The sequence below is a fragment of the Heterodontus francisci genome, chromosome 5 (assembly GCF_036365525.1).
Source record: "Heterodontus francisci isolate sHetFra1 chromosome 5, sHetFra1.hap1, whole genome shotgun sequence".
Taxonomy (NCBI): Eukaryota; Metazoa; Chordata; class Chondrichthyes; order Heterodontiformes; family Heterodontidae; genus Heterodontus; species Heterodontus francisci.
Genome location: NC_090375.1, coordinates 30,024,889 through 30,169,067, shown reverse-complemented (window position 1 = coordinate 30,169,067; position 144,179 = coordinate 30,024,889). Strand labels below are relative to the sequence as shown.

At 45.8% G+C, this 144,179-nt stretch overlaps 1 long non-coding RNA gene across 1 annotated transcript; it reads left to right on the top strand.

Annotated features, from left to right (window-relative positions):
* The first annotated feature begins 30,353 nt into the window (after window positions 1-30,353).
* LOC137369527 (uncharacterized) lies at window positions 30,354-111,145 on the top strand. Its single transcript, XR_010974961.1, has 3 exons — window positions 30,354-30,434; window positions 80,009-80,144; window positions 110,909-111,145. It is a non-coding gene; the product is annotated as an uncharacterized lncRNA (long non-coding RNA).
* The last annotated feature ends 33,034 nt before the right edge of the window (window positions 111,146-144,179 follow it).

Here is a 144,179-nt window from a genome sequence, read left to right as displayed (position 1 = left end):
TGGGGCTGGATTTACAAAGGGCCATAGGGTTGATGCAATTTGAGAATTGCGGTCCCAGATGTCATCTCCAGAATCTGAAGCCTCCAGCACAGTCCGTAATTTACAATGTGAGGGCAGAGGGGAGGTAACGGGAAAACCAATCATCTTCAATTCAGCGCCCATTAGACTCATGGAGGAGCTCGTCGAGGTGGTGGGTGGTGGGGGTCCACACTGTAATTTTAAATGGTGATTCCGGAGAGCTCAACTGGTCAGATGCACGATACCGCGCAGCTGTCGGCTCGCATCAGGCAGGAGCAAACTTTACTGCTGCACAATGATATGTTTTGGGCCATGAGGATCTTGTGCTGGGCCAAGTGCAGGGCATTTTTTTTAAATTCTGGAAGCGCTGCCTCACCTCTTTATTCCGTTGGCCCTCCATGGAGCTGCCTGCTCTCGGCGGCCAGGCAGCGTTAGTCCCCATCATGGCTGCCGCCTGCCTTTGCTGGCCACCTCCTGCAGGCAGATCCCGCCTCCTGCAGACATTCTGCGCTGCTAATTGGGCACCGAGCTCGTCTTCTGTCCAATTAGGGCATTACCATTTGAAGATCCATCGCGTTAGCGACGCAGCTCAGGGGCGAAGTTGGGACCTGGAAATCATCTTGACGTCGGGTTCCAGACCCCGTTTTGAAAATTCAGCCACCCGGACTCCAAATTACGATGAGAGGTAATACCAACTAGGGTTGTATTCCCTGAAATTTAGAAGCTCAAGGGGTGATTTGATCAAAATTTTCAAGATATTAGGGAACAGGTAGGGTGGATGGAGAGAAACTATTTCTGCGATTTGGGCGTCTAAAACTAGGCTGCATTGGCTAAAAATTAGATCCAGACCTTTCAGGAGTGAAATTAGAAAATACTTCTGCACACAAAGGGCTGGATTCTATGGGCCCCCTGAGGTGGGGTTGGAGGCAAGGGCTCCACTGAATCTCGACGGGAAGTGGGCAGGGCAGAGGACCCATCACCACCCCTCGACAAGCGATTTTTCTGAGGGCAGGAGAGGACAACAATGGCCTTCCCACCCAGAGGCCAATTGTGGTCCTTAACTGGCCCATTAATGGCCACTTAAGGGCCTCTTGCCATCACCTGGTAGCCAGCGGCGGGGGGTGCTTCCACTATGCGGGGTGGGCACATTGTAAAATGAGGTGCCCTCCCTGCTGGCCTGTGGGGGGGGGGGGGGGGGGGTGGTGTCCGTCCTTCGCGGGCAATTTGTGGCTCATGGAGGACCCCCACCGGCAACAACTAGAACTCCATGGCCCTTCCTCCTCCTGGACTTCATGCCTACCCTCCCACCCTTCCTCACTGGGGTCTTCTGGACTGGCCCCAGCGAGGCCACCTCACTTACCTGAGGTCCAGGATTCCAGCGCTGGGCCTAAGTCCAAGGCCTCTGCAGTACCAACAGCAATCGGCACTCAATCAATTGATAATTTTAAAACTGAAATTGATAGATATATGTTCACCAAAGTTTTTAAGATATGGGGCAAAGGCGGGTATATGGAGTTAGGTCAGAGATCAGCCTCAAGGGGCTCAATGGCCTGCTTCTATTCCTATTTTCCTTGTTTCTGGGCTCACTGATGGTGCTTTCATCTCTGAGTCAGAAGATTGTGGGTTCAAACCCCACTCTAGTCCCACACCAATTGCCCTCTAAATTGCCCAATATATCAATCAGTTGTATCAAACAAGCACAGAGCAACTAGAGGTGGGTAATTAGTGTCATGTCATTGATGCACATATCCCAAGGATTAATTTTTTAAAAAACATTTCAATACATGATGAGCTCTCCATTTTACTTTTCACTTAATTTCTTTGTGTATTATTACATTTACAGAATTTACAGAACGCCAGACCCTTTCTGCAATCTGCATTTTTTTTTAAAAAAAGAACTGCATGTGTTTCCGTAACGGCATCTACAAAAGTGATTCTCCATAAATTGGAAGGTGACCGAAGTTTTTGTGGGTATGAATGAAATTGACAAAGTTGATCCAGGCAAGTCGTCAAAAATGAGTAAGGGGTCAAATACAAACATACTCAAAAATTAAGGGGAAAAAAGGGAAAATACTGCAAATGCTGAAAACCTGAAATAAAAACAGGTCAGCCAACATCAGTAGACAGAGAAATAGAGATAACAGTTCAGGTCAATGGCCTTTCATCAGAACATCATGCCGGATAAATCCACTGAAATGAACAGAATAAATTAGAGGCAGTCAGATATGTTTCTGGAGAGAGATAAAAAAAGGATTATAGAAGGGATTGGTATGTGAGGCTGACACGTCAATAAGAGACAGACTCATTCAACATAATAGCCTTATCCTGTTCCAAAATTGTAGTCATCTATGAAGCAGAATGCACACACCGCTCACTCTCTTAAATTACGTTGGCCAGGTATCATGTACAAAATGAGAAATAAAAACTCACTGAGATTGGCTTTGGACATTGGTGATGCAAAATTACTAATAGAGTGTTTAAAGGGTTAAGGATGGTTCAATATACTGAAGAAAGATCACCTGTGAATTAGAAAAGCTTTAAGAACTCATACCATTTTTGCAAAACCCAACTCTGAAACAGTCTATGTTGTAATGTGACCTGGGAAAATATATCCACTGCGAGTTGGTAATCTGTAAAACATAGCATTACACAGCAAAGATTGGCTGACCACCACATAACAGTAAGAAACAAACAGTAACTGAGTACTCAGTTACATGTTTTTCTCACCCCAAACCGATGAATAAAGCTGAGAATTGGTAATGCTTTCAAGATGTACCTTTTTCCAGAACTCAATATTGCAACAAAAATTCTGGATGAAAAAAATATTTTTTTCCGCATTGTATTCAAATCAATGCTCATTGCAACATCTCCTACTCTACATCATGCTTTCTTAAAACTGTGGAACCTTTCCACGTACTGACTTTGACATGTTAATACTTTTTAAATTGCAAATCCATTAGTTTTGAACCCTCCATAAACTTAACCTCATTTAAACTCTGTTGCCCATATCCCACGATCATTCGAGTTCTCGCTGACCTACATTGTCTCCCAGTCCCGCAACATCTTGATTTTTAACAGTTCTCATTCTTGTTTTCAATTCCCTCTATGACCTCGCCCTTCTCTATCTCTGTAACCTCCACCAGCCCTATAGCCCTCCGAGATCCCTGCTCTACACCAATTCTGGCCCCTTGTACATCACCAACTTGCATCACTCCATCTTTGGCAGATGTGTCTTCAGCTGCCTAGACCTAAACTTCTCTGCTTCTCTCCCTCTGTTAAGACCCTCTTTAAAATCTACCTGTTTGACCAAGCTTTTGCTCAATTGTCCTAATATATTCTTATGTGTCTCAGTGTCAAATTTTGTTTGTAATGCTCCTATGAAGCACCTTGGGCTGTTGTACTACATTATACGTGCTATATAAATGCAAGTTGTTTTTGTCATTTTATTCATTCACGGGATCTGGGCGTCGCTGGCCAGGCCAGCATTTATTGCCCATCCCTAATTGCCCTTGAAAAGGTGGTGGTGAGCTGCCTTCTTGAACCACTGCAGTCCATGTGGAGTAGTTACACCCACAGTGCTGTTAGGAAGGGCGTTCCAGGATTTTGACCCAGCGACAGTGAAGGAACGGCGATATAGTTCCAAGTCAGGGTGGTGTGTGACTTGGAGGGGAACTTGCAGGTGGTGGTGTTCCCATGGATTTGCAGCCCTTGTCCTTCTAGTTGGTAGAGGTTGCGGGTTTGGAAGGTGCTGTCTAAGGAGCCTTGGTGCGTTGCTGCAGTGCATCTTGTAGATGGTACACACTGCTGCCACTGTGCGTCAGTGGTGGAGGGAGTGAATGTTTGTAGATGGGGTGCCAATCAAGCGGGCCGCTTTGTCCTGGATGGTGTTGAGCTTCTTGAGTGTTGTTGGAGCTGCACCCATCCAGGCAAGTGGAGAGTATTCCATCACACTCCTGACTTGTGCCTTGTAGATTGTGGACAGGCTTTGGGGAGGCAGGAGGTGAGTTACTCGCCTCAGGATTCCTAGCCTCTGACCTGCTCTTGTAGCCACGGTATTTATATGGCTACTCCAGTTCAGTTTTCGGTCATTGGTAGCCCCTAGGGTGTTGATAGTGGGGGATTCAGCGATGGTAATGCCGTTGAATGTCAAGGGGAGATGGTTAGATTCTCTTTTGTTGGAGATGGTCATTGCCTGGCACTTGTGTGGCGCGAATGTTACTTGCCACTTATCAGCCCAAGCCTGGATATTGTCCAGGTTTTGCTGCATTTCTACACAGACGGCTTCAGTATCTGAGGAGTTGCGAATGGTGCTGAACATTGTGCAATCATCAGTGAACATCTCCACTTCTGACCTTATGATTGAAGGAAGGTCATTGATGAAGCAGCTGAAGATGGTTGGGCCTAGGACACTACCCTGAGGAACTCCTGCAGTGATGTCCTGGAGCTCAGATGATTGACCTCCAACAACCACAACCATCTTCCTTTGCGCTAGGTATGACTCCAGCCAGCGGAGGGTTTTCCCCCTGATTCCCATTGACCTCAGTTTTGCTAGGGCTCCTTCATGCCATACTCGGTCAAATGCTGCCTTGATGTCAAGGGCAGTCACTCTCACCTCACCTCTTGAATTCAGCTCTTTTGTCCATGTTTGAACCAATGCTGTAATGAGGTCAGGAGCTGAGTGGCCCTGGCGGAACCCAAACTGAGCATCACTGAGCAGGTTGTTGCGAAGCAAGTGCCACTTGATGGCACTGTTGATGACACCTTCCATCACTTTACTGATGATTGAGAGTAGGCTAATGGGGCGGTAGTTGGCCGGGTTGGATTTGTCCTGCTTTTTGTGTACAGGACATACCTGGGCAATTTTCCACATTGCAGGGTAGATGCCAGTGTTGTAGCTGTACTGGAACAGCTTGGCTAAGGGCGCGGCAAGTTCTGGAGGACAGGTCTTCAGTACTATTGCCGGAATATTGTCAGGGCCCATAGCTTTTGCAGTATCCAGTGCCTTCAGTTGTTTCTTGATATCACGTGGAGTGAATCGAATTGGCTGAAGTTTGGCATCTGTGATGCTGGGGACTTCAGGAGGAGGCTGAGATGGATCATCAACTCGGTACTTCTGGCTGAAGATTGTTGCAAATGCTTCAGCCTTATCTTTCGCACTGATGTGCTGGGCTCCCCCATCATTGAGGATGGGGATATTTGTGGAGCCATCTCCTCCGGTTAGTTGTTTAATTGTCCACCACCATTCACGGCTGGATGTGGCAGGATTGCAGAGCTTAGATCTGATCCGTTGGTTATGGGATCGCTTAGCTCTGTCTATCGCATGCTGCTTATGCAGTTTGACATGCAAGTAGTCCTGGGTTGTAGCTTCACCAGGTTCTCACCTCATTTTGAGGTATGCCTGGTGCTGCTCCTGGCATGCCCTCCTGCACTCTTCATTGAACCAGGGTTGGTCTCCTGGCTTGATGGCAATGGTAGAGTGGGGGATATGCCGGGCCATGAGGTTACAGATTGTGGTTGAGTACAATTCTGCTGCTGCTGATGGCCCACAGCGCCTCATGGATGCCCAGTTTTGCATTGCTAGATCCGTTCGAAATCTATCCCATTCAGCACGGTGATAGTGCCACACAACACAATGGACGGTATCCTCAATGTGAAGGCGGGACTTCGTCTCCACAAGAACTGTGCGGTGGTCACTCCTACCAATACTGTCATGGACAGATACATCTGCGGCAGGCAGATTGGTGAGGACGAGGTTGAGTATGTTCTTCCCTCGTGTTGGTTCCCCCACCACCTGCTGCAGACCCAGTCTCGCAGGCATGTCCTTTAGGACTCGGCCAGCTCGGTCAGTAGTGGTGCTACCGAGCCACTCATGGTGATGGACATTGAAGTCCCCCACCCAGAGTACATTTTGTGCCCTTGCCACCCTCAGTGCTTCCTCCAAGTGGTGTTCAACTTGGAGGGGTACTGAGTCATCAGCTAAGGGAGGGCGGTAGGTGGTAATCAGTAGGAGGTTACCTTGCCCATATTTAACCTGATGCCATGAGACTTTATGGGGTCCGGAGTCAATTTTGAGGACTCCCAGGGCAGCTCCCTCCCTACTGTATACCACTGTGCCACCACCTCTGCTGTCTGTCTTGCCGGTGGGACAGGATGTACCCGGGGATGGTGATGGCAGTATCTGGGACATTGTCTGTCAGGTATGATTCCGTGAGTATGACTATGTCAGGCTGTTGCTTGACTAGTCTGTGGGACAGCTCTACCAACTTTGGCACATGACCCCAGATGTTAGTAAGGAGGACTTTGCAGGGTCGACAGGGCTGGGTTTGCCGTTGTCGTTTCCGGTGCCTAGGTCGATGCCGGGTGGTCCGTCCAGTTTCATTCCTTTTTATAGACTTCGTAGTGGTTAGGTACAACTGAGTGGCTTGCTAGGTCATTTCAGAGGGCGTGTAAGAGTTAACCACATTGCTGTGGGTCTGGAGTCACATGTCGGCCAGACCAGGTAAGGACAGCAGATTTCCTTCCCTAAAGGACATTAGTGAACCAGATGGGTTTTTACAACAATCGACAATGGTTTTATGGCCATCATTAGACTAGTTTTTAATTCCAGATTTTTATTAAGTTCAAATTCCACCTTCCACCTTCCACCAGGAATCCCTGGGTCTCTGGGTTACTAGTCCAGTGATAATACCACTACGCCACCGCCTACATTGTCAGCCTATTGAATCTAGCCCAGTATCAGCTTGTCACCTTGTTTGATTGGTGACAGATTCTGGGAGAACCCTCCATGCCTATGAACCTACCCTAATGGACAGCTACATTTATGTGTGCAAAATAACTCATTGATTTCCTTTCTCAGTCCAATCTTCACAGCAAAGAAAAGGTGGTTCAAGTCTTTAGACAGATTTAGAAGGTTGGGCCCTAATGCTTTAAAATTCACTTGCCAGACAAGATTTGAGCAAAAGTTACTAATATGGGACAGTCTTGCTCAGTTCATCACTTCTTTCACCTAAAGACTCAAAATGTTTGGACGATAACCTACTGCCACATTTCATAATGTTTTCATCATTTTTTAAATATTTTTTTTATATTTAGAGATACAGCACTGAAACAGACCCTTCGGCTCACCGGGTCTGTGCTGACCATCAACCACCCACCACCCATTTATACTAATCCTACATTAATCCCATATTCCTACCACGTCCCCACCTTCCTTCAATTCCCCTACCACCTGCCTATACTAGGGGCAATTTACTTATCAACTTGTAAGTCTTTGGCTGTGGGAGGAAACCGGAGCACCCGACGAAAACCCACATGGTCACAGGGAGAACGTGCAAGCTCCGCATAGGCAGTACCCAGAATTGAGCCCGGGTCGCTGGAGCTGTGATGCTAACCACTGCGCCACTGTGCTGCCCAAGAAAATGAAATGCGTAGAAAAGATCTGCAAGTAGGGAGTTACTTCCAAATATTGGATTTTTAAAGCAAAGTATATTCACGCAAGTTACAAAAAAGATACTGAGATAATAGTTTGTTAAGATAATCATAAGCTAAGGTTTGATATTGCTCTCTTGAAGACTATAAATGATAAGCAATTCCACAGCCTGTCTTGGTAATCCGTAAACACCTCATAACCATTGTATTGGGATGGATGTCTTTGTTCCTTCTGGCTATGAACAGAGGGTGATTAAAAAATAGAGACAGAGGCACTGAGGATTGAATTTTCATTCCAGGGCCAGGAAACCGACGACTGGAATATTTCCAGGTCCCGACCCTGCACTGCGTCAGCGTTAGTGACGTAACCCAATTTTCAAAGTGCCACCCACTAATTGGCCCAGAGGTGAGTTTGGCACCCAATTAGGGGCTGGGAGCTAAGCATGGAGGGATAATTTAAAAGACAAATGGCAGCCATGAATGGGCTTGCCATTGCCTTTGGAAATGGATAAGAAGGAAGAACAGAGGGCCATCAGTGGTTTGTGCATCCATCCCTGAGCGGCCCACTCATGTTTCAAACACTCTGTCTTTACAAAATCAAGCCTCTCAGCTCTCGCGATGGCAACTCTTTGCCACTGCATGAGCAACTGAGATTAAATCTCCCCTATTCTATAACTTTTTCACACCGCAGTCACGAGCACTAATAGCTCCTCTAGTTCCGATCACAAGGGGATACTATTCTCACACCCCTGGGTTACACGTATTTATAGTTAAATATTGGAGAATATGGACACTCCACTAAATGTAAGATGTTCAGACCATTTACTGGAGTGACTAGCACTGGTGTACCCAAGAGAATATACAAGGCAACACCCTAAACTTACAGCACAGAAGGAGACCATTCAGGGTTTCCTCGTAAGACTTATGGATGTGTTTTATGTCATGGACCCTGCTCCAGGTTTAATATTACTAATAGAATCAAGCTATTTTTGAGAATGGGTAAATTAAATGTTCTACAAATTAGAGAATACTGCTATATTGGTATTATGTCCTTGTTTAACTTTTATTAAACTTGATTTCTAATTTCTATTCTATGTCATTTGGTCTGATAGACTATTTATTCTCCCACTAAATAAGGAGTAGGAGAACACAAAAGAGTTGGGTCCTAATCTTGACTTGGACGGATTTTGTGAGTAGGGGAGAGGAGTTTTGGTTGGGAAACTCAAATGGCCAGGCTTCTCCATACAGGGCTGAATTTAATGGAGCCCCCAGAGATGGGTTTGGAGGCGGGGGAGCCCATAGAATTGAGATGGGAGGCAGGAGGGCCCGTTGCCTTCCTGTCACACTGGAATTTGGTCAGGGGCGGGATAGGCCAATGACACCTTCCTGCACAAAGGCCAATTGAGGCCCTCAAGTGACCCATTACCAGCCACTTAAGGGCCTCTTACTGCCGCCGCTGGGACTTAACCAGCAGCGGGGGGCAGGGGTGGGGAGGGGAGGGTGCCTCCACTATGTGGAGAGGCCACCAAGTAAAACAAGGCGACCTCCCAGCGGGTTTGGTGGGGGTAGGGGCCTCCTCCGTGGGGCCCTGCCAGGAAAAACACCACCAATATTAACCCCCTCCCCCTGCACTTAAACACCCACCCCCACTCACCAGGGCCTTCTGCTCTAGCCCAGGCAATACCGCCACACTCACCTTAGGTCTGGACTCCAGCACTAGGCCTGGTCCAAGTCCTTTTGCAGTACCGGCAGTGGCCACTGCTCCCAGTGGTGCTGCCGATACTACTGAGCTGCCAACCCTCTGATTGGCCAGCAGCTGCTGGAGGCAGGATCCTCATCTGTAACAGGACGGGATCCTGGCACCGGGCACTTAAGTGTCTGAGCACCATTCGATTGCGCTGGGGCGGGGGGCTCTGAAAGGCTGAGGCAGAGTTCCGCTCAACATTTTAGCCCAGCAATGGGAGCCCCACTGGCTTGACAAAATCCAGCCTACACTGTGCAGTTTTGAGGAGAAAACATCATTGAGAAGCATATAGCATGGGTAATACAGTAATCATGGGTGACTTCAATCTGCATATAGTCTGGGTAAATCTAATGAGCACTAATGCTGTGGAGGATGAGTTTCTGGAGTGTGTTCAGGATGGTTTTCTAGAGCAATATGTTGAGGAACTGACTAGAGAACAGGCTGTCTTAGATCTAGTTTTATGTAATAAGAAAGGGCTATAATAATAATAATAATAAACTTGTTGTAAAAGAAACTTTAGGAATGAGTGACCATAATATAAAGGAATTTTACATAATGTTTGAAAGTGAGGTAGTTCAACCTAAAGCCAGGGTGTTAAATTTGAATAAAGGAAATTATGAAGGTATGAGGAGCAAATTGGCTGAGGTGGATTGGGAAAATACATTAAAAGGTATGACAGTACGCAGGGCAATGGATAGTCTTTAAAGAAATATTACATAGTTTACTGTAATTATACATTCCTTCAAGGCACAAAAACCCCAAAAGTAAAGGCAGTCAACTGTGGATAACAAAGGAAGTTAAGGATTATATAAGATTAAAAGAAAAGGCCTATACAGTTGCCAGAAATAGTAGTAAACTTGAGGATTGGGAGGATTTTAGAATACAGCAAAGGAGGATGAAAAAACTGATAAAGAAAGGGAGAATAGAATATGAAAGTAAGCTAGCAAAAAATGTAAAAATAGACTGTCAAAGCTTCTATAGGTGCGCAAAAAGAAAACGTTTGGCAAAGACAAATGTGGGTCCATTACAGGCAGAGTCAGGAGAATTTATAATGGGGAATGGAGAAATGGCAGAGAAGCTAATGATTACTTTGTGTCAGTATTCACTGAGGAAGATACAAGAAACCTCCCAGAATTAGAGATCCAAGGGATTACGGAGAATGAGGAATTGAAGGAAATTAGTATTAGTAAGAAGGTTGTATTGGAGAAATTAATGGGGCTGAAGGTTGATAAGTCCCCAGGACCTGACACTCTACATCCCAGAGTGTTGCAAGAGGTAGCTATGGAGATAGTGGATGCATTGGTGATCATCTTCCAAAATTTTATAGATTCTGGAACAATTCCTGCAGATTGGAAGGTAGCAAATGTCACCTCACTATTTAAGAAGGGATGGACAGAGAAAACAGGGAACTACAGACCTGTTAGCCTGAGATCAATAGTCGAGAAAATGTTAGAATCTATTCTAAAGGATGTGATAAATGGACACTTGGATAATAATGATCTGATTGTGCATAGTTAACATGAATTTATGAATGGGAAATCATGTTTGACGAACCTGTTGGCATATTTTGAGGATGTTACTAACAGAATCGATAAAGGGAAGTCAGTGGACGTGGTATACATGGATTTTCAAAAGGCTATTGATAAAGTCCCCCACAGGAGGTTGGTTAGTAAAATTAAAGCACATGGCACAGGAGGTAATATACTAGCATGGATTAAGGATTGATTAACAGGCAGAAAACAGAGAGTTGGAATAAATGGGTCATTCTTGCATTGACAGTCTGTGACTAGTGGGGTACCACAGGGATCAGTACTTGGGCCCCAGCTGTTCACCATATATATCTCAATGATTTGGATGTGGGGACCAAATGTAGTATTTCTAAATTCGCAGATGACACAAAAGTAGGTGGCAATGTGTGTTGTGAGGAAAATGCAAAGTGACTTCAAGGGGATTTGGACAGACTCAGTGAGTGGGTAAGAATGTGGCAAATGGAATATAATGTGGAAAAATGTGAGATTATCCACTTTGGTAGGAGGAATAGATGTGCAGAGAATTTCTTAAATGGTAAGAGATTAGAAAGTGTAGATGTACAAAGGGACCTGGGTGTCCTTGTCAATAAGTCACTGAAAGCTAACATGCAGGTGCGGCAAGCAGTTAAGAAGGCTAATGGTATGTTAGCTTTTATCACAAGAGGATTTGAATACAGTAGTGAAGTCTTGCTTCAATTGTATAGAACCATGATTAGACTGCACTTGGAGTACTGTGTGAAATTTTGGTCCACTTACCTGAGGAAAGATATTATTGCCATAGAGGGAGTGCAACAAAGGTACACCGGACGTGTTCCCGGGATGGCGGGACTGTCCTATGAAGAGAGATTGCGGAAAATGGGCCTATATTCTCTGGAGTTTTGAAGAATGAGAGGTGATCTAATTGAAACCTACACAACACGTAAAAGGATAGACAGGGTAGATGCAGCTAAGATGTTTCCACTGGTTGGGGAGTCTAGAACCAGGGGACACAATTTCAAAATAAAGGGGAAGCCACTTAGGACAGAGATGAGGAGAAATTTATTTACTCAGAGGGTTGTGAATCTTTGGAATTTTCTACCCCAGAGGGTTGTGGAAGCTCAGTCATTGGTATGTTTAAGGCAGAGTTTGAAAGAATTCTAAATACCAATGACAGAAGGGGGTATGAGGATAGTGTGGGGAAAAGGCATTGAAATGGATGATCAGCTGTGATTGTATTGAATGGCAGGGCAGGCTCGATGGGCTGAATGACCTACTCCTGCTCTTATGTTCCTATCTGGGGAGATGGGGTGGTCACCATTCTAGCGTGGGGGTCTGATTCCGGAGGTGATGGGGAGGAATCTGATCCGGTAGTGGGTGTCTCTGATCCTGGGGTTGGGTTGGGAGTAGCTTGATGGCAGGGAAGCAGGTAAGCGTGGTGGTCTGAGAGGAAGCACTCCGCTCCTTTTGCCCCACAAGCAGTGCTATAAAAGCTATTATCTCTTTCACAAAGCAGCCCATGCCTCCCTTTACTTGTCACGTTTCCCGAGGTCAGACAGGGTGAAACTTGGATATAGGTTTAACTTGAGGCATAGTATAATATTTTGAATGACAAATCCACCTCCTGGGAGCTGATTGGTTGTCTGCTTCCCCCCACCCATGGCTCCTACCCGCCTCCGCTAAAACTGGAAGTGGGCGGATTTGGGTTGGGTTGTGATTTAAAATATTTTTGCATCTCACCTAACCCTAACCCACCCATTTTGGAGGGTTAAAGTTCTCTCCTCTGTGTCTATTTCAGAAATCTATTACATTAACAAGGCTTCTGTTCAATTCCTAGGCAGCACCACATTACCAGAGACTGTGCATATGAAGTCACATTCTGGTTCATAGGGAGTGAGGTCTAGCTTACAGGTATTATAGGTCTAGCTCTTTGGTATTGACCATGAATGAAAGATCTGATGGAAGCCTAAAGATGCAACAGTATGATTTATCTCTTTAGATCCTTGTTTTGCAGAGGTGGGAAAACCTTTAGGATGCAATCTAAAATGTTGAATGTTATTTATTTTTTAAACCATGGTTTAAAGTTAGGAATAACAAGACAATGCCTTGAGATAAAAGTATATTTTGTCATGAATAGGACTCAGGAGGTTAAAACAGGAATCCCACATGTTGCTTCCCCAATCTTGGCTATGCAGCAAATAGAAGGACAAGCTTCCTCAGGGTCAGAGAAAAAATGTCAGAGGACTGGTCATTGTGAGTCTCTGTCATAAATCTATTAACTCATTGAAGAGACGTGGGCATTTCACCTACACTTTCCGTCAGTTGAACAATAACCTACAGCGATCTGAAGAGATTTTTGTTTTCCAGTTGTGAGAAATGTCAGTTGTGTGTGAGTCAGGCGATGTAACCTTTCCCAGAAGTTTCGTGTACATGCTGCAATATATTTTTGATCACTACTGAAGCAGCAACATTTGAGGAACTTTAACTGAAAGGAGATCTCCATTTGACATCTGGGGGGGGGGGGGGGGGGGTGGGGCGGGGGGCATGTCTAGTTGATAAGCACTCACTGAAAGATTGCAGAGCTTTTGCCATATCACTATGGCAACCACAAATGACGGTAACCAGAATAAAACATTCAGCCTGTTCATGTCTTCCATTAAGCTCAATGGACCCTAGAATGTGCAGTAACTGTCATGATCTAATTCTGAAGCAGATCACATGCACTCCAGTGCCAACAGAATTGCTATCAGTGGTAGGTAGTCTTCCCACCCAATATTGATTCAACTTTTCATCCCATAGTCAGATCAACACTGACAAGGGAATGGGTCATTGGCTGTTGTCCAGGATATTTTATTAATAAATTGTTGAAAGAAACCAGTTTGGTTCAAATCATCAAACACTTCAAGCTACAGAACATCTGGTAAGCACAGTCGTGACATTATCAGGTGATTATTTGAAACATTTTGAAAAATGACAGGAGCTAATATTACTTGGAGATGGAAGTGTTCAATGCTCCCTTTTCCGGTCTACCTCTATACTTGCAGTCATTAAGTTGATAGCAGTCAGCTCAGAATTTTACAGATATAACAGGCTGGATTTTCCAGAGGTCGGGACTGTTCCCGGGTCCTGAACCCATCTCCAGAGGGAAAGTCACACATTGGGATTTTCAAAGGGGTGCCCACTTAATTGGCATGGAGCCAGGTTCGCCATCCAATTAAAGACAGTGGGTGGGCTTTTGAAGCTGGAGGGCCAATGAGAGGCCTTCCAGTTTGAGAGGAGCAGCAGGCTGCAATGGAAGGTAAGTAAGAGAGAGGGTGCTTCAAAATGGAGGCACTCTGTCTCCAATTTTTTTAAAGCTTTGATTTAAAAATAGATTCAGCAGCCAGGCACCACCATGAGGGGTGGTGTGGGGGAGTCCATCTACAAGGCAGTTTATGTCTGTTCCTGCACCCAGACAGGCAGGAAGGGCCTCTAGGACTGCCTGGAGCACTGCGCCCCCCCTCACCAGCCTGCTGCCAGGTGCCCACCTCCAGGCAGCTAAACTGGCAGCTGCCGGTGTGGGAACCTGTAGGCTGATGGGAAAATTCCAGTCGGCCTCCTTGAATTGGCCTCAATTAGGCTCTTAATTAACTTGATTGGTTACACGCCACGTGCGAGCAGGCAGCCCTATGTCTGTAAAAATGGCCCGGAGGCGGATTTCAGCTGGGGAATTGGCACGCCGATGGGCGGAGCTAAGTTCCAGCCCTTCCTGTTGCTGATTCCAGCCCTGGTGGGGGGCTGAAAATCCATCTCAAAGTTTTTTCCAAATGTAATCAGCACTGCAGAGAACAAAACATATAAATAAAACAAAAATCCTAGAAATCTGAAATAACAACAAAATGCTGGAAATCAATAGCAATTTTGACAGAATCTGAAAGATAAAAGTAGGCTATTATTTAGGATAGGTCCCTTCATCCCAAGGAACAGAAGGCAAATCAAATGAATATAGAATCGCCTGTCATCTGACATGAAACTGTATTAAGTCCGATATGGAAAAGTCACTCTATGGAATAAAATTCATTCCTTATTTTGCATAGTTCCAAAGAAACCTCCCAGTTTGAACCTAACCCTCCAGGCAGAAATGGCACAGGATCAGTTCAGGCTCCTGTTTTACAATGCCTGAACAACACTCTTCATTATAGGACATACTTTTAACTCATTCAAAACCGATCCACTTACACAGGGTTAACGTCTCGCCCATGGAATCAGATGATGTGTAAAACAGATATTTGATCTGAGCCTGCCCCATTCCTGACAGGTGGCTAAGTTTCAAATAATGGCCTCCTCTCCTTCGACTCAATTTCTTTTTGCATTCGTACCTTGTTTTACTTCACATTTACTTCACATTTACTTCACAAGATGCACTGCAGCAATGCACCAAGGCTCCTCAGACAGCACCTTCCAAACCCGCAACCTCTACCAACTAGAAGGACAAGGGCAGCAAATGCATGGGAACACCACCACCTGCAAGTTCCCCTCCAGGTCACACACCATCCTGACTTGGAACTATATCGCCGTTCCTTCACTGTCGCTGGGTCAAAATCCTGGAGCTCCCTTCCTCACAGAAGGGACTGCAGTGGTTCAAGAAGGCAGCTCACCACCACCTTCTCAAGGGCAATTAGGGATGGGCAATAAATGCTGGCCTAGCCAGCGACGCCCACATACCTGAATGAATTAAAAAAAAATTATTTTTGCAGAAATATTTCCTTCTCTCCTGAGACTTGTATCTGTAATAGCATTAACAGACAGCTAGAAATGTGTGTTTGTTTTTTTTCCCATTTCCTCATTTCTTTAGCCTCCCCCTCCTTCAATCCACACAGGCTGATTTGACCTCTGCTGCAGAGTTGTTTGCAGTGAAGTCAGTTTGGTACAACTGAAGAAGTTACAGATTATTAAATGAGCAAATGAGAGAGGAGTATTAAATGGTGTAATTACCTGTTCCCACAAAGTGCAAATGTGAGGCTAAATCTTCTGGACCTCCCGCTGGGCGCGGCGATGGGCATAAAAAAAAGCAGCCGGCACACACGGGTCACAGGCCGCCACGATCTTGAGCCTGGCGAATCATTACCATATCCAGGGTAGCCGCACTTCAGTGGCAGCAGCTTTCCCTGGATGGAAAAGTGAAGACGAGTGAGTACGGAAGATCTGGAACTGCAGGTAAGATCGCTTCAGTTTTCATTTTAATTCATGCAAACAGGTAATTTTTTTTTTATTCATTCATGGGATGTAGGTGACGCTGGCCAGGCCAGCATTTATTGCCCATCCCTAACTGCCCTTGAGAAGGTGGTGGTGAGCTGCCTTCTTGAACCGCTGCAGTCCATGTGGGGTAGGTACACCCACAGTGCTGTTAGGAAGGGAGTTCCCAGGAATTAGGAATTGAAATATGTAAAGTTGTGTCCCATTGCAGAGCGGCGGAGGGCCTGCCACGGAGCCTCCCTACTGGCAAGAAGATTGGGCCCGGCAAACCTCGGCGTTAGATTCCATGGCAGGCCACTGCTGCTCTGATCTTCTGGCCCTCCCCACTAAGGAGTCTGACAACGGGAGAAGAGCAAGATCCGGCTGTGTTCTCTCCCATAAAATGAAAACAGATGGAGTTAAATCTTCTTTGCATGGGAGAAAGAGTGGTCTAGGTCACTGTTCAAAATGATAGGCTCTTAATGGTTTGCATCCATCAGCCAATACCACCTTCAAAAATGGTAAAAATGAAAAAATGTTTTAAACAACCAGAAAGTACTTAGCAAAGGGATAGTGCATCTCAAGTATTTAATTGTATGCATTTCCTGTCCTCCAGTCATTCAGAATCCAAAAGCTTTTTGCAAGTTGTCCCATGTGATTATTTAGTATGGACACACATTTGAACTTTCTTTAAACTCAGCAATTCTCACAGGAAGAACAACCTTGTAATTTTCTTAAAAGTCCACCTGCAGTGTAAAGTCTTTCAGGATACAACCAGGAAATCTAATCTACATCAGTAAATTAGCACTGCATGAGGGACTGGGCCACATTTGACCCCTCTGTGAAGTCAGCGTAAATTGGAGTGGTTTCAATTCCAGACACGCTAATTCTAGTTTACAGGGGAAGCAATAAACGTACACAAACTGTCTGCAGAGCAGAATGGGTTCTCCTAGACCTGTTTTCAGCAGCGAGCTGTAGAACCAACACTGAAGTCATTCCAGAGCCATCTACTGCCTGGTCACATAGAAAATAGGAGCAGGAGTAGGCCATTTGGCCCTTCTAGTCTGTTTCGCCATTCATTATGATCATGGCTGATCATCCAACTCAGTAACCTCTTCCCACTTTCCCCCATATCCTTTGATCCCTTTAAACCCAAGAGCCATATCTAACTCTTTCTTGAAAATATACAATGTTTTGGCCTCAACTACTTTCTGTGGTAGCGAATTCCACAGGCTCACCACTCTCTGGGTGAAGAAATTTCTCCTCATCTCAGTCCTGAAAGTTTTACCCCGTATCCTTAGACTATGACCCTGGTTCTGGACTCCCCCACCATTGGGAACATCCTTCCTGCATCTGCCCTGTCAAGTCCTGTTAGAATTTTATAGGTTTCTATGAGATCGCCTCTCACTCTTCTGAACTTCAGCGAATGTAATCCTAACCAACTCAATCTCTCCTCATCCTGCCATCCCAGGAATCAGTCTGGTAAACCTTCGCTGCACTCCCTCTATAGCAAGAACATCCTTCCTCAGATAAGAATATGATGCGCAAGTGGAAAGTGAATATCTTCCATGATGCTTTTGGAAGTTTTCATTTCAAACAATAAGACAAATGCTTGCATTGAAAGAGTAGACGGAGGGATGTTGGATGAAAGCCTTAAGTGTTCATCCACTGACATTGACAAGAGTAATTTCTAGTCTTACATCTCAGGAAGGCCAAGCAGCATACACTTTCTATAGGAGTTTATTAAAAATATACTGTCAATAGCTTTTAGTGCAGATGTGATCAGTGATTTCATCAATTCACTAATTAACTCAGTTTATATCTGTTTCCAAACCCTGTTACTAGGATAACAAACTAGTTTAATATAGCGCAACGTGAGAAAACTTTTAGTTTTGTTTTTAATGGAAGGGAATTGGGCTTCTTCACTTCTCCTGAACTGAAATACTTATTAATTCAAATTGTATTATAGTCCCTAACATTATTCTGATAATCAAACAATGGGAGGATTGTTTATAATTTGTTATTTAGCACAAATTCAAAATTAATCGAGAAGTATTTCTCCTTTCAGAGCTGCTAACATTCACAATAGTGCATTAATTAATAGCAGGCTTCTCTAAATGAAAGTGACAAATGAATATAATTGCTCGCAAAAATGCTTTGGAAAATGTGATACTTGTTTTTCAGGTAACACTACAGCCTCCGCCTGGTCAGATGCCTTGTTTTGACCGGGCCTGGACAGCTTTTATGTTCTTTCCCAAATTTTAAATAAATTTCTCAGATGATGATGCCGTCTGTTAGAGCCATAATGTGTTGTCCTGTGGAGTGGCTGGATGCAGATTCATAGCCTCAACCGTATTCAATTCTTTACTGCAGCTGGAGATTGGCGTCTCCCTGACAGAGGTGCTGGATGGAGAGTAAGTGCAGGTCCCTCTGCGCACTCCTAATACCTGGCATCAGATTGGCATTGGTGGGCATAAGTTGCATAACCAGCAATGGCATAGGAAAGGGAGGAAGCTCAAGAAAAGAGAAACACAGAGAAGGCCTTAAAAAAGGACTCTGTTGCTCAAAAAACTACTTTGATACATTAGGCTCCCTATTTAAATTTATATAAATGCAAAGATGATATTACTGATATGAAAAAAAAGTATTTATGAACAGATTCAAGTGTGATCTGTATATAAACACCTCCTTTGAGTCGACTGAACTCTGCCAGCTTGTGGATAGACTCCTCCATCTCAAGCAGCTACAACAGATACTCCACCTTGTCTTTCTCTTCTCTTTTTACTGAATTTTGAGCAATAATTACAAAAAGGACGGTTTTTATTTCCACCAATTTCCAAAATTGAAAAGGAAGATCTTAAGCCCTGGAGCAGATGATTCAATTTTGCAAATTTGAACACGGGTAATCTTAAAGCATTTGTAAGATCATAAGAAGCAAAAAGAACTGGATGATTACATTTCTGCATACTCACTGCAAGAAGAAAATGAATATTAAAATAAGGAAAATAAGGGATGATGTTCAATAATCTTTTAGAAACCACACATCAGATAGTTAATCAGACAGGTAGTTAAGCTTTTCAGCATAACCAAACACATTTTAAACGTAAAAAACTGAAAGTGCTGAAAATACTCAGCAGGTCTGGCAGCATCTGTGAAGAGAGAAAAAGAATTAACATTTCAGGTTGATGCAGTTCTGATGCAAGGTCTGAAACTCTTGTTTCTCTCTCCACAGATTCTGCCACACCTGCTGAGTATTTCCACTTTGTTTTCATTTCAGATTTTCAGCGTCCACAGTACTTTTCTTACATGTTAAACATTGTTTTGATAACTCTTTTATTAAAGGGGCATTGTCTTGCTTAAAAAATACTGGCCTTGGGAAATGGATGATGAAATGGGTTATTCATTGGCCTTTCAGTTCTGTTACCTGGATACAATTCTGATCAGAGGATCCTACATGTAAAGAATTTAAACATTCAACCCAATTCCATATCATACAAATCTGCCCAAGCTCCTTTCGGAAATCTGCAGGATAGCTGATGTGTGAAATGGAAACGGTTTTACCGTGGGGAAGTGCTCTTCCGAGGCTGGGGATGGGACATAATGTTGGGATACTGTAGAGGGAACTTTACATCCAGTGGTGCTATACCTGATTGCTTAATGCTGGCACTGGGTCACTGAAATGAGGAAGAAGTATTCCCCACTGCAAATATCCCTTACCTTGGAGAGCCCTCACAAAAAATATAGGCTAAACTAGGGGTTCCCAAATTGTGGTGCCCATACCCCTGGGGTGGGGGGTGCACAGTGATATGTGGGAGGCTTTTAAAGAGAGGTTGATTAGTGTGCAGGAGAGACATGTTCCTGTGAAAATGAGGGATAGAAATGGCAAGATTAGGGAACCATGGATGACAGGTGAAATTGTGAGACTAGCTAAGAGGAAAAAGGAAGCATACATAAGGTCTAGGCGGCTGAAGAAAGATGAAGCTTTGGAAGAATATCGGGAATGTAGGACCAATCTGAAACGAGGAATTAAGAGGGCTAAAAGGGGTCATGAAATATCTTTAGCAAACAGGGTTAAGGAAAATCCCAAAGCCTTTTATTCATATATAAGGAGCAAGAGGGTAACTGGAGAAAGGATTGGCCCACTAAAGGACAAAGGAGGAATGTTATGCTTGGACTCAGAGAAAATGGGTGAGATTCTAAACGAGTACTTTGCATCGGTATTCACCGAGGAGAGGGACATGACGGATGTTGAGGTTAGGAACAGATGTTTGATTACTCTAGGTCAAGTCGGCATAAGGAGGGAGGAAGTGTTGGGTATTCTAAAGGGCATTAAGGTGGACAAGTCCCCAGGTCCGGATGGGATCTATCCCAGGTTACTGAGGGAAGCGAGAGAGGAAATAGCTGGGGCCTTAACAGATATCTTTGCAGCATCCTTAAACACGGGTGAAGTCCCGGAGGACTGGAGAATTGCTAATGTTGTCTCCTTGTTTAAGAAGGGTAGCAGGGATAATCCAGGTAATTATAGACCGGTGAGTTGACGTCAGTGGTAGGGAAGCTGCTGGAGAAGATACTGAGGGATAGGATCTATTCCCATTTGGAAGAAAATGGGCTCATCAGTGATAGGCAACATGGTTTTGTGCAGGGAAGGTCATGTCTTACCAACTTAATAGAATTATTTGAGGAAGTGACAAAGTTGATTGATGAGGGAAGGGCTGTAGATGTCATATACATGGACTTCAGTAAGGCGTTTGATAAGGTTCCCCATGGCAGGCTGATGGAGAAAGTGAAGGCGCTTGGGGTCCAAGGTGTACTCGCTAGATGGATAAAGAACTGGCTGGGCAACAGTAGACAGAGAGTAGCAGTAGAAGGGAGTTTCTCAAAATGGAGACGTGTGACCAGTGGTGTTCCACAGGGATCCGTGCTGGGACCACTGTTGTTTGTGATATACATTAATGATTTGGAGGAAAGTATAGGTGGACTGATTAGCAAGTTTGCAGACGACACTAAGATTGGTGGAGTAGCAGATAGTGAAGGGGACTGTCAGAGAATACAGCAGAATATAGATAGATTGGAGAGTTGGGCAGAGAAATGGCAGATGGAGTTCAATCAGGGCAAATGCGAGGTGATGCATTTTGGAAGATCCAATTCAAGAGTGAACTATACAGTAAATGGAAAAGTCCTGGGGAAAATTGATGTCCAGAGAGATTTGGGTGTTCAGGTCCACTGTTCCCTGAAGGTGGCAGCGCAGGTAAATAGAGTGGTCAAGAAGGCATACGGCATGCTTTCCTTCATCGGACGGGGCATTGAGTACAAGAGTTGGCAGGTCATGTTACAGTTGTATAGGACTTTGGTTCGGCCACATTTGGAATACTGCGTGCAGTTCTGGTCGCCACATTATCAAAAGGATGTGGATGCTTTGGAGAGGGTGCAGAGGAGGTTCACCAGGATGTTGCCTGGCATGGAGGGCGCTAGCTATGAAGAGAGGTTGAGTAGATTAGGATTATTTTCATTAGAAAGACGGAGGTTGAGGGGGGACCTGATTGAGGTGTACAAAATCATGAGAGGTATAGACAGGGTGGATAGCAAGAGGCTTTTTCCCAGAGTGGGGGTTTCAATTACTAGAGGACACGAGTTCAAAGTGAAAGGGGAAAAGTTTAGGGGGGATATGCGTGGAAAGTTCTTTACGCAGAGGGTGGTGGGCACCTGGAACGCATTGCCAGCAGAGGTGGTAGATGCGGGCACGATGGAGTCTTTTAAGATGTATCTAGACAGATACATGAATGGGCAGGAAGAAAAGAGATACAGAACCTTAGAAAATAGGTGACATGTTTAGAGAGAGGATCTGGATCGGCGCAGGCTTGGAGGGCCGAAGGGCCTGTTCCTGTGCTGTAATTATCTTTGTTCTTTGTTCTTTGTATCACGATGGAGGGTATCCTCAATGTGAAGGCGGGACATCGTCTCCACAAGGACTGTGTGGTGGTCACTCCTACCAATACTGTTATGGACAGATGCATCTGTGGCAGGCAGATTGGTGAGGACGAGGTCAAGTATGTTTTTCCCTCACCACCTGCCGCACACCCAGTCTAGCAGCTATGTCCTTTAGGACTCAGCCAGTTCGGTCAGTGGTGATGCTACCGAGCCACTCTTTGTGATGGGCATTGAAGTCCCCCACCCAGAGTACATTTTGTGCCCTTGCCACCCTCAGTGCTTCCTCTAAGTGCTGTTCAACATGGAGTAGTTCTGATTCATCAGCTGACGGAGGGCGATAGGTTGTAATCAGCAGGAGGTTTCCTTGTCCATGTTTGACCTGATGCCATGAGACCTCATTGGGTCCAGAGTCGATGTTGAGGACTCCCAGGGCAACTCCCTCCCGACTGTATACCACTGTGCCGACACCTCGGCTGGGTCTGTCCTGCCGGTGGGACAGGACATACCCGGGGATAGTGATGGCGGTGTCCAGGACATTGTCTGTCAGGTATGATTCCGTGAGTATGACTATGTCAGGCTGTTGCTTGACTAGTCTGTGGGACAGCTCTCCCAACTTTGGCAAAAACGCCCAGTTGTTAGTAAGGAGGACTTTGCAGGGTCGACAGGGCTGGGTTTGCCATTGTCGTTTAGGGTGCCTAATTCGATGCCAGGTGGTCCATCCGGTTTCATTCTTTTTTATTGACTTCATAGTGGTTAGATACAACTGAGTGGCTTGCTAGGCCATTTCAGAGGGCATGTAAGAGTCAACCACATTGCTGTGGGTCTGGAGTCACATGTAGACCAGACCAGGTAAGGATGGCAGATTTTCTTCCCTAAAGGATATTAGTGAACCAGATGGGTTTTTACAACAATCAACAATGGTTTCATGGCCATCATTAGACTAGCTTTTAATTCCAGACTTATTAATTGAATTCAAATTCCATTTTCTGCTGTGGTGGGATTTGAACCCATGTCCCCAGAGCAATACCCTGGGTCTCTGGGTTACTGGTACAGTGACAATACCACTACGCCACCCACTCTCCTCCCCAATTTACTTCAAAATACATCAATGAGAACATAGAAACAATGACCTACAGAGCCCACAGCTCCAATCACTGTATATTACAGCCTGGTTGCAGTTGCCCAGCAACTATCCAGTCTAAGTGAGTTCAGAACCATGTCAGATTTTTTTGGTTGCACTATAATCATATCTTCCAGAATGTAACGATGAGAAATGGACAGATGGTTAAAGGCAGGTAGTGTTAAGAAGAACACACAAAGTAATGAGAATGAAATTTGTCTTGCCAGTACCAATGCACTTGCTAAAATCACTGGTGAGACAATGACTACTGACTCAACATGCACATGTTAGCCTGTGAAGTGAAGCGTCAAAGAGATGTAAATATGATAAAATGTACATTGAAATTGGATTTACTTATCACTCCAAACATCATGCATGAACAAATAACCTCATCCGTTACATTAGTGGCGAGTAGTGCTATGAAGCCTTTTTTAGTTATGTATGTGTATTATAATTTGTACATTCTCTACAATGCTTGGCTTTAAAGGGATTAAAATATTCAACCTGGTAGGGGTCTGCAGGTAGCTGGTAGGTGTAGGTAGCTTTGGGTATTTGGATTTTAGTTTAACTTGACTATTTTTATACTGTATTCACTTGTAATGACTAACAAGGCCAAGAAAGCCATTTTATAACTAACACGTGACTAAAGAAGCCATTTTGTGTCTTGTACTAACTTCTTGTATCCTAACTTTTGTATCCTGTATTAATTAATAAGTAGCTACCCATCATGAAACAGATGATTGTACAATTAATGAACCTCGATTGAGTTATAATTAATGAATCAATATCATTTTTAGAAAGAATGTGTTTTAATTTAAAGTTTGTTAAATCTGCCTGTGTGAGAAAGTGTAGCTTCAGCTCAGTTCGAACAATGAACCTTTCTGGAATCCCTGATAAAGCCCACGAGATGGTACACTGTGTCCTTTGAGAGTCTAGCTTTAATGTATAAGAAACTTGTTTAAGATCAGATTGGGAGGCAGTGTGAAACCACTCCATTGTACTCATGTCTGAGATTCTGAGGCTAGGTGGCTGTTAGTGGAAGACATCATTAAGAACCAATTAAATTTACCTAGCAACAGCTAGAACCAATCATTATTTTACAAGAGCCTAATTCTGATGTAGTGTGATGGCCATCTAGGGGTTAAAAGCAGGGGTCTTGTAAGGTCTCGTTGAGTAGGAACATGAGGAAACCTCAAAGTAAAGGCACATCAGCCAAGTTCTCCTCCTGACGAAGGTCCTCTACTGAGTAAAGAACATCGCATTGCCCACCCTGTTACCAAGCTCGACCAGTCAGCGCACTTGCTACGAGCTGTAAAGTTATAATCCCCAAATAATTTTTACTTTCAATTGTTAAGTTTTGTTTTACTTTCAATAAACTTTCTGGACTTAGTAGTGAAGTATCCTGTTTCCTTAATTGGTTGATGTCTTGCCTATCATGAATCTAAAAATCTAACATAGGTCTGGAAGGGGTACACAATAAGTAAAGTTTGTGAACCTCTGGGCTAAACAAACGAGTATTAGCTGAAAATGTAAAGGCACGATTCTGTAAACTACTCCAAGACCAGATTGTATCATGAATGAATACATTGCTGCTTGGCTTTTTTTTTTGTTTCGCCATTTTGTTTGTCACATAACACAATATGACATTAAAATAGGTCAGGGCAACAACAATGATGTACAGCTGTTCTCCCGCTTGCTAATACAGCAGTGGTTTAATTGGAATTAGCAGCATTTGTTAATGCTGACAGCTCAACCCAGTTTGTGCATAAATTGCAGTTCATTCTTCAAGTGCTGCATTACAATTAAAGGTATTGTGTAGTGTTGAAAGTTTTTTTGTAATGGATTATTCATTTGGCATCTATTAGTCTAGTAAAGGCCACAGCCTTATTCTGATCCTTTTTTATTTTCTTCAAAGAATAAGCGTAAACGGCCTGATAATTCTAGCTGGATGCCAGCTGGAATAACATTCTTTTAACCAGGTGTCTATAAAATGAAGCAGATTTGGTTTGTGAGGATCCACAGAGAGTGGGGCCCTCAATGCCAAAGCTGGGTCTGGATTGTTTCATTACAGTTAGAATAGCAGCAGCATTCCTCCAGCAAGTGCTTTCAACTTTCCAAAGACAGCAATTTACCGGAATTTTCTGGGGCCTTTAGGGTATATATAAATCTCGGAGAATTAAGTTACAATGGATTTTCCAGGCAGCTGCTCCCTGTGGCATCCGTTAAAGAGGGAAAGAGAGCAAAGTGAGGGAGACTGTCACAGTGCAGCTCACAGCTACTGATAGCCGAAGCAGAGAGATTTAATCGCGGGCAAAAGAAAGCAGAATGAAAGGTTCCTGTTTCTGCCAAGGAGGTTAGCTACTGCCCACATCACAGTGCTGCCTCATGATGCACGGTGCACCGATTACCATGCATGTTTTGGGGAGATGGTGGTGTGGTGGTAATGTCACTGAACTAGTAATCCAGAGGCCCAGGCCAATGCCCTGGGGACATGGGTTCAAATACCACCATGGCAGTTGGTGGAATTTAAATTCAATTAATTACTTTTTAAAAATCTGGAATTGAAAGCTAGTCTCAGTAATAGTGCCATGAAACTACCAATTATCATAAAAAACCATCTGGTTCACTAATATCCTTTAGGGAAGGAAATCCTTACCTGGTCTGGCCTACATGTGACTCCAGACCAACAGCAATGTGGTTGACTCTTAATTGTCCTCTGAAATGGCCTAGCAAACATCTCAGTTGTCAAGAGCAATTAGAGATGGGCAACAAATGCTGGCCTTGCCAGCAACGCCCACATCCCATGAAAGAATTTTAAAAAAATATATAGCACACTTTCAATATATACATCATTGCTTTACTATATGTCTTCTTCTTCTTCTTTGGCCTCCTTATCTCGAGAGACAATGGGTAAGCGCCTGGAGGTGGTCAGTGGTTTGTGAAGCAGCGCCTGGAGTGGCTATAAAGGCCAATTCTAGAGTGACAGACTCTTCCACAGGTGCTGCAGATAAAATTGGTTGTCGAGGCTGTTACACAGTTGGCTCTCTCCTTGCGCTTCTGTCTTTTTTCCTGCCAACTGCTAAGTCTCTTCGACTCGCCACGCTTTAGCCCCGCCTTTATGGTTGCCCGCCAGCTCTGGCGATCGCTGGCAACTGACTCCCACGACTTGTGATCAATGTCACAGGACTTCATGTCGCGTTTGCAGACGTCTTTAAAGCGGAGACAAGGACGGCCGGTGGGTCTGATACCAGTGACGAGCTCGCTGTACAATGTGTCCTTGGGGGTCCTGCCATCTTCCATGCGGCTCACATGGCCAAGCCATCTCAGGCGCCACTGACTTAGTAGGGTGTATATGCTGGGGGTGTTGGCCGCCTCGAGGACTTCTGTGTTGTATGTAGCAAGGCTTTTAATGCATCCAATACTTCTTTTAATATATGCAGTACAGTTTTTAATATATACAACTGTTCCTAATATATACGGCACTGCTGTAATATATGTTTTTGATATAAGGATTTGATTTTCATCTAACTAGCATTCGTACATATCAACTAACAACATTTTACAAACTAGTCATTTTACTGTCTGAGGCACTTTTGATTAACTCACTAAACAGCACCCGAAGACTTTCTTCTGCACTCATTCCCCGGTTCTGGTTTCCTCCTGGTTCTTGCGAGCCTGTAAGAAGAGTGATGGTGAGTTGATGTGCGGTTCCTGTTCTGGGCTGTGGAGAAGTGTGAGGTAGCTTCATATAGTGTGCATGCTGAGAGGGAGAAGCAGCAAGCTGTGAGCAGGATGGGGGGGGGGATGGGTCATGTGGGAAAAAAAAGCAGCACCAGAGTGAAAAGCATTAGGAGAGGAGTGAAATTCTTTCAGTGCATCACCAGGTGAAAGCAAAATGTTGTTTGTGCCTGTTCTGAGGATGACAGCAGCAGGTGAATGTGTGAACATAGCAAGTAGGAGAATTGGTACAGAGTCTCTGTGTAATTGGAGGAGAATATCTATAGCTCAATTGGAGAGCCTGGGCCATTATCTAAACTGATCCATTCCGTGTAGGCACTTTCAGTACTCCAAGGCATGCTGCTTTACAATTTTCAAGAGAATTGGTTTCCTACCCTTTGAGAACTGCTCCCAGACTTTATATCCTGCATTAAGGCAGAGTTTCCCACCCCACAATGGGTGAGCTCACACTGAGAGATGTCTTCCTATGGCTGAAGCTCAGCCATCACATTTAAATTAGACCAACTCTGAAACTCATGTGGAGATGGCCAGCTGCGATTTATGCAGTGCCTAACAACTTTGGAATAGCTAAACCTACTAGTCTGCATTACTGATCCCAAAATGTGCTCTCCGTTATCACTGCAGGTGACAGAGGGCAGAGCAAGAATGAAAATGACCACCCACACCAACTATCAATGAGGAGTAATTGAGGTGATAAGCATAGATGCATTTGAGGGGAAGCTGAATGAACACATGTAGGAGAAAGGAATAGGATATGTTGATGGGATTAGATGAAGCAGGATGGGAGGAGGCTCATGTGGAGCATAAACACTGATATGGACCAGTTGGGCCGAATGGCCCGTTTCCATGCTGCAAATTCTATGTAATTCAATGCACCCACTGGCCAGAACTTACAACACCTACTAATGGCAGAGCTTTGTGTGAGTGCAAAGACTAAGGACTAAGGTTAGCAGCTTCTACCATCTCTGGAACAATTTTCAGGCAGCATTGCCCTCACTAGTGTCAGTCAACATAAGGCATCATCACTTTCTATTCAGCTGATAGCATCCAGGCCACAAAAGCGAACATTGCATTGATGAGCTACTAGAAAACAAATGCACAGGTTGGTTGTTCCCACCAGAGCATCAACTTGCCACTGGCAAAGAGAATCATCTGCTATCCAAAAGACTGCAGGCCTTCCACCAGCTGGTGAAATTCCTGGAAATACTCAGTTGCACCCATGTTTCTATTTAGGCACCATGTTGCACTGCAGGGCACAAGTAAATTGAAAGGCCTTTTCATGCCTAAACTGTGCAGCTGGCATGGGACCACCAGTTTCAAACTGGGCATGTTAACGTCTGTTACCCCAGGAATGCCCATGACTCACACATCTTGTACCAACATTTACCAAGTTCACAGAATCACGGAATTGTTACAGCACAGGAGGAGGCCATTCAGCCCATCGTGGCTGCATCGGCTGTTCCACCTTCTCCCCGTAACCCTGCGCATTCTTCCTTTTTAGATAACAGCCCAATTCCCTTCTGAATGCTTCAATTGAAACTGCCTCCACCACACTCTCAGGCAGCGCATTCCAGACCTTAACCACTCATTACGTGAAAACCTCATGTTGCTTTTGCTTCTTTTGCCAATTACTTTAAATCTGTGCCCTCTCATTCCCGATCCTTTCACGAGTGGGAACAGTTTTTTCCTACCCACTCTGTCCAGACATCCTCATGATTTTGAATATCTCTATCAAATCACCTCTCAGACTTCTCTACTCCCAGAGGTGGGAAGACTTGATGATTGTTGCCTGGATGATGTGGACCATGCATTGCAACAGTGACTTAACAGTGGTGCCTTTGGTCTCCCCTTCTGACACGTCTGAGAGATGGCTTTGTTCCACACCTCATATCCCCTCGAAAGATATCCCATGTTCAGCCATAAATAAAGACAGAAAGTGCTGGAAATGCTCAACAGGTCTGGCAGCATCTGTGGAGAGAGAAATAGAGTTAATAGGCCCAATTTTCAAAGAGCGGTAGGGTCAGGAGCTGGAGCAGGCAAAACTTGAAAATCGCGGTCTCAGAGGTTATCCCCGGAACCTGACACCTGCGGGTCAGTCCATGAATTTCGATGGCAGGGTCGGGGAGGGAATAGTGAACTTGCTTGTCTCCAATTAAGGGCCCATTAATCTCCTTTAGAAGCTTGTTAAATGGCAGGGGAGGTTGGCATTGAAATTTTTAATGGGAATTTTGATGAACTCGAACAGTCTGGTGCAGGTTAGGGCACAGCTGTTGTATTTGCTGCGGGGCGAAGGAAATTCTGTGCCGGTACATGCACAGTACCTTTGATTTTAGTTGTTTGCGCTCCATTTTATCCCTATATGGTGCTGTCCCTCTGAGGAGCTGCCTGCTCTCCTTGGCAAAGTGGTGGCAAGCCCCATCATGGCTGCCACCTGCTTTTGCCTCTGGCACCAAGCAGGCAGCACCTGCCTCCTGGAGGTGGTTGGCTCCACTAATTGGGCACTGAGGTTGCCTCCTGCCAGAACAGGTCCCACGGCCTCAGAAAGCTGGGAGTAATCTTGAGATTACTGCTTTGGAGGTCCTGCTTTTAATTTCTTTCCTAACTCCTTAAACTCTGCTTTCAGGACCTCATCCCTCTTCTTACCTATGTTGTTGGTACCAATGTGGACCACAACCTCCAGCTGTTCACCCTGCCCCCAGAAGAACGTCCTGCAGCCCTGTGACATCCTTGACCCTGGCACCAGGGAGGCAACATAACATCCTGGTGTCACGTCTGCGGCCGCAGAAACACCTGTCTGTTCCTTTAACTAATGAATCCCCTATCACTATTGCCCTTCCACTTTTATTCCTCCCATCCTATGCAGCTGAGCCACCTTTGGTGCCATGGACGGCACTTGCTACACTCCTCTGAGGAACCATTGCCCTCTCAAGTATCCAAAATGGAAACAGGTTAGTAAGCGAGATTGACTCAGGAGACTCCTGCACTACCTGCCTGGCTCTCTTAGACTGCCTGGCGGTCACCCATTCCTTCTCTGCCTGAACATTCTTGACCTGCAGTGTGACCACCTCCCTAAACATGCTATCCATATAGTTCTCTGCCATGCAGATGCACCAGAATGACTCCAGCCACCACTCGAGTTCTGAAACCCGGAGCTCAAGCTTCTGCAGCCGATGACACTTCCTGCAGATGTGTTCGTCGAGGACACATAGTGTATCCACGAGTTCCCACATACCACAGGAGGCACATTCCACTCGGCCAAGCTGCCCTGTCATAGCTTAACTTTGCAAACTAATTATTGTTAGTGTAATAAGTAGAATAACTTACCAGTTACTTGCCAATCAGCTTCTTCCCTTCTGCCAAAGTAAGAACCAAATAGTAGAGACTGAAAAGGCAGAAAAAGAAAAGAAAGAGACAAAGAAGAGCCTCCTTCCACTCTTCACTGAACTCCTTCACACACCAAGCTCATAGCTTCACACTCTGTCCAAGCAGCACTTTATAATTAGTAATTAGTAAAAAATTATACCAATTAAAACCTTTGTAATGCTAACTTTACCACTTAGAAGGTAGCTATTCGAGGGTTAAAAAAGAATTACTTTTTTTCTAATTTTCCAGCTGTTTACGAATACTCTCTAACAGCGGTCATTCACCAACCAGTCAGCTTATGGCTTTCACTCTTTCTTCAAGCCCAGCACGCACCGACCTCCAGTCGCAGTCGCAACCTGCCTCTCCGCTCGCTCAGGTAAGTGTGGGCCAGGGCCCCGGTCTTGATTTATAGTTGGCGCTCCCATGTGATTCCTCTCAGGTCCGCTCTATCCCAGGTAAGTTCATGACTGTTAAGGTAGTGAAAATACATTAACCAGTCGGCAATTAAAGAAAAAGCGCATAAATCAAATTAAACCTTTGAAAGTTTTGGATTTTGATTATTCAAGTCTAATGGTCTGCAAAACTACACACTGTCCATTACAAATTTACAGTGTGAATAATCTTCATTTAGGATTTGTTTCATGCCAATGAACTGCCCATTGGTGCCCATACAAAAACTGATGTACCAAATTGTCTTGTTTAGTTTATATGAAGCTTAGTACCACTAAAATAGGTATATGCAAATATTTGTAGTTCAAAAGCAAAAATATTTACTGACTGTGTAAAAAGATCATATAAAGAATAGACGAGAAGCAGTTTGTTAGTGCGCCACTACATAGACTGAAATATACAGAAACTACAAAAGATCTGGTTTAACATTTCACAATATTTTTAACGATAATTATCCACTGACACACTCTCTAGCCATCCAATCTCCTGAGACAGTGGATTCCAGAGAAGGAAATCTGGAAAAAAAATCAGGGAAATTCTTCTTCAACTCTACTGCATTTCTCCCCATATTCACAGCTAATTAATAAACTAGAGCATGTGATTTAATCTACCATGTCAGTTTAATTATAATTTTGAGTTCATATTTATCCTGGCTCCAGTATTTTTTCGCATCAAAACCATGCCAGCTACACATCGCAAAAGAGGTAATAATGTGAATTCCAGGATCAGTGTGAAGCAGGTCAGGATCGGAGCAGTGTGAGGCAGACTGGAATGTGTCTTTGCAAAGCAGGTGTGGAAAGAGATGCAGTGGTTTTTGTCGAGGTTCATCCCAAGCAGCTCTGTAACACAGGAGTCTGTGCTCTACGGGCTGTTCCCAGGGACGCACACCGAGATAAACATCAAGTGCTGCTGGAGGACTGTCAATTCGGTGAAAGACGCCCTTTGGTCTGCCCGAAACTTGCTGGTCTTCCAGCGCAAAGATTTGTCCACAACCGAATGTTGCAGACTGGCACATTCCAAGGTCCAGGACTACGTGCTGAGGGACGCACTAAAGCTTGGGGCAGCCGCAGCAAAGGCTCAATGGGGAAAGACCACTGTGTAAGGTCCCCCCACCAAGCTGAACGGAGGGGGTGTATCCATGGAGAACCCTTCGAACTGTACCGGGAAAATTTTCGTGTACCGTAAAATTTAAAAATGTATATGGCATGACAAATGAAATGGAAGGGTTGTGAGGCAATTGAAAGAAACTGATCTCCTTTGCACTGTTTGTATTTTTTGACTTGGTGCTGTTTGAAACTGTTTGGGAATGTATTTTTACAGATTTTTATGAATAAAGTATATTTTGGAAATTTAAAAAAAATGATAAAGCGGACTGGGATTTGGAGCAGTGTGAAGTGATCCAGGATGGGATCACTGTGACACAGGACAGAGCAGCGTGAAGCAGATCAGGAGCAGCGTGAAGCAGGAGGCGAGCAGTGTGAAGCAAGTCAGGAGCGGAATGAAGCAGGTCGGGCGCAGTGTGAAACAGGTCGGGAGCAGTGTGAAACAGGCCGGGTGCAGTGTGAAACAGGCCGGCAGCAGTGTGAAGCAGGCCGGGTGCAGTGTGAAAGAGGCCGGGTGCAGTGTGAAACAGGCCGGGTGCAGTGTGAAGCAGGCTGGGAACAGTGTGAAACAGGCCGGGTGCAGTGTGAAACAGGCCGGGAGCAGTGTGAAACAGGCCGGGTGCAGTGTGAAACAGGCCGGGAGCAGTGTGAAACAGGCTGGGAACAGTGTGAAACAGGCCGGGTGCAGTGTGAAGCAGGCTGGGAACAGTGTGAAGCAGGCCGGGAGCAGTGTGAAACAGGCCGGGTGCAGTGTGAAGCAGGCTGGGAACAGTGTGAAGCAGGCCGGGAGCAGTGTGAAACAGGCCGGGTGCAGTGTGAAGCAGGCTGGGAACAGGGTGAAACAGGTCGGGAGCAGTGTGAAACAGGTCGGGAGCAGTGTGAAACAGGTCAGGTGCAGTGTGAAACAGGTCGGGTGCAGTGTGAAACAGGTCGGGAGTAGTGTGAAACAGGCCGGGTGCAGTGTGAAGCAGGCCGGGTGCAGTGTGAAGCAGGCTGGGAACAGGGTGAAACAGGTCGGGAGCAGTGTGAAACAGGCCGGGTGCAGTGTGAAACAGGCCGGGTGCAGTGTTAAACAGGTCGGGTGCAGTGTGAAACAGGCCGGGAGCAGTGTGAAACAGGTCGGGTGCAGTGTGAAACAGGTCGGGTGCAGTGTGAAACAGGCCGGGCGCAGTGTGAAACAGGCCGGGTGCAGTGTGAAACAGGTCGGGTGCAGTGTGAAACAGGTCGGGTGCAGTGTGAAACAGGTCAGGTGCAGTGTGAAACAGGTCGGGTGCAGTGTGAAACAGGTCGGGAGCAGTGTGAAACAGGTCGGGTGCAGTGTGAAACTGGTCGGGAGCAGTGTGAAACAGGTCGGGAGCAGTGTGAAACAGGCCGGGAGCAGTGTGAAACAGGCCGGGAGCAGTGTGAAACAGGCCGGGTGCAGTGTGAAACAGACCGGGAGCAGTGTGAAACAGACCGGGAGCAGTGTGAAACAGGTTGGGAGCAGTGTGAAACAGGTCGGGAGCAGTGTGAAACAGGTCGGGAGCAGTGTGAAGCAGGACGGGAGCAGTGTGAAACAGGCCGGGAGCAGTGTGAAGCAGACCGGGAGCAGTGTGAAACAGGCCGGGAGCAGTGTGAAGCAGACCGGGAGCAGTGTGAAACAGGCCGGGTGCAGTGTGAAACAGGCCGGGAGCAGTGTGAAACAGGCCGGGAGCAGTGTGAAACAGGCCGGGAGCAGTGTGAAACAGGTCGGGAGCAGTGTGAAACAGGCCGGGTGCAGTGTGAAACAGGCCGGGTGCAGTGTGAAACAGGCCGGGAGCAGTGTGAAACAGGCCGGGAGCAGTGTGAAACAGGTCGGGTGCAGTGTGAAACAGGCCGGGAGCAGTGTGAAACAGGTCGGGAGCAGTGTGAAACAGGCCGGGTGCAGTGTGAAACAGGCCGGGAGCAGTGTGAATTGGCCGGGAGCAGTGTGAAACAGGTCGGGAGCAGTGTGAAACAGGTCGGGAGCAGTGTGAAACAGGCCGGGTGCAGTGTGAAACAGGCCGGGAGCAGTGTGAAACAGGTCGGGAGCAGTGTGAAACAGGCCGGGTGCAGTGTGAAACAGGCCGGGAGCAGTGTGAAACAGGCCGGGAGCAGTGTGAAACAGGCCGGGAGCAGTGTGAAACAGGCCGGGGGCAGTGTGAAACAGGCCGGGAGCAGTGTGAAACAGGTCGGGAGCTTTGTGAAACTGGTCGGGAGCAGTGTGAAACAGGTCGGGAGCAGTGTGAAACAGGCCGGGTGCAGTGTGAAACAGGCCGGGAGCAGTGTGAAACAGGCCGGGAGCAGTGTGAAACAGGTCGGGTGCAGTGTGAAACAGGTCGGGAGCAGTGTGAAACAGGTCGGGAGCAGTGTGAAACAGGCCGGGTGCAGTGTGAAACAGGCCGGGAGCAGTGTGAAACAGGTCGGGAGCAGTGTGAAACAGGCCGGGTGCAGTGTGAAGCAGACGAGAGCAGTGTGAAACGGGTCGGGAGCAGTGTGAAACAGGCCGGGTGCAGTGTGAAACAGGCCGGGAGCAGTGTGAAACAGGCCGGGTGCAGTGTGAAACAGGTCTGGTGCAGTGTGAAACTGGTCGGGAGCAGTGTGAAATAGGCCGGGAGCAGTGTGAAGCAGGTCGGGAGCAGTGGGAAGCAGGTCGGGAGCAGTGTGAAACAGGCCGGGAGCAGTGTGAAACAGGTCGGGAGCAGTGTGAAACAGGTCAGGTGCAGTGTGAAACAGGCCGGGTGCAGTGTGAAACTGGTCGGGAGCAGTGTGAAACAGGCCGGGAGCAGTGTGAAACAGGCCGGGTGCAGTGTGAAACAGGTCGGGAGCAGTGTGAAACAGGCCGGGTGCAGTGTGAAACTGGTCGAGAGCAGTGTGAAACAGGTCGGGAGCAGTGTGAAGCAGGCCGGGAGCAGTGTGATACTAGTCGGGTGCAGTGTGAAACAGGCCGGGAGCATTGTGAAACAGGCCGGGAGCAGTGTGAAACAGGTCGGGAGCAGTGTGAAACCGGTCGGGAGCAGTGTGAAACAGGTCGGGTGCAGTGTGAAACAGGCCGGGAGCAGTGTGAAACAGGCCGGGAGCAGTGTGAAACAGGTCGGGTGCAGTGTGAAACAGGTCGGGTGCAGTGTGAAACAGGTCGGGAGCAGTGTGAAACAGGTCGGGAGCAGTGTGAAACAGGCCGGGTGCAGTGTGAAACAGGCCGGGAGCAGTGTGAAACAGGTCGGGAGCAGTGTGAAACAGGCCGGGTGCAGTGTGAAGCAGACGATAGCAGTGTGAAACTGGTCGGGAGCAGTGTGAAACAGGCCGGGTGCAGTGTGAAACAGGCCGGGAGCAGTGTGAAACAGGCCGGGTGCAGTGTGAAACAGGTCGGGTGCACTGTGAAACTGGTCGGGAGCAGTGTGAAACAGGTCGGGTGCAGTGTGAAACAGGTCGGGAGCAGTGTGAAACAGGCCGGGACCAGTGTGAAGCAGACCGGGAGCAGTGTGAAACAGGCCGGGTGCAGTGTGAAACAGGCCGGGAGCAGTGTGAAACAGGCCGGGAGCAGTGTGAAACAGGCCGGGAGCAGTGTGAAACAGGTCGGGAGCAGTGTGAAACAGGCCGGGTGCAGTGTGAAACAGGCCGGGTGCAGTGTGAAACAGGTCGGGTGCAGTGTGAAACAGGCCGGGTGCAGTGTGAAACTGGTCGGGAGCAGTGTGAAACAGGCCGGGTGCAGTGTGAAACAGGCCGGGTGCAGTGTGAAACAGGTCGGGAGCAGTGTGAAACAGGCCGGGTGCAGTGTGAAACTGGTCGGGAGCAGTGTGAAACTGGTCGGGAGCAGTGTGAAGCAGGCCGGGAGCAGTGTGAAACTAGTCGGGTGCAGTGTGAAACAGGCCGGGAGCATTGTGAAACAGGCCGGGAGCAGTGTGAAACAGGTCGGGAGCAGTGTGAAACAGGTCGGGTGCAGTGTGAAACAGGCCGGGAGCAGTGTGAAGCAGGCCGGGAGCAGTGTGAAACTGGTCGGGTGCAGTGTGAAACAGGCCGGGAGCAGTGTGAAACAGGCCGGGAGCAGTGTGAAACAGGTTGGGAGCAGTGTGAAACCGGTCGGGAGCTTTGTGAAACAGGTCGGGTGCAGTGTGAAACAGGCCGGGAGCAGTGTGAAACAGGCCGGGAGCTTTGTGAAACAGGCCGGGAGCTTTGTGAAACAGGTCGGGTGCAGTGTGAAACAGGCCGGGCGCAGTGTGAAACAGGCCGGGAGCAGTGTGAAACAGGTCGGGAGCAGTGTGAAACATGTCGGGAGCTTTGTGAAACAGGTCGGGTGCAGTGTGAAACAGGCCGGGAGCAGTGTGAAACAGGTTGGGAGCTTTGTGAAACAGGTCGGGAGCTTTGTGAAACTGGTCGGGAGCAGTGTGAAAAAGGCCGGGTGCAGTGTGAAACAGATCGGGAGCTTTATGAAACAGGCCGGGAGCTTTGTGAAACAGGCCGGGAGCAGTGTGAAACAGGCCGGGAGCAGTGTGAAACAGGCCGGGAGCAGTGTGAAGCAGACCGGGAGCAGTGTGAAACAGGTTGGGAGCAGTGTGAAACAGGTCGGGTGCAGTGTGAAGCAGGTCAGGAGCAGTGTGAAACAGGCCGGGAGCAGTGTGAAACAGGTCGGGAGCAGTGTGAAACAGACCGGGAGCAGTGTGAAGCAGACCGGGAGCAGTGTGAAACAGGTCGGGAGCAGTGTGAAACAGGTCGGGAGCAGTGTGAAACACACCGGGAGCAGTGTGAAGCAGACCGGGAGCAGTGTGAAACAGGTTGGGAGCAGTGTGAAACAGGTCGGGAGCAGTGTGAAGCAGGCCGGGAGCAGTGTGAAACAGGCTGGGACCAGTGTGAAGCAGACCGGGAGCAGTGTGAAACAGGCCGGGTGCAGTGTGAAACAGGCCGGGTGCAGTGTTAAACAGGTTGGGAGCAGTGTGAAACAGACCGGGTGCAGTGTGAAACAGGTCGGGAGCAGTGTGAAACAGGCCGGGAGCAGTCTGAAGCAGACTGGGAGCAGTGTGAAACAGGTCGGGAGCAGTGTGAAACAGGCCGGGAGCAGTGTGAAGCAGACCGGGAGCAGTGTGAAACAGGCCGGGTGCAGTGTGAAACAGGTAGGGTGCAGTGTTAAACAGGTTGGGAGCAGTGTGAAACAGGCCGGGTGCAGTGTGAAACAGGTTGGGAGCAGTGTGAAGCAGACCATGAGCAGTGTGAAACAGGCCGGGTGCAGTGTGAAACAGGCCGGGTGCAGTGTGAAACAGGCCGGGTGCAGTGTGAAACAGGTTGGGAGCAGTGTGAAGCAGACCAGGAGCAGTGTGAAACAGGCCGGGTGCAGTGTGAAACAGGTCGGGAGCAGTGTGAAACAGGTTGGGTGCAGTGTGAAGCAGACCAGGAGCAGTGTGAAACAGGCCGGGTGCAGTGTGAAACAGGCCGGGTGCAGTGTGAAACAGGCCGGGAGCAGTGTGAAACAGGTTGGGAGCAGTGTGAAGCAGACCAGGAGCAGTGTGAAACAGGCCGGGTGCAGTGTGAAACAGGCCGGGAGCAGTGTGAAACAGGTTGGGAGCAGTGTGAAGCAGACCAGGAGCAGTGTGAAACAGGCCGGGTGCAGTGTGAAACAGGTCGGGAGCAGTGTGAAGCAGGTCGGGAGCAGTGTGAAACAGGCCGGGAGCAGTGTGAAACAGGCCGGGAGCATTGTGAAACAGGCTGGGAGCAGTGTGAAGCAGACCGGGAGCAGTGTGAAACAGGTCGGGAGCAGTGTGAAACAGGCCGGGACCAGTGTGAAGCAGACCGGGAGCAGTGTGAAACAGGCCGGGTGCAGTGTGAAACAGGCCGGGTGCAGTGTTAAACAGGTTGGGAGCAGTGTGAAACAGGCCGGGTGCAGTGTGAAACAGGCCGGGAGCAGTGTGAAACAGGCCAGGAGCAGTGTGAAACAGGCCAGGAGCAGTGTGAAGCAGACCGGGAGCAGTGTGAAACAGGTCGGGAGCAGTGTGAAACAGGCCGGGAGCAGTGTGAAGCAGACCGGGAGCAGTGTGAAACAGGTCGGGTGCAGTGTGAAACAGGCCGGGTGCAGTGTTAAACAGGTTGGGAGCAGTGTGAAACAGGCCGGGTGCAGTGTGAAACAGGTTGGGAGCAGTGTGAAGCAGACCAGGAGCAGTGTGAAACAGGCCGGGTGCAATGTGAAACAGGCCGGGTGCAGTGTGAAACAGGTTGGGAGCAGTGTGAAGCAGACCAGGAGCAGTGTGAAACAGGCCGGGTGCAGTGTGAAACAGGTCGGGAGCAGTGTGAAACAGGTTGGGAGCTGTGTGAAACAGGCCGGGTGCAGTGTGAAACAGGCCGGGAGCAGTGTGAAACAGGCCGGGTGCAGTGTGAAACAGGTCGGGAGCAGTGTGAAGCAGTTCGGGAGCAATGTGAAACAGACCAGGAGGAGTGTGAAACAGGCCGGGTGCAGTGTGAAACAGGTCGGGAGTAGTGTGAAGCAGGTCGGGAGTAGTGTGAAGCAGGCCGGGAGCAGTGTGAAACAGACCAGGAGCAGTGGGAAGGAGACCGGGAGCAGTGTGAAACAGGCTGGGTGTAGTGTGAAGCAGGCCAGGCGCACTGGGAAGCAGGCCAGGCGCAATGGGAAGCAGGCCAGGCACACTGGGAAGCAGGCCGGGAGCAGTGGGAAGCAGGCCGGGAGCAGTGAGAAGTATGCCGGGAGCCGTTGGAAGCAGGCCGGGAGCAGTGGGAAGCAGGCCGGGAACAGTGTGAAACTGGCTGGCAGCAGCGTGAAGTGGGTCGGGGACAGCTCCATTGGTGAGTAGCTGGTGATTTTTTTTTTGAAGTAGGAAGTTTAATGGTCTAATAAATAGTAGCATGGCAGGGACGTTCAGACCAGTGGAGTGCACATCCTACTCCATGTAGGAACTCTGGAACACTTCTCATGTCCTCGACAACCACAGGAAGTGCCCTCAGCTGCAGCAGCTCGAGCTCCGGGTTTCATAGCTTGAGCAGCAACTGGCGTTACAGAGGCGCATCCACAAAGCTGAGAGTTTCATGGATAATATGTTTTTAGATGTGGTCACCCCACAGCTTAAGAGTGTGCAGGCAGAGAGGGAATGCATGATCGCCAGGCAGGTCGTGCAGGAGTCCTCTGAGTACATCCCACTCACCAAATGGTATTCCATTCTGCATACTGGTGAGAGTAATGATTTTCCTCTGGGACGTGCAGCCAGAGTCTAGTCCACGTCACCACGACTGACTCAGCTGTACAGCGGTGGGGGGCAGGAGGAAGATTGGAAAAGCAATCGTGATAGGGGATTCTATACTTAGGGAACAGAAAGGTTCTTCTGTGGCCATAGACATGAATTCTGGATGGTATGTTGCCTCCCTGATGCCAGAATCAAGGATGTTACTGACTGGCTGCAGAGCATTCTTAGTAGGGGTGGGGGTAGGTGAACAGCCAGCCATTATGGGCATATTTGTACCAACGACATAGGTAGAAAGAAGGATGAGGTCCTGCAGCCAGAGTTTAGGGAGCTAGGTAAGAAACTAGCAAGCAGGACCTCAAAGGTAATACTCCCCTGTCATGAAGACCCACCTGCCAAGAATGAGGCATATTAATTTTGTCATATGAACATTAATTTTAAACTGTTGCTGAGCTGAAAAGATAACTTGTTTAAAGAAGTCACAGCAGTGGCGGGAAACATATTGCGTACTAAGACAGTTGCCTGGAGGGACAATGGAACTGCTCCCTGATCCAATTAATCCAAATGGATTTTGATCACCAGAGATTGAATGTGGAACAAGTTGGCATTCCATTCCACCCCCACCCCTCACCACCACCACCACCACCACTGCGGGTTTCTGCTAAGATGAACGGAACCCAAAAAAATGCAGGAGGATTTGTTAAAAAACTAGTTACATGACTAACCTGCTGGCCCAGGTTTGATTTTGAACTGCTCACAGAACAGTTTGGGTCAGACTGCAACTGAACTTGAAGAAAGCGCTTCTCTCCTGCCTGGGTCTCTCTCTCTCTCTCTCATGAATTTCCAGATCCACTGAAGACACTTAAACCTCAAGAGAGAAGACAACTACATCAAAACAAGTTTGAAAGCGTCCACTGGGCCCCAACAAAATAGCAAGATTTAACTGCAATCAAAGACTCTACATCAAACTCAAAGTACAGTAAATAAACCCCAGCTATTGCTTCAAACTTTTCCCCTTTATTTCTTCTACTTATCAGTCTCTATCTGAATGTATGTTTATCGCTTACGCATGCTAGTGTGGTCGTGTAGTTTTAACTGAATTAGAGTTTTAAGGTCTTTAAGGCTTAACACTCTGCTCTCCATTTGAATATAAAGACCAGTTCTACGAGGAACTCCATAATATCATTAGTAGCATCCCCAATACCGAACATCTGTTCCTGCTGGGGGACTTTAATGCCAGGGTTGGTGCCGACCAAGACTCATGGCCCTCCTGCCTTGGACGCTATGGTGTTGGAAGGATGAATGAGAATGGACAGAGACTGCTTGAGTTGTGTACCTATCATAACCTCTGCATCACCAACTTGTTCTTTCAAACTAAACCCTGACACAGGTTTCTTGGAGACACCCAAGATCACGTCGTTGGCACCAGCTGGACCTCATAGTCACAAGGCGAGCCTCTTTAAACAGCGTTCAAATCACACGCAGCTTCCACAGTGCGGACTGCGACACCGACCACTCCCTGGTGTGCAGCAAGGTTAGACTCAAACCAAAGAAGCTGCATCACTCCAAGCAGAAGGGCCACCCGCACATCAACACGAGCAGAATTTCTTATCCACAGCTATTACAAAAATTTCTAAATTCACTTGAAAAAGCCCTTCAAAACACTCCCACAGGGGATGCAGAGACCAAGTGGGCCCACATCAGATACGCCATCTATCAGTCAGCCATGACCACCTATGGCAAACGTGTGAAGCGGAATGCAGACTGGTTTCAATCTCACATTGAAGAGCTGGATCCTGTCATACCCGCTAAGCACATTGCACTGCTGAACTACAAAAAAGCCCCCAGTGAGTTAACATCCGTAGCACTTAAAACAGCCAGAGGCGCTGCACAAAGAACAGCCAGGCGCTGCGCAAATGACTACTGGCAACACCTATGCAGTCATATTCAGCTGGCCTCAGACACCGGAAACATCAGAGGAATGTATGATGGCATTAAGAGAGCGTTTGGGCCAACCATCAAGAAGATCGCCCCCCTCAAATCTAAATCAGGGGACACCATCACTGACCAACGCAAGCAAATGGACCGCTGGGTTGAGCACGACCTAGAACTGTACTCCAGGGAGAATGTTGTCACTGAGACCGCCCTCAATGCAGCCCAGTCTCTGATAGTCATGGATGAGCTGGACGAACAGCCAACAAAATCGGAACTCAGTGATGCCATTGATTCTCTAGCCAGCGGAAAAGCCCCTGGGAAGGACGGCATTACCCCTGAAATAATCAAGAGTGCTAAGCCTGCCATACTCTCAGCACTCTACGAACTGCTTTGCCTGTGCTGGGATGAGGGAGCAGTACCACAGGACATGCGCGATGCCAATATCATCACCCTCTATAAAAACAAAGGTGACCGCGGTGACTGCAACAACTACCGTGGAATCTCCCTGCTCAGCATAGTGGGGAAAGTCTTTGCTCGAGTCGCTTTAAACAGGCTCCAGAAGCTGGCCGAGCGTGTCTACCCTGAGGCACAGTGTGGCTTTCGAGCAGAGAGATCGACCATTGACATGCTGTTCTCCCTTCGTCAGCTACAAGAGAAATGGCCCGAACAACAGATGCCCCTCTACGTTGCTTTCATTGATCTCACCAAAGCCTTTGACCTCGTCAGCAGACGTGGTCTCTTCCGACTACAAGAAAAGATCGGATGTCCACCAAAGCTATTAAGTATCATCACCTCATTCCATGACAATATGAAAGGCACAATTCAGCATAGCGGCACCTCATCAGACCCCTTTCCTATCCTGAGTGGCATGAAACAGGGCTGTGTTATCGCACCCACACTGTTTGGGATCTTCTTCTCCCTGCTGCTCTCACATGCGTTCAAGTCTTCAGAAGAAGGAATTTTCCTCCACACAAGATCAGGTGGCAGGTTGTTCAACCTTTCCCGCCGAAGAGCGAAGACCAAAGTGCGGAAAGTCCTCATCAGGGAACTTCTCTTTGCTGACGATGCTGCATTAACATCTCACACTGAAGAGTGTCTGCAGAGTCTCAGTGACAGGTTTGCGGCTGCCTGCAACGAATTTGGCCTAACCATCAGCCGCAAGAAAACTAACATCATGGGACAGGACGTCAGAAATGCTCCATCCATCAATATCGGCGACCACGCTCTGGAAGTGGTTCAAGAGTTCACCTACCTAGGCTCAACTATCACCAGTAACCTGTCTCTCGATGCAGAAACCAACAAGCGCATGGGAAAGGCTTCCACTGCTATGTCCAGACTGGCCAAGAGAGTGTGGGAAAATGGCGCACTAACACGGAACACAAAAGTCCGAGTGTATCAAGCCTGTTTCCTCAGTACCTTGCTCTATGGCAGCGAGGCCTGGACAACGTATGTCAGCCAAGAGCGACGTCTCAATTCATTCCATCTTCGCTGCCTCCGGAGAATCTTTGGCATCAGGTGGCAGGACCGCATCTCCAACACAGAAGTCCTCGAGGCGGCCAACATCCCCAGCTTATACACACTACTTAGTCAGCGGCGCTTGAGATGGCTTGGCCATGTGAGCCGCATGGAAGATGGCAGGATCCCCAAAGACACATTGTACAGCGAGGTCGCCACTGGTATCAGACCCACCGGCCGTCCATGTCTCCGCTTTAAAGACGTCTGCAAATGCGACATGAAGTCCTGTGACATTGATCACAAGTCGTGGGAATCAGTTGCCATAAAGGCGGGACTAAAGTGTGGCAAGTCGAAAAGACTTAGCAGTCGGCAGGAAAAAAGACAGAAGCGCAAGGAGAGAGCCAACTGTGTAACAGCCCTGACAACCAATTTTATCTGCAGCACCTGTGGGAAGAACAAAGAACAAAGAACAGTACAGCACAGGAACAGGGCATTCGGCCCTCCAAGCCTGCGCCGATCTTGATGCCTGCCTCAACTCAAACCTTCTGCACTTCCGGGGCCCATATCCCTCTATTCCCTTCCTATTCATGTGTTTGTCAAGATGTCTCTTAAACGTCGCTATTGTAACTGCTTCCACCACCTCCCCTGGCAGCAAGTTCCAGGCACTCACTACCCTCTGTATAAAAAACATGCCTCGCACATCCCCTCTAAACTTTGCCCCTAGCACCTTAAACCTATGTCCCCTAGTAACTGACTCTTCCACCCTGGGAAAAAGCTTCTGACTATCCACTCTGTCCATGCCGCTCATAACTTTGTAAACCTCTATCATGTCGCCCCTCCACCTCCGTCGTTCCAGTGAAAACAATCCGAGTTTTTCCAACCTCTCCTCATATCTAATGCCCTCCAGACCAGGCAATATCCTGGTAAACCTCCTCTGTACCCTCCCCAAAGCCTCCACGTCCTTCTGGTAGTGTGGTGACCAGAATTGCACGCAATATTCTAAGTGTGGCCTAACTAAGGTTCTGTACAACTGCAACATGACTTGCCAATTTTTATACTCTATGCCCCGACCGATGAAGGCAAGCATGCCGTATGCCTTCTTGACTACCTTATCCACCTGCGTTGCCACTTTCAGTGACCTGTGGACCTGTACGCCCAGATCTCTCTGCCTGTCAATACTCCTAAGGGTTCTGCCATTTACTGTATACCTCCCACCTGCATTAGACCTTCCAAAATGCATTACCTCACATTTGTCGGGATTAAACTCCATCTGCCATTTCTCCGCCCAAGTCTCCAACCGATCTATATCCTGCTGTATCCTCTGACAATCCTCATCATTATCCGCAACTCCACCAACCTTTGTGTCGTCCGCAAACTTACTAATCAGACCAGCTACATTTTCCTCCAAATCATTTATATATACTACAAACAGTCCCTGCGGAACACCACTAGTCACATCCATCCATTCAGAAAAACACCCATCCACTGATACCCTCTGTCTTCTATGACCAAGCCAGTTCTGTATCCATCTTGCCAGCTCACCTCTGATCCCGTGTGACTTCACCTTTTGTACCAGTCTGCCATGCGGTACCTTGTCAAAGGCTTTACTAAAGTCCATATAGATAACATCCACTGCCGTTCCTTCATCAATCATCTTCGTCACTTCCTCAAAAAACTCAATCAAATTAGTAAGACACGACCTCCCCTTCACAAAACCATGCTGTCTCTCGCTAATAAGTTCGTTCGTTTCCAAATGGGAGTAAATCCTGTCCTGAATAATCCTCTCTATTAGTTTCCCTACCACTGACGTAAAGCTCACCAGCCTATAATTTCCTGGATTATCCTTGCCACCCTTCTTAAACAAAGGAACAACATTGGCTAATCTCCAGTCCTCTGGGACCTCACCTGTAGCCAATGAGGATGCAAAGATTTCTGTCAAGGCCCCAGCAATTTCTTCCCTTGCCTCCCTCAGTATTCTAGGGTAGATCCCATCAGGCCCTGGGGACTTATCTACCTTAATGCTTTGCAAGACACCCAACACCTCCTCCTTTTTGATAATGAGATGACTGAGACTATCTGCATTCCCTTCCCTAGGCTCATCATCCACCAAGTCCTTCTCTTTGGTGAATACTGATGCAAAGTACTCATTTAGCACCTCGCCCATTTCCTCTGGCTCCACGCATAGATTCCCATCTCTGTCCTTGAGTGGGCCAACCCTTTCCCTGGTTACCCTCTTGCTCTTTATATACGTATAAAAAGCCTTGGGATTTTCCTTACTCCTGTTTGCCAATGACTTTTCATGACCCCTTTTAGCCCCGTCACTCTAGTATTGGCCTTTATAGCCACTCCAGGCGCTGCTCCACAAACCACTGACCACCTCCAGGTGCTTAACCTTTGTCTCCCAAGACAAGGAGGCCAAAGAAGAAGAAGAAGATTGCTTCAAACTTTTCCCCTTTATTTCTTCTACTTTTCAGTCTCTATCTGAATGTGTGTTTATCGCGTATGCATGCTAGTGTGGTCGTGTCACGTATTTGTAGTAGTTTTAACTGAATTAGAGTTTTAACGTTAATAAACTTACACCTTTCTTGTTTAAATCTAAGAAAACCTTGATTTCATTGCCTTACAATTGGAAAGCCGTGAACAAGGATTCACTGAGGGGGAGCTAAAAACACGGTGCTTTAAAAAATAAAACCTGTTATGGTCAAACCAGGCAAAGGCTGAGAGGGAATCCCTAGACCCCTTTCTCACCTGCTTGTAACGCTCTGGATTACTCCCAGTACCATGGGCAAGTTAGTGTAGACAAAGGGGGATACAGCAGATGAATGCGTGGCTGAAGAGATGGTGCAGGAGGGAGGGCTTCAGGTTCCTGGGACATTGGAATCAGATGTGGGGGAGATGGGACCTGTATACGATGCACAAAATTTTGAGTGGCCTGGATAGAGTGGAGGTGAAGGGCCTATTCACCTTAGCAGAGAGGTCAGTGGCGAGGGGGCATAGATTTAAAGTGATTGATAGATAAATCAGAGGGGAGATGAGGAAAAGCTTTTTCACCTAGAGGGTGCTGGGGATCTGGAACTCACTGCCTAAAAATGTTGTTGAGACCCTCAACTCATTCAAAAGGAGTCTGGATATGCACCTCAAGTGCCATAATCTTCAGGGCTACGGACCAAATGCTGGAAGGTGGGATTAGAATAGGTGGATTGTATTTCGGCTAGCATAGACACAATAGCCCAAGTGGCCTCTTTCTGTGCTTTAAACTTTCTATGATTCTGTTGCTATGATTCTATGATGGACAGGTTGCACCTGAACAGAGCGGAACCAATGTCCTTGCGGGGTGATTTGTTAGTGCTACTGGGGCGGGTTTAAACTAACTTGGCAAGAGTGTGGGAACGAGGAGGTAAATTGAGAGTAATACCAAGGTGCACAGAGAATTGTGAGAGACAGACAGCACTAGAGTAGAAAATAGTAAGATATTAGGTAGGGTCAGTTTAAGAGGGAATGTACTAAGGTCTAAATTAGGTTCACTGCGCATATATATGAGTGTGCGGGGCATGGTAATGATGGTGATTGACCTCCAACAACCACAACCATCTTCCTTTGCGCTAGGTATGACTGCAACCAGTGTAGAGTTTTCCCGTGATTTCCATTGACTTCAGTTTTGCTCGGGCTACTTGATGCCATACTCGGTCAAATGCTGTCTTGATGTCAAGGGCAGTGACTCTCACCTCACCTCTTGTTCAGCTCTTTTGTCCTTGTTTGAACCAAGGCTCTAATGAGGTCAGGAGCTGAGTGGCCCTGGCGGAACCCAAACCTAGCATCGCTGAGCAGGTTATTGCTAAGCAAGTGCCGCTTGATGGCACTGTTGATGACACCTTCCATCACTTTACTGATGATTGAGAGTAGGCTGATGGGGCGGTAATTGGCCGGGTTGGGCTTGTCCTGCTTTTTGTGTACAGGACATACCTGGGCAATTTTCCACGTTGCAGGGTAGATGCCAGTGTTGTAGCTGTACTGGAACAGCTTGGCTAGGGGCACGGCAAGTTCTGGAGCACAGGTCTTCAGTACTATTGCCGGAATATTGTCAGGGCCCATAGCCTTTGCAGTATCCAGTGCCTTCATTCGTTTCTTTATATCACGCGGAGTGAATCAAATTGGCTGAAGTCTGGCATCTGTGATGCTGGGGACTTCAGAAGGAGGCCGAGACGGATCATCAACTCGGCACTTCTGGCTGAAGATTGTTGCAAATGCTTCAGCCTTATCTTTCGTACTAATGTGCTGGGCTCCCCCATCATTGAGGATGGGGATATTTGTGGAGCTATCTCCTCCAGTTAGTTGTTTAATTGTCCACCACCATTCACGGCTGGATGTGGCAGGACTGCAGAGCTAAGATCTGATCCATTGGCTATGGGATCGCTCAGCTCTGTCTATCACATGCTGCTTACGCAGTTTGGCATGCAAGTAGCCCTGGCTTGTAGCTTCACCAGGTATGCCTGGTGCCGTTCCTGGCATGCCCTCCTGCACTCTTCACTGAACCAGGTTTGGTCCCCTGGCTGGATGGTAATGGTAAAGTGGGGGATATGCTGGGCCATGAGGTTACAGATTGTGGTTGAGTGCAATTCTGCTGCTGCTGATGGCCCACAGTGCCTCATGGATGCCCAGTTTTGCTTTGCTAGATCTGTTTGAAATCTATCCCATTTATCACATTGGTAGTGCCACACAACAGGGTTTTTCAGAAGCAGTTTATTCTGGAGATGTCGAGAATTAGTCTAGTGGGCCTTCCTGGAAAATTGTGGCATCAGCGGTTTCAGTTATCACACCCTGGATTTGCAGGGCATTTTCAAAGAGGTAGAGAAAGAGGAGCCGATCTCTGGATTTCTCAGGGTCTCTTCGAGAGGTGCGGGAAAAATGAGCTGGGGGTTTCTTTTCAGCAGGCTGCAAAACCAACTGCTTTTCAACACTGTCCACACCCCAACGGAACCAAAACAATATCTAAGAAGTGAAACCCTCATAAATCTTGACATGTCACTTCTCTGTAAACATCTTCTTCAGGTCACTAAGGATTATATTGTTTATTGAGCTTAAGGCATGTGATATCCAGTAAAGGTTTGTTTTCAAACAAGTCCTCTCAGTGTCCTTTCAGTGAACTTTCAACAAAAAACAAAGTCCAGTATCTGTGAAATCTGTAGTCTTCCAAAATGGATACCTTTCCACAATTTAAATATGAGTCCTCAAAAAATATTTAACAAAAAATGGAAGCACTTTCATAACAACAGACAATAACCCTCCCCCACCCTGTGCTCCAGTAGCATAAAAACCAACTTAACCGTTGGGACAGCTCAGCTGAGAATCTCTTCAAAGCTGTTCCACCATAACTTTGCCTGAAGTGTTTGTATGTCAATGGGGTTTCCGCTGCACTTCCAGCAGGGTTATGGTGCTGGAGCAGGAGCAGCTTGAAAGAAATTCCCACACAGAATTGTCTTAATCTATGCAACAAATCCAATTGTATATATCCCCAGCTCCGTTGTTCTGCATGAATTAGTTAGCACACCATCATCTGCTTTTGTTGCGAATCCTCGCACATCAACTACTGTGCAGGAAAACAGAATCTAATCTCTGCTCTCACTCAAGGCTGTTAATTGTGAATCTGGGTTCTCTCACTTTGTTCTAACAGTTCAAGACAAACAGTCTGCTTACATACACGTCATGCATGCCTCCTAACTTTTTTTTAAAGATTTGGATCATGTCCCACTTGACTTTTCTCTACTTAAAATGAGTTCAGCATTGGGAAAGACGGTGGCAAAGTGATAATATCACTAGTAATCCAGAGGCCCAGACTAATGTCTTGGGGACATGGGTTCAAATCCCACCACTGCAGCTGGTGGAATTTAAATTCAATTAATTAATAAAACTCTGGAACTGAAAGCTGCTCTCAGTAATGGTGCCATGAAAATATCATCGATTGTCATAAAAACTCTTCAGGTTCACAAATGCCCTTTAGGGAAAAAATCTGCTGTTCTGGCCAACATGCCACTCCAGACCCACAGCAATGTGGTTGACTCTTAACTGCCCTCTGAAATGGCCTAGCAAGCCACTCAGTTTAAGGGCAATTAGGGATGGGCAACAAATGCTGGCCTTGCCAGTGACACCCACTCCTATGAAAGAATACCATTAAGTTCATCCAGACAACACTATGACCTCATTCACCACTGATCCACTGTCTAACCATTGAATCGGCGAGGAGAGTAAATTCCAGACAAAGAAATCTGGAGAAACTGAGGAAAATTCTTCTCCAACTTTAATTCATATCTCCCCATTGTCACAGATGACTAATAATCCAGAGCGTGCGATTTAAATTCCACAATGACAGTTTAAGAATGCAAATTAAATTTTTTTACCGGAGAAATAAAATGAAAAACGGATATCGGCAAAAGTGACCGTGAAGCTTTTGAATTGTTTTAAAAACCCAACTAATGAAACCTGCTTTCCTTACCCAATCTGGTCTATGGCTGGAAATTCATGAGCACGCTGCAAATCGCAGCAGCACGCTCTCTTCTCGGCGGTCCCGTCGTGTAGATGGGCCATCGCTGAGCCCCGCGAGATTTTAAGCGGGGGCTCATTTAAATAGAGGGGGTGGAGCGGTCGTCCCTGGTAACGTAGAGGAGGCGGCTGTGCCGTCACCGGCAATGGCATCCTGCACCACCACACAGGCGCCGGTGCCATTTTTAAAGGGTTTCAAGCCCTTCATGTACATTTAAATGTTTAAAAGTCCCGCCGCACTTATATTTGAAATAAAATTTTATTCAAACTGTGCAACCCCTCTCCCAGCTGCACCCACCCCAATGCGTTCACAATAAAATTACATATACCCCGGGAAAACCAATTTTTCAAATAATGACCTTTAACCCCCCACCTTCATTTGACCCTCAACCCCTTCCCACCATCCCCACAACCAATCGGAGCAGTTTTCCCCGCTCCCACACCCCTCCCAACCTGAAGATTTCACTGCTCCGCCCCCCCCCCCACCAGTGTCACGCCTTGGAACTCTAAACGGAGTTCTGAAGGCGAGGAACCTCCGACCGGAGGCCGTAACATCGGTGTAGGATGACTGCCGGGACAAGGTAAGTTGATGTGCATGTTTTTTTCATTAATTTTAATATTTAAATGGAGGTCCCGCCACTTGGCCGAAAATGCTGCAGGGCGTTCTCGGCATCGGAAGCTGTGGCAGGCCTCTCCTGGAAGAATTTTCTAGGCCCCCCACCCCCACCACAACCCCCGAAACTGGAAGCCTCGTAAAATTCAGCCCTATGTGTAACTCCAGGCCAACACCAATGTGGTTGGCTCTAAACTGTCCTGTGGCGTGGACTGCACGCCATTTAGTTGCATCAAATACTCTCCTTCACCTTCACCACACAGACTGCAGTGGTTTAAGAAGGCAGCTCACCACCACGTTCTCAGGGCAACAAATGCCGGACTTGCCAATGGCATCCCGAGAATGAATAAAACAAAAAAATTACCCTCTGTAACTGCAGGAGCAGGCCATTCAGCCCATCGAGCCTGCTCACCATTCAATTAGATCTTGCCTGATCATCTACCTCAACGCCACTTTCCTGTGCTAGCCCCATATCTCTTGATATCATTAGTATCCAGATATCTATCGATTTCTGTCTTGAACATGTTCAATGACTGAGCTTTCACAGCCCTCTGGGGTAGAGAATTCCAAAGATTCACCACCCTCTGAGTGAAGAAATTCCTCCTCATCTCAGTTTTAAATGACCTGCCCCTTATTCTGAGATTATGTCCCCTGGTTCTAGACTCACCAGCTAGGGGAAACATCCTATCCACATCTACCCTGTCACTCCCTGTAAGAATTTTGTAAGTTTCAACGAGATCACCTCTCATTCTTTGAAACTCTGGAGAATACAGGCCCAGTTTCCTCAATCTCTCCTCATCAGATAATCCCACCATCCCAGGGATTAGTCTGGTGAACCTTTGTTGCTGTCCCTCTATGGCAAGTATATCCTTCCTTAGATGAGGATACCAAAACTGTACACAATACTCCAGGTGCAGTCTCACCAAGGCTCTATACAATTGCACCAATACATCTTTACTCCTGTATTCAAAACTCCTTGTGATGAAGGCCAATACACTATTTGCCTTCCTAATTGCTTGCTGCACCTGCATGCTAGCTTTTAGTGATTCATGAACAAGGACACCCAGGTCCCTTTGGACATCAACACTTCCCAATCTTTCACCATTTAAGAAATACTCCGTTTTTCTGTTTTTTCTACCGAAGTGGATAACCTCATACTTTTGTGTCATCAGCAAATTTGGAAATATTACATTTAAATCTAAAATAGCCCGATCCCTAATTGGTTCTTCAATGTACTACTCCAGAAACCCATCTCGAACAGATTCCAGGAATTCATCCTATTTAGCATTAGTGCTGATTAGGTTTACCCAGGCTATATGTAAATTGATATCTCCCATTAGTACTGTATTATCTTTGTTACATGCACCTCTAATTTCCTGATTTATACTGTGTCCAACATTACCACTACAGTTTGGTGGCCTATAAACAGCTCCCACCAATGCTTGCTGCCCCTTGCTGTTTCTTAGCTTCACCCAAATTGATTCGGCATCTTGATCTTCTGATCTAAGATTCTCTCACTAATTTTCTAATCTCATCCCCTATTAAGAGCACTACCCCACCTCCTTTTCCTTTTTGCCTATCCTTCCTAAATGACAAGTTCCCAGCTCCCCCCACCGCTTGGCGGCAGCACCCCAATTACCATATTACCATGGTACTTATCTCTCCTGATTATGCAGCCCACCGCCTCTCGATGCACACTTCCGGATTTTACGTTGAACGGGCAGCCGTCACTTGCCGTCCCGTTCCCGAACAGAAAAGCCGACAGGTCATCAGAAGCAGACATTTTCGCCAGCGAAGGTAAGTCCAGATATTCAGGGGTCTACATTGTGTGATCCTCTACTCCTGAGGATCCATATGCGCCAGAGGCAAAATCAACAGGCGGGTGCAGTCCACACAGAGGCCCCCCATCGTGAGCAGCAGCCCCCAAAGGGAGCCTGCCATTACTTTTGCCGTGCATCTACAGGCCCCACACGACATGCCATCGCATGTCAGAGCACCAGTGTCCGAGGCGATTGCACATGTAGATAGGGTGGTGACACGTCTCTGTGCCCTGCTCAACAATGACCTACAGCCCATGGGCTTCGGCGGACATCCTATGCCTGTGGTCCTCATAGTGGCAGCGGTTCTTAAGCTTGATGCCTGTACAGCATTTCAGGGGCCCACCGGAGACCTTTGTGGGGTCACGCAGTCAGTGTGCGCCGCTGCATCAGGGAGGTCACTGATGCCCTGCACTAGCGGGCCAGTGAGTATGTCCACTACAGGGCGAACTCTCACAGCCAGGCCCAGAGGGCCATCGGTTTCAGCACCATTGCTGGAGAACCATAGATTTTAGGGTTCATAGACTGCACCCATGTGGCCATTAGGCCTCCTGCCAGGCTACCACCTGCAGACATCACCATTAAAGGAATCCTCTCAATCTAGGTGAAGCTGGTATGTGATGACTGGAGATGCTTCATACAAATCCGTGCCCAGTCCTCAGGCAGCTGCCATGACACCTGGGTCTTGCATCAGTCCCTTCTGCCACTGCTGTTCACAGAACTGGCTAAGATGGAGGGGTGGCTTTTTGGAGACAAGGCCTATCCCTTGCAGACATCTCTCCTGACACCAGTGAGAGACCCCACCACTGCTGCAGAGGACAGATACAATGCCAGCCACTGAACTACAAGAGCCACCATTGAGCAGACAATCGGCATGCTGAAAGAGCACTTCCAATGCCTGTATAGATAGGGTGATGCCCTGTACTACGAGCCAAAAAGGCCAGCTCCTTTCTTTGCTGCTCACTGTGCTCTGCACAACTACGCTCCCAATAGGGGACAGGCCTGGCATGATGAGGAGAGACGGCAACCGGATTCCTTCTCAGACCATAAGGACGCTGAGGACCTACAACAGGAAAGGCACATGGGAGGGTAGATGACACACAGGCTCTGCATGCAGGGCTAGCAGTGGGCTAGGGATGTACGGCAGTGGCTTATCAGACAAAGGCTGCCTGCTCCATAGGAGCTCTGCAAGCCACATATCACCCTCACTTATCTGCTGTGCACCAGTCCACATCTGCAGCATCTCTGTGTAAACCATTAGAGGCAGTAGCTGACTGAGTCAACGTCCATGTCACTGCATCCGTGGAGACGCTCATGGATAATGGTGGCAGGGCAATGATGTTGCATACATTGGCTCTCCTGAAGGGCCAACAGTGCAAAGGGATGTGACATTGGCACTACATGCTGGCACATATCATTCACAGAGAAAAGGACACACATATTGGTGAGGAACATTCAGTGAAAGAGGTATTTACATTGCTGTGACACCCATGCATTCCCATTTGTGTCAGAGTGTTTTCTGTAAATGCTTGCGAGTGCCCTTTCTCGGTGCAACCTCTGCGCTAGCAGCCTGACCGGAGGAAGGCTGCTGATCTGACTGCCCTTTGGCTGTGGACAACTTTGGTGCTCGTACCCTGTGTGCACGAGGCCTAGAGAGGGCCGGCTGGCTGGGGGAGTGCTTGTTCACCCCCTTCGGCATTGGACCCTTTGATGCTGGATGGCCCCATGGCTACTCACCTCCTCTGCCATTTTCAGCCAGACTGCCTAGTTCAGGCAGGAGGGCCTTGTCTTACCATCGCTGGGGAAAAGGACCTCCTGCCTTGCCCACACAGCCTGTAGGAGAGTGAGCAGGGAGGTATCACTGAACTGTGGGGCCACCCTAGAGTACCCCTCTGCCATCCTCAGTTTTTGTTGTGGTCCTTTAAATGCAAAGGTGACTGCACCGTGTAACTGCTCTAACTTCTGGCTGCAAGGTTTGTCGTGCACATGTTTGAAAACCAATGCAGGACTAGTGAGGAAATCTGTGCTGTTGTCATGGTTTTTCATCTATTACACATCGACACATGTTCACAAACACTTTGCTTCTGTAGCAGCTGATCATAATTATTGGTGTAATATTACAAGTTGGCAATGCAGCTAGAATATGAACATATTTTCCTGTTTTTTTCACAAAGATCATTTAATTGCAGCTACATGTCTTTTCACATAACAGTTAGCAGAGAAATAAATATAGATTCCAAATGCATATTAGTCTGTGGCTTTTCACAGACAGATGATTTGAAGCCCATAGTATGTAGATATTCTTCAATTATGATTTTATTTCTGTTGTGTATTTTCCTTTTATGGTACATTTAAGTCTCACATCCTGGAATGTGTGAAATTAAGATTATTCACCCAGGTGCAGCATGCCTACAAGGAGGAATAGAAACATAGAAAATAGGAGCAGGAGTAGGCCACTTGGCCCTTCGAGCCTGCACCGCCATTCAATACGATCATGGCTGATCATCCAAACTCCGTACCCTGCTCCCGCTTTCTCCCTGTATCCCTTGATCTCTTTAGCTTTAGCCCTAAGACCTATATCTAACTCTTTCTTGAATATATTTCATGATTTGGCCTCAACTGCTTTCCATGGTAGAGAATTCCACAGGTTCACCGCTATCTGGGTGAAGAAATCTCTCCTCATCTTAGTCCTAAATGGCTTGCACCTTATCCTTAGATTGTGACCCTTGGTCCTGGACTCACCTGCCATTGGGAACATCCTTCCTGCATCTAGTCTGTCCAGTCCTGTTAGAATTTTGTAGGTTTCTATGAGATCTCCTCTCATTCTTCTAAACTCTAGCGAATACAAGCCTAATCGACCCAATCTCTCTTCATACGTCAGTCCTGCCATCCCAGGAATCAGTCTGGTGAACCTTCGCTGCACTCCCTCCATAGCAAGAATATCCTTCCTCCGATAAAGAGACCTAAACTGCACACAATACTCCAGATGTGGTCTCACCAAGGCCTTGTATAATTGCAACAAGACATCCTTGATCCTATACTCGAATCCATTCGCTATGAAGGCCAACATACCATTTGTCTTTTTTACTGCCTGTTGCACCTGCATGCTTACCATCAGCGACTGGTGTATGAGAACACCCAGGTCTCGCTGCATATTCCTCTCTATCAGTTTATAGCCGTTCAGATAATAATCTGCCTTTCTGTTTTTGCCACATTTTATCCACATTATACTGCATCTGCCATGTATTTACCCACTTACTCAACCTGTCCAAATCACAGTGGAGCTTCTCTGCATCCTCCTCACAGCTCACACTCCCACCCAGCTTTGTGTCATCTGCAAACTTGGATATATTACATTTAATTCCCTCATCTATATCATTAATATATATTGTGAATAGCTGGGGTCCTAGCACTGATCCCTGTGGTACCCCACTAGTCACTGCCTGCCACTCGGAAAAAGACCCATTTATTCCTACTCTTTGTTTCCTGTCTGCCAATCAGCTCTGTATCCATGTCAGTACCTTACCCCCAATCCCATGTGCTTTAATTTTGCACGCTAATCTCTCATGTGGGACCTTATCGAAAGCCTTCTGAAAGTCCAAATACACCACATCCACTGGTTCTCCCTTATCTATTTTACTAGTTACATCCAGCACTTTCTGCTTTGCTGCCAGATTGACAGCAGCCTCACTTTTCAACAATGAGTTAAGTTTTACTTTGGCAGCTGTCAGGAAGCAGGTGCTGGGGTGTTATAAATAGGGCCGCAGCACTTGCTACACAGCTGTCAAAAGTTCCTCACTGCGCCGGATGTCCCGCCTCTCCCCATGTAATATGGGGGGGGCGTATCGCAATGATACTAATGAGCCCCCAAGCGTATTATCACGGGGGCTTGGCGATGGCCACTCAGTGCGGGCACACCGCTGAGTTCAAAGCGTACTGCCGCGAAGTGCCATGGTGTCATGCTGCGTGCATTCAGATAGAGTGTCCTTAACCAGAGTGGGAAGGTCCACTTCTCTCAGGAATGTGTCAAGTTCCTTTTTAAAGGACTGGGTGACTCATTACTCATCATATAAGAACATAAGGGCATAAGAAATAGAAGCAGGAGTAGGCCATTTGGCCCCTCGAGCCTGCTGCAGCATTTAATAAGGGCATGACTGATCTTTGACCTCAACTCCATTTATGTTCCAGAGGCTGGTAATTCTTTCTGAAAATTATTTTTCCTGGCATTTGACTTAAATCTTTGCTTATAGTTAAGAGAAGATTTGGGAGAGGTGTTCAGAATCCTGGAGGGTTTTGGGACAATGAATAAGGATAAACTGTTTCCATTGACAGAAGGGTCAGTCACCAGAGGACACAGAATTAAGATAATTGGCTAAAGAACCAGAGATGACATGAGGAAACTTTTTTTTTTAACACAGTGAGTTATGATCTGGAATGCACTGCCTGAAAAGGTAGTGGAAGCAGATTCAATAGTAACTTTTCAAAGAGAATGGGATAATACTTGAAGGAAAACAAATTGCAGGGCTATGAGGAAAGAGCAGGGGAGTAAGGCTAGTTAGATAGCTTGACCAAAGAACTGGCCCAGGCACAATGGGTTTAATGGCCTCCTTCTGTGCTATGTTATTCTATAGCAACATCCACCATTCCGGTCAGTTCCTCAATTGTTAGTGAGGTAGGCTCCACATTTCCTAAAGTTACACTGGTATTTCCTAATAATCACTAAGACATCCAAATGATCATAAATCACATCTCATACAGCTTCAGAATGTGAAGTCCTAAGGATAGAAATAGAATGAAAATCAGGCAGGTTGTACACAGAGAGGTGAACCACTCCAGCAGATTACCACACGAATGGCGAAGTCAAAAATCTACCTGCTAAATCTCAGAATCGTCACTGAAGTTCATTCTGGAAAAGCTCGGGTCCCAACACTGCACAGAACATTCCAAACGTCGCCTCACCAGCGATCTGTAAATGGTTATAATAACTTGTTTCAACTTACAAAGCAGTTTTTGCACTAAAGTGTTTAGTTTGTTGGAAACAGTTTTGCACTTTTTATCATCTTTGTCAATAAACTTCCTTTCACATTAAGGAGACCAAATGGCATTATTAGAGAAATATCATTAGTGTCAAGCCAGGAACACTTCAAAATTTTAGGGTGATCCATTCCTGCCTGGTTCATCATTTTGATCGGTCAGCTTCAGCTATCATGGGCTGGATCTTCGCATCGGGGCAGGAAGCAGAAGTCGGGATCATTTCTGGGTCCCGAACCCACCTCTGGGGGAAACAGAAAAGGGCCCCGAGTTTCATGGGAGTGACCAGCTAATTGATATGGAGATGGGTTTGGCAAACCAATTAACAGCCACAGGAGCGGGAATGGAGACAGGCCAACTCAAGTGTGGGCCCAATTTAGACTCCCCACTGCAGCCATTACTGTGGTTGCCATTTCACTGCTGTGACTGCACAGTAAAGAGTCAAGTAAAACTTCATTTCCACAATATCTCTGGAGAGCCAGAGGCCTGGAAAGCGGGCAGGACAGCCCCTCGTTTTTCAGACATGGACCTGGAGGTGATGCTGGAGGCCATGAGGGAAAGGAGGGAGGTCCTCTTCCCAAAGGGTGGCAGGAGGAGACCACACATAAGAACATGACATAAGAACATAAGAACTAGGAGCAGGAGTAGGAAATTCAGCCCCTTGAGCCTGCTCTGCCATTCAATACGACCATGGCTGATCTCATTTTGGCCTCAACTCCACTTTCCTGCTCGTTCTCCATAACCCTTCAACCCTTTACTAATAAAAAATCTGTCTATCTCCTCCTCAAATGCACTCAATGTCCTGGCATCCACCGCACTCTGGGTAGTGAATTCCACAGACTCACGACCCTTTGAGAGAAGTAATTTCTCCTCATCTGTTTTAAATCTGCTACCCCTTATCCTAAAACCATGATCTCTTGTTTAGATTGCCCCACCAGAGGAAACATCCTCTCTACGTCTACTTTGTCAATCCTCTTAATCATCTTATATACCTCAATTAGATCTCTTCTCATTCTTCTAAACTGTAGAGAGTAAAGGCCTAAACTGTTCAATCTCTCTTCATATGACACTTCCCTACTTTTATACTCTATTCCTTTAGCAATAAATGCCAAAATTCCATTTGCCTTCCTTATTATCTGGTGCACCTGCATCGTAGTTTTCTGCGATTCATGCACAAAGACACCCAGATCTCTCTGCACCAAAGCACTCTGAAGTTTCTCTCCATTTAGATAATAATTTGCCTTTCTATTCTTCCGACCAAAATAGATAACCTCACACTTATCCATGTTAAACTCCATCTGCCAAATTTTGGCCCATTCACCTAATCTATCGATATCCATTTGTAAATTTCTTATTTCTTTATTGCAACTTACTATCCCACCTATTTTAGTGTCATCTGCAAATTTGGCTGTAATACCTTCTATCCCTGCATCCAAGTCATTAATATAGATTGTAAATAGTTGGGGCCCAAAGACCGAACCCTGTGGCACCCCACTAGTTACATCTTGACAACCAGAAAAGGACCCATTTATCCCGACGCTTTTCTGTTGGTTAGTCAATCCTCTATCCAAGCTAATAAATTGCCCCTAACCCCATGTAAACTTACCTGTGTATTAACCTTTTGTGCGGCACCTTATCAAATGCCTTCTGGATGTCCAGATAAACTACATCTACAGGATCCCCATTATCCACTTTGCTTGTTACAGTTTCGAAGAACTCTAGCAAGTTAGTCAAACATCATTTACCCTTCATAACCATGCTGACTCTGATGAATTGCGTTTTGACTTTCTACATGTCCTGTTATCACTTCCTCAATAATGGATTCTAACAATTTCCCAATGACAGATGTTAAACTAACTGGTCTGTAGTTTCCTACTTTCTGCCTCCCTCCCTTTTTGAATAAGGGCATTATATTAGCTTTTTTCCAATCCACTGGAACCTTTCCTGCATCCAGGGAATTTTGGAATATTATAACCAATGGCTCCACTATCTCTGCTGCCACTTCCTTTAAGACACTAAGATGTAGGCCATCAGGCCCTGGGGACTTGTCTGCCTTCAATCCCAATAGTTTGCTCAGTACTTTTTCCCTAGTGATGATGATTGTTCTAAGTTCCTCCCTTTCTATAACCTCTGCATTACTTGTTACTATTGGGATGGTACTAGTGTCCTCCACCGTGAAAACTGAGGCAAAATACTGATTTAGTGTCTCCGCCATTTCTGTGTTCCCCACAATTAACTGACTCGTCTCTTCCTCCAAGGGACCAACATTCACTTTAGCTGCTCTCTTCCCTTTTATGTACTTATAGAAGCTTTTGCTATCCATTTTTATATTTTGCACTAGTTTTCTTTCATAATTTACCTTTGCTCTTTTTATTACTTTTTTAGTAACCCTTTGTTGATCTTTAAAAGTTTCCCAATCTTTCAGCCTGCCACTGGCCTTTGCAATATGGTATGCCTTAGTTTTTGTCTTTATATTATCCTTAACTTCCTTGCTGACAGACCAAGCAGGTAGGGATGGATATCACTGCTACTGTCAGCAGCAGAAGCCTGGTGAGAAGAACCTGGATCCAGCGCTGGAAAAGGTTCAATGACCTGATACGTTCTGGCACGGTGAGTGCCACCCTCAACCATCAGGACAGGCCCCTGATATTCATGGCAGCCTGATGAGACCCACAAGCCCCACAACATGTCTGGTCACCTCCTTGTGCAGCCGGAACACCTTAGAAGTGTATTCTCCCCCTACACTTCATCTTTCTCCTCTTCTTCCACACCCTGCTCCTCCTCTTCTTCCAATAAGCTGTCACCTTCCATTGCCTCACCCTCCTCAAGGTCCACACACTTCTGGACACCATATTTTGGAGAGCACTGCAGACCACCATAATGACTGAGCCCTTGCTGGAGGGTATTGCAAAGTGTCACCTGACTGGTCCAGGCAAAGAAATCACATCTTCAGAAGGCTTGCTCAATGGTGGGCTTAGTGAGCAGATGGCTTTGGTTGTCTCACCTCTATACCTCTGTCTGGGACTCTGAGGGGTGAGGAGCCATCTCTTCAAGGGATATCCCTTGTCCCCTAGAATACATCCATGGACTCTAGGGGTTGGAATGAAGAGCTGCGGCAGTCTAGACTGGCAGAGGATGAAGGAGTTGTGGCAGCTGCCAGGAAATGGAACACACACATGGAGAAAGCTTTTCTAATTTTTGTCAGTTCCGAAGAAGGGTCACTGACCCGAAACGTTAACTCTGCTTCTCTTTCCACAGATGCTGCCAGACCTGCTGAGTGAATCCAGCATTTCTTGTTTTTGTTGGAGAAAGCTCTTGTTGTGACCAGTTGGTCAATGAGGAAGTGGAAGTTGATGAATCCCACTGGAAGGCCAGATGGTGCCTTGATGGCCGCATGGGTGTCATCGATGATTCCCAGCACCTGTGAGACTGCAGCAATGGCGCAAAACCAACTACCCTCTGTGCCAGCAAGGCTGCAACTGCCTGGAATTGAATATACTATCCAGGTTTGGCAAAGAGGGCATCAGTGACCTGCGAGATGCAGTGATGTGCAACCATTTGCAAGATGCCACCAAGGTTCACAGCTGATCCTTGGAAGGAGCCGGAAGCGAAGATGTTCAAGGCCACAGTGACAGGGCATGGCAAGCAATGCAGTGAGGTGTGAGGTCTTCCACCACAAAGACACAAATCTCAGTGACCACCTGCCTGGAAAGTTGCAGTCACCTGCAACACTGGTTTTCAGTCATCTCCAGGTAGCTCTGTCTTTGTCGGTAGATCCCAGGCTGAGGGCATGGCTTCTGTATCCTTCCTGCCCCTCATTACCCTCCACTGCCCTCCTGATGCCTGGGGCTCCTCCCTTCCTGCAGAAGGTGTCGCTCCTCCTTGCCACTGGGTCCAAAATCTGAAAGCAATGCCCCCATTGCCAGCTGCAGCATTCCTTGTGCTCAGGTGACCTCTTAAATTGTAATTGGTAGCCTTGCCTCCTGCTCTTATGCTCCCGTGATGCCAGGAGGGTGATAAACCAGCCCCCCCCCCCCACCCCCACCACCACCCCGGTGCTGCCCGAATGCTTACTGCCCACTCTCCCCACCACCTCCGCTGCAATGCTGGTACCTGTTTTATAATGGATGAGGCCCCTATCTGCATTGTTCACCCTTTTATCTGCCCAGCTAATTCTCTAGGGTGGCCATGACTGATGTCATACTGTGTGCCTGCCTCCATCCACCTGGTCTACCCCAGACAGTGCACGCAAAAATTACAACATCCCCCATTAACGAGCTGTTAATGAGCTGCTTAACCAGCTTAACTGGCCTTAATCAGGGTTTGGGCAGGATCGCAGGGCCACCCTCCCCCGCCCTGGTGAACATGGCTGGTGCCAGGAACCGTGTTGGGAAACCGGCATGCCAACCGGTCATTGGTGGGACCCGCAAATCCAGTCCCATGCTGTTGTGTAAGAATCTTCATTAGTGAGGAGTTGGGTGTTAATGTAATTGACATTAAGGCAGCATTCGACCAATGGAGCACCAAGAAACTCTAGCAAAACTGAAGTCAATGGAGGTCAGGGGAAAAACCCTCCAATTGCTGGATTTGTTCCTGGCACAACAAAAGATGATCCTGGTTTTCAAAAGCCAACCATCACAGCCTCAGGCCACCAATGCAAGCATTCCTCAGGGCATGGATTTGATGGGCTGAATGGCCTCCTCCTGTGCCATAAATGACTCTATGACTCAAAGTGTCCTTGGCCCAACCATCTTCATCTGCTTTATTAATGACCTTCTCTCCTTCATAAGGTCAGGAGTGGGGCAGTTCATTGATTGAAATACAGAGCTGGATTAGGGTGTTCTTCAAAAATGGCGACCGTCCGTACGTCACAGAGCCACCATGGTATACAGCGCGGCAACACATTTAAAAAGAGCAGGGCGGATCCCCCACCCCGACCCCCCGATGATGTGGAGGGGGCAGGCAGTCCATCCTTGGTAATGGCTTCAGGCGCCACTGAGCAGGCACCGACACCAGTTTTAAAAGGCTTTAAGCCCGACATTACAATTTCAATTTTTAAAGAGATATTGAATTAAAATCTATTTTAAAAAATTAAATAAATGTTTCGAGCCCCTCTCCCACCACCCCCCTCAATAACCATACAATTGACTCCTTGCCCTCTTCCCCACCCAAAATACTTAATTTGTGTACCTGACCTTCCGCCCCCCCCACCCCCCCCAAAGTTCATAAACCTCTAATTCATTTATTTTAATAAATTAGCATATTTAGATTTGGCCGAGTGATGGAGGGAGCCACCACGAGGCCACACCGTCGCCAGCAATATTGGGCCAGACCTTCCTGGCGTCAGGGCCCATGGTGGGCTGCTCCCAGAGGCATACACAGAGCGATTTTCTTTTTAAATTGCACAGGAGACTCAAAGCACTGCCGTGAAATACCCCAGTGAAGGGCACAATCCTTTTAAACTGAGAAGACAAGAAAGATTTATTGTGGCTCAGGACTAAGTAAGTAGCTAATATTATTCAAAGCAAAGTATATCTACTCCAAATCATGTTTTCATAAATGTACAGTGACAAAGCAAATTACATTCCTCTAAAACAAAAACAAAATACTGGAGAAGCTGGAAACGTGAAATAAAAGCATAAAATGCGAGAAACACTCAGCAGATCTGGCAGCATCTGTGGACAGAAAAGCAAAGTTAACGTTGTCAAATCGATGAGCTTCCATCAGAACTGGGAGATGTTAGAGATGAACAGATTTTTAAGCAAGTACAGAGCCAGGGAAAAGGGGAATGCAGAAATGGGACAAAAGTGAAAGTCTGTGCTAGAGTGGAGAGTGGGCCTTACTAAATGAAAAAGGGATGATGATGCAAGGAAAAATGTGGTGGTAGTAGGGCAAATAAAGAAACAAAAAGATGGAACCAGAGGAGGTGTCAATGGTTACCACAGTAGTAACTGTGGGGCAGGAAAGCATGGAAAATCTGGCATTGAGAAAGTACCCATGGTCCAGGAAGATAGTGGAAGAGAATCAGGTAGACCCCAGGGGTGCAGACGACCATGCCGTCCTTGGACCGATAGGTGATCCCCACCCTAAGCATCCCAGCTCACACTTCTTCTACGCCCAGTGGTTCTGGTGCAGCCGTCCTCCATTACCATTACCTGCTATGAAAGTCAATGTTAAGGCCAGAAGGCTGTAAGGTACCTAATAGTAAGTGCTACACTCGGATACTAGCCACTTCAGGGGCTTTGAATCACTGCTGTATTGATATCAATACTTTGATATCACAGAATCACAGAATAATACAGTGCAGAAGAGGCCCTTCGGCCCATCAAGTCTGCACCGATGCATTAAAACTCCTGACCTGTCTACCCCCTAATCCCATTTGCCAGCACTTGGCCCATAGCCTTGAACGTTATGACGTGCCAAGTGCTCATCCAGGTACTTTTTAAAGGATGTGAGGCAACCCGCCTCTACCAGCCTCCCAGGCAGTGCATTCCAGACCGTCACCACCCACTGGGTAAAAAATGTTCTTCCTCAAATCCCCCTTAAACTTGTGACCCCTTGTAACTGACCCTTCAACTAAGGGGAACAGCTGCTCCCAATCCTCCCTGTCCATGCCCCACATAATCTTGTACACCTCGATCAGGTCACCCCTCAGTCTTCTCTGCTCCAGCGAAAACAACCCAAGCCTATCCAACCTCTCTTCATAGCTTAAATGTTCCATCCCAGGCAACATCCTGGTGAATCGCCTCTGCACCCCCTCCAATGCAAACACATCCTTCCTATAATGTGGCGACCAGAATTGCACACAGTACTCCAGCTGTGGCCTTACCAAAGTTCTGTACAACTCCAACATGACCTCCCTGCTTTTGTAATCTATGCCTCGATTGATAAAGGCAAGTGTCCCATCTGCCTTTTCCACCACCCTATTAACCTGCCCTTCTGCCTCCAGAGATCTATGGACAAACACGCCAAGGTCCCTTTGTTCCTCGGAACTTCCCAGTGTCAGGCCATTCATTGAATACTTCCGTGTCACATTACTCCTTCCAAAGTGTATCACCTCACACTTTTCAGCCTTAAATTCCATCTGCCACTTTTCTGCCCATTTGACAATATCTCCCTGTAACCTAAGTCGTTCCACCTCACTGTTAACCACTCGGCCAATCTTTGTGTCATCCGCGAACTTACTGATCCTACCCCCCACATAGTCATCTATGTCGTTTATATAAATGACAAATAGGGGACCCAGCACAGATCCCTGTGGTACACCACTGGACACTGGCTTCCAGTCACTAAAACAGCCGTCTGTCATCACTCTCTCTCTCCTACAGCTAAGCCAATTTTTAATCCACCTTATCAAGTTACCCTGTATCCCATGTGCATTTGCTTTCTTGATAAGTCTCCCATGTGGGACCTTGTCAAAGGCTTTGCTGAAATCCATGTAAACTACATCAACTGCACTACCCTCATCTACACACCTGGTCACATGCTCAAAAATGTTGTTCGGCATGACCTCCCTCTGACAAAGCCATGCTGACTATTCCTAATCAAATTTTGCCTCTCCAAGTGGAGATATATTCTTCACTTCAGAATTTTCTCCAATAGTTTCCCTACCACTGACGTGAGACTCACTGGTCTATAGTTCCCTGGCTTATCTCTACAAACTTTCTTAAATAGTGGGACCACATTCGCTGTTCTCCATGGCCAGAGAGGAATTAAAAACTAGGGTCAGAGCCCCTGCAATATCCACCCTCGCCTCCCACAGCATCCTGGGACACAAATCATCCGGACCTGGAGATTTGTCCACTTTTAAACCTTCCAAAACCTCCAATACCTTGTCATTCCTGATGACAATTTGCTCAAGAACCTCACAGTCTCTCTGAGTTCCATATCTACATCCTCATTCTTTTGGATGAAGACAGATGTGAAGTATTCGTTCAACACCCTAACAATGTCCTCTGGCTCCACCCACAAATTTCCCCCTTGGTCCGTAATGGGTCCTATTCTTTCCCTGGTTATCCTCTTCCCATTGATATACTTATAGAATATCTTGGGGTTTTCCCTACTTTTACCAGCCAGCGCTTTCTCATATCCCCTCTTTGCTCTCCTAATTGCTTTCTTAAGCTCCATCCTACACTTTCTGTACTCCACTAATGCTTCCATTGATTTGCTCTCCTTGTATTTGCTAAAAGCCTCTCTTTTCCTTCTCATCGTACCCTGAATGTTTCTGGTCATCCATGGTTCTCTGGGCTTGTTGCTCCTACCTATTACCCTAGAGGGAACATGTTGGGCCTGTATCCTCCCTATTTCCTTTTTGAATGCCCCCCACTGCTCTTCTGTAAATTTCCCGAAAAGTAACTCATTCCAGTCTACCTTGGCCAGATCCTGCCTTGTTTTACTAAAATTCACTCTCCCCCAATCCAAAACCTTTTTTTGTAACTTGTCTATTTCTTTCTCCATAACAAGCTTAAATTGTACCATGTTGTGGTCGCTATCACCAAAATGCACCCCCACCAACACATCAACCACCTGTCCAGCTTCATTCCCCAGAATTAGGTCCAGCACTGCACCCTCCTTTGCTGGATCCTCTACATATTGAGCTAAAAAGTTCTCCTGTATATATTTTAAGAACTCCACTCCATCTAAGCCCTTAACACGTTGACTATCCCAATTAATGTTGGGAAAGTTGAAATCACCTAATATAATTACCCTTTTATTCTTACACACCTCTGCAAATTGAGCACATATTTGCTCCTCAATTTCCCGCTGACTGTCTGGGGGTCTATAAGAAACACCTGGCAATGTGGCTGTCCCTTTTTTATTCCTAAACGCGACCCATAAAGCTTCATTTGATGCCCCCTCCAAGATATCATCTCCCCTTACTGCAGTAACAGGCTCCTTAACTAATATTGCAATGCCCCCTCCTCTTTTACCCCCTCCTCTGTCTCGCCTGAAGATTTTATATCCTGGGATATTGAGCTGCCAATCCTGCCCCTCCCTCAACCATGTCTCCGTGATGGCTGCTATATCACAATTCCACATGTCAATCCTTGCCCTTAACTCATCCGTTTTACCTGCAATACTCCTGGCATTAAAGTAGAGGTCTTCCATCCTGGTCTTACTCCCTTTAAACTTACTTCCGCTGTATTGCCTCTGACTTGTTCGCTTTCCTGTGTTTAGCTGTGTCCCTATTCTGCTAGGAGTCTGCATCCCCTCCCCCTGCCAAATTAGTTTAAACTCCTCCCAACAGCACTAGCAAACCCGCCAGCCAGGAGGTTAGGCCCCCTCTGGTTCAGATGTAGACCGTCCCGCTTGTACAGATCCCACCTTCCCCAGAAACGGTCCAGGAATCTAAAACCCTCCCTCCTGTACCAACTCTTAAGCCATTCATTCATCTGTGCTATTCTCCTATTTCTATACTCGCTAGCACATGGCACTGGAAGTAATCCAAAGATTACAACCCGAGAGGTCCTGCTTTTTAGTCTACTGCCTAACTCCCTGAATTCTTGATGCAAGACCTCATCCCTCTTTCTACCTATGTCATTGGTACCAACATGTACCATGACCTCTGCCTCATCACCCTCCCCATTCAGGATGCCCTGCAGCCATTTAGTGACATCCCGGACCCTGGCACCAGGGAGGCAACACACCATCCTGGAGTCACGTTGACGGCCACAGTATTTTTTTTATTTTTTTTTTATTTTAGAGATACAGCACTGAAACAGGCCCTTCAGCCCACCGAGTCTGTGCCGACCAACAACCACCCATTTATACTAACCCTACAGTAATCCCATATTCCCTATCACCTCCCTACACTAGGGGCAATTTACAACGGCCAATTTACCTATCACCTGCAAATCTTTTGGATGTGGGAGGAAACCAGAGCACCCGGCGAAAACCCACGCAGACACAGGGAGAACTTGCAAACTCCGCACAGGCAGTACCCAGAATCGAACCCGGGTCCCTGGAGCTGTGAGGCTGCGGTGCTAACCACTGCGCCACTGTGCCTATCTGTTCCCCTGACGATAGAATCCCCTCTTACTATTGTTCTTCCTCTCTTTCCCCCTTCCTGTACAGATAGGCTGCTTGTGGTGCCAGAAACTTGGTTCTGTCCGCATTCCCTGAAGGAACCAGCCTCATCAGCCTCCAAAATGGAATACTGATTTGCAAGCGGTACCCCAGGGGACTCCTGAAATACCTGCCTGATTCTCTTCGACTGCCTGGTGGTCACCCATTTCCTTCCTTCCTCAAGTCCCTTCAGCTGCGGTGTGACCACCTCTCTATACGTGCTATCCACAATGCTCTCAGACTCGCGGATGCTCCACGGTGTTTCCAGCCGCCGTTCCAGCTCTGAAACCCGAGCTTCCAGGAGCTGCAGCTGAACACACTTCCTGCACACATGCTGGTCCCGGGGACTGGAAATGTTCCCGGATTCCCACATGCAGTAAGAGGAGCAAACCACAGCTTTAAGCTCTCCTGCCATGACTAAATGCTTTAAATTTAAAACTTTAGAAGACTATTATAATTTTTAAAAAACAAAGTCTTGCTAAAACAATGACTTACAATTCAATAATAAAAACAAGAAATGCTGGAACCACTCAGCAGGTCTGGCAGCATCTGTGGAAAGAGAAGCAGAGTTAACGTTTCGGGTCAGTGACCCGAAACGTTAACTCTGCTTCTCTTTCCACAGATGCTGCCAGACCTGCTGAGTGGTTCCAGCATTTCTTGTTTTTATTTCAGATTTCCAGCATCAGCAGTATTTCGCTTTTATTGACTTACAATTCAATCCAGTTTGAAAAATACCCACCAGGACTTACTCACCTGTCAGCTGTGCTCCGTGGAAACTCTCAGCTCCCCTCACTCTGAGGGCAGGGAGGAAATGAAAGGAGCTCCTCGCTCCCTCCTCACTGAACTTCCTCAGTCACAAAACTTCCACTTTAGCACTCTAATGCGACCCAAGTAAGCACTCCAGTGCAAACTGTGATATACTTAATATTTTACTCTTCACCCATTGGCTTCTACTTTACGAGAATATTGCTAACTGCTGCCATATCCACTGGCATGCTATTCAAGGACAAAAGCAAAATACTGCGGATACTGGAAATCTGAAACAAAAACAGAAAATGCTGGAATACTTAGCAGGTCAGACAGCATCATTACAGATGAGGTTTTACAGCATTTTCTGGTTTTGTATGTTATTCAAGAATACAGGAGATCTCATAAAACTTAAAAAACCTGTTGGTAAATTATGAGATGAAATCAAGGGGAGTTGATTTTCCTCCTGGGTAGAACGCTGGCATAACTTTGGCATGTTGGATCTTCCACCCACCCAATGCCTATGACCCCTGACCTCGGTTGGTGTCTGCGCCTCAGCTTCATTAAACTAATTTTAACCAGCTGCCTCAGGGCCAGTAAAAGAGGAGATTTTTTTTTAATGTAAATATTTTGCAGTTAGGAAGTTGAATTGATTTTCCCGCAACCATTTCAATTCCCTCTGGCCTGTTTAAAACTTAAAGTTTCCCTTCCTTATGTCAAGAATGTGCTGCTGTTCCTCGTATCCAGCAGTCTCATGCTACAAACGACAGGAAATATGTCAAAGGACGTATTCCCATCAAAGTACAAAGAACAAAGAACAGTACAGCACAGGAACAGGCCATTCGGTCCTCCAAGCCTGCGCCAATCTTGATGCCTGCCTAAACTAAAACCTTCTGCACTTCTGGGGACCATATCCCTCTATTCCCATCCTATTCATGTATTTGTCAAGATGTCTCTGAAGCATCATTATCGTACCTACTTCCACCATCTCCCCCGGCAGCAAGTTCCAGGCACTCACCACCCTCTGTGTCAAGAACTTGCCTCGCACATCCTCTCTAAACTTTGCCCCTCGCACCTTAAACCTATGTCCGCTAGTAACTGACTCTTCCACCCTGGGAAAAAGCTTCTGACTATCCACTCTGTCCACGCTGCTCATAATTTTGTAAAACTCTATCATGTCGCCCCTCCACCTCTGTCGTTCCAGTGAAAACAATCCGAGTTTCTCCAACCTCTCCTCATAGCTAATGCCCTCCAGACCAGGCAACATCCTGGTAAACCTCTTCTGTACCCTCTCCAAAGCCTCCACATCCTTCTGGTAGTGTGGCGACCAGAATTGCACGCAATATTCTAAGTGTGGCCTGACTGAAGTTCTGTACAGCTGCAGCATGACTTGCCTATTTTTATACTCTCTGCCCCGACCGATGAAGGCAAGCATGCCGTATGCCTTCTTGACTATCTTATTCACCTGCGTTGCCACTTTCAGTGACCTGTGGACCTGTACGCCCAGATCTCTCTGCCTGTCAATACTCCTAAGGGTTCTGCCATTTACTGTACACTTCCCACCTGCATTAGACCTTCCAAAATGCATTACCTCACATTTGTCCGGATTAAACTCCATCTGCCATTTCTCCGCCCAAGTCTCCAACCGATCTATATCCTGCTGTATCCTCTGACAATCCTCATCACTATCCACAACTCCAACAACCTTTGTGTCGTCCGCAAACTTACTAATCAGACCAGCTACATTTTCCTTCAAATCATTTATATATACTACAAACAGCAAAGGTCCCAGCACTGATCCCTGCGGAACACCACTAGTCACATCCCTCCATTCAGAAAAGCACCCTTCCACTGATACCCTCTGTCTTCTATGACTGAGCCAGTTCTGTATCCATCTTGCCAGCTCACCTCTGATCCCGTGTGACTTCACCTTTTGTACCAGTCTGCCATGAGGGACCTTGTCAAAGGCTTTACTGAAGTCCATATAGATAACATCCACTGCCCTTCCTTCATCAATCATCTTTGTTACTTCCTCAAAAAACTCAATCAAATTAGTAAGACACGACCTCCCCTTCACAAAACCATGCTGCCTCTCACTAATAAGTTCGTTTGTTTCCAAATTGGAGTAAATCCTATCCTGAACAATCCTCTCTAATAATTTCCCTACCACTGATGTAAGGTTCACCAGCCTACAATTTCCTGGATTATCCTTGCTACCCTTCTTAAACAAAGGAACAACATTGGCTATTCTCCAGTCCTCTGGGACCTCACCTGTAGCCAATGAAGATGCAAAGATTTCTGTCAAGGCCCCAGCAATTTCTTCCCTTGCCTCCCTTAGTATTCTGGGGTAGATCCCATCAGGCCCTGGGGACTTATCTACCTTAATGCTTTGCAAAACATCCAACGCCTCCTCCTTTTTGATAATGAGATGACTGAGACTATCTACACTCCCTTCCCTCGGCTCATCATCCACCAAGTCCTTCTCTTTGGTGAATACTGATGCAAAGTACTCATTTAGTACCTCACCCATTTCCTCTGGCTCCACACATACATTCCCTTCTTTGTCCTTGAATGGGCCAACCCTTTCCCTAGTTACCCTCGCTCTTTATATATGTATAAAAAGCCTTGGGATTATCCTTAATCCTGTTTGCCAATGACTTTTCATGACACCTTTTAGCCCTCCTGACTCCTTGCTTAAGTTCCTTTCTACTGTCTTTATATTCCTCAAGGGATTTGTCTGTTCCTAGCCTTCCAGCCCTTACGAATGCTTCCTTTTACTTTTTGACTAGGCTCACAATATCCCACGTTATCCAAGGTTCCCGAAACTTGCCAAACTTATCCTTCTTCCTCACAGGAACATGCTGGTCCTGGATTCTAATCAACTGACATTTGAAAGACTCCCACATGTCAGATGTTGATTTACCCTCAACAGCCGTCCCCAATCTAAATTCTTCAGTTCCTGCTTAATATTGTTATAATTAGCCTTCCCCCAATTTAGCACCTTCACCCGAGGACTGCTCTTATCCTTATCCACAAGTACCTTAAAACTTATGGAATTATGGTCACTGTTCCCGAAATGCTCCCCTACTGAAACTTCGACCACCTGGCCGGGTTCATTCCCCAATATCAGGTCAAGTACGGCCCCATCCCTAGTTGGACTATCTACATATTGTTTCAAGAAGCCCTCCTGGATGCTCCTTACAAATTCTGCCCCATCTAAGCCCCTAGCACTAAGTGAGTCCCAGTCAATATAGGGGAAGTTAAAATCACCCACCACACTACAACCCTGTTACCTTTACATCTTTCCAAAATTTGTCTACATTTGCATGTCATTACAATATGTCTGCCAATATTTGTGTGGATGACCAACATTACTTCCAACAGAAAAGATTTCACAAGTGATGTCAGGTGTCCAAATTTGTGCTTTGATTTAATCTCACATTATGCTAAAGTGGAACTAAAATATAATTGTTCACTTTTCTGCTTTGAAAGCCAGGATCCAGGTTTTATATTTATTAAAGGAATGGGGATACTAGAGCCGCCTTTTAGCGAATTCTGGACACATGTTACCAACAGCTGAGGAGGTGCCAGAAACAAATTGACTTCCACTCATTCAACCATCATTTTCCCTAAGAAACGTTAATCAGTTCTCTGTCACTTAGTTCTTGCATCTTGTATGCTGTCAGCCCATTAGAGCACATGACAGTTCATCTGACAAGATGAAAGAAGAGAGCTTCACTCTCCTATGCTCGTGTCAGAGAAGTTTTCCTCTCTCCTATGGGGTCCTTTCAGACCCAAGCTGCTGATTTACTTGCTCTCAGTCAGCAGTGTATAAGTCATTGTTTCATTTCAGCCTTTGCTGCACTGACTGTAAGCCAAGGCCTGATAGTTGTTCCCTGCTGGTGAGGCTGACTCGAATCATAATTAAACAGATGTACTTGTCCGTCCTGTCAACTCCATTCCAACCATACGCCTCATGTCAGTGAACACTTTTATCATAATTATAAAATGTTACAGCTTGTATTAATTGTCAGGGCAGTGTCCGGTGCCAAATGAAAAGCTATTGAATGTTTATGGACTGTTGGCATGGGAGTGCGCCCGGCTGCTTTAGCTAGGAATAGTCTGGAGTACGCAATCTGTTTGTGAATGGCCAACATTGATCAAGCATGGTCTCCTGCATGGTCTCGGAGAAGCTAACTGTGAACACAATAAGGACACAGTCATGTGAAGGAAGTCTCAGAGAAACAGAAGGAAAAGGAACATCACTGCCATGAGGCCTTTGTTACAGTCTCCATAGTCGGTATCTGTTTGTAGAGAGGCTGCAGAGGCCAAATCTTGGTAAACTCTCGACGTCGGCTGTTCTCGGATGACGTCTACCTAGGGTTGTGAGTTTCTGCCATGGGTCTTCATGTGACTGAGCACAGACCTTTGGGTGCGTGGGGCAAGACATCCCATCGATTAGTGGGATCTGGAGTGCAGGATTTGCTTCCTTTTCTTTCCTTCTCTGCCGTCGCTCTGCCTCATCATTAAGGCGTTGGGACTTGAAGTGTGATGCAGCTTGATGGACAAGTTGTTGCCATTCTGAGCGATTGGTAGCAAGCTCCTCCCAGTTGTTTAGGTCAATGCAGCCGTGCTTCAAGGAAGGTTCAAGGAGAGTTTCAGATTGTCTTTGAAGCATTTTCTTTGTCCTCCCCAGAACGATGGCCATTTGAGAGTTGAGAAAACAGGACCTGGTGGGGGAAACTGTTTTCAGCCATCCGGACACAGTGCCCAATCCATCAGAGTTGATTTTGCAGGAGTTTTGCCTGAATGCATCAACTTCAAGAAGGACACTAGTGTTTGTTCGACCGCCCTCCCATTGAATCCGGAGCATGCGACAGAGGAATTGCTGATGGAATTTCTCTAGCGCTCTTATGTATCACTGATATACCAGTACAGGTCTCACTGCAGTACAAGACAGCAACTGCTCTGTGAACTAGGACTATGTTTATTTGCGGAGATCTTTGTTGTTAAACACTCGCTGCCATAGTTGTAGAAGACTGAACTGGCACAGCTGATCCGGTGTTGGATCTCCTCGTCAATGGTAACGTTTTGTGAGAGGTAACTGCCAAGGTATGGGAAGTGCTCGACATATTCTAGAGTTTCCCCTTCAACATATATGGGAGGCGGAATATTTTGCTGATCAGTTGTGGGTTGATATGCATTTTGTTTTGGCAGCATTCAAGGACAGGTCAAGTTTCCTGTGCGCAGAATTGAAGAGGTTGAGAATGGCTTGCAAATGTGGTCCAAAGTGGGCAAATACACTGCAGTCATCCGCAAACTATATCTGTGGTGGTCAGTTTAGTTTTGGCATGGAGGCAATCGAGGTTAAAGAACTTTTCATCTAGATGGTATTTAATACTGACACCAGAGGGCAGTTGGTCTTTGATGAGGTGAATAGCCACCGTCAGATGGATTGTGAATTGTATGGGGGCTATCACATAGCCTTGCTTGACCCCAGTCCGAATTTCGAAGGCACCTATTTCAGATCTCCCACTCAAGAGAGTGGCAATCATGTCAACATGAAGCAATTTCAGGATTGTGATAAAATTTCTTGGACATCTAAATCGTGGAAGCACTATCCACATAACCTCGCAATTTACTGAATCAAATGAGTCAGATCGATGAATGCAATAAAGAGTTCCTGATGTTGTTCTCAACATTTTTCTTGGATTTGTCTGACAGCAAAGACCATGTCAGAGGCTCCTCTGGAAGGTCTAAAGCCACACTGTGTCTCTGGGAGAATTTCCTCAGCCACAGGAAATAGATGATTCAGAAGAATGCATGCCAGGATTTGCCCTGCTATGGACAAGAGGGAAATATCTCAATAGTTTCCATAACATGATTTATCTCCCATCTTGAAATCGGTACAGTTGCATTCCTGAGTCAGTGGTGTCACATCTGAGGCTGAAATCAATCACACTTGAAATCACAGCTTTAACTTTAGCAAAGATTTAACAAGTGTTTTATTAAAGACTTCACGAGAGTTCTGTTTGCTGTTGCAGCATACTGTTACTCACTGTTCACTACAGCAGCATAAACTTATCTGACCTTACAACAACCCCCAGGTCAGATGTTTTCCCCAAAGCACAAAGCTACTTTCAGTTTCCCTTCCAAGTACCATATATTCACTAATACTCAAGTCCACACATACAATCATGACAAGTGGGGAGTTCTTTTTCCTCCCAAATCTGTAGGATGAGTGCATGGAGTCTTGATATCAGCAGAAGTCCACTGACTTTGAAGATCTCAGCTGGAATATCATTGGGGCTGCAGGCTTTGTTGTCTTTCATCTGTTTGATTGCTTGTTGCAGTGGTAATTCACCTATGGATTCTACCACAGGGCACTGGAGGATAGCCTGGAGAGTATCAGCTGTCACTGTGGATTCATGGTTGAGGAGTTGTGCAAAATGTTCTTTCCAGTGTTTACAGATTGAAATGCCATCTTTGAGAAGAGAACCTCCATCCTGTGAAGGAAGGGGGTTTTGCCCACTTGACTTCAGTGTATGACCCTGGCGGCTTCAAAACAGCTTTGCATGTCATGATGATCGGCGTATTGTTGGATCTCTCGAGTTTTCTCTTCCTGCCACACGTCCTTTATCTTCCGGATGTGTCTTTGGGCGTCAGCCTTGAGCTGTTGAAATGCTGCCTTCTTGAGCTGCAACCTTGGGTCATTTTGTCAGGCAATGAAGCCTGCTCATTTTTGTTCCAGGAGGTCACATCTTTGAGCATCATTTTCATCAAACCAGTCTTGGTAATGGCAATGGCCAAATCCAATGGTCTGGGCCCAAGAGCCTAATATATATGACTTTATTTGATAGGTAAGCTCTATGAGTCATGTCACACTGGAATCAACACATTAGAGTGAATTTTACATTCCATAAGAATATAAGGAATAGGAACAGGAGTAGGCCATTAGGCCCCTCGAGCCTGCTCCACCTTCAATAAGATCATGGTTGATCCTATTGTGGCATTAACTCCACTTTCCTGCCTATCCCCCATAACCCTTTACTCCCTTGTCAATCAGAAATCTCTCTAACTCAGCCTAGAATATATTCAATGACTCAGCTTCCACTGCTCTCTGGAGAAGAGAATTCCAAGCAATAACAACCCTTGGAAAGAAGAAATTCCTCCTCACCTCTATCTTAAATGGGCGATCCCTTAATTTGAAACTGGTTCTCCTGGTTCTAGATTCCCCCATGAGGGGAAACATCCTCTCAGCATCTATCCTGTCAAGCCTCCTCAGAATCCTGTACGTGTCAATAACATTACCTCGCAATCTACTAAACTCCAATGAGTATAGGCTCAACCTGCTCAACTTTTCCAAATAAGACAAATCCCTCGTCCCAGGAATCAGCCTAGTGAACCTTCTCTGAACTGCTTCCAATGCAAGTGTGTCCGTTCTTAAATAAGGTGACCAAAACTGTACACAGTACTCTAGATGGGGTCTCACCAACATCCTCTATAGTTGTAGCAAGACTTCCTTACTTTTATACTCCACCCCACCTTGCAATAAAGACCAACAATCCATTTGCCTTGCAAATTACTTGCTGTACCTGCATGCTGACATTTGTGATTCATGCACAAGGACGCCCAGGTCCCTCTGTACCACAGCATTCTGCAGTCCCTCTCCATTTAAATCATATTCTGCTTTTCTATTCTTCCTGTCAAAGGACCTTACATTTCCCACATTATACTCCATCTGCCAATTTTTTGTCCACTCATCAAAACCTATCTATATCACTTTGCAGACTCTTTGTATCCTCCTCACAACTAGCTTTTCTACCTATCTTTGTATTGTCCACAGATTTGGCTACAATACACTAGGTCCCTTCGTCCAAGTCATAAATAGTTAAGGTCCCAGCACTGATCCCTGTGCCATTGCTCTAGTTACAGTTTGCCAATCTGAAAATGCCCCATTTATCTCGACTCTTTGTTTCCTGTTACTTAGCCAATCTTCTATCCATGCTAATATAACACCCCCAACACCATGAGCTCTTATCCTATGCAGTAACCTTTTGTGTGGCACCTTATCGAATGCCTTTTAGAAATCCAAATACACAACTTCTACTGGTTCCTTTATATTCACCCTGCTTGTTACATCATCAAAGAATAAATTTGTCAAACACGATTTCTATTTCACAAAGCCAGATTGATACTTCCTGATTGTATTGTGATTTTCTAAATCTCCTGCTAATAAAGGATTCTAGCATTTCCCCAACAACAGATATTAAGCTAACTGGTCTATAGTTTCCTGCTTTCTGTCTCACTCCTTTCTAGAACACTAGAATACTAGAAGTTACATTTGCGGTTTTCCAATCCACTGTAACCTTTCCAGAATCTAGGGAGTTTTGGAAGATTCTATGCTGCAAAGGGCTTAAAAATTGTAAGATTTAAAAATGCAAACTTTTTCCTTAAAATATCTTTCTAAAAATAACTACTTTGAGTTCGATGGGACCCTGCAATATGACACAGGAGCTTCCTAGGCTTGTAAGAATCTTTAGTTTTCCATTGTTATAATACAACACAAGGGTGGCCAGAAACATAGCAAATAAATGTCAAGGAAAGGGAGCTTTATAGAGGAGAAAATGGACTTCCTGAGACCAAAGATTATCAAAAGGATACTGACTTTGTAAAATATAACAACCCTTTGTTCATTTTTTTGTAAACACAGGATTTTAAAATTGTAAAATTCCCAGCCTTTTCTTAAAATCCCTCCATGGCCTCACCCCTCGCTATCTCTGTAATCTCCTCCAGCCCCACGACCCTCCAAGATATCTGCAGTCCTCCAATTCTGTCTTCTTCAGCAACCATAATTTCAATCACTCTGTCTTCAGCTTTCAAGGTCCTAAGCTCTGGAATTCCCTCCCTAAACCTTGCTATCTTTCTTTAACACACTCCTATAAAACCTACCTCCTTGATGGCACAGTGGCGCAGTGGTTAGCACTGCAGCCTCACAGCTCCAGCGACCCGGGTTCAATTCTAGGTACTGCCTGTACAGAGTTTGCAAGTTCTCCCTGTGACTGTGTCGATTTTCGCCGGGTGCTCCGGTTTCCTCCCACAGCCAAAGACTTGCAGGTTAATAGGTAATCTGGCCATTATAAATTGCCCCTAGTATAGGGAGGGAGATATAGAGAAGGTGGGGGTGTGATAGGAATATGGGATTAGGGTAGGATTAGACTAAATGGGTGGTTGATGGTCGGCACAGACTTGGTGGGCCGAAGGGCCTGTTTCAGTGCTGTATCTCTAAATAAATTGATCAAGCTTTTGGTTACCTGTCCTAATATCTCCTTATGTAGCTTTGTGTCATATTTTGTTCTAATATGCTCCTGTGAAGCTCCTTGGGGCAGTTTACTATGTGAAAGACGGTGTATAAATACCAGTTGCTGTTGACATAAATGACGAGAAACTGCAATTGTGAAGAAAAGGACACATGGCTCCCACTGCTGCTGCCGTGGGGTAGTTGGTAATATGTGGTGTTGCAGGTTGTGCTAGGGGATCATCAATCATCTTTGCATGCACAGCACTCAGCCATTTGAGTCAGGTGCGATTCAATTCAACTTGAAAGTAAATGTACAGCTTAAACTCCCCACAACAAACATTCACAACCACATGGAGTGGTCAAGGCAAAATGCATTTAAGGGGAAGCTAGATGAAGAGAGAAAGGACTCAAGGACATGTTGATATGATGAGATGAAGTAAGTCGGAAGGAGATTTGTAATAGAGCATAACCACCAGCAAGGACTTGGTGGAATTCGATGCAATTCCCACATTCCAGAATATAATATTTACTCTAAGAAAAATTGTGCACTGTTTTATTATTGAAATTGTAAGCAGTGATTTTGCAATTCAGCACTCCTGAACTAAATCTCTGGCCTAGGGTGTCAAATACCCCAATATGTGCTCCCATGCACCACTTCCATTTGACGTGACTTGGTGTTGCCACCTTTGCCAGCTGTGGCTTATTTCACTTCTGAGTCAGTAAGTTATGGGTTCAAGTTCCATTTCAGAGACTTGAGCATCAAAATCTAGGTTGACACTTCTTTGCAGTACTGAGGGGGTGCTGCACTAATGCAGATGCCACCTTTCGGGTGAAATGTTAAGGATGAGACCCTCTCTGCCCTTTTAGGTGAGTGTAAATGATCCCATGGCAATATTCGAAGAAGAGCAGAGGAGTTTTTCCCAGTGTCCTGGCCAATATTCATCCCTCAACCAACATCAATAAAAAAGGCCAGCTTGCCTGCCTGGATGTTCATGAAGGTTTATTTAACTTAATATCAAACTTGTGTAGCTCCTATTGTCTTAATGCTTTATTCCACTTATGGCATTAAGGGACCATACATGCCATCAGAGGGTCTTGAATATCAGGGAATTACCCAGATCCACTGCCTGCTTGTCTGCATTTACTAATGAAAATTAGCAAGGGGTTAAACTTGCCATGCTTTACTGAGGTTGTCTTATATGCTACCTTTGCTCAGTTGAAATGGTGCTGCTTTGCTGTCAGCTCTGCCCTTCACCACCACTTAAACTTCTACTGCTTAAGCTCAACTGCATACAGACGGTTGGACGGATGGACAGATGGATGGACAGAAGTCCTTTTGCAGTGTTGCCACTGTTGTAATGTAGATAAAACAGCAGCATATTTGTGCAGCATTATCTCCACAAACAGCAATGAAGCAATGGCCAGATAATCTTTATCATTGATGTCGGTTGAGGGATAAATATTGGCCAGGGCACCAGGGATAACTCACCTGTACTTCTTTGAAATAGTACCATGGGGTTGTTTGCGTCCACCTAAGAGGGCAGACAGGGTCTCATCCTTAACAGCTCATCCGAAAGGTGGCATCTACACCAGTGCAGCACAACCTCAGTACTGCAGAAAGGTGTCGACCTAGATTTTGTGCCAAAGTCACTGAAGTGGAACTTGAGCTGCTAACTTTCTGACTCAGAAATGAAAGTGCTACAAACTGAGCCACAGCTAACAAACATGGAGACAGGAAACCACATCAAATGAAAGTGGCCTATCTACCCATCTTGCTTTATAAAATAAATTTTTCCGCTTGTACCTGGAAGGATGCAGGGGGAGGGTAGGCAGAAATTCCTGATCTCATGTGAATTTAACCCACAGCAGACCAGCAGGGGTACCAGCAGGTGGCAATGAGATGGGATTTTGGGTGGAGGATGCAAAGGAATGATGAGTGCTTGTGTGAACTGGGAGAGGGGACAGAAAACTACCTTGATAACCATAGAAACAATTTAAAAACAATACTGAGATTTAGTCATAGAGAGTACTAATATACAACCTGACATTTCTCAACAAGGGAAAGTCTCTTCAAATTTTCACCACAATCATCTGATGTACGCATGATGTAATGTTGGATACACTTACAGCTTAAGTTAAGGTGCTCCACTGCACTTTCAGTGTAACTATTTATGATAGGTCTGTATTCAGGTCTGTTCTTGAGTTGTCAGCTCTTTTGAAACCATCATCAGCTTTTGCTAATTTTCTAGTTTGTTATGTATAGGGTTTGGAATACAGTCATGTCCCAGATTCAAACTAAGACATCTTTCATTGCTAACATGAAGGGAACAGTATCATCTCAGTAATTAATTGAAGATGCATTCAGAATGTTAAATTTTTGAGATTGATTGCTACAGGACACGAGGTACTAAAATCTGTCATTGCACTAGAGAGATTATTATCTATGAGATGAGGCATTTTTCCCATTTTATTTAAATGGTGCTGCAGCAGTGCTGTATACAGATATAAAATCAAATAGCTATTCAACATATTGATGGCTTCTTAGATATAATGAATATATTCAAGGCTCAGCTAGACAGATTTTTGATTTTCCAGGGAGTCAAGTGTTATGGGGTGAGGTGGGGAGTGGGGGGTGGGGTGGCGGTGCCACAGGAAAGTGGAGTTGAGACCACATTCAGATCAGCCATGATCTGATTGAATTGTGGAGCAGGCCTGAGGGGCCAAATGACCGAGTCCTGCTCCAATTCTGATGATCTTATGATCCTTGCTTTTTAAAGGACAAAAGCAAAGCTTCACACATTATTCCATATACATAATGCAATATCAACAATTAGTATTCGACAATTTCAGTAACATTGCTTCAATTGTTGCGTACACTGAGCCAAGGGAAAGCAATGCATAAGCAATGGAAAAGCAAGTGAAATAAATGACATGTTAAGCAATATCTGAAAACAATAACTGAAGGCTCCTTCTTGTCAACCAGATTAAAATGTTCCATGTGGTGTTCCAACATTACTGAATGAAACATAGACGCATTCAAATAGAGGTAGCAAAGCATTCAACCATCTCTTTCCAAAACGTTGGGACTCGCTCTATAACCCTTTCCATCTCTCTCTTTCTCCCTCTATCTTTAACAACCTCTTCAAGAGCAAAGTCTCTGACCAAGCTTTCAGTTATCCCATCTAATCTTTCCTTTGCTCAGCATTCAATTCATTACAGCAATTTGTAAAACACCTTTAGCTGTGTCTTTATGGTTGGTGTTACATGCAAGGTTTATTAATGAGATTAGGTGTTAAATGCTAGGACCTACCTATTTAGTTTTAATAGGTTAGGATTTGGGAAGCCCTAATGGAAGCTGAATTGTACAGATTTTTTGGGGTTGAATGTGGTTAATTTACAAAAGTAACCAAGCAGAAATGGCAGTATTGCATTTTTTTTTGGTTTGTGTGATTGATTCAATGTAGGCTCATGATCTTTCTGCTCGATGTCTATAACATAATTTATAAACCAATCAGAAACAGTAGAAACAGAAATCAATTAGAAATGTCATGAGCCTGCACTGAGCCAATCGGAAAGCTCTTGCTTGAGGATGTGCAAGGTGGACATGGCAGACACAAATCATTACGAGGATGTGTTTTTCAATCGTTTATTTTCTTTTTCCTTTTGGGTTTCTGCGTCACTTTTCTCCTTGCCTGTCTTGATAGTGTTGTTTTATTATTAGGGTGCATTGCCTGTGGTTTGACAGGTATCCAAAGCCCTCTGTTAACTTGTTGAAGCACGAATTCTTCAAGAGTGCACCCAGACTGCGAGGGCCTGAAAACCTGCAATGCTTTTGGGGCACCTGGGACACAATAGAGGTGAGTAGATGCAGTTTCTGGACCAGGTAGAAAATACTATTGAGAACCAGGCTGAATATAGAAGGTCCAGAGGGTAAGTGAAAAAGCAAATTAGAGAAGCAAAGAGGCAGCATGAAAAGAAACTGGCAGCTAGCATTAAAGGGAATCCCAACGTTTTCGATAGACAATAGTAAAAAACTGGTAAAAATAGGAATGGGGCCAGTCAGGGACCATAAAAGGGATTTATGTATGGAGGCAGAGGGTGTAGCTCATTCAAGTACCTGTCCAGATACCTCTTAAATGTTGCTACTGTTCCTGCCTCCACCACCTCCTCTGGCAGCTCATTCCAGATACCCACTATTCTTTGTGTGAAAAATTTACCCCTTTGATCCCCTTTAAACCGCCTCCCTCTCACCTTAAATCTATGCCCTCTGAAATGGCCTCGCAAGCCACTCAGTTGTACCTAACCGCTACGAAGTCAATAAAAAGGAATGAAACTGGACGGACCACCCGGCATCGAGCTCGGAAACGACAACGGCAAATCCAGCCCTGTCGACCCTTCAAAGTCCTCCTTACTAACATCTGGGGGCTTGTGCCAAAGTTGGGAGAACTGTCCCACAGACCAGTCAAGCAACAGCCTGACATAGTCATACTCACGGAATCATACCTTACAATATCCCAGACACTGCCGTCACCATCCCCGGGTATGTCCTGTCCCACCGGCAGGACAGACCCACCAGAGGTGGCGGCACAGTGGTATACAGTAGGGAGGGAGTTGCCCTGGGAGTCCTCAACATCGACTCTGGACCCCATGAGGTCTCATGGCATCAGGTCAAACATGGGCAAGGTAACCTCGTACTGATTACTACACTCCCTCAGCTGATGACTCAGCACTCCTCCATGTTGAACACCACTTGGAGGAAACACTGAGGGTGGCAAGGGCACAAAATGTTCTCTGGGTGGGGGACTTCAATGTCCATCACCAAGAGTGGTTCGGTAGCACCACTGCTGGCCGAGTCCTAAAGGACATAGCTGCTAGGCTGGGTCTGTGGCAGGTGGTGAGGGAACCAACACGAGGGAAAAACATACTTGACCTTGTCCTCACCAATCTGCCTGCCGCAAATGCTTCTGTCCATAACAGTATTGGTAGGAGTGACCACCGCACAGTCCTTGTGGAGACGAAATCCCGTCTTCACATTGAGGATACCGTCCATCGTGTTGTGTGGCACTATCACCGTGCTAAATGGGATAGATTTCGAACGGATCTAGCAATGCAAACCTGGGCATCCATGAGATGCTGTGGGCCATCAACAGCAGCAGAATTGTACTCAACCGCAATCTGTAACCTCATGGCCCGGCATATCCCCCACTCTACCGTTACCATCAAGCCAGGAGACCAACCCTGGTTCAATGAAGAGTGCAGGAGGGCATGCCAGGAGCAGCACCAGGCATACCTCAAAATGAGGTATCAACCTGGTGAAGCTACAACCCAGGACTATTTGCTTGCCAAACTGCGTAAGCAGCATGCGATAGACAGAGCTAAGCAATCCCATAACCAACGGATCAGATCTAAGCTCCACAGTCCTGCCACATCCAGTCGTGAATGGTGGTGGACAATTAAACAACTAACTGGAGGAGGTGGCTCCACAAATATACCCAGCCTCAATGATGGGGGAGCCCAGCACATCAGTGCGAAAGATAAGGCTGAATCATTTGCAACAATCTTCAGCCAGAAATGCCGAGTTGATGATGCATCTCAGCCTCCTCCTGAAGTCCCCAGCATCACAGATGCCAGACTTCAGCCAATTCGATTCACTCCACATGATATCAAGAAACGACTGAAGGCACTGGATACTGCAAAAGCAATGGGCCCTGACAATATTCCGGAAATAGTACTGAAGACCTGTGCTCCAGAACTTGCCGCACCCCGAGCCAAGCTGTTCCAGTACAGCTACAACACTGGCATCTACCCTGCAATGTGGAAAATTGCCCAGGTATGTCCTGTACACAAAAAGCAGGACAAGTTCAACCCGGCCAATTACCGCCCCATCAGCCTACACTCAATCATCAGTAAAGTGATGGAAGATGTCATCAACAGTGCCATCAAGCGGCACTTGCTAAGCAATAACCTGCTCAGTGACGCTCAATTTGGGTTCCACCAGGGCCACTCAGCTCTTGACCTCATTACAGCCTTTGTTCAAACATGGACAAAAGAGCTGAACGCAAGAGGTGAGGTGAAAGTGGCTGCCCTTGACATCAAGGCAGCATTTGACCAAGTATGGCATCAAGGAGCCCTAGCAAAACTGAGGTCAATGGGAATCAGGGGGAAAACCCTCCACTGGCTGGAGTCATACCTAGCGCAAAGGAAGATGGTTGTGGTTGTTGGAGGTCAATCATCTGAGCTCCAGGACATCACTGCAGGAGTTCCTCAGGGTAGTGTCCCAGGCCCAACAATCTTCAGCTGCTTCATCAATGACATTCCTTCATTCATAAGGTCAGAAGTGGGGATGTTTGCTGATGATTGCGCAATGTTCAGCACCATTCGTGACTCCACAGATACTGAAGCAGTCCATGTAGAAATGCAGCAAGACCTGGACAATATCTAGGCTTGGGCTGATAAGTGGCAAGTAACATTCGCGCCACACAAGTGCCGGGCAATGACCATCTCCAACAAGAGAGAATCTAACCATCTCCCCTTGACATTCATTGGCATTACCATCGCTGAATCCCCCACTATCAACATCCTAGGGGCTACCATTGACCAGAAACTGAGCTGGAGTAGCCATATAAATACCATGGCTACAAGAGCAGGTCAGAGGCTAGGAATCCTGAGGCGAGTAACTCATCTCCTGACTCCCCAAAGCCTGTCTACCACCTACAAGGCACAAGTCAGGAGTGTGATGGAATACTCTCCACTTGCCTGGATGGGTGCAGCTCCAACAACACTCAAGAAGCTCAACACCATCCAGGACAATGCAACCCGCTTGATTGGCACCCCATCTGCAAACATTCACTCCCTCCACCACCGACGCACAGTGGCAGCAGTGTGTACCATCTACAAGATGCACTGCAGCAATGCACCAAGGCTCCTTAGACAGCACCTTCCAAACCTGTGACCTCTACCAACTAGAAGGACAAGGGCAGCAAATACATGGGAACACCACCACCTGCAAGTTCCCCTCCAAGTCACACACCATCCTGACTTGGAACTATATCGCCGTTCCTTCACTGTCGCTGGGTCAAAATCCTGGAACTCCCTTCCAAACAGCACTGTGGGTGTACCTACCCCACATGGACTGCAGTGGTTCAAGAAGGCAGCTCACCACCACCTTCTCAAGGGCAATTAGGGATGGGCAATAAATGCTGCCCTGGTCAGTGACGCCTACATCCCATGAATGAATTTTTTAAAAATGGAAGAATCTTCTCTAGATCAACTCTATCAGTATATAGCATGGTGAGTTAGGTGAGATGGGGGGGGGGGGGGGATGAAAAACTCCCATAATATTCTTCTCCTCTATGGGATCCATGGCCCAGGCTGTGACACCCAGGCTCACATTAACCATTGAATCAGCCAATATACCTGGACCAAGCATTGTCGTGACTGCAAGTACTGTCCCTGGTCTAACCTCAGCCAGTGCCTTAGGAATTTATGGACAGAGAATCCATGCTTTCGGCCAAACGCCTTTCTATACTTCTAGCACCCCCTTTCCCTGATGCACCCTACACCACACCACCCCCACCACCCCAGCCAGCCCCCTGTAGAATCGATGGACCAGAATTCTGAATTGCCAGAATGGGTAAACGGATCTCACTAGAGTTGTCAAGGTAAAAATCGTACCTCTCACATCAGTTACTCTCTCCTCACACCTGCAACCTCACTACGCACAACACACCCCTGTGAAATGAGTAAATGATGAACAGACGCAGGCAGATAATCGCCCTCTTATTGTTAGCAAGGAACAGCAGCTTAGAGGAGTGGTCTGGTAAAAAGCCGATGGAATTTCTGTCCAAAGAATTGCAAAATGCCAGAGCCAAAGGATCTGCTGTTCACTCGCACACACTCAGACACAAGAACATACACGCACACTCATACCAGTATTTACACACACACACACAATCTCAAATGGAAAACACCTTCAAGAGTGAGCGATACCAAATTAAACAATATGAAGTTTGAATCTGAGGGAGCTCATATATAAAGTCAATTTAACAGCTGATAAGAACAGCAATTACACTATTCCAGGGTCAAGGAAGCTCTTTCCAGGAAGAATCTGCTTACAGCACACTTTTAATGAGAGAGAGAGAGAGAGAGATAAATGTGCAACAATGCATTTCAAATCATTAGTTATGCCCATTTTTAAATACATACATACTTCATTTGTCAGTTGAATTGCTTTGTGTTTATTACTGTGAATTCAAAGGCAAAAAGGCTATTATCTACACTTAAACCATTTGTCTCACAATGCATAAATATTATTTCAATATTGACAGCAACTGAGGGCTGTTGAATCAACAACTCATTCTCCTTTGAGATTATGGCATTTACAGTGGCCTCAGCTTTAAGGTCATTTCTGTAAATACTTGAGAGAAGACTGTGTGGAAATAAATGGACTGTGGGAACATTTGTTGAACCAGAACATGAACTCAGGCACAAGTTCAATTCACACACTGCAATAGGGAATAAAAGCTGCTGCTTTAAAATAACAGTTTAGACTGGCATTGTTGCTTCATAGATGGGCCTCAGGCTGTTACTGGTAGCAAATACACAAATGCTGTGAATAACTGAAATATAACTAGGCGATTGGATCAATTTAGCATAATTGTTGAGCAACAGAAATAGCCCCAAGGGTGTCAGTGAGCAGTCCTCTATTATCTATCGCAAGCTTTGAGGTCGAGGAATCTAAAACACGGGGGCACAATTTCAGGATAAGGGGCCGATCATTTTGGACTGAGGTGAGGAGAAATTACTTCACTCAAAGGGTTGTGAATCTTTGGAATTCTCTGCCCCATAGGGTTATGGATACTCCCTCATTGAATACATTTAAAGCTGAGATAGTAAGGTTTTTGGTCTCTCAGGGAATCAAGGAATACGGCGATTGGGCGGGAAAGTACAGTTGAAGCCTAAGATCAGCCATGATCATACTGAATGGCAGAGCAAGCTCGATGGGCCATACAGTCTACTCCTGTTCCTATTTCTTGTGTTCCTGTGTTCTTGGAATAGAGTTTTTTTTTTAGATCACGGATGGGCAGCTGTGACCTGTTGCTTGAAATTCCTGCGTCAAGTGGGAACTCCAGGACACGTTGCGTGTCTTGGGCGACCACGTGTGTAGGAAGTGTATCCAGCTGCTTCAGCTCAAGCTCAGGATTTAGGGGTAGCTGAAGTCATTGTGGAGCATCAAGGAGCAGGAGAGTTTCCTTGATTGTACTTTCCAGGAGGTAGTCACCCCACAGCCAGTAAGAGTTCAGGATACTAGGTGGGTGGCCATCTGGAAGGCTAGGAAGAAGCATGAGGTGCAGGAGTCTTCAAGATGTGTGCCACTGTCAAACATGTACTCATCATTGGAGACTTCTGGGAGTGACAATACCCTGAAGGAGTGCAGTCCAGACCATGGCACCAATGAGCAAGGGACATGCAGTTGTTATAGGAGATTCCATAGTCTGGGGGACAGACAGTCATGTCTGTAAACATCATTGTGAGTCCCGCACGACGTATTGTCTCCCTGATGCCAGGTAAAAGGACATCACGAAAAGGGTGCAGGATTTTCTACAAAGGGAAGAAAGTGAGTCAGAAGTTGTGGTGCACGTTGGCACCAGCAACATAGCAAGGGCAGGTGTTGAGGTCCTACGGTCGGATTTTCACGAGCTAGGCAAGAAGTTAAAGAGTAGGAACTCGAATGTAGTATTCTCTGGATTACTCCCAGTGCCACCTACTAAGGACAGTACAAACAGGAAGAATAGGAGGATCAATGTGTGGATTGAAGCATGGTGCAGGATGGAGGGCTTCAGTTTCTTGGGGCATTGAGACCAGTTCTGGGTAGAAGGCACCTATTCAAAAGGGACAGGCTGCACCTCAAGAGGACTGGGACCAATGTCCTCACAGGGAGGTTCACTAGTATGATTGGGGAAAGTTTAAATTAAATTGGCAGGGGATTGGGCACCAGCATATAGAAGTATAAAAGAGGAATAAGGTACATAATATGAGAGTGTTGAACAGTACTAGAGAAGGAAGTAGATCCATATTAGATAGGAGCAGACTGAGAAGGGCTACGAGGAATACAAAGACAGGATTACAGTGCATATATGTAAATGCACAAAGTGCAGTGAATAAGATTGATTGGCTACAAGCACGAATAGTAGTATGGGAATATGATGTAGTGGCAATAACAGAAACATGGCTTAAAAATGGTGAGGACTTGGCACTTAATATACAAGGATATAAAGTGTTCAGAAAAGATAGAGTAGGAAAAAAGGGAGGTGGAGTAACAGTAATGATTAGGGAAGACACTGTAGTTTTGGAAAGGGGGGATGTCCTTGAGGGGATAAGGACAGAATCCACTTGGTTAGAGTTTAGGAGCAAAACGGGTATGATCATGCTACTGGGTGTATTCTATAGGCCTCCAAATAGTGAGAGAGATAGAGGAGCAAATCTGCAGAGAAATCACAGAGATGCGCAAGAACTATAGAGTGGTGATACTGCTGGACTTTAATTACCCAAATATCCATTGGGATAATTTTAGAGTAAAGACAAAGGAGGGGAAGGAATTTCTGGATTGTATTCAGGAGAACTTCCTTGATCAGTATGTTCTTGGCCCAACTAGAAAGGAGGCATTGCTGGATCTGGTGGTGGGGAATGAGGTGGGCCAAGTGGACCAAATATCTATGGGGGAGCACTTGGATAAGAGTGATCATTGTATCATAAGGTTTAAACTCAATGCAGAAAAGCAGGAAAGGCTAGATTGGAAGAGGGCTAATTTCAATGCGATGAGATGGGATCTAGCCAGGATAAAATGGAACCAAAGACTTACAGGCAAAACTGTAATGGAACAATGGGTTATCTTTAAGGAAGAGATGCTTCAGGTACAAGCTAGGTACATTCCAACAAGGACAAACGGTAAGGGAACCAAAAACAGGACTCCTTGGCTGATGAGGGAAATAGATATTGTGATGAAATAAAAAAAAGGTGTATGTTGCATGCTAGGTGAATTCTTCAAGTGAGAACCAGGCCATATACAATAAGTTGAGAGAGGAGGTAAAGAAGAAAATAAGACTGGCAAAGAGAGAATATGGGAACAGAATGGCAGTCAATATAATGGGGAACTTAAACATCTTCTACCGGCATGTAAATAATAAGTGGGTAGTAAGAGGTGGAGTGGAGCCTGTGAGGGACAAAGAGAGTAATATATCCTTAGAGGCACAGGGCAAGGATTGAATACTTAATGAGTGCTTTGTATCAAAAGAGGAATGTGACAAAATATTGGTACAAGGGGAGAGAGTAGAGGCAATGGATAGAGTAAAAATTGAGATTGTGGATGTACTGGATGTACTGGAAAGGCTGCTATGCTTAGAATAGATAAGTCACCTGGTCAAGATGGCTTGCATCCCAGGTTGCTAAAGGAAGTGGGGGTGGAAATAATGGAAGGGCTTGCCATAATCTTCCAATCTTCCCTAGATATGGGGAAGGTGCCAGAGGATTGAAGAGTGGCAAATGTGACACCCTTATGAAAAGAAAGGTTGTAAGGATATTTCTAGCAACTACAGGCTGGTCAGTTTAACATCAATGATGGGTAAGGTTTTAGAAAGAATAATCAATGAAAAAAATCAACAGGCACATGGAGAGGTTTGAGTTAATTAAGGATAGCCAGCATGGATTTGGAAAAGGCAGATCATGCTTGACTAATCTAATTGAATTTTTTGATGACGTAACAGAGGAGGTAGATGAAGTGAATGCAGTCGATGTTGTCTATATTGATTTTAAGAAAGTGTTTGAAAAAGTACCACATAAAAGGCTGGTTAACAAAACTGAGGCAAAGAGACATTTATCGCTTGGAAGGAGGAGAATCAGTGTCCAATTAGATGAAAAAAATTGGCTCAAGGACAGAAAACAGCAAGTTGTGATAAATGGTTGTTTTTCAGACTGGATGATGGTAGACAGTGGTGTTCCCCAAGGGGCGAGCGGGGAGTAGGACTGACTGATTGTTCTGCGGAGAGCTGGCATGGACCTGATGGGTCGAATGGCCTCCTTCCAAGCCATAAATGCCTCTATGCCTCTAAACACACAGTAAGACTCCCACCCAACTCTAATACTGTAGCTCAATCCAGTGACAGAGAGCTAGCTCACACTACATCTGTGTGACATTTCCATTCCTACACCAACCATCTCCATGGCCCATTTCAGTAATACAGCTGATTGAATGTAGGATATAGGAAGATTTATATTGTAGCTTATTCCTCTAGTACAGGGGTTGGCAACATTCTTTACGTGAAGAGACTTCTTTAAAAAAGTTTGCCTAAAATAAAAACTATTGGCAATGCAAGGAATTGGTTTCAATATGCTTAAACTATGACTGCAACATTACTTTCTGGCATCCTGTTTCCTAGGATCACAGAATGTGACAACATAGAAATAGAGAGTTTGGCACATCAAGGCTGCTCCACGTGATCCACCAATAGTAATCCAATGCTCCTTCCTGCTCCCATACTTTTATATGCTTCTTTTACAAGTAATTCCCTTTGAAAGGTAGTTGCTTCAGAATCAATTTATGATAGAGAATTCTACATTCATGTCATTCTCCTTCCAGTCATGTTTTCTAACTCTACCCCATTAGAATTACAGAATCATAAGATGGTTACAGCACAGGAGGCGGTGGTTCAACCTGCTGTGTCCATGCCAGCTTTCTGCAAAAGCAACTCAGGCAGTCCCAATCTCCCGCCTTTTCCCTGTCGCCTACAATTGTTCTCTCTTCAGGTGTTTATCCTTTGGAAAGCCACAATTGATTCTGCCTGCACCAAACTCTCAGGCAGTGCCTCTCAGCTTCTAAACATTCGCTGCATAAAAAAAGCTTTTCATCATTCCCAGAAGGCTTTGTCAAGGTGCCACATAAATGGTTATTATGCAAAGTAGGAACTCATGGTGTCGGGGATAACATATTAGCATGGATAGAAGATCGGTTGGCTGGCAGAAAACAGAGAGTATGCATAAATGGGTCCTTTTCTGATTGGCAGGATGTGACAAATGGAGTTCCGCAGGGGTCTGTGCTGGGGCCTCAGGTTTTTACAATTTATACCAATGACTTAGATGAGGGGAGCGATGGCATGGTAGCTAAATTTGAAGATGACACAAAGGTAGGTAGGAAAGTATGTTGTGAAGAGGACAGAAGGAGGTTACAGACCAATGCACATTCCAAGGTCCAGGATTACGTGCTGAGGGACGCACTAAAGCTTGGGGCAGCCGCAGCAAAGGCTCAATGGGGAAAGACCACAGTGTAAGGTCCCCCCACCAAGCTGAACTGAGGGGCTGGATCCATGGGAAACCCCTCGAACTGTATCGGGAAAATTTTGTGTGCTTTAAATGTAAAAATATATATGGCATCACAATGAAATGGAAGGGTTGTGAGGCAACTCATAATTGTATAGAAGGAAACTGATCACCTTTGCACTGTTTGTATTTTTTGACTTGATGCTGTTTTAAACTGTTTGGGTGCTCCGGTTTCCTCCCACAAGCCAAAAGACTTGCAGGTTGATAGGTAAATTGGCCATTATAAATTGTCACTAGTACAGGTAGGTGGTAGGGAAATATAGGGACAGGTGGGGATGTTTGGTAGGAATATGGGATTAGTGTAGGATTAGTATAAATGGGTGGTTGATGGTCGGCACAGACTCGGTGGGCCGAAGGGCCTGTTTCAGTGCTGTATCTCTAATCTAATATAATCTAGTTGTAATTTTTACAGATTTTTATGAATAAAGTATATTTTGAAAATTAAACAGAAGTTACAGACCAATACAAATAGGTTCAGTGAGTGGGCAAAAATCTGGCAGATGGAGTATAAGCAAGGGAATCAAAGGGTATGGGGAATAGATGGGAATGTGGAATTCGAGACACAAACAGATCAGCCATGATCTTATTGAATGGTGGAGCAGGCTCGAAGGTCCACATGGCCTACTTTTGCTCCTAAATTGTATGTCGCCATTGCTTCTTTTGCCTTTGTCATGAAGACTCCCCACCGCCCAAGAATGAGATATATTAATTTCGTCATATGAACATTAATTTTAAGCTGTTGCTGGAGTAAAGAAATTACTTGTTTAAAAAGAGATCACTGGACACTTGGCTGGAGGACATTTGCATACTAAGAGACAGTTCTTGGCGAGACAAAAGAATTGCTCACTGATTCAATTAACAGACATTGGGCTGGGCAACGGTGATCCACATCTTGTCGGGGTAAGAAACAGCTCTACACCCCCTCCCATGCATGAGTGGTTAAGCAGCTGGTCACATGACGAACTAGCTGGTCCAGGCTTTTTGAACTAGACACAGGACAGTTTGAATTCAGACCACAGAGTGCAACTGAACCTGGAACAAGAGAGCGTCTCTCCTGGTTGGCTCTCTCTCACTTTCTCACAAGCCTCCGGACCCACTGAAGACACGTAAACCTCAAGAGAGAAAAGACGCCTACATCGAAACAAGTCAAAGGGTGCACTGGGCCCCAACGAATGGCAAGACTTACCGGCAACCAAAGACTCCACATTGAACTCAAAGGACCATAAATAACTACCAGATATTTCCTTAATCTTTTCCCATTTATTCCTTCTACTTTTTCTGTCTCTATCTGCGTGTGTGTTTATCGAGTATGCATGCTAGCGTGGTCACGTCGCGTATTCGTAGCCATTACCCCAATTAGAGTTTAAGACTAATAAACTTCCATCTTTCTGGTTTAAATCTAAGAAAACCTGTCTGATTTCTTTGCCTTACAATTGGAAAGCAGTGAACAAGGATTCACTGAGGGGGCGCTAAAACGCAGCGTTTTTAAAATGGCTGCGTTTGCTGACAACGCTACCACTAGGTGGCGCTACAGTGACACATGCGCAAATGCAGCATGTGCCACTAAAACTTCACAGTCTGCGGCTTCAGGCAGCTGCCAGGACTAAAGATGGCACTGCTCAAATAATCACACGAAGGCAACCTAACCTAAACACATGGCAGCACACAATGGCCGGAGGGAGCGGGGAGCGGAGCAGGCCGGGGAAGGGAGGGAGGGAGTGGGCGGGCGGGCGGGTGAGCCAGCGGTCGGGGGGGAGTGCGGATGATGGTGGTGAGCGAGCGGGCGCCAGGGGCGGTGAGCGAGCGGGCCGGGCGGTGAGCGAGCGGGCGCCAGGGACAGTGAGCAGGTGGGCGCCAGGGACAGTGAGCAAGTGGGCGCCAGGGGCGGTGAGCGAGCGGGCCGGGGGCGGTGAGCGAGCAGGCCGGGAGCGGGCAGCAGGGGGGGAAGGAGGAGAGTGCATCCGCCACCAGCAAGGTCTTTGGTCGCACTCTCCCCACTCCCCCGACCCCCCTCTCCCCCCACCCCACAGACCCCCTCACCCCCCCACCCCCCAGGCCTCCTCTCCCCCCACCCCTGCTCTCTCTGGCCCGGATCCCCCCCCCCACCATTTGCCCGCGTTACGCGATGACAGCATCTGCGCAAGCACCAACCAGTCCTGGCACTGCGAAACGCAACGCATGCGCAGAGGGTAGGAACTAATGTGCGTAGATTGACGCAGTCGGATGACGTAAGCTGCCGGCTGCATTGTCAGTAATCACTTTGTTTTAAAATTAAACTCTGTTACGGTTAAACCAGGCAAAGGCTGAGAGGGAACCCCTCGACCCCTGTCTCACCTGGTCATAACACCTTAAATCGATGTCCTCTTGTTCCTGAATCTCCCAGCACTGGGACCAGTTTCCATCCACTGTGTCTAGACCCATCATGATTGTGAAGACCTCCATCAAATCTTCTTTCAACCTTCTCTTCTCTAAGGAGAACAACCCCAACTTCTCCAATCTATCCACGTAACTGAAGTCCCTCATTCCTGGAGCCACTCTCTTAAACCTTTTAGAATTAGAATTAGAATTAGAACATTACAGCGCAGTACAGGCCCTTCGGCCCTCGATGTTGCGCCGCCCTGTGAAACCATCTGACCTACACTATTCCATTTTCATCCATATGTCTATCCAATGACCACTTAAGTGCCCTTAAATTTGGCGAGTCTACTACTGTTGCAGGCAGGGCGTTCCACGCCCCTACTACTCTCTGAGTAAAGAAACTACCTCTGACATCTGTCCTATATCTATCACCCCTCAACTTAAAGCTATGTCCCCTCGTGTTTGCCATCACCATCCGAGGAAAAAGACTCTCACTATCCACCCTATCTAACCCTCTGATTATCTTATATGTCTCTATTAAGTCACCTCTCCTCCTCCTTCTCTCCAACGAAAACAACCTCAAGTCCCTCAGCCTTTCCTCGTAAGACCTTCCCTCCATACCAGGCAACATCCTGGTAAATCTCCTCTGCACCCTTTCCATAGCTTCCACATCCTTCCTATAATGCGGTGACCAGAACTGCACGCAATACTCCAGGTGCGGTCTCACCAGAGTTTTGTACAGCTGCAGCATGACCTTGTGGCTCCGAAACTCGATCCCCCTACTAATAAAAGCTAACACACCATATGCCTTCTTAACAGCCCTATTAACCTGGGTAGCAACCTTCAGGGATTTATGCACCTGGACACCAAGATCTCTCTGTTCATCTACACTACCAAGAATCTTCCCATTAGCCCAGTACTCTGCATTCCTGTTACTCCTTCCAAAGTGAATCACCTCGCACTTTTCCGCATTAAACTCCATTTGCCATCTCTCAGCCCAGCTCTGCAGCCTATCTATGTCCCTCTGTACCCTACAACATCCTTCGGCACTATCCACAACTCCACCGACCTTAGTGTCATCCGCAAATTTACTAACCCACCCTTCTACACCCTCTTCCAGGTCATTTATAAAAATGACAAACAGCAGTGGCCCCAAAACAGATCCTTGCGGTATACCACTAGTAACTAAACTCCAGGATGAACGTTTGCCATCAACCACCACCCTCTGTCTTCTTTCAGCTAGCCAATTTCTGATCCAAAGCTCTAAATCACCTTCAACCCCATACTTCCGTATTTTCTGCAATAGCCTACCGTGGGGAACCTTATCAAACGCCTTACTGAAATCCATATACACCACATCCACTGCTTTACCCTCATCCACCTGTTTGGTCACCTTCTCAAAAAACTCAATAAGGTTTGTGAGGCACGACCTACCCGTCACAAAACCGTGCTGACTATCGCTAATGAACTTATTCTTTTCAAGATGATTATACATCCTGTCTCTTATAACCTTTTCCAACATTTTACCCACAACCGAAGTAAGGCTCACAGGTCTATAATTACCAGGGCTGTCTCTACTCCCCTTCTTGAACAAGGGGACAACATTTGCTATCCTCCAGTCTTCCGGCACTATTCCTGTCGACAATGACGACATAAAGATCCAGGACAAAGGCTCTGCAATCTCCTCCCTAGCTTCCCAGAGAATCCTAGGATAAATCCCATCTGGCCCAGGGGACTTATCTATTTTCACACTTTCCAAAATTGATAACACCTCCTCCTTGTGAACCTCAATCCCATCTAGCCTAATAGCCTGAATCTCAGTATTCTCCTCGACAACATTTTCTTTCTCTACTGTAAATACTGACGCAAAATATTCATTTAACACTTCCCCTATCTCCTCTGATTCCACACACAACTTCCTACTACTATCCTTGATTGGCCCTAATCTAACGCTAGGTGATTTCTGCACCTTCTCTAAAGCTTTCACGTCCTTCCTAATGTTTGGCATCCAAAATTGGACACAATACGCCAGTTGAGGAAGAACCAGTGTTTTATATAGGTTCATCATAACTTTGTCACTTTTATACTCTGTGCCTCTTTTCATAAAGCCCAGGATCCCATATGCCTTTTTAATCACTTTCTCAACCTCCCCTGCCACCTTCAATATTACCCCCAAGTCTCTCTTCTCCTGCACCTGCTTTAGAATTATATGCTTTATTTTACATTGCCTCTCCTAGTTCTTCCTACCAAGATGTATCATTTCACACTTCAATGCATTAAATTTCATTAGCCACCTGCCCGCCCATTCGATCAGCCTGTCAATGTCATCTTGAAGTCTATCACTATATGGTACTGGACCTAATCCTAAGGAATGAAGCCGGACAAGTGGTAGAAGTGTCAGTGGGGGAGCATTTCGGGGATAGTGACCATAACTCGTAAGGTTTAGGGTAGTTATGGAAAAGGACAAAGATGGACTGGAAATAAGGGTACTGAATTGGGGGAAGGCCAATTTCAATATGATAAAACAGGATCTGGCCAATGTGGACTGGGAGCGTCTACTTGTAGGAAAGTCTACATCAGACCAGTGGGAGTCATTCAAAAAGGAAATAGTGAGAGTTCAGGGCCAACATATTCCCGTAAAGGTGAAGGGTAGGACCAATAAGTCCAAGGAACCCTGGATGTCAAGGGATATAGAGGATTGGATAAGGGAAAAAAAGGAGGCTTATGGCAGATTCAGAGCACTGAAAACAACGAATGCACTAGAGGAGTATAGAAAGTGTAGGGGGTACCTAAAAATGTAATTAGGAGAGCGAAGAGGGGGCATGAAAAAACACTGTGAGCAAGATACAGGAAAATACCAAGGTGTTTTACAAGTATATTAAGGGCAAGAGGATAACCAGGGAAAGTGTAGGGCCCATTAGGGACCAAAGTGGCAATCTGTGTGTGGAGTCGGAGGACGTAGGTGAGATTTTAAATAATTACTTTTCATCTGTGTTCACTATGGAGCAGGACAATATACGTGTAGCGATCAGGGAGGGGGATTGTGATATACTTGAACAAATTAGCATTGAAAGGAAGGAGGTACAAACGGTTTTAGTGGGCTTAAAAGTGGATAAATCCCCAGGCCTAGATGAGATGTATCCCAGACCATTATGTGAGGCAAGGAAGGAGATAGCAGGGGCTCTGACACAAATTTTCAAATCCTCTCTGGCCACAGAAGAAGTGCCAGAGGATTGGAGGGCAGTGAATGTGGTACCATTATTCAAGAAGGGTTGCAAGAATAAAACAGGTAATTAAGGCCAGAGAGTCTAACATCAGTGGTAGGGAAACTATTGAAAAAATTCTGAGGGACAGGATTAATCCCCATTTGGAGAGGCAGGGATTAATCAAGGATAGTCAGCATGGCTTTGTCAGGGGGAGATCATGTCTAACAAACTTGATTGAATTTTTCATGGAGGTAACGAGATGTGTAGATGAGAGTAAAGCAGTTGATGTAATCTACATGGACTTCAGTAATGCTTTTGATAAGGTCCCGCATGGGAGATTGGTTAAGAAGGTAAGAGCCCATGGGATCCAGGGCAATTTGGCAAATTGGATCCAAAATTGGCTTAGTGGCAGGAGGCAGAGGGTGATGGTCGAGGGTTGTTTTTGTGATTGGAAGCCTGTGACTAGTGGTGGACTGCAGGGATCGGTGCTGGGACCCTTGCTGTTTGTATTGTACATTCATGATTTACGCATGAATATAGGAGGTATTTAGTGATCGGTAAGTTTGCAGATGACACGAAAATTGGTGGTGTCATAAATGGTGAGGAGGAAAGCCTTAGATTACAGGACGATATAGATGGGCTGAGCAGTGGCAAATGGAATTTAATCCTGAGAAATGTAAGGTGATGCATTTTGGGAGGACTAACAAGGCAAGGGAACATACAATGGGTGGTAGGACCCTAGAAAGTACAGAGGGTCAGAGGGACTCCCCACTATCCCCTCCACCAATGAGAAGACTTTATCGCTGCTCCCCCTCCCCCACCCCCCCTCGCAGAGAAAAACTGACCTGCTTCTCCCCTTCCAACCAGTATCACATCTCGATCCCCCGGACGGGGATCGGAAGACATGGGAGTGCCGGCTAGCGGCACAAAGATCGCAAAAGGACTGGAGGCAGAGGTGAGCATGCAATTAACTCAGGTATGTAGATTGATTTAAATATGTAAATTGTGGTCCCGTTGCTAAGCATGGCGATCGGGCCGGGCCCTGCCGTCGTCAAGGTCCATGGCGGGCCTCATCCGAGGCAGTCTTCATGTCCACCCTGCCACAGATCCCGACGTCGAGGCCTGTTCTGCATCTAACTATGAAAGCACAGTGTCCAATCTCCCTAACATTTCAGTATTAGCTAACAGGATAGTTGGAGTGTCAATTTGAGAATTGTCTAGGCCTCCTTCTGCCTCATCCTCGCTATCCCGACTACCTGATATAGTGCTTGCTATCCACCTCCCGGTGGTGATATAGTTTCAACATGTTGGTGTGACACAGCTGTTTCTTTTTTCGGCAATCTAGGATTTCAATCAAATAATTCATTTTACCAATCCTTTTCACTACTCTATATGGTCCACCGAACCGTGCTTTCAGCGGTTCACCCTGTAAAGACACTAATATTAACCCCTGGTTGAAATGTTTGGGTCTCGGCATGCTTGTCTGTCCATTTCTTCATGGCTGTTTGGGCAGCTTTTAGGTGTTCCTGACCCACTTTGCAGGCTCTCGTGAGCCGCTCCCGGAACACAGATACATAATCTAACAGGGAAGATTCGCCCCTCTGTTCCAAAAACTTTTCTTTGAATAGTTTTAGAGGGCCTCTAACCTCATGTCCATAAACTCATTCAAAAGGACTAAAACTGGTAGACTCATTAGGTGAGTGGCAAACAAAAGAAATTCTAGCCCTTTATCCCAATCATGGGGATATTGATGACAGTATGCCCTGATTATCATTTTGATCACCATTCTAAAGCCCCTTACATCTGTAGGTGATATGCTGGGGACTTTTAGTGTGCTATACCCAGATTACTCATAACTTGCTGAAAAATTTTAGACATAAAATTGGAACCTTGATCCGAATGAATCTCAATCGGTAATCCATATCGAGTGAAGAACTGTGTTAACTTTTCGACCACTACCTTAGCAGAAATTGTTCTCAAGAAAATAGCCTCTGGGAATCGAGTAGCCATATCCATGATATATTGATAGCCTGCTTTTGTTTTCAGTAAAGGTCCCACACAGTCTACCAACAACTTACTAAATGGTTCCCCAAAAACTGGTACGGGAATTAGAGGTGCTAGTTTTATTGCAGGTTGTGGTTTTCCCACAATCTGGCACATATGGAATGTTTTACAAAACTACACCACGTCCTTGTAAAGACCTGGCCAGTAAACATGTCAACTTATACGAGATTGGGTCTTCTGGAGCCCCAGATGTCCCGCCAAAGGAATTTCATGAGCTATCCTTAATATTTCCCAGCGATACAAAGAACATGTTTTGCCAATTTTTATACTCTCTGACCCGACCGATGAAGGCAAGCATGCCGTATGCCTTCTTGACTACCTTATCCACCTGCGTTGCCAAGATCTCTCTGCCTGTCAATACTCCTAAGGGTTCTGCCATTTACTGTATACTTCCCACCTGCATTAGACCTTCCAAAATGCATTACCTCACATTTGTCCGGATTAAACTCCATCTGCCATTTCTCCACCCAAGTCTCCAACCGATCTATATCCTGCTGTATCCTCTGACAATCCTCATCACTATCTGCAACTCCACCAACCTTTGTGTCATCCGCAAACTTACTAATCAGACCAGCTACATTTTCCTCCAAATAATTTATATATAATACAAACAGCAAAGGTCCCAGCACTGATCCCTGCGGAACACCACTAGTCACATCCCTCCATTCAGAAAAACACCCTTCCACTGTTACCCTCTGTCTTCTATGAACGAGCCAGTTCTGTATCCATCTTGCCTGCTCATCTCTGATCCCGTGTGACTTCACCTTTTGTACCAGTCTGCATGAGGGACCTTGTCAAAGGCTTTACTGAAGTCCATATAGATAACATCCACTGCCCTTCCTTCATCAATCATCTTCGTCACTTCCTCAAAAAACTCTATCGTTAGTGAGACAGGACCTCCCCTTCACAAAACCATGCTGCCTCTCGCTAATAAGTTTGTTTGTTTCCAAATGGGAGTAAATCCCGTCCCGAAGAATCCTCTCTAATAATTTCCCTACCACTGATGTAAGGCTCACCGGCCTATAATTTCCTGGATTATCCTTGCTACCCTTCTTAAACAAAGGAACAGCATTGGCTATTCTCCAGTCCTCTGGGACCTCACCTGTAGCCAATGAGGATGCAAAGATTTCTGTCAAGGCCCCAGCAATTTCTTCCCTTGCCTCCCTCAGTATTCTGGGGTAGATCCCATCAGGCCCTGGGGACTTAGCTACCTTAATGCTTTGCAAGACACCCAACACCTCCTCCTTTTTGATAATGAGATGACTGAGACTATCTGCACTACCTTCCCTCGGCTCATCATCCACCAAGTCCTTCTCTTTGGTGAATACTGATGCAAAGTACTCATTTAGTACCTCGCCCATTTCCTCTGGCTCCACACAAAGATTCCCTTCTCTGTCCTTGAGTGGGTCAACCCTTTCCCTGGTTACCTTCCTGCTCTTCATATACGGATAAAAGAACAAAGAACAAAGAACAGTACAGCACAGGAACAGGCCATTCGGCCCTCCAAGCCTGCGCCGATCTTGATGCCTGCCTAAACTAACACCTTCTGCACTTCCGGGGCCCATATCCCTCTATTCCCTTCCTATTCATGTATTTGTCAAGATGTCTCTTAAACGTCGCTATCGTATCTGCTTCCACATCGTCCCCTGGCAGCAAGTTCCAGGCACTCACCACCCTTTGTGTAAAATACTTGCCTCGCACATCCCCTCTAAATCTTGCCCCTCGCACCTTAAACCTATGTCCCCTAGTAACTGACTCTTCCACCCTGAGAAAAAGCTTCTGACTTTCCACTCTGTCCATGCCGCTCATAACTTTGTAAACCTCAATCATGCCGCCCCTCCACCTCCGTCGTTCCAGTGAAAACAATCCGAGTTTTTCCAACCTCTCCTCATAGCTAATGCCCTCCAGACCAGGCAACATCCTGGTAAACCTCCTCTGTACCCTCTCCACGAGCCTCCACGTCCTTCTGGTAGTGTGGCGACCAGAATTGCACGCAATATTCTAAGTGTGGCCTAACTAAGGTTCTGTACAGCTGCAACATGACTTGCCAATTTTTATACTCTATGCCCCGACCGATGAAGGCAAGCATGCCGTATGCCTTCTTGACTACCTTATCCACCTGCGTTACCACTTTCAGTGACCTGTGGACCTGTACGCCCAGATCTCTCTGCCTGTCAATACTCCTAAGTGTTCTGCCATTTACTGTATACCTCCCACCTGCATTAGACCTTCCAAAATGCATTACCTCACATTTGAGTAAGACACGACCTCCCCTTCACAAAACCATGCTGTCTCTCGCTAATAAGTTCGTTTGTTTCCAAATGGGAGTAAATCCTGTCCCAAAGAATCCTCTCTAATAGTTTCCCTACCACTGACGTAAGGCTCACCTTGAGATTTTCCTTAATCCTGTTTGCCAATGACTTTTCATGACCCATTTTAGCCCTCCTGACTCCTTGCTTAAGTTCCTTCCTACTGTCTTTATATTCCTCAAGGGATTCGTATGTTCCTAGCCTTCCAGCTCTTACGAATTCTTCCTTTTTCTTTTTGACGAGGCTCACAATATCCCACGTTATCCAAGGTTCCCGAAACTTGCCAAACTTATCCTTCTTCCTCACAGGAACATGCTGGTCCTGGATTCTAATCAACTGACATTTGAAAGACTCCCACATGTCAGATGTTGATTTACCCTCAAACAGCCGCCCCCAATCTAAATCCTTCAGTTCCTGCCTAACATTGTTATAATTAGCTTTCCCCCGATTTAGCACCTTCACCCGAGGACTACTCTTATCCTTATCCACAAGTACCTTAAAACTTATGGAATTATGGTCACTGTTCCTGAAATGCTCCCCTACTGAAATTACAACCACCTGGCTCGGCTCACTCCCCAATACCAGGTCCAGTACGGGCCCATCCCTAGTTGGACTATCGACATATTGTTTCAAGAAACCATCCGGGATGCTCCTTACAAATTCTGCCCCATCCAAGCCCCTAGCACTAAGTGAGTCCCATCAATATAGGGGAAATTAAAATCACCCACCACTACAACCCTGTTACCTTTACATCTTTCCAAAATCTGTCTAGATATCTGCGCCTCTACCTCCCACTGGCTGTTTGGAGGCCTGTAGTAAAGCCCCAACATCGTGACTGCACCATTCCTATTCCTGAGCTCCACCCATATTGCCTCACTGCATGACCCCTCCGAGGTGTCCTCCTGCAGTACAGCTGTGATACTCTCCTTAACCAGTAATGCAACTCCCCCACCCCTTTTACATCCCCCTCTATCCCGCCTGAAGCTTCTAAATTCTGGAACATTTAGCTGCCAATCCTGTCCTTCCCTCAACCAAGTCTCTGTAATAGCAACAACATCATAGTTCCAAGTACTAATCCAAGTTCTAGGTTCATCTGCCTTACCTGTTATACTTCTCGCATTGAAACAAATGAACTTCAGACCACCAGTCCCTCTGTGCTCCGCAACATCTCCCTGCCTGCTCTTCCTCTTAGTCTTACTGGCCTTATTTTCTAGTTCCCCCTCATTTATTTCACTTGCTGTCCTACTGCTCTGGTTCCCACCCCCCTGCCACACTAGTTAAAACCCTCCCGAGTGACGCTAGCAAACCTCGCAGCCAGGATATTTGTGCCCCTCCAGTTTAGATGCAACCCGTCCTTCTTGTACAGGTCCCATCTGTCCCTGAAGAGATCCCAATGGTCCAGATATCTGAAACCCTCCCTTCTACACCAGCTGTTCAGCCACGTGTTTAGCTGCACTATCTTCCTATTTCTAGCCTCACTGGCACGTGGCACAGGGAGTAATCCCGAGATTATAACCCTAGAGGTCCTGTCTTTTAACTTTCTACCTAACTTCCTAAACTCCCCCTGCAGGACCTCGTCACTCTTCCTGCCTATGTTGTTGGTACCGATGTGTACCACAACCTCTGGCTATTCACCCTCCCCCTTCAGAATGCCCCCTGTCCGTTCAGAGACATCCTTGACCCTGGCACCAGGGAGGCAACATATGTTCATGTCCACAGAAGCACCTATCTGTGCCCCTGACTATAGAGTCCCCTATAACTATTGCTCTTCTGCGTTTGTCCCTCCCTGCTGAACAACAGTGCCAGCCGTGGTGCCACTGCTCTGGCTGCTGCTGTTTTCCCCTGATAGGCCATCCCCCCCAACAGTATCCAAAACGGTTGTTAGAGAGGGGGATAGCCACAGGGGATTCCTGCACTGACTGCCTGCCCCTTCTCGCGGTCACCCAACTATCTGCCTGCACCTTGGGTGTAACCACTTCTCTATTGCTCCTGTCTATGACGCTTTCTGTCACCTGCATGCTCCTAAGTGCATCCAGTTGCCGCTCCAACTGATCCATGCAGTCTGTGAGGAGCTGCAACTGGGTACACTTCCTGCAGATGTAGTCGCCCGGAACGCTGGAAGCGTCACGGACCTCCCACATCTCACAGGTGAAGCACTTTACCCCTCTAACTGACATTTCTAGCACTAATTAATAAATTAATTTAAAATAAATAAATACTTATTAAATCCTTACTAAATTGTTATAGTTAACTATATGGTCCCTAGTGCTAGATTCCTACTATAAATATTAAATGCTATCTAAATACAGTAATCGCCTCCCTCTGGTTTAGTTACTCTACTTATTAATTAGTTAATTAGGGTTTTAATCAATTTTTATCGATGTTTTATTTTCAAATTCAGTACAAATTCCCTACCAGCCAATCAGGTCACAGCTTTCCTGTGACGTCACTTTTTCAGTTTTTTTTACCAGAGGTAGGTTTTTTATACTTACCGGTCTGGAACTCCGCCCTCCTAGTCTTCTCCGTGGATGAAGGCCGCGAATCCCCAAGGTAAGTTTTTTATACTTACCGGTCTGGAACTCCGCCCTCCGAGTCTTCTCCGTGGATGAAGGCCACGAATCCCTGAGGTAAGTTTTTTATACTTACCGGTCTGGAACTCTGCCCTCCAAGTCTTCTTCGTGGATGAAGGCCGCGAATCCCCAAGGTAAGTTTTTTATACTTACCGGTCTGGAGCTTCGCCCTCCGAATCTTCTCCGTGGATGAAGAATGGGCGATACCACTATCTGGTGAACTACGATCCATCCTTCATCCACAGGTCTGTGAGGAGTTCTCTACTTCCTCATCAGAATCCCATTTTTAATGTAGTAGCCTTCCGGATCTCCCTTTGCCTCAACTTCCGTTAGAGCTGATTGTGCCACTTTACATAACTCTGGATCAGCTTGCTGGGCCTTGATCAGAGAAGACTTACTGAACACTTCCTTTGGATTATCCAAATCCCCAAAGAAAATTTCAGATATTCGGCTATCTGTCTGTGGAGCCAATTGGACCTCCAACAATGAAACATGATTAGCCATTGCTCAGGTCACTGCACATGAAGGAAAAATTCCTGGAACCTTTTCCTGAAACTGCTCTATCTCTTTGACTTCACTTGATCTTTCCGTAACTACTGGAGAAGCTACTACCTTCACTCCGGACAAATCATTCCCCAGGAGTAGGTCAACTCTGGCTACAGGCAAACTATGGACACCTCCGACAGTTACTATTCCAGCCATTAAGTCACACTCCAGGTGTACCCGATACAAAGGTGCGGGAATATATTATCCACCAATAGCATTCACTAAAACCTTGGCATTCAGTGCGCTCTCTGGTGAAAATGTTATGCCATTCCCAGCAAAAGAGTTTGGCTGGCTCCAGTATTCCAAATTACATCTATAGGTTTACTAGCCTCACTTGAGAGATAAGGAGTTACTTTTCCTTTTGACAAGAATTCCCTAGAACTCTCAGGTATCTTGTTCATGTCCCCCACACTCACAGTGGTTTTTGTACTTGGCCTTACAGCTGCAGTCAGAGCTGCAGCCTGATCTGTTGTACTCTTGATCAGGGCCCCTTTTTCTGTATTGGCCTTGTGTACCCCAGTCTGCCCAGACTGTCTCCGGAGGTTCCGAAATTTCTGCCTGTAAGCTTGAGGGACTAACTCATAAGCAGCGAGAATAGCCTTTTTTGCCATCTCATAATCTACAGAAGCTATCTCAGAAAGCATGGCATAAACTTCATGAGCTCTGCCCATTAACCTGCTTTGCATAAGCAGTGTCCAGTTTTCCTTTGCTCACTTCATCTGTTCATCTATCTTTTCAAAAGAAATGAAAAATGCATCTAAGTCCCTTTCCTCAAACTTCAGTAGGGCTTGCACAAATTCAAACAGCTCTCCACTGGGTTGTGGGTTGAGGTCAGGTCTTTCCCCATCAGAATTTTCACTGGAGTCAAGGCCATCCTTTTGTTTTCGTTCCAGCTTTTTAATTCAAATTCCCTTCCACCGTCCCTTTCTCTCTCCTGCCTCTCTTCTTTTTCCTTTTCTCTTACCCTTTGTCATTCTAGTTCCAGCTTCCGAAATGGCTCTTTCATTTTACTTTTCCTCTCTTTCTTCCCTTTTCCTTTCTTTTTCTTGCTCCCTTTCTCTGTCCTGAAATTCTAGCTCGAACCTTTTCATGTCCAACTAAATCTTTGCCAACATTATCATGTCTTCTTTCGATTCCACTCGTCCCTCTGGCTCTTTCACTTCAATCTTCAGTTGTCTGGCCACTAGTCCCTGAATTTCAGCTCTCCTAGCTTCTGATCTAATATGTACCTTCATGTGCTCCACGACACTTAACAGTTCGCCAATGGGCAGTGCCTTTAAAGAACCATAATCTATACCGGGCTGCTGCACAATCGCACATGCATCAAAAATAGCCATTCCAGTAGTGTAAGCTTTACTCTAATGTATGTGTTTTCCTTTTCCCCTTTTCAGTTATTATTACCCCACTTACAATTGCCCGTCATCGGCTTTGGGTTATCCCGGATGAGCCCCCAATTATATGTTACAACCAAGGCGGGGGGAATGCATTGTCTTTCTCTAGTTCCACTTCTCCACGAGTCACAACATATAGTTAAATGTTTACCCAGTTACCAATACGGCCAATTATATACTCTATTTTATTTCAGAATAAAATCCACTGCCTTCTCGTCCTCATCGCCTGAGGAGGAGTCCTGCTCACATCTCTCCTCGTCCTGCAAGGCCTCCCTCCTATTGAATGAGTAGTTATGCAGAGCACAACAAAGAGGAACTATATGAGCTACCCTTTCCGGCTCGTACATCAGGGCACCGCCCAATCTATCCAGGCAACAGAAGCACATGTACAGCATGGCGATCGCCTGCTCAATGGTGGCTCTTACTGCGCCGTGGCAGGCGTTGTATCTCCCCTCTGCATCACTGGTGGGGTTTCTCACTGGCATCAGGAGCTATGTCTGCAAGGGTAGCCCTTGTCTCCAAGAAGCCATCCCTTGATGTGAGCCAGTTCAGTGAACAGCAATGGCACCAGGGACTGGCGCAGAATGAAGGATGAAAGCTGCCTGGAAACCGGGCACAGATTTGCATAAAGCATTTCTGGTGATCACACATTAGCTGATCGTTGGGCGAGTGGAAGTCCTTTCATTTTAGGTATGCAGCTGGTCGCCCGGCGGGAGCCTTGATGGCCACACGGGTGTAGTCTATGACCCCTGGCACCTGTGGGAATCCTGCGATGGAGCCAAATTCGTGGCCCTATGGGTCTGGCTCTCAGGGTCTGTCCTGAAGTGGACATAGTCATCGGCCCTCCGGTACAGAGAATCAGTGACCTCCCTGATGCAGCAGTGCACTGCTGACTGTGTGACTCCCATAAAGGTCTCCGGTGGGTCCCTGAAATGATGCAGAGGCGTAGAAGTTAAGAGCCACTGTCACTTTGAGGGCCACAGGCATTGGATGGCTACTGAAGCCCATCGTTCAGCAGAGCACAGAGATGTGTCACCGCCTCTCTCGACATCCGCAGTCACCTCTGACACTGGCACTCAGATACCTGCAGATATGTCTCTTGGGACCTGTCGATGCACGGCGTTCTATAGTGGCGGGTTTGCCTTGGGGGTTGCTGCTGCTCATGACTAGGGGATTCTGCGTGGGCTGCACCTGCCTCTTGGTTCTGCCCCCAGCGAATATGGCTCCTCATGACAAGCTGATCAATGAGTACAGGGTGAACGATCCCCATCTCCAAGTTGCAATTAAACTAGGTTCCTTCACTGGCTGAATGGCCTACTCCTGCTCCTATTTCCTATGTTCCTATACTTCAAAGGTACCTAACAGGGCAAAGAATTATGTTGACTGGCACATCAGGTGCTTTCATACATCAACTATGTGGCGTGGTATGGCATTGCCTGTCTTAGCTTCCACTAAGTCTGGCACAGTATGACCACATTCAGATTGTATCAACTACATCGATTGACCCACCAGCCAGATTACCTTGAAATGTCTACCATTTATGGCACTCACCCCACACAAAGGGTTCCTGGAGTGCCATTGTTCTTCATTCACACAAACATTCAAGGGTGCAGAGCGCTCCCCTTCACAGAAGGGGGGTATGTAGTCCCTCCATTGATGCCTGCAGAGTTATGCCCCTGGTAATATCATCCCCTCTCCCACCTCCGTATACCCAAATGCAGGGTTGACACCCGTCTCGCAAGACTAACCTTCACAGGCTCCAAGAACTAAAACTTTTGTTCTGCTGGCTTTTATCAGTCGGGAACAGGAAGGCACGTGAGAGACGTCCGTTCACCTAAATATTCATAATTGTTTACGAAGAGGCAGCGGGATGTCTAATGCAGCAAGGGAAGTACGCTTTGCATATTAAAATTGGGCTCCCGTCTCCGAGCAGTGGGGGGGCCTTCACGAGACTTCACAGCTACCAAAAATATGGGGCCAGGTCTTCCCAGCGTCGGGGAGAGTGGTGGGCCTCTGCTGGAGGCATTTTCCGGCCCTCCCCGCCACAATCCCCGACATCGGGGCGAGGTGGGGGGCCTGTAAAATTCAGCCCGTTTTCTCTGCAGAGATCTCTTTACAAAAAAAGACAAAAAAATACTTTGGCCAAAGACTTGTTAACTCTTGAAGGAAAAGGACAAGATATGGACTGTTATCACTTGTCCCTTTTCTGCCGTTCCAAATACACATAGACGGCTGTCACTGGGATCTTTCTGGACCAGTTCTCGTAAGGCGGCATCGAGGGTTAGTCTAGCAGCCTTTCCAGGAGAGATGCGGCATCAGTGGTTTCAGCTATCACACACTGGATACTCAGGGTTTCTTAGAGAGGTGGAGAAAGGATGAACTGGTGTCTTCTCTCTTAGCAGGATTACCCCCAACTGATTCAAAACAATCCAAAACAAAACCAAATCTTGACCACCGTAAATCTTGACATGGCACTTCTCCATAAACAACTACCCCTAGTCACCAAGGCTCCTGTTGTTTATTGAGCTGAAGACTTGTGACATCCAGTAAGGGTTGTTTTTAAACATAAAGCTCAAGTTCTTTCAGTGACCTTTTTTAAGAAAAGCCAAAGTCCAGCATCTATGGAATCTCTTCAGTCCTAAATGAATCCATCATCTGCAAATTCCCCTCCAAGCTACAAACCAACCTGACTTGGAACTATATCATCATTCCTTCACTGTCGCTGAGTCAAGATCCTGGAACTCCCTTCCTGACAACACTGTGAGTGTAGCTACCCCTCATGGACTGCAGCAGTTCAAAAAGGCGGCTCATCACCACCTTCTCAAGGGCAATTAGGGATGAGCAATAAATGCTGTCCTAGCCAGCGATGCCCACATCCCATGAACAAATACAAAAAATGGCTCTCCAGTTCATGTTGGGAAATGTGATATTCATTCCTCTGCTGTTCTTTTGCTTTCTGCTCTATATTTGACTTTGTTCAGCGTTGTGTGTGTGTGTCTGCAGCACTGCATTTATTATGACTTTTCTACTTGTGGTTTGAAACTGATTTAAAAACTTGTTCTATTCACTCTGCACTTCTTGCCTTTTAAGAAATTCACTGTTATTTAGACTAGCTGCTTGGATAGAGAGTAACAGGTGTTTGAGTGTGTTCTGTGTTTATCTTGCTTACGGCTCTTATGCTTATCTGTTTACACAGCTGTTCAATAGGCAGTTCAATTGCTTTTTTTTTTGCTAGAGTTTATGTTCTTCATGTTCAAGTGGTTTAATGATTTTTTTTTAGGTGTTTCTACGTGAATGGGTCTCTTCTTCATGATCAAGTGGTTTAATGTTTTTTTAAACTTTAGTTGCGTGAATGGAGACTCTACAGTATTCGGAGGTTTCCCGTGCTTTTTTGTTATCGGACACCTCCTGTAATGGCGCCAACCATGATCAGCCTAGGAGAGTAATTGGATTTTCCCCATTTTTTTTAATCTCCCATGGAGCCTTTGAAAGAAATCAATCTTTCAAGTGCATCAAAGCTTGTTTTTATAAACCAGTATCCCTCAAACATCAGCACAATGACTCACCCGATTGCAGGATTTTATTTGCAGCCTGTCAGTCTGTGCTCTGTCTTCTACAGCTGGAGGTAGATTCTTTCTTCTTTCCACTTTTTGGGCCAGTGTTTCTTTTGAACTTTCTCTCTTTTTGCTGTAGGAAGGGTCATTTTCAAAGCTGTTTTACCTTTGGTCTTCAAGCTTCGACTTTTCACCACAGCTGCCACGATGTAATATGTTCTTTATGTTGCCTTATGCAACATAAATGAAATGCGTGGAGTCCAGTTATGCTGAAGATCTCTAACAGGTTTATTAACAGCTAAACTATTATATACAGTATAGAGCAAACTATTTACAGAGCCTTCATCTGGGTGTTACAGTTGCAGAGTGACTATGGCTTGTAGTCACATGACTATATACTTGTACTTAGCTCATTAGCATACTGAGATCTTAAAGTTACTCTTAAACAACAATTAATATTTGTCAAGAAAAGCAGTGATCCTAGTACTGACCCCTGGGGAATCCTACAGTATACCTTCCTCTAGTCTGAAAAACAACAGTGCACCACTACTCAAGGTCAAAGAGGATGAGAAAGATAATGTACCATTGACACCAGCATAGAGATTGTGATTTGTAACCTTGGTTAGGGTTATTTCTATTCTGCTGGAGAGACAGAAACCTGAATGTAGGGATTGAATCAGAGATGGGCACAGGTATGGGTGGCAACAATACATTCAAAGACCAGTGAGAGGGAAAGAAAGTGAGAATGGGATGGTAGCTAGTTTGTGAGGACAGAGGGGATGAGGACAGCAGTATCGAAAGGTGGGGGAGGTGGTGAGGGAGCAGTACCTGCACAGATGGAACCATTTACAATATTGCTTCAAATGGATGGGAAAGAGGAGCTGTGTCTTCCAGTTTAGTGGAAATGGGATTGAGGGAGCAGAAGGTAGTTGTCATATATGAGATAATCTCAAAGAGAATGGGGTAGCCATGGGACAAACTGAAGAGAAAGAGAGAGAGAGACAAGGCTTCAGGGCCAGGATGGGGACAGGACTGAGTGGGAGGGGTGGGGAAATTTGACTTAAAGTGAAGAGGAAGCAGCAGAGGTAGTTAAATGGATTGTCTCTTTTTGGAGATGAAGAATTATATGAATTGTTAGAAGTGAGGGTGGAGGGGGCAAGCGAGACAAATTTAAGGAGGTAGTAGTAGAGCAAAGGAACCTTGGTTATCATTGCCCTTGAGGATGAACTTAAAATAGTTTGCCATTTTTCCAGAGAAGAGTAAGACCCATTAGAGCTTAATGCAGTCAAACCAAATCTACTGTAGGCTGGAATTTGTTATTTCATTATCAGAGGAATTGTGAATGGAATTGAAAACAATGGAATTGTCAGCAAACAAATCCACTACTGACCTTATGAAGGAGAAAAGGTCATTAATGAAGCAGCTAAAGATGGTTAGGCTAAGAACAATTCCTTGTGGAGCTCCCTACGAACTGTGATGATCTGATGACGGCCTCCAATGAGCACAAGAATTGTCCTTTGTTTCCAGTACAACTCCAATCACTGGAAGCTTTTCCATCTGACCCCCATCGACCTCAGTTTTGTTTGTTCATGTTTGATGTTGACATTGAATGCCTGAAATGAAAATCATGCCATGGGACCTTTTATATCCACCTCAGGGGACAAACAGGACCTCAGTTTAACATCTCTTCTGGAAAACAGCACTACACTCCCTCAGCACTGCACTGGAATGTCAGCCTAGATTTTGTGCTCAAGTCTCTGGAGTGGGACTTGAAGCAACAACCCACTGAGGCACCATAATAGCTGTGATGCTCAGATAGAGAAAGAGGAAACTGCCTTCTTTATCTTCCACAAGAGCCTCACTTAAAACATTAATGCACTTTCTGAGATGCTGGCTAACCTGCTATGCATTTCCAACATCTTCGACTTTTACTTTAGATTCTTTGTTTATGGGCCAATAAAGCTAAATGGTAAAATAGTAAATCAGTTTTATTTATGGAATAATGTTTATCTAACTCCATGTTACCATTAAATGTGTAGTACAACTAGTTTAAGAACATAATTCAATTGCGGAAGACATATTTACTGTAGTTTGTCATGAGCAGTGTAAACTAGCTTCCAGTAACTACAGCAGAATTATGTTTTACCCTGTTTGGGCATGATACTGCTATTAAATGACACAATAGCTGCTTATTGGGACTGTTTCGATGAAAGTTAATGGTGACCCATTTTGAACCATGTATGTAATTTACAAGGACATAACTTAACCCACTTCAAGGTCTTCGTATGAATGTTGCTTAATTGGATAGTCCATTGAGTGATTCAATCTGATTAACAGCAGTTACAGCTGTGAAGTAGAAGAGATACTAATAAACCTGCAAATTTTACTACGATTAGACTGCAGTAGGTGAAATTAATCTTTGGCTGCAATGTAAATTTGGTGATAGCAAATTTACATCCTGCCCAATACTTTGTTTCCATTGAAGTGATCTGGTGCCCAAACCACTTTTTAAAAAATTAATTCTCTAGATGTAGGCATCGCTGGAAAGGCCATTATTTATTGCCCACCCCTAGGGCTGAACTTTACTAGCCTTCCAACATCCCTTTTACATTTCCAGATTTAAAATAAAATGTAAACTGAATTCAAATTTGAGGGATTTGAGTTTATATTCTCAAGATTATTAGCCCAAATCTCTAGAATACTAGCTGAACTGCATAGCTATGACACTCCCATATACATCTAATGACTGGCTATCTGTTCCTGTGCTCCAACAATAGATGGCAGATGCCTGTCTGTCACATCCAGGACAATGAAAAATAAATACTGTCATGCAGACCCCCACTTGCCAAGAATGAGGCATATTAATTTTGTCATATGAACATTGATTTTAAACTGTTGCTGGAGTGAAGAAAGGACTTGTTAAAAAAAATCACCAGACACTTGGTTGGAAAAACATTTGCATACTAACAGACAGTGCCTGGAGAGACAAAGAACAATTCCCTGGTCCACTTAACCCAAAATGGACTGTGATCACCAGACATTGAAGGTGAGGAAGCTCACATTCCAGGATGACTGCTAAGATGGCAGAATCCACAAACAGAAGTGGTAAAACCAGCTCAACACATGACTAACCTGCTGGGCAACTGGGGTTTTTTGAAATATGCCACAGAGAACTCAGAAAGCTGTTTGAACTGGAAGCTGAAACAAGCAAGTCTCTCACCTGGCTGTCTCTCTCTTTCACTTTCTCCCAAGCCACCGGAACCATGGAAGACACATAAAACTCAAGACAGAAAAGACTCCTACATCGGAACAAGTTGAAGCATGAGCTGGGCCCCAACGAATTGCAAGACGTAATGGCAACCAAAGACTCCACATTGAACTTAAAGGACTGTAACTACCATAAATTGCCTCAAACTTTTCCTGTCTATTCCTTCTACATTTTCTGTCTCTATCTGCGTGTGTACTTATCGTGTATGTATGCTAGCATGGTCGCATCACATGTTCGTAGTCGGTAACCAGATTAGAGTTTAAGATTAATAAACTTCTACCTTTCTTGTTTAAAATCTAAGAAGACCTGTCTGAATTGATTTCTTTGCCTTACAATTGGAAAGCGGTGAAAAAGGATTCACTAAAGGGAGAGCTAAAACACAGTGTTTTTTAAAAATTAAACCCTGTTACGGTTAAACCAGGCAAAGGCTGAGAGGGAACCCCTAGACCCCTCTCACCTGGTCATAACAATACCCAGAACACAGATGGACTTCTGTTCTGTATTACCCCTTTAAAAGAGATTGATACAACTTAATGTAAAGACTTAAATTAAGCTAAGTTTGAATGGCTATGAATTAACCCCAAATGGTTCAAATCAGATCACTTCATATTCAGAATTCAGTTCAGTGATTTGTCCATCAAACACACAGAAAATGCATTTAATATACAGTCACTGATTTCACAGAACTGTCTAGACCCACTCTGCGTCTCTAACAAAGTATCATCAATCTGTTAGTTCTAAAATCATACTGGTGTCTATATAGATCAGCTTCTGTAAAACATAGATAGATGAATTTGTTAAGAATTGCAACCTGCCTCTTAGTTACATCCACTTCATGCCTCAGTGCAAATGATTCAGGCAGATCAAAGATCATGCATCACTCTGTGCTCCAATCACTTCTGCGCAACATAATCCTTCCATCCTGGCAGCGCAACTGCCTTTGTAGAGTAAGCTACACTTACAACCATGGTAAAATATCACTCGTTGCCTCCACATCCTTAGTGAAGTAATAGCATTAGAGTACAAAAAATAACTTAAAAAGCTAATGGTTTGTTAGCCTTTATTTCAAGGGAGGTGGAACACATTGAAGAGTAGTTTTTTTTAAAATTTTATTTAGAGATACAGCACTGAAACAGGCCCTTCGGCCCACCGAGTCTGTGCCGACCAACAACCACCAATTTATACTAACCCTACAGTAATCCCATATTCCATATCACCTCCCTACACTAGGGGCAATTTACAACGGCCAATTTACCTATCACCTGCAAGTCTTTTGGATGTGGGAGGAAACCGGAGCACCCGGAGAAAACCCACGCAGACACAGGGAGAACTTGCAAACTCCGCACAGGCAGTAGCCAGAATCGAACCCGGGTCTCTGGAGCTGTGAGGCTGCGGTGCTAACCACTGCGCCACTGTGCCGCCCATAAAGTTATGTTACAGTTTTATAAAGCTTTGGTTAGACGCCATCTGAAGTATTGTTTTCAGTTCTAGGCACCACACCTCAGGAAGGGTATATGGGACTAAGAGTGAGTGTAATGCAGAATGATACCAGGACTAAAAGAACTAAATTATGATGGCAGGTTGCATTGACTAAGCTTGAATTCACTTGAATATAGAAGATTAATGGATGATGTCGTTGAGGTGCTACAGATGATTAAAGGATTTGATAGAATAGGGTTACGACCAAGGTGGGAGTAATGCACTGTTAATTCAGTCCCACTACTCCACAGGTCACAGCATATTAGTAAAGTTTCCCACCTACCAGAAGAAAAATAGCCAAATTGAATACTTTATTTATCCCCCAGAATAAAGCAAACCAAACCATGTTTCTTTAAACAACAACAAAATTAAGTATTTATTAATAGATCAAGTTCTAAATGATGATGAGATGAATCTATATGTATGAAAAGATTTGATAACTTCTTATTCTCCCTAACCCTCATGCACACACACATACATTCAAAAACTAACAGTTAACCGATTTTAAAAGGTTATACTAAGTTGCAACAGTTCCTTAGGAATAATAAAATAATTAGTTGTCACAGTCTGGTAGAATATTTCCGGATCAGTGAGATGTCCCAGAGTCGAATAGTTGGATGCCATTCGAAGTCCTCCAGGTGAAATTAATGAACAGTTTGTGATGGGTAGGCTTCAAGGCAATTTGTCTACATCAGGTGTCACACAGATCTTTCAGCAAAATGTGTAGCAACAGGTCTACTTAAATTTTAAAGTAGCAGTCTAACAGTAGAAACTTTCTTGGAATTTCAGGATCTCTCAAAAACACAAAAGGCAACAGGACTCACTCTTGAGGCAGGGATTCTTGAGACTGGAGGCAACAGCAATCTACCATACCTGAAACACAAGACTTCCTTTCTCCAAAGCAGTGTTCCTCCACAGAGTGTAGCAACTCTTCTTTTCCTGGGTCTTTTTTCTCTCTCTTTAGGCAGGTCAAAACCATACTTTAAATGCAGTACTTCTTTCTAAGAGATGCAAGCTTCCTTTTTCAGAGAGAGTAGGTCTTTTCTCCGGTCTATCAGCAAATCACAGCTCACTGTTAGCTGCTCCCAACTCCCTGGTCTGTTTCATATTGCACAACCAAAACTGAAACCTTGCAACAACCAAGTCACAAGACAGTCATAAATCTTCCTGTTGCTTGGACACAAGTTTTAAACCCTGCACTCTTCAAACATCATGTCAGCATTCAGTGTTCACAAAAAGTCCTTTTTTCTCAGTCCTAAAGGCACATAGATCTCTTAGTTTCTTTTTTAAAAAACCTCTACGACAATTTTCCTCGGGTGGGAGATGTCCAGAACAAAGGGCATCATTTCTAAATTAAAGCTAGGCCGTTCAGATGTGATCTCAGGAAGCAGTTCTTCACATGAGGAGCAGTGGAAATCAGAAACTCTCTCCCCAAAAAAGCTGTTGAGGCTAGGTCAATGAAAGTTTCAAAACTGACATTGAAAGTGGAGGGCTATGGAACTAAGGTGGGTAGATACAGATTAACCATAATCTAATTGAATGGCGGAACAGGCTCAGGGGACCAAATGTCCTACGCCAGTTATGCAGCATGAGCAGGAGGAGCTTCGAGGAAGTTCTGGCCTGGAAGGAACTATACCCAGCATCTAGGCCCATAATATTTTATGATGGAGAATTTGAGGCTGACACTGGTGCTAAAAATGTTCCTATTTCTTACCTTAATCACTTACAACATGTCCCATTAAAAAATTACATCATTTAACTTAACATTTAATTCAATCATAGAATCATAGAAAAGACAGAAAGAGGCCACATGGCCCATCATGTCAATTGTAATGAATTAAACATTTAAAAAATGTTAGATGTAACACAGGACACTGTACTGAATCAACAATAACCAGCTTTCCTAAAGAGTGAACATCGGACAGGCATTGGGCAGAGCAATCACACCACCTAGCCGACGGCACTAGCAAGCAGCCGAGCCATTGTTATGGTTGGGCTTCATTTGAATGGGATCGGTAAGCTGCCAGCACATGATGTTTCTCAGCATGATCGAGGCAGTCGCCCCCAACCCCTCCACCCCCCAATGTTTCTTCTAACAGGGCTAAATAGTTTCTCTTACATAGTACATAAACACAACACTTGACAAGAAGGAGTTTGAGAGCTTATCTATGAATGAATTAACAACTAAAGTTTTTTTATAGTATGGGATTTAAAATTGGTTTGAATGTGTGATATTGATAAATAAATTCAGAAATGCTGAAGGGCTTGGTAAATAAGGACATGGTAGTGAATTTCTCCTTGAAATGGTGCTTTGTGATGTTTGGTCAGAATTCATTATCATACCAATCATTGTTGGAAAGGAGAGTTGGAGCAGCACACCAGCTGTTTGCGAATGAGAGGCTCTGCTACACACAAATAGAAGAAAAAGAAAATATCGACTTGACCCCTTGTATTATCCACAACAACAGTGAGACAGGCTTGCAGACGGCCTTCTGCAGATCCTTTCAACAGAGTTGTTATGGCAACATATCTGCACGACTGACCAGACAATTGCTTTCTCCCTCATTTTTTCTTACATACATCAGTTTCCTGATTCCTCTCTTGGTCAGCAGTTACCTCAGGTAACAAGAGAAGGGAAATAGATTAATGGGGACATTAGCTGGAATAAAGTTTCAGCAGTAATCGCTTCTAATGATTTGCTTCAGGGCAGTAAGAAGGGCAACAATGTGGAATTGACAAATCAGTTTACCAAGAGCAATAGACCTGCCTAATGCAGCCAAGCCCTCTCAGATTTGGAACCAGGTGGAGCTCAGAATAAAACACAGTATTCCCAAAGGTAGGACTAGGTAAGAGCCTTTAATGGCTCCCCAATGGCGGATCCATTAAAGGAACAAAATGCTCATTACAAGCAGGGATGTGAACCACACGTTCATTATTGTTTAGGATTCACACATTTCTCACAGCATTTTGCACATTTTATGTTAAAATATGCTGCGAATTGAACAAAATGTTACTCCCACCCCTTTGAACACAAGCAATGACCTTGTACCCAGTCATTTCATATTTTATTATAAATATTATCCAAAATTAATTGTAGAGATGGTTATTCAGTAGGTAAAAGAAAACAAAACAAAGACTTGCATTTATATAGCACTATTCACGACCACGAGACATTGAAGAAAACATCACAAAGCACTTTACAATCAATGAAGTACTTTTGAAATGTAGGCTGAAATTTTATGCCCTCTCCAAAGAGTGGGATGGTTGTTGGGGGTGGGGGTGAGGCATGGCGTAAAACGTCGCAGGAGGCTCAGGGGGGCCCTCCCCAACCCGCTCCCGCCTCCACCGCCATTTTACATGGGGCAGCGTTGGCGAGAAACGGCCTGCCTGCCCCAGGCCAATCAAGGCCCTTAAATGGCCAGTTAAAGGCCACTTAAGGGCCTCCGCTCGCTGCCACATGGATTTTACCCTTGGCTGGCGGGCTACCCAGGCCCAAGAGAAGCCACCTGTTAAAAGTAGACAGCTTTCTGACGGCCGGGAGGGGGGGCCCTCCTGATCAGACACCCTGTGCCCGATGGAGGGCTGTCCCCGATGCCCCAACCACCCCCAACACACCCCTACCATCCCCCCAACCGACCACACTTGCCTCGCCGGGGCCTGACAGATCACCCCCGGTGTGGCCCCAAAAACTTACCTTTTCCTGGGGCTGTCCTTCCTCTTCTGCTCAAAGCTGGGTTGCAGTCCCAGCAGTGGCTATCGCTTCCTGTGGCGCTGCTGGGAGTAAGAGCTGCCGGCTCGCTGATTGGCCAGCAGCTCCATTAGGCAGGACATCTTGGCTCAATGAGGTGGAAGCCCAATTAAGGACCTGGGGACTTGGTGTGGATCTGGATGTGGTCTGGATCCCGATGTGGTCTGGATCCCCAGGCCAGACGGAGGTGGGATCGCTACCGATTTTTCGGCAGGTGGAGGGCTCCCGTCCGACGAGGGTAAAATTCCAGCTGTAGTCACTGTTGTAATGTAGGAAACACAGCAGCCAAATTGCACACAGCAAGCTCCCACAAACAGCAATGTGATAATGACCAGATAATCTGTTTTTGTGATGTTGAATGAAGGATAAATACTGGCCAGAACACCAGGGATAACTCCCCTGCTTTTCTTCAAAATAGTGCCAGGAGCTCTTTTACATCCACCCGAGTAGGCAGACAGGGCTTCGGTTTAACATCTCATCCGAAAGACGGCACCCCTTACAGTGCAGCGCTCCTACAGTGCTGCACTGGAGCGTCAGCCTTGATTTTTGTGCTTAAGTCCTAACAACTGAGCCACATCTGACACTGTAATCACTGTAAATGTGATAAAACTAAATGCTGCCAATTAAAATAAAATGTTAGATTTGCACTGCAGCACTCAAAGTATCAACTCAACTATCCTCCTCTACAAACGCTGACTGATCTGTTATGTGTTTCCAGGATTTTCTGCTTTTATTACTGATGGTGGTGGGGGCAAAAAAGGCTTGTGAAGCACATGAAATAAAAACAAGAAATGCTGGAACCACTCAGCAGGTCTGGCAGCATCTGTGAAAAGAGAAGCAGAGTTAACGTTTCGGGTCAGTGACCCTTCTTCGGAACCTTCTTGTGTAGCACATGACCAGCTTTGACATAATATAAACTGATAGCAACGGAGGGGTACCTAAACAGGAATCATGACTGTGACTATGACTGTGGTGCATTATCCCTTTTTATCCTCCTCAGTCTCTCTGCACCCTTTGACACAGTTGTCCACACTCTCCTCCAATGCCTCTCTTCCATTGCCCAGCTCTGTGGATCTGCTCTTGTCTAGTTTCAACCTTACCAATCCATTCACAGCCAGAGCATCTCCAGTAATGATTTCTCTTTCTGCCCCCACACCACAATCAAGTTCCCCTCCAAGTCACCCACCACCTGACTTGGAAATATATCGCTGTTCCTTCATCATCACTTGGTCAAGATCCTGGAACTCCCTCCCTAACAACACTATAGTGTACCTACACCACAAGGTCTGAGAGGTTTAAGAAGGTGGCTCACCACCACCTTCTCAAGGGCAATTAGGGATGGACAATAAATGTTGGCCTAGCCAGCAATGCCCACTTCCCATGAATGATGAAGAACAAATATTTTTTGTTTCCCCAAATAAGTGAGGTCTGGAGGTGCCGGAAAAAGTCAGACAGGCCCCAGCGAGGGGCAGGGGGGTTGTGGTCAGTTTGAGGCGGCGTCATTACCACAGGCGTGGCCATTGTCGCCATGGGGCCCCTTTGTGAGCCAAAGAGCGCCCAAAAAGGAGAGCCCCACCCCCGAAGCCTGCTGGGAGGCCCGCCTGGATTTACTTGGCGGTCTCCCCACATGACAGTGGGCCACCCCTACCTCTGGTAAAGTGCCAGCGGAGGCTGGAAGAGGCCCTTAATTGGCCACTTGAGTGGCTCAATTGGGCTCCTGGTGGGCAGGCCATCTACCCCATTTCCCACCACTGGCTAAATGTCATGGCCACCCGAAGTCTTCCCACGTCATTTTGCCAGCTTTCCCACTTCCGAGCCCATCCCCAAAACCCCCGTAAAATTCCAGCTATGATTTTGGATGAGTTGTAATTTATTCCAGTTCAGCATTGGGAAAGCTGAACCCATGAGCTTTGGTGTCCACATCAAAGTCTGTAACCTTGTTATCGAGTCTATCCTCTTTCTTGGCTATTATCGGAGACTGAGCCAAATTGTTTGCAACATGTTAATAATCCATACACTACCATTGCTATTTATTCTTCTGAATGTGTCACTGAGCTGACCTTTTGATCCCATATCTTCTCCATCACCAGGAACACCTTCTTCCACTTACAAAGAGTTGCCCAACTCTGCCCCTCCCTCAGCCCATCTGCTGCTGAAATCCTCATCCATGGCCTAGTACCTCCAGACTCCACTGTTCCACTGCTCTTCTGGCTGGCCTCCTAGCCTCCGTCTTCTGTAAACTGTAACTCATCCAAAACATTGTTGCCTGTGTCCTATCCTGCACTGCTATTGGGCACCTCAGAGTTTGGATCATTTAGAGTAAACAGATGTCCCCACTTGATGACACACCACCACTATAAAAGATGTGGTAGTTTAATGGTTATGGTCCTGGACTAGCAACTCAGAGACCATGGTCGGGATTTTACAGGCCCCGCCGAGGCAGGATCGGAGGTGGGGGGGATGGAGCATGGAATATCATGTCGGGTGGCAGTGGGGGGGGGTCAGTGGGGTGGAGGGTGATCTTCCCGGGGGCGGGATACGTCAACGACGGCCTTCCTGACAGAGGCAAATTGAGGCCCCATTAAAGGCCAATTAAGGGCCTCTTCCCTCGTCCCCTTCCCACGGCACCTTCCCATGAAATCGCAGGAGGTGTAATATCTGTCCTTTTACCTCCTCACTCCTCACTATTCAAGGCCCTAAACACTCCTTTCAGGTGAAGCAGCGATTTACTTGTACTTCTTTCAATTTAATATAGTGTATTCGCTGCTTACAATTTGGTCTCCTCTACACTGGGGAGACCAAACGCAGACTGGGTGACTGCTTTGCTGAACACCTCCACTCAGTCCACAAGCATGACCCCGAGCATCTGGTTGCTTTCCATTTCAACACTCCCCCCTGCTCTCATGCCAACATTTCTGTCTTTGGCCTGCTCCAGTGTTCCAGTGAACATCAATGCAAGCTTGAGGAGCAGCACCTGACCTTTCGATTAGGCACTCTCCAGCCTTGTGGACTGAACATTGAGTTCAATAACTTCAGAGCATGACTGGCCTTTTTTCTAATATTTTATTTTTTGACCATGTGCCTGTTTTTCATGTAGTCAGAGCTGCTCATTATTCTGCTATTAACAGTCTCTCTGGACTAAGGCTTTATCTTTCCCCACACTAGTAGCACACACTTTGCCTTTGTCCATGACTTCTCTGTCAGTTAATCTCTCCGGCTCTCTGTCCTATCACACAGCTTCCCTTTTGTTTCCACCTCCCCACCCCCCCCCCCCCAACCCCTCCCTCCTCTTCACTTGCTTAAAACCTAATTCTTTTCTAACCTTTGCCAGTTCTGATGAAGGGCCACTGACCTGAAACGTTAATTCTGCTTCTCTCTCCACAGATGCTGCCAGACCTGCTGAGTATTTCCATCATTTTTTGCTTTTATTTCAGATCTCCAGCATGTGCAGTATTTTGCTTTTATTCTCTTTTCCTATATTTGTTTCAGGGTGTGAGTGATGACTCTAGGGCTGCATTTATTGCCTGAGAAATTGATGGTCACCCTTTCAATGAATTGTTGAGGTGTCGGGGGTAATGAAGGAGTGGACCAGGATGTCATGGAGGGAACGATCCCTTCAGAATGCTGACAGTGGAGGGGAGGGGACGATGCATTTGGTGGTGAAATCACGCTGGAGGTGGCGGAAATGGCGGAGGATGATCCTTTGGATGTGCCGGCTGGTGGAGTGGGAAGTGAGGACAAGGGGAACCCTGTCGCGATTCTGGGAGGGAGGGGAAGGGGTAAGGGCAGAATTGCAGTTGAGAGCTCCGTCAACCACAGTGGGGGGGGGGGGGGGGGAATCTTCAGTTGAAAAAAAGGAACACATATCAGAAGCGCTGTTGTGGAAGGTTGCATCATCAGGGCAGATGAGTCGGAGACAGAGAAACTGGGAGAATGGGATGCAGTCCTTACAGGAAACAAGGTGTGAGGAAGTCAAGGCAGCCCTGGGAATCGGTGAACTTATAATGAATATTAGTGGGCAGCCTATCCCCAGAGATGGAGACAGAGAAGTCGAGAAAGGGAAGGGAAGTGTCGGAGATGGACCATGTAAAGGTCAGAGAAGGGTGGAAATTAGAAGCAAAGTTGATAAACTTTGGTAGTTCCAGGCGAGAGCAGGAAACGGCACCGATACAGTCATCAATGTACCGGAAAAAGTGTTGGGGGAGGAGCCTGAGTAGGACTGGAACAAGGAATGTTCAACATATCCCACAAAAAGACAGGCATAACTAAGACACATGCGGGTACCCATAGCAACACCTTTAGCTTGAAGGAAGTGAGTGGAGTTGAAAGAGAAATTGTTCATAGGGCTCTCCGCTTCTACCTTGAACAGAGGCCCAACCAGTCCGCATTCACGACCAGCCTCCTCCACCTGGCTGAACTTGTTCTTACATTGAACAACTTCTCCTCCTTCAACTCCATTCACTTCCTTCAAGGGGGATATGGGGATAGCGTGGGAAAAATGTATTGAAGTGGATGATCAGCCATGATCATATTGAATAGTGGGGCAGGCTTGATGGGCTTAATGGCCTACTCTTGTTCCTATGAGACGGCCAATGTCTCGCCGACAGTTTGTCCCAGGACAATTTTGTTATTTAATCTCTCCTGCCCTCTGCCCTATCAAATATCTTCCCCTTTGTTCTCTTCTCCGCGCCCTCCCCTTCACTTGCTTAAAACCTAATTCTTTTCTAACCTTTGCCAGTTCTGATGAAAGGTCACAGACCTGAAACGTTACCTCTGCTTCTCTCTCCACAGATGCTGCCAACACTTTTTGTTTTTATTATAGGAAAAGAGAAACCAAGAAATCTGTCCATAATAGTAAATATTTTACTTGTAAAAACATTGAAATAATTTCAAATTAAGGAAATTGCAAACAGAGAGAATGTGTTTTAATTATTTACAAGAACTCAACAATAAGGATATTTAAAGAGCTTCCATTAACTCTGTCGCCTGCTTAACACATATCAATAAAGATTGTTGCAATGTCAATTTGCTGTTTTCTGTCTCGTCCTGAGAGCAAATTTAAAGATGTCAAGTGAAGAGTCTTGATTCCGATCAGTGTTTGATGGCATCAGCATAGATTTGGAACTAATTTTATTTGTATTTGTCTCACTTTAACTTTACCACATGGGATTATGGTTGGATAAAGTGCCCACAGAGAAGATAAATTATTTGAAGCTATCCTATGAATGACGCACCGATGAGAGTAAAAGAGGTTTTAACTGTATACATCAGAATACATGGAGCCACAATATACTATCGCCTGGCTCATTAAAAAAGCCTCCAGTCAACTGCATCCTAACATCTATTCAGGACTTTACCTTTGACCCAGTGGAGGCAATTTGAATAATGCACATAATCGATGCGCTTGAGCCATACAAGATTCAAGATAAGGAGTTTATTAATACATGGGCAAACAAGCCAATCTTAAAAAAAAAGCAAGAAAAGGCTAATCAACAGATTCACAAAACCTTATCCCCACCAAATTAACAGCTCAAAAGTAACCCTCAATATGAACCCTGAATGGCAGAAAATTGCAGAGTCATAGGGAAAGTGCAGGAGAGTGGTACTAAGTGATAGTTCTTTCCAAGAGCCGGCACAGCCTGATGGGTTGAATCGTCTCCTTCTGTGCTGCAAGATTCTATGACTTTAACATATGAAGGTGAAGATTACGCCACCCCAGCAAACCAGATGGTGGTGGGGGAGTGGCGTAAAATGGAGCGGGAGGCTCCGGGAGGCCTTCCCAACCCGCTCCCGCCTCCGCCCCACTTTACATAGGGCGGGGTGGGGGGGGGGGTGGAAGACGGGCTGCCCGCCCCAAGCCAATTAAGGCCCTTAAGTTGCCAATTAACAGCCACTTAAGGGCCTTTGCTAGCCTCCACGAGGATTTTACCCATGGCAAGCGGTGGTCCTGGAGCCAGGAAAGGATGCCCGGTGAAAGCTGTCAGCCTCGCTGCGCCCCAGGGGCGGGGGGGTGGGCCCTGACAATCAGACACAGGGTGCCCAATTGAGGGCCGCCCCCGCTTCCCCAACCACCCCCAGGACCAAGACGCCCCCCCACTTCCCCCAGAATGACCACCCTTGCCTTGCAGGGGCACGACTGATTACCCCCAGCGAGGCAACCCAAACTTACCTGCAGTCCTGGCTCCATGTCCTCGGCTGGGCTGCACTCCCAGCAGTGGCCACCACTCCACCACTAAAATTGCAGTGGGACATGAGTGGGCAATAACTTTTGCTACCCAATATTTGATCACTTTACTTTTTTTAACTTGTTATGGGACGTGAGCATTGCTGGCTAGGCCAGTATTTATTGCCCATCCCCAATTGCCTTTGTGAAGGTGGTGGTGAGCTGCCTTCTTGAACCGCTGCAATCCTTGGGTTGTCGGTACACCCATAGTTCTGTCAGGAAGGGAGATCCAGGATTTTGACCCAGCGACAGTGAAGGAACAGCGATCTAGCTCCAAGTCAGGATGGTGTGTGGCTTGGAGAGGAACTTGCAGGTGGTGGTGTTCCCATGCATCTGCTGCCCTTGCCTTTCTAGGTGGTAGAGGTCGCGGGTTTGGAAGGTGCTGTCGAAGGAGCCTTGGTGAGTTGCTGCAGTGCATCTTGTAGATGGTACACACTGCTGCCACTGTGCGTCAGTGCTGAAGGGAGAGAGTGTTGAAGGTGGTGGATGGGATGCCAATCAAGTGGGCTGCTTTGTCCTGAATGGTGTCAAGCTTGTTGAGTGAAACAAATGCATAGAAGCGCAGTTTGCCGCAATGGTGGAGATTAAAATTGCTGAAGGGAGCTGTGAGTGCTGAATGTTTGAGCGTTATTTTCCAGGAGGATCTGGGGACTTAACCTAGAAAGTTTAGATTTTTGACTAATTATTTTGCATTCTGCCAGCGTTCTGGCTTTCTGGCCAAAAATAATTTCTCCTGGCATTGTTACAGGTAAAACATGGAAAGAAAAGTAGTTGTATGGACTACAATAAATCAAAGTACATGTGTTAACGCCATTTGCTAAAATAAAACATAGAGGACTGTCATATGAACACATTAACTATCCATACACTACCATCATCAGCTTGACTATTTGCTCTTTTGAATGTGTCAGATAGGTTTATTTTCTTCCAGCTGGAATAAAAATCATTACACACCGCTATCATTAAAAAGTAAAGCAGGAACAGGTACTGGAAGCTAAACCTTGTGTCAATCTTGCTGAAACTCACTGAAATACATAGCAGCACATTGGAATAGCACTGTACCTGGCATCACTTCTCTATGACCTGGTATCCTTACTGGGCTAATTTTCATCTCATGAGTGTTACGTGGACAATAGATTTCCTATTGGATGCAGGCATGAGTTGACAAGATACTGAAATATATTTGCAAGTACTAGAGGGCTTTTGCTGCTTAAAGGAGCTGGAACATTAAAAGACCATGGGGCTGAATTTTACCAGCCCCTTGAAGTCGCAGGTCGCGGAGGAGGGGGGGTGGATCTGGTAAAATTCTGCAGGGAGAGGCCTGCCTCAACCCACGACGTCGAGAAGGGCCTGCTGTATATTACTGGCGGTGGGGGGACCTCAGTGCAGCCCCCCGCCATTCTGCCACCTGGTGGCAGGGGCCCTTCATCAGCATAGGCAAATTAACACTAAAAAGATGCAAATAAACTTACCTACTGGCAACAGCCGTCCCACGGCAATTTTACCGCCGCCATTCGTACTCCACACGCCTCCGGAACTCCGTATGGAGTTCTGAGGCGAGAACCTGGGGGGGGGAGGGGGAGAGGAATAAAATGTTCAGGACGGGAGGAGTGGAGGAACGGGGAAAACAATTTTGATTGGATGTGGGGATGGTGGGAAGGGGTTGAAGGGCAAAAGATTGAAGGTTGTGGCGGGTAAGTTCAGGTACGAAAAAAGCCAACTGTTGGTCATTTTGGGCAATGAAATGACCATTGTGGGGGTTGGAGAAGGGCCTCCACATCTTTATTATTTCTCAATAAAAAATTACCTTTAAATATTGAAATTAATTGCAAGGGCTTAAAGCCCTTTAAAAATGGCGCCTGCACGGTGGCACCCGACGGTGGCCTCCCCTTCTACGTCATCGGAGGGGGGGGGGGGGGTTGGTCGCTCCACCCCCTCTATTTAAATGAGCTTGCGCGTGTAATATCGTGGGGGCTCCTCAGCGGCACATCCGTGTCGGAAGACCGCTGAGTTCAAAGTGCGCCACCGTGGAGTGCGGCACGTGATTAAAATTCAGCCCCATGGGAGAGCCTGTGGACTGAACAGGAAAGCTTAAGCCTGTGGACACCTAAAACTTGCAGATCAAGGAAGGCTGAGGGATGACTGAATAGATTTTTTAAATTATGAAGGTGTTTGACAGTATAGAAGAAATAGAAAAAATGTTTCCGCTTGTGGGAGAATCTAAAACTAGAGATCATAAATGTTTTGTATTTGTTCGTGGGATGTGGGCATCGCTGGCCAGGCCAGCATTTATTGCCCATCCCTAATTGCCCTTGAGAAGGTGGTGGTGAGCTGCCTTCTTGAACCGCTGCAGTCTTTGGGGTGTAGGTACACACACAGTGCTGTTAGGAAGGGAGTTCCATTATCTTGACCCAGCGACGGTGAAGGTAGGGTATTGCTAAAGGTGGCTGAACCCCCTCGACAGCAGCATCACTGTGTCAACTTTTACAAGTTCACCAGAAGAGAGAATGCAACTATGACCCTTTACACAGATATTAAAATATTTTGAGCCAGGTGGCAACTGGCTGGTGTTTCCTATTATTCAATTTAATAATACATCTAAAGCAGCTGGTAAGGCTGATATAGCTCCTGCACAATAAGCATTGGCTCACCCATCACAAATTGCACTCACTCCACACAAGTTTTTTTTAATTCATTCATGGGATGTGGACATCACTGGCAAGGCCAGCATTTATTGTCCATCCCTAGGGAGGGAGTTCCAGGATTTTATCTGCAAAGATCAAATCAGCAAGACTACCGTTAGGGTGTTTCTAACTCCTTTTGAATTCCAGGGCAAAGGGAGTTCTAATGTTGTATATGGTGTTACAGTAAGTCATGGAAATTTATCTGCCTATGCAGGGGATGGCAGAATTTAGCAGCAGACAGGTCAGAGCTACCAGGAAAGGCAACTTCTACAGTTCAGGAAGTCTCAGCAAAGGGCTATACAGCTCCAAAAACAAGAGTTGAGAAGGATGGAAGGAGATGGTGAAGCAGATGTACACGTCCTCACTGAGGGCTTCTGTTTCTCATTCCAACCTGGTCAATATGTCTGAAAGCATCAACATGCAGGACTTTTCCATGTAGATGAGAGTGATGATGATGAATACACATGCTTTCATTTTTGCCTGCCTTGATATCTTCAGAGAACTTGCAGAGCAATCAGAGGTCAGTCTCCCCATGAAGCTGCAGTAAGTGTTCCGAGCTCACAGGATAACAGTCTTGCTTGGACTGTGTCTTTATTGAACTGCCTTCTGATGGATGCCTGCAGTGAGTGCCTCATGTAGAGATCACATGACTACAGCAAGCCAGGAGGCACATTAGTACAGTATTGCATTTCTATCCAATACATCCCCCTTTTCATGCAGAAGAAAAAATTGCATGCATTATCATTTACATTGTGAGTTGCCCAAGTGTCACACTATGCACACAACTGTTCTCATGCATTAGCAGTTTGTTATTCTCATCAGTCTCTGCACATGTATTGTACACATAGGGCTGAATTTTATGTGCACGCCACCAATTTCAGCAACGGGTGAAAAAATGGCGCCGCTGCAACCTTCCGTTTGGCGCCTCATTTAAATAGCCAAGGCGGGCCACCCCCCCCCCACCAACGATCATGTGGAGGGTGCGGGCTGTCCATCCTCGGCAATGGTGTCAGCTGCCTGTGTGTGGGCACTGACGCCATTTTTAAAGGGCTGTCAGCCCTACTGGGAAATTTAAATATTTAAAGGTAAAGTGAATTAAAATAAATAAATACATTTCTTTTGCCCCTCTCCCACTCCCCCAATAACAATTAAATTAATGATTTGCCCCCCCCAAAAACACTTAACTTTACCATCTGACCTCCCCTACAAACTGCACAAACTTTCAACTACAACCCTTCCCACCATCCCCTCCATGCATGACATTAATTTGACCCTGTTCCCCCACCACAGCACTGATAAACTTACCTCCTTCCCCCTCCACACCAGTGTGTCACCTCCTTTCCCTGGATGGGGATCCGAAGGCGCAGGAGTGCCGGAGACCAGGCTGAAGGTCACAGCTGAACATCAGGCCACGACGGGACTGTCATTAAATAAATCATTTAAATTTATTTAAATATTCAAATTGGGGTCCCGGTGCAGAGCGGGGGGGGGGGGGGGGGGGGTGTCCGCCACGAGGTAATATCGGGCCGGGCCCGCCTGGCATAAGGATGGTTGGCGGCCCTCTCCAGAGGATCTTCAGGCCCCCCTCCCCTGCTCTGCACAACAGAGCCCAATGTCTGGGGGAGACCAAAATCCAGCCCATACGCTTTAAATCGTGCTGGTCTCTTAATGGTGCACGTTGTCATTAGCTGTTCATCTGGGTGATTTTCCTTCTCCAGGGAGTGCCATTCCCATGTCACTTGTTGTTGCCACCGTAACTGTTTCATTCCATTTCCATTGATGGGGTGCTATAGACCTCTGGGACTGATGGTTGATCGATGGTCTGTGCAGATGGTGAGTTCGTATCTTCCTGATTGGCCGCCTGCAGTGAAGGAACAGCTTCTCCAGTTGTGCGTATATGCCTGCGGTTGCAACAGTATATCTGGTTGTTCACTTCCACCGCGTACGATCGAGGTGACAACTGCTCTACACAGGTCCCAAGTTGCCACTCGGGCTGACTCTTGTTGAGAGCATTGAAGGTTTGTACCCTGACTGGCTCTCCAATGCTCAATTCTGGCAATGGTTTACCAAAATAAACTTTGGCTTTCTGCCATTTCACTTTGATTTTGTCACTCACGCCTGTTACTACTTCTGGCTTCAGTAGCTTTTTTGCAAGTGCAAGAGAGTTTGGGTGAGGCCTAACATCAGTCTTTGTACCGAACTACTTTCCATGCCTTCAGTAGGTGTGTTTCTCCACTCGAGGATTGCCTTGTATACATCTGTGCTGGATTTGCTCGATTTCTTTATGATTCCTTCGGTGATTTTCACTGCCGCCTCAGCCTTTCCATTTGACTGGGGATAGTGTGGAGATGATGTATGGTGTTGAATATCTCAATCTTGTATGAAGCGGCTGAATTCTTCACTCGTGAACTGAGGGCCATTGTCGCTCATCACAATGTCTGGAATGCTGTAACAACCGAAGTGTGCTTTCAGGCATTCTACAATCTCACTGGTAGTCATTAAAGTCAGCTGGTCGACCTCCCATAGTCAGAATAGTAGCCTACGGTGACAAGATAATCAGTTCCTCTGAGAGTGAAGAGGTCTACTCCCAGCTTCATCCATGGTGTGTCTGGGATGTCATGTGTCATCAGCCGCTTTTTAGCTTAGCTTAGTACTCGTTACACGCACTGCACTGGCTGATGTGGTCCTTGATTTCATTGCCCGTGTTTGGCCAGTAGAGCACTTCTCTTGCCTTCCTCAGCCTCAAATCAATTCCTTTGTGGCTTGAATGGATGCGCTTTAGCATCTCTCATTTCAACTCTTTAGGGATAATGACTCTATTTCCTTTGTCCAAGTTGCCATCTTGGGCTGCCAATTCATCTATGTATTTTCAATATGCTGTTATGACCACAAGCATGCCCTTGATGCTTTCAGGCCATCCTTTCACCACTACTTCTTGCGACACTTGGAGAGTTGCATCTTGTTGAAAAATTCACTTGATTTGGCCAAGGCACTTGTCTGTCAGATTCAATGTCTCTGCTGGGTTGATGACTTCCAGAGCATGTCAAGCTGCAGCTGCATGTTGGATCTGGAAGATGTCACATTCCGTCGTAGCATCCTCTACTTTCTTCATAGGGAGTGCTGATGTCAACAGCATGTCAGCGATGTACATCTTTAGAGATACAGCACTGAAACAGGCCCTTCGGCCCACCGAGTCTGTGCCGACCAGCAGCCACCCACTTATACTAACTCTACAGTAATCCCATATTCCCTATCACCTACCTACACTAGGGACAATTTATAACAGCCAATTTACCTATCACCTGCAAGTCTTTGGATGTGGGAGGAAACTGGAGCACCCGGAGAAAACCCACGCAGACACAGGGAGAACTTGCAAACTCCACACAGGCAGTACCCAGAATCGAACCCGGGTCCCTGGAGCTGTGAGGCTGCGGTGCTAACCACTGCGCCACTGTGCCGCCCCTCTGTTCCCCTTCACTGTATGTTACGTCCAGATTATATCTCTGTAACCGGAGTAATATTCTTTGAAGACACCTTGGAGCAGACTTGAGCAAAATGCTTTGAAGTAGCTAGTGGTCGGACCCGACTGTCACTTTGTCTCTTCCAAGTAGGTATTGATGAAAATGTTTCCAAGCAAATACAAAAGTCAGGCACTCTTTCTCAATCTGAGCGTAGCGTTGTTCCGCTTGCGTTAACACCCTGGATACAAATACAACCAGTTGTTATTGTTACATTAGGGTTGCTCCAAGTCCAGTCTCGCTGGCACCACACTGCAGGGTAACTTCATCATTTATGTTATAGTATTTCAGCACTAGTGTTGCCATCACTAGTTGCTTGATTTTAGTGAGCGCTGCTTCTTGTTCTGTGCCCCAGTGGTACTGTGCATGTCCTCGGCAGTGAGTTGGCAACAAATTGGGCAAGAATTTTGCTAAATAGTTGACGAATCCAACAAATCATTGCACTGCTTTTACATTTGTTGGTCGCTGCATCGCTGTTACCGCTCTCACCTCTTTGGGATCCAGTACTTGGCTTCAGGCATCTTTAATTGTAATTTTTTCTTGTTCAGCTTCAGGTTCACCTGGCGAGCTCTGTCCAGCAGTCTCACTAGATTTTGATCGTGGTCAGTACTGGCTTCTTCCATTGTGTCTCCGCAATCATAAACTAGCAGATCATTCGCTATAGCTTCCACTCGGGGAAGATCACTAACTATCTCATGCTGTCTGCGTTGATACTCCTCTGGAGCTGTGGAAATGCCAAATGGCACACACAACCATCTGTCTCCCGAACAGTGTCCAGAATGTTGTTAGAAAGCTGCTGCTTTCATAAAGCTTCACTTGCCGGTAACTTCCAGATCCTTCGCTTCTAGGGTAGTGAAGATTTTTGTCTTTGCAAGTTGTGGAAAAACTCTTTTGATGATTGGCATGGGTTAGTGAGATCGCTTCAGAGCTTTATATAGATCCTTTGAGTCGATGCATACTCTCAGCTTTCCAGGTTGTTTCACTGCTACCATGCTGATAATCCATTCTGTCACTTTCTTGATTACTCCCTTCTTTTCCAGCTCTTCTATCTTGTCTTTCAGGCTGGCCTTGAGGGCAGCTGCAACTTTCCTCGGCAGATGCTGAATTGGTCTTACCCTCTCATCTACTTCGAGATGATATTCTCCAGGAAGACATCTTAAACCTGTAAATAGATCATTGTACTACTCTAGGATCTGTTCCACAGTCAATGGTTTAGTGTGCTGCGACACGTTGCAAAACTCTTTTTACAGGTTGAGTGTCACCAGTCCAAGCTTTAGACTTGCTCCGGCTGAGATGAGTGGCTTTTGCTTGCCGTCTATGATCTGGAATGCCAGATCTTCGTTCTTGTCATTGCATTGGGCTCTCAGAGTAATTTCTCCTTTCAGCACACGTATTGTGCCATCATAGAGCCTCAACCTAGTTTTGAGGGCTTCATTTTTGGATCACCATGTTGAGCCACTTCGCACAGGTCTGTGAAGGTCATGATGTTGCATGATGCACCGGTGTCTATCTGACACTTTATGTTGACTTGATATTCTCCTTCTGCAGTCATCATTCCAACAGTCACAAACCATTTATCACCTATCGACCTGACTGAACCAACCTGTTGTATGTTGTATAGTGATTTGCCAGAATCTTCAGCTGATATCTCTCCAGTGACCATCTGTACCTGCTTGTTGTGCTTCCTTCTAGCCAAACACCTATGTGCCGAATGATTTGGCTTCTTGCAGTGAGAACACTGCTCTCTCCACCCTGGGCATGCCTCTTTTCCTTTATGTGATGCCCTCCGCAGTATTTGCATCCTGCCCTTTGTCCATGATCTTTCTGCCCTTTCGGGCTGGAATGTCTATCAGCATGATGCAAGGCCTGGTCTGTTCTGCCATGAATATGCTCTAGATGCTGATTTACAACCTCAGTGCTTCTGCACATTTCGATCATTTTTCTGAGAGTAAGTTTTTCCTCTCTCAGTAGACGTGCTCGCACTGTGGGATCTCTTATGCCTAATAAAATTCTGTCTTTATTTAGATCATCTTTTAGTTATGCAAATTCACAGGATTCTGCGAGCTGTGTTAATGCAGTCACATATTTATCAATGGAATCTTTTTCACCTAGGGCCCTAATATTGAACACATACCATTCATAAGTTATGTTCACTTGGGGTTCAAAGCGTGCCTTCAAAGCTTGCAAAATTTCTGCTTTTTTTTTATGTTCTTCAGTGAGATTTAGGGTTAGTACATTTTGTAACAGTCTGTCCCCAATTGTGATAAAAGTGTAATTACTCATAGCTACTCTGGTTTGTTAATTAAATCTGTTGCAATTCCATAATTTTGCCATTGTGAGTGGAAAAACTGCCGTTTCTGCTTCATATCAACTTTCATTTCAACCAGGGCCAGAAGAGGAAGATTTTCAGCCATTGTGCCTTACTCAGTGTTTACAGTGCTTCTTTGTCCCTTTTTTTGTGGCTTTTGTCTGCACTGATAGCTGCTGGAGGGCACAGAGTGTGAAGAAGGGAGTTTGGTAAGTGAATGGATTTTAAGAGTTAATATCTCTCAAGTCTAGTTTTTGTTTTGTTTACATTTAGTAATTAACTGAAATTACTGTTTAAGTTAAGAGGCAAGTTAAGTTTCTTACAGTTTTAAATACGTGTATACAAGCTCTCTGAGAGTAGCTGTAGCTGGTTAATTAGGTAGTTGGCATAAACTGGTTTCTGAGCTCTAGCAGAGATCTAGCAAAGCTGCCACATTATTGTTTTCAGAGAGTATAAATCAGGGTTATCCAACCTTTTCGGGCAGAGGGCTACATTGCAATTTTTGCTTAGTCTGGGGGGCCGGTGAGCAAATTTCGAAAGATAAAGGCATTAAAAATGTATCTTACTAATAAAAACAACAACAAATGTGCATTTTTGTGAAGAAGCTTTAAATGAGAAAATTAATTTATTGAATTACTTTCTCGTCACTATATTGAAAACTGATTTAGTAGCATACCTGGCATTGTTTTTGCTTTAATAAGCAATCAATCTCTGCCCGCACACTTGATGTAGCAACGCAGAGTATTCTGGATAGAAGTCCACCTTTCAGGAGATACCTTTATGTCTCTTCCCCTCGCCCCACGCTCTGTGTGTGTGTGTCTCATTCTCTCTTCCCTTCCCCCTCCCCTCTGGGACTAGGGGATACAGATTGAAAGTTTTGTGCAAAAGATGCAGGGGGAATATGAGGAAGCACTTTTTTTATGCAGCCGCTGGTAATAACCTGGAACTTGCTGCCCACAAGGGTGGTGAAAGTGGAGACAATCAATAACTTCAAAAGGAAGCTGGATGGCCACCTGAGAGAAATAGATTCGCAGGGCTACTGGGATCAAGCCAGGGAGTGGGACTGACTGCATAGCTCCGTGGAGAGCTGGCATGGGCTTGACAGACAAAATAGCCTCCTTCTGTGCCGTAAGTAAATGACTCTTTGACTCTCTCTCCACCCTCTCTCCCCTCTCTGTCTCTCTCTCTCTCTCCTCCCTGTCTGTCTGTCTCTCTGTCTCCCTCTGCCCCCTGTCTCTGTCTCCCTTCCCCACCATCTCCTTCTCCCCCCTCTCTCTGTCCCTCTCCACCCACCTCTCCCTGTATCTCTCCCCTTTCTCTCCAGTGTTCCCCTCTCAGTGTTCCCCGCTTAGTGATCCCCCCGTCTCTTTGCCCCCTCTCTCAGTTCCCATTTCTCTCTCTGTCTCTCCTCCCTTTCTCCCCCTACTCTCTCTCTCTGTCCCCCTTTCTCTCTCTCCCCCCTCTCTGTCTCTCTGTCCCCCTCTCTCTCCACCCTCTCTCTCTCTGACCCCCCCTCGCTGTTCCCCCTTCTCTCACTCTCTCTGTTCCCCCCACTCCCTGTTCCCCTCTCTCTCTCTCCCCCCTTCTCTCTCACACACAGTTGCAGAGAGTGGAACTCACTTTTAAAGTTCTTTTAAATAAGATCGTTGTCAATTTCAGAGCTGAGAGCTGCTGACATCCGGAACAGCCGTTTCCCAACAGACTGGGTTTTCCAGCTGGGCTTTTATTTTTAAAAAACAGTCAGAACCTGCCGGAAAACCCAGAGTCAGTTGGGAAACGGCTGTTCCTGATGTCAGCGGCTGTTGGCTCTGAAACTGACAATGATCCTTTTTTAAAAGAACTGGCTTTTAAAATAACTTTAAAAGAGCATTCCACTCTCTGCAACTGTGTGAAAGTCAGCAGCTGTCACCTGTGAAACTGATAGCGCAATAGTTTAAAAGCCAGACTGACAAAGGGAGATTTCTCATCTCCAGTCATGGTGAGGATGTGGCCCTGCCCCGGGAACAGTTCACACCCGCAGGCTGGATGGAAACGTTTGCTGGGCTGGATCTTGGCCCGTGAGCCATATGTTGGACAACATAGGTATAAATTCAGGAGACTCTCAGTGCTGCTTGTCTGCACGGCGTGCTGCTGGAGGGCACAGAATGTGAAGTTTGGTAAGTGAGGGAGTTCGGTAAAGAGGGGAACTATAAATTAATTAAGAAAAATCAATTTAATTTAAAAAACACAATAAAGATGGCAGGACAGGTGCTGTGTCATGGCTGCAGTATGTGGGAGCTCCTGGTTGCCACGGCAATCCATGGCAACTATGTCTGTAGTAAGTGTCTGTGACTTGAGGAGCTTCGGCTCAGAGTCATTGAGCTGGCGGCCGAACTGCAGACACTGCGATGCATCAGGGAGGGGGAAAGTTACCTGGACACCTGGTGCGGCACAGTGGCGCAGTGGTTAGCACCGCAGCCTCACAGCTCCAGCGACCCGGGTTCAATTCTGGGTACTGCCTGTGTGGAGTTTGCAAGTTCTCCCTGTGTCTGCGTGGGTTTTCTCCGGGTGCTCCGGTTTCCTCCCACAAGCCAAAAGACTTGCAGGTTGGTTGGTAAATTGGCCATTATAAATTGTCCCTAGTATAGGTAGGTGGTAGGGAAATATAGGGTCGGTGGGGATGTGGTAGGAATATGGGATTAGTGTAGGATTAGTATAAATGGGTGGTATTGGTCGGCACAGACTCGGTGGGCCGAAGGGCCTGTTTCAGTGCTGTATCTCTAAACTAAACTAAACTGACACTTTGTTCCAGAAGGCAGTCACACCCCTTAGAATGGGGTCATCTGTTTTGGTCAGTGGTCAGGGACAGGAAGATGTGACTGCGAGTCAGACAGGTAAGGGGATCGAGAAGATGGGAGTGGAGGAGCCTCAGCCCTTGCAATTGATCAAAAAGTTCAAGGTTCTTTCAGCTTGTATGGACAAGAGTGAGGGCTGTAGTGTGGATGAGCAGACTGATCATGGCACCATGGTACAGGTGGGGGAGCAAAAATGAAATAGTGGTAGTAAGGAACGTATAGTGAGGGGGATTGACACTGTTCTCTGCAGCAAAGAACGAGAGTGTTACCTGCCTGATGCCAGGGTTCGGGACATCTGCTCAGGGCTGGAGAGGAACTTATAGTGGGAGGGGAAGGATCCAGTCATCATGGTCCATACAGGTACCAATGACATAAGCAGGACAAGGAAAGAGGTTTTGTATTGTCAGTATGAGGAGCTAGGCACCAAATTAAGAAGCAGAACCTCAAAAGTATTCATCTCTGGAGTATTACCTGAGCCACATGCAAATTGGAGTAGAGCAAATAAGATCAGAGAAATAAATGCATGGCTCAAAGACTGGTGTGGTAGAAGTGGGTTCCGGTTCGTGGGGCACTGGCACCAGTACTGGGGAAAGTGGGGGCTGTACCACTGGGATGGTCTACGCCTGAACCGGGCTGGGACTGGTGTTCACACGAGCCGCATAACTCGGGATGTAGAAAGGGTTTTAAACTAAATAGTGGGGGCAAGGGATCAAATTTGGGAAGATGTGGTAAATCAAAGAGTAGAGACAAGGCAAGAGAGAAATGGGAAAAGATAAACAGTCCTGACAGGAAGGGACAGTGAGTACAAATCTAAGCGTAAATCAGCAGACAAGGCTAGTGCTTACAAAAATAATAAAAGGACAAAACTACAGCCTCTGTATCTGAATGCACGTAGCATTCAAAACAAATCAGATGAACTGAAAGCGCAAATAGAAATAAATAAGTATGATCTGATAGCCATTCCAGAGACATGGCTGCAGGATGGCATAGATTGGGACCTGACTATTACATGATATTTAGAAAGGACAGGAAGCTAGGAAAAGCTGGAGCTTGAGCTCTGCTAATTAATGATGGTATTAGCACAATGGAGAGGGATGACCTAAGTTCAGGAGACCAGGATGTAGCAGCAGTTTGGGTCGAGATGTGAAATGATGAAGGCAAGAATTCACTCATGGGAGTGGTGTACAGGCCCCCTAACAGTAACTGCACGGTAGGACAGAGTATGGAGGAAGAAATAATGGATGCTTGTCAGAAAGGTATGGCGATAATTATGAGGGATTTTAATCTACATATAGACTGGAAAAAGCAGATGGGCAAAGGTAGCTTAAATGAGGAGTTCATAGAATGTTTTCGGGATAGTTTCTTAGAACAGCATGTCTGGAGCCAACCAGAGAGCAAGCTATACTAGACCTGGTATTGTGCAATGAAATAGGATTAATTTATGACCTCATATTGAAGGCGCCCCTAGGCAGCAGTGATCATAATATGATTGAATTTTACATTCAGTTTGAGGGAGAGAAGAGTGGGCCTAAGACTAGTATTTTAAATTTAAATAAGGGCAATTATGAGGGCATGAAAGCAGAGCTGGCAAAAGTGAACTGGCAAAGTATGTTAAGGGATAGGTTATTGGGTTGCAGTGGCAGACATTTAAAGGTATATTTCAGAATATACAGAATAGATACATTCCAATGAGAAAGAAAAACTCCAAGGGGAGGACCCACCATCCGTAGTTAACTAAAAAAGTTAAAGATAGTATCAAACAAAAAACAAGCACATAATTGCGCAAAGATGGGTGGCAGGTCAGAAGATTGGATGGAGTATAAAAAGCAGCAAAGAATGACTAAAAAATTAATAAGGAGGGAAAAATTAGAGTACAAGAGAAAGCTGACTATAAATATAAAAACAGATTGTAAGAGTTTCTCGAGCTATTATAAAAAATAAAAGTGTTAACAAAGTGAGTGTTGGTCCTATAGAAAGTGAGTCTGGGGAATCTGGGTGTCCTAGTGCATAAATTGCAAAAGGTTAGTATGCAGGTACAGCAAGTAATTAGGAAAGCTAACAGAATGTTTTCGTTTATTGCGAGGGGAATTGAATACAAAATTAGGGAGGTTATGCTTCAGCTATACAGGGCATTGGTGAGACTACATCTGGAGTACTGTATACAGTACAGGTCTCCTTATTTAAGGAAGGATGTAAATGCATTGGAAGCAGTTCAGAGAAGGTTTACTATACTAATATCTAAAATGGGTGGGTTGTCTTATGAGGAAAGGTTGGACAGGCTAGGCTTGTATCCGCTGGAATTTAGAAGAGTAAGAGGCATCTTGATTGAAACATATAAGGTTCTGAGGGGTCTTGACACGGTGGATGTGGAAAGGATGTTTCCTCTTGTGGGAGAATCTAGAACTAGGGGTCACTGTTTAAAAATAAGGGGTCACCCATTTAATACAGAGATGAGGAGAACTTTTTTCTCTCAGAGGGTCGTGAGTCTTTGGAACTTTCTTCCTCAAAAGTCGGTGGAAGCAGAGTCTTTGAGTATTTTTAAGGCAGAGGTAGATAGATTCTTGATAAGCAAGGGGGTGAAAGGTTATTGGGGGTAGGCGAGAATGTGGTGTCGAGGTTACAATCAGATCAGCCATGACCTTGTTGAATGGCAGAGCAGGCTCAAGGGGCCGAGTGGCCTACTCATGCTCCTAATTCATATGTTTGTATGTTCACATGTTTTAGCAGCTTTCAGCAGCTCTGAACATTCCTGTGTTCCTCTTTTAGTAACTGTGCTTCTATCCAGCTCTTCAACACTCAATCTCAATCCCACTCCTGACACCATGTTCCGAGCTCACAGGACAACAATCTTGCTTGTACTGTGTCCTTATTAAACTGCCTTCTGATGGATGCCTGCAGTGAGTGCCTCATGGTAGAGGTCACATGACTACGGCAAGCCAGGAGGCACATTAGTACAATATGCATTTCTATCCCAAACAGAAGCAGCTTTTTGAACTTCATGTTACAATTTCACAACTTGCCGTACAGAAGCCCAGTTATATCCAGATACAGAACATGAGAAGTGGGAATGTTTTCTGATGTTTTCACGGTGTTCAGTACTATTCACAACTCCTCAGATACTGAAGCAGTCCATGCCCACATACAGGAAGACTTGGATAGGATTCAGACTTGGACTGATAAGTAACATTCATGCCACACAAGTGCCAAGCAATGACCATCTCCAATAAGAGAGAATCTAACCATCTCCCCTTGACATTCAATGGCATTACCATCGCTCAATCCCACACCATCAATATCCTGGGGGTTAACATTGACCAGAAACTGAATTGGACCAGCCATGTAAATACTGTGGCTACAAGAGCAGGTCAGAGACTGGGAATTCTGCGGCATGTAACTCACCTCCTGACTCCCCAAAGCCTGTCCACCATCTACAAGGCACATGTCAGGAGTGTGATAGAACACTCTCCACTTGCCTGTGTGCAGCTCCAACAATACTCAAGAAGCTCAGCACCAACCAGGAAAAAGCAGCCTGCTTGATTGGCACCCCATCCACAACCGTCAACATTCACTCCCTCCACCACTGACACACAGTGGCAGCAATGTGGACCAGCTACATGATGTACTGCAGCAACTCACCAAAGCTCCTTCAATAGCACCTTCCAAACCCACAACCTCTACCGCCTGGAAGGACAAGGGCATCAGACACATGGGAACACCACCACCTGCAAGCTCCCCTCCAAGCCACGCACCATCCTGACTTGGAACTATATCTCTGCTCCTTCACTGTCGCTGAGTGAAAATCCAGGAACTCCCTGCCTGACAGCACTGTGGGTGTACCCGCATCACATGGACTGCAGCGGTTCAAGAAGGTGGCTCACCACCAACTGCACAATGGCAATTAAGGATGGACAATAAATGCTGATCTATCCAGCGATGCCTACATCCCATGAACGAATATAAAAAAAGTGAAGGCAGAAGTGAAATCACTGAGCTGCAGAGAACAGGAAAAGGAAACGGAGGAGAACACCTTCACCAGCATCTTCACATTCAGAAAAAGAATGCTTTCAGAGCATTCAAGAACAGCTGCAATCATTGGGCACTGTGGCTAGTAGACTCTGTGCCATAGCAACAAATGGAGGAGTACACATCCTGTGTATGAAGTGCTGATGCATGGTATTGAAAGCATGCAGACAGTCATGGAGCAAGTGTTAGCTCCCGGACCATCTCCTGCACATCCTCTCACACTAATTAGGTTCTCTCATGAACTCTCAGACTGCTGCAATACAAACCTTTTCTGCAATGTGGCAGCCTCTATAGCAGGCTTACAGAAGAGGTAGCTCAAACATGGTGGGAAATGGTGTCTGCCATGTGTCCTGCCAATTCTACCATGGGTCTCTGACAACCCTCAGACCTGCAGGCTGAGTAGTCAGAGAAGGGGAAGACTGCAACAGGCTACAAAAGTTAGTTTTATTTCTCCAAAAGCCTCCACTTCCACTGTTACCAATCTCTTTCTTGACTACACAAGCCTAAAAACTGACATGTCTAGGTTGTCCTTGCCGAGATATCTTGGGTCCTGGAGACTTACACAGCTCCCACCTTTCTGCCTCAGGGGAACCACTTATATGAAGCATCAGACAAGTTAACCACAACCACTGTTATAGAGGGTAACATACTGGAAAGAGTTAGGCTGGCACTCACAACTAGATGTATGTACAACAAATGTGACAGTTGCAGATTGTGCTTTGTGCAAAACCCCTTTGATGTCACTGGTAAGGTATTTCCAACAGGCACATGGGTGCATTCAAAGTAAAATTTTCAGCAATGTCTTTACTAAAAGAGGATGATCAAGAATGTGAGGGTTTTACTGAATAACATTGTCAGCTGCAGCTTTGCTAGGTTGCGGAGCACATTATGATCCTAGACACCTTTCCTGGATTATATTGCACAACATCGAGGAACAAATTAGGTATCAGAACCTTTGCTTCAGAATGCAAATGGTGTTTGCAAAGGCCACTCAAGTGAAATCATGAGCTTCATTATATTTCTGCTCTGCATCATTATAGAGAACCCACAATGATGCAATTAACCATGGCAACTGTGGGAAGCCAAGGTCTCCTAGCAGCCAGCATTTTAATTCTTGCCCTTCTGCAAACAAAGGTGAAATGATGGCTTGTTTGAGAACAGAGCAAGCTGCTTGAGAAGCTAAAGCATTCTCCTGGAGAATGTTGTGCCAGTGAGCAGAGACTAGCTGCATGTTAAACGTAGATGTAGCCTTTCCAATTTATGTAATGGGCAGACCCACATGAGTTCTGTCGGTCACTCCCTGTACCACGTATGTACTTCTCCTCCACGATCTCCATGGAGAAAACAGTGTATTGCTTTGCCTTAGAAAACGAGGTGCCTCCCATTCAGATGCTCCTAGGGTTTTATACCCAGAAAGTTAGCTCTACTACTGTGCCAGCTGGAGGCGAGGGAGAATGAAGGATTCTATCTGTGGCTTCCCATTGCTTCTAATGGAAAACATGCTGACCATGAATTAGAAAATGCTAGAAACTTTCTATACTTCACTCGCTGCTTATTTAGATATATTAAAGAGATTCTCAACAAAATTCTCTGTTGCATGCTGCACATGCGTCTGCTGCAGGCGCCAGCTTCCCCTCTTGCTTTTGTTCAGAAAATGAAAGTTTCTTCTGTTGCAGACAGTGAGGCAGCTGTCAATGGCTGCTCACCACCGAATGCAGCCACATGTCAGAATAGTTGGAAGATCCCCAGCGGACCCCGAGATAGAACAGAAGAAAACGTAGCCTTGCCCTTTCCACATAAATAACACCTACCAGCTGCTGCTGACACTAACAGGCAGCAAATGGAGCAGACTCCAGAACATGTGGGAACTCCTGATAACCTTTTCAAACATAAAAAGAGATCAGTCCAGTTTTGAAGACAATTTTCAGTTCTGCATTCATGCCAAGCAGGAAGGAATAATTGGGCCCTAAGACGGGGAGAGTTGTGATATTAAAATCATAAGATCATTAATTATCTTCTTTTTAATAGAGCATTGGCAAACTCTTTGTTGTCAGTTTTCAAATACACTGCACAATGATAGACTGTGTTGGAAACACTTACGTACATCACTTGTGCATGTTGAGTGACAAAAGAAAGACATATGACTGTTCTGTCTCTTCCTCCCCTCCCCACACAGCCTCACCACCCGACCAGGCCACACAAAAGAAGATTTGTCAGAGAGTTTTTTAATGAAGATGGCACCCGTTTAATAAATTCATCTGTAACCAAAAATTCCCTTTACGTTAAGAAAGCATTTTGCATCTCAACAGGAGTAAATCAATTTGTTATACCCCAAAGCTGTACTGCAGACCGTGACCAGCTATGATACTATTGGGAGTCTGTGCTAATTTGAACTTCTGTTCCGAGACTTTCATTGAAGGGTGATAGTTCATATGGAAATGAATTCTCAGCCTGTTTGCAAGATTGATTATAACCTTGTGATGACTGGCTGTTTCGGCAATCAGTGCCACCCACTTACAGTCAGGCAAATTAAATACAAGTTCATAACAAAATACAATAATTTGTTGAAGTAAAAACATAAACTTCAGGCAATGATGTTAAACTGCAGTGACCTCTAGTGTGCAGCAATATACTGCTGAGTGTTATACTGACTGGTCCTTGTAACACGCTGGGTCCAATTCTCCACTCACAATATACAATAGAATTGATGATCAGCATTGAGACTTGCAAATTTTGAATCACTTTCTGGTATTTCGGTTGTAGAGAACAGATGAGTTTTAAATCCAAAACTTACTGCTAACAATATTAGCAAGCCAACACACGTTTGCATTAAAATTCCTGTGCTATTTTAGTGTAGGATTTAACTGATCGTATATAAACAGCGAATGCCACCATTAAAGTGATAGCCAGAGAAATGTCACACATTAATATTGTTGACATCAATTTCTAGGTTATTATAACAGCAGTGGCATTAAGGTTCATGTACAAGAACCATTCATCTCAGTTTCATCTGCCTTCTGTTTGAGGCCAAGCAGGTACGTTCTATTCTGGGCTTTTTTGTCCCCCTGAAACTGTCCTTTTTTTCCCCCTTTAAATGCTGCAACTCCATACATGGCGTTAAGAAACATCAGTGTTGAGAAGAGGCCTGTGTGTCCTTGTCTGCAAGCAGCTGCCAAGGGAAACCAATGCAGAAACAGAGCCTCTCCACTCTGCAGCAGTCTCAGCATCCTCTGTCACAAAGACTTCCTCTGTAGATGGCCCTGCAGCTGCCACATGCTGCATGAAGGTTTGCAGTGCTGTTAAATAGTTTTCCAATGTGCCACGCTTTTAGAGCTGGTGGAATTCACTGTCAGTGCCCAATGCCTTCATCAGTGCTTGATGCTCTGTCTGCTCATTTGTTAAAGTACTGGGCCTGTGGGAGCTGCAGAGTCCTTCAGTCGGGGCAACACTTCGCAATCAAGTGGCCACTTCGGGTTGCCAAATCTGGTTGGCCATATTCCTGGCGGCATCATCACATGACCTTCTACTTTCAACTGCCCCGCCCCCATACTCCTACCATTGGTCACCCAACCTCACGGCACAGGCCCTTCCCACAACCAATCAGAAACACTCATCACCCGATTAGATGATTTTTGACCAGCAGTCAAAACAGCTTATTCCTCTCCCTATCTCAGACACATCTATTACAAATATTCTAACAAAGGTTCTAAAAAAAAAAATTTTAATATGAACATTTTTTTTTAATTGCCCCAGTGAATTTTCTGCTGGGTTTCTCACAGAAATGTCCTGGAGATTTGTTTTTAATTCCTGGGGGCTCCAGGGCAATCCTGGAGGGTTGAAAAGCCTCCTGGCCAACAACAGCTACCTCTTGTTGTGCCAACGCCAGCTGTTGCTGCTCATTCATGCTCTGCATGACACCCACTGTATTCCCCTCTTCCTCAACTCTCTAATTCCCTTGGGATGGATGTCTGTGAACTGGTGCGTGGAAGGGATGCATCATTTGAGCGTGCGTTCTGGCATTGCTGGATGCCTGGTTTACATCACATCAGAAGGCAAACAGAAGAGTACCTGTAGTGGCACTTGCCCCATGCCCACCTCCCCACTGAGCTTGCAAATTCTGAATGGCACAATCATGGAGTAACTGATTGGAACCTATCCTGTAAAATTACCAGCTCCCCATATTCCTCATGATTTTTTTTAGTATTGCTAGACTGAGTTTAATCATATGCATTCCTTTTAAGTTTAAGTTTGGCTTCAATTGTTCTACTTATCCTTGGAACTCTGTACCTTGTACATCCCATTTTCGCCTTATAGGAATATCTACTTGTACTCCATGCATCTTATGTTTGCAAATTTCCCGCTCTGATCTGCAGCCCAGTTTACTAACTTTACTGCGCAGTAATTGGGTAATATATCCCACTTTTCTCAAGAGTTTTCCAAGCAGGTTGGAAAAACTAAGGCTGAGGATCACCCATGGGATCCTGCTGAAGTTTAAACGACTAAAATAGGTGGCTTACCATGAGTGGCTGCCAACTGCATGCTCAGTTAGAACCACTATGCACTGAAGCATTGGCTCACAGGTTATCCATAGCCAAGTTAGAACAATCAAAGCCCCTTTGGCAGCATCAACCCTCCAGGTTCCATATGTAAACCAGGATTGACTAGTCAGGCTTTCGCAGGGTACTGTAGATCCGCCTGGTTCAGGTATCACTTTACAGAGTCCGCCACTGAAGGATATTTTGGAGGCACCAAGTCTCCTGCAACCCTCTGAAAGACAGTGTGGGGTATCCAAAATAAAATAAGTTAGAATATATAAAGCAATAAAAATGATGTGCTAGTAACCCAATAAACCTTTATATTTCTGTTATCATTTCGAATTTTACCATTTATTTTGTTTCAGGTCAGCAGATTATTTGGAAATTCAGGGAACTGGGTGGAGTTTATGACATTCATATCATTGCAGCAGATATCCTGAAGTTCGGGCAGCTCATCAGTCACGTTTGTACTGTTGAATTTATCTTCTTGTGGCTTGTGATTCAATCAATCAATCTAAATAATATTTTATTCATTTAAAAAGTACATAACACTACATTGATTGCTTTGATCTATACTGAACTTTATTCCTTTCAGAAAAATCTAGCACTGAAGGGGAGGTTTTAAACTAATTTGGCAAAAGGGAACCAGGACGCAACAGCTTAGAGGAGAGACAAGGTGCAAAGAAAACAGAGGTACAAACAGCAAAGGAATAAAGAATAATGTAGAAAGAGCAGGAATTAGATGGAGAATTACTTTGTTATATATAATGGACCTGGACTTGGGTATAGGGAGTACAATTACAAATGATACAAAACTTGGCAATGTAGTAAACAGTGAGCAGAATGGTGGTCGACTCCAGGAGGACATAGACACATGGGTGAAATGGGTAAACATATGGCAGATGCAATTTAATGCTGATAAATGTGAAGTGATGCACATTAGGAGGAACAACATGGAGATGCAATATAATCTCCTTCTGGGTGCAAGAGCAGAGGACCTGGGGTATATATTGACAAATCTTTGAAGGTGGCAGGGCAAGTTGATAAGATGGTTAGAAAGCATTTGGGATACATGGCTTTATTAATAGAGGCATTGAATACAAAAACGAGGGCATCGTGCTTTATAAATCACTGTTTAGGGCTATGCTGGAGCTGGGTACTATACTTTGGAGGAAGGATGTGAAGGCCTCGGAGAGGGTACACAGGAAGTTTACCAGGGATGAGGGACTTCCTTTATGTGGAGAGATTAGAGAAAACATTTCTTGTTTTTATTTCAGATTTCCAGCATCCGCAGTATTTTGCTTTTATTTTAGAGAAGTTGGGGTTGTTCTCCTTACAGCAGAGAAGATTAATGGAGGAACAAATAGAGGGATTGAAAATAAAGAGAAGTTTTGATGGAGCAAGTAGGGAGAAACAATTTCCTCTGGCAGTGGGTCGCAGATTTAAAATCTTTGGCAAAAGAATGAGAGAGGAAATGAAGAGATTTTTTTCACACAAATGGTTGTTAAGATGTGGAATGCTCTACCTGAGAATGGTGGAAGCAGATTATATAAAACTTTCAAAAGGCAATTGGGCGTGTACTTGATGAGATCTAATTTGCAGGGCATGGGGAAAATGCTGGGTGTGGGTCTAACTTAGACAGCTCTTTCAAAGAGCCAGCACTGACATGACAGACTGAATGGCCTCCTTCTGTACAGTAAGATTCTGATTCCATAAGGTCACACACACTGTGACTAGAATTGAAGAACTGAAGGTTTATGCAGATCATTTGGCAGGTTGGTAACGTTAACCATTGTTACAACCAAGGTGGGAGCAATGCACTGTCAATTCAGTCCCATCACCACACAGGTCGCAGTTTTCCCACCCAACCGGAAAACAGCCAAATTAAACACTCTAGTAACCC